Source organism: Oncorhynchus nerka, linkage group LG16, assembly GCF_034236695.1.
Source record: "Oncorhynchus nerka isolate Pitt River linkage group LG16, Oner_Uvic_2.0, whole genome shotgun sequence".
Taxonomy (NCBI): Eukaryota; Metazoa; Chordata; class Actinopteri; order Salmoniformes; family Salmonidae; genus Oncorhynchus; species Oncorhynchus nerka.
The window spans coordinates 34,064,871-34,181,224 of NC_088411.1; the positions used below are offsets into that span (position 1 = coordinate 34,064,871).

Sequence of the window (116,354 nt, forward strand, 5' to 3'; positions counted from 1 at the left end):
TGGGTGTCAGTTCAAGCAGCGTAGGCTACAGTTGAAGTTGGAAGTTTACATACACCTTAGCCAAATACATATAAACTCCGTTTTTCACAATTCCTGACATTTAATCCTAGTAAAAATTCCCTGTCTTAGGTCAGTTAGGATCACCACTTTATTTTAAGAATGTGAAATGTCAGAATAATAGTAGAGAGAATGATTTATTTCAGCTTTTGTTTCTTTCATCACATTCCCAGTGGGTCAGAAGTTTACATACACTCAATTAGTATTTGGTAGCATTGCCTTTAAATGATTTAACTTGGGTCAAACGTTTCGGGTAGCCTTCCACAAGCTTCCCACAATAAGTTGGGTGAATTTTGGCCCATTCCTCCTGACAGAGCTGGTGTAACTGAGTCAGGTTTGTAGGCCTCCTTGCTCATACACGCTTTTTCAGTTCTGCCCACAAATTTTCTACATGATTGATGTCAGTGCTTTGTGATGGCCACTCCAATACCGTGACTTTGTTGTCCTTAAGCCATTTTGCCACAACTTTGGAAGTATGCTTGGGGTCATTGTTCATTTGGAAGACCCATTTGCGACCAAGCTTTAACTTCCTGAATGATGTCTTGAAATGTTGCTTCAATATATCCACATAATTTTCCTACCTCATGATGCCATCTATTTTGTGATGTGCACCAGTCCCTCCTGCAGCAAAGCACCCCCACAACATGATGTTGCCACCTCCGTGCTTTGGAATGGTGTTCTTTGGCTTGGTTGTCTCCCCCTTTTTCCTCCAAACATAACGATGGTCATTTTGGCAAAACAGTTGTTGTTTTATCAGACGAGAGGACATTTCTCCAAAAAGTACGATCTTTGTCGCCCATTGTGCAGTTGCAAACCGTAGTCTGGCTTTTTTAATGGTGGTTTTGGAGCAGTTGCTTCTTCCTTGCTGAGCGGCCTTTCAGGTTATGTCGATATAGGACTCGTTTTACTGTGGAAATAGATACTTTTGTACCTGTTTCCTCCAGTATCTTCACAAGGTCCTTTGCTGTTGTCCTGGGATTGATTTGCACTTTTCACACCAAAGAACGTTCACCTCTAAAAGACAGAAAGCGGCTCCTTCCTGAGCGGTATGACGGCTGCGTGGTCCCATGGTGTTTATACTTGTGTACTATTGTTTTTACAGATGAACGTGGTACCTTCAGGCATTTGGAAATTGCTCCCAAGGATGAACCAGACATTTTTTCTGAGGGTTTGGCTGATTTCTTTTGATATTACCATGATCAAGGAAAGATATTACCATGGTCAAGGAAAGAGGCACTGAGTTTGAAGGTAGTTCTTGAAATACAGCCACAGGTACACCTCCGGTTGACTCAAATTATGTCAATTAGCCTATCAGAAGCTTCTAAAGCCATGACATCATTTTCTGAAATTTTCCAAGCTGTTTAAAGGCACAGTCAACTTAGTGTATGTAAACTTCTGACACACTGGAATTGTGATACAGTGAATTATAAGTGAAATAATCTGTCTGTAAACAATGGTTGGAAAAATTACTTGTGTCATACACAAAGTAGATGTCCTTACCGACTTGCCAAAACTATAGTTTGTTAACAAGAAATTTGTGGAGTGGTTGAAAAACGAGTTTTAATGACTCCAACCTAAGTGTATATAAACTTACGACTTCAACTGTAGCCTCGTTATTGTTATTTTTTTGTTATTTTTTTTACATTAGTTTATTTAGCCAGTATTTTCATACTCTGCATTGTTAGTAAAGGGCTTGTAAGTAAGCATTTCACGGTAAGGTGTTGTATTCGGTGCAAGTGACAAATGACATTTTATTTTGATTGTGTTTTGAGGGCGAGTGCAAATTAAATGGCTAGGTTGCTAACTACCTGTTTTTAGCTCTTCATATTATCTCTGCTTATTGGCTAACTAGCCACCTTGTCATTGGCTTAAATAGTGCCCAGATTAATCAGATGTGTGTGGCAATAGCTAACTAGCTATCACATTAAGTGCAAGTAGATATGCTGTCTAAACTAGCTAGCTAGCTGCAGTGTAAACCATGTAGCTAGCTAGCTAGCTAATGTTCAGCGCAGTGTGTGTAAATGTCGCTGTGTTTTTATGACCTAGGCCCATAAGCAAATCTCTCATTCAGTCAGTGTATCATATCAGTAATCTTTTTTGTGCCATATACTACAAAGTTGTTTTTGTGTCTGTCTTATTTACAGCACAACCAAGGGGGAGTAGAATAGGCCAGCCAAGAAAATAAAATACCTTTGTAAGTGGAAAGGTGAGGTTCGGAGGGTAAATCTGGTTTTGTCTAGAAGGGATACTGCTTTTGGAAGTTATGCAGCAGGTTAAGAGAATTAACGATGCAGGTTAGGAGGAGTAGGTTGGGAGAAGGGTTACGGTTAGCTAAAATGTACCAAAACATCTACTTTGATGTCAAAATCCTATTGAAACATGACCAGTAAATCCTACCTTGGCTGGAAAAAGATGATTGAGTTGACTATGGCAATTGATATTCTATTAGGCCTTTTGATTATCTGTTAGGCTACTTATGATGCTGACCTGAATACCTACCTTGATGTTTAATTACACGTTGAAATGTGCCTGATTTGCATACTAGTAACCCGATTGATCGTGACATTTCTATATTGATGGTTATTTGACTTTTGTACGCTTGCCTGATCATCCTTGATATTTCATTTTGAGTGAAACATGGTGTACATCTTTTTAGTGGGCATTCACCATCACATGTACTTGAAATTATATTGTGCAATTACATTTGACATTTTACTCATTTAGCAGACACTCTTCTCCATTACAGGAGCAATTAGAGTTAAGTGCCTTGCTCGAGGGCACATCAACAGATTTTTCACCTAGTCAGCTTGGGGATTCAAACCAGCAACCTTTCGGTTACCGGATCAACCTCTTAACCTCAGGGCTGGCTGGCGTTCTAATGCTATTGTAATTGTAAAATTATTAAAATGTCTCATTTACCATTTACCTTTTTATGAAATTCTGCACAGCAGCTAGGTTTCAGTCCAATTGGCGACAGATTTTCATGTGAATATTCTAGAATCCGCATAAAGAAAATATGTGCCTTTAACCACCAGGGGTGTTAACACCAAATGGACATGTTGGGGATAAAAATCAGCACATGATGACATAATCCACACAAAATGTACTTTTTCGCTTACATTTTCAGGTACCGAATAAAAATCTAAAGTTCAATGTGTGTCCATCGCATTTTCAACACAATGGATAGTTATGTCACAAAAATTGTTTCATTAAATAGCAAATGTGTCTACTCTGGTCTTGGCACGTGTGCTCTAGCCGACAGCTTGCAGATACAGTAAGGACGGGTAAACTAGTCTTTATAATGAGTTTATCATGGACAAGAGCAAAAATATTTGTCAAACAGCAGTCAAGCATTTGTCAAACATCATGTCACCAGAATAAGACCCTCGATATTGTTTGGAAAGGAACATCAAGATCACCGTGTACTTTCACAACTCTGTGAAGTTCATCATAACTTATTTCATCTGTAGCCTAGTAAACTGCATGGTTTCCCCAGTTGTAGTGAGAGGACCACACCATATCATTGCGTGACCCCGTTTATTTCCATCTGATGGTTATTATATCAAGATTTTAGCTGTACTGGAGGACATTTGCAAGATGGTGCTGGCTGGCAGGCTTAAATTAAACAATGCATGTCAAATCACTTGCACTAAACTGTCCTTTTTCTTTGCTGCCACAATTTACTATAAGGTGTAAAAATTACCAAACTAAATTTGTGACTAGTACTTAGGTATTTTTCTGTTTCTAAACAAATTAAAGACTATATAGCCTCAAAACATGGTTAAAACTATAATTGTGATATCATGGATGGTCAGTCCTTGCATCAATAGCTCTGTCTATGAATTTAAATGGTTACATTTCTCCAGCCCCATTCCTCAGCTTTATACCGAAACAGGGTCTGGGAGAGCACTTTCTTATTGTTTCTACTGCTGATAACCGCTTTAAGTACAGATTTTCAGTACCATACATTCCTCTGCAAATTGTACATAGCCTAACTATAAAACATGGGCGAGCATCCACACTGGAGGAAAGTTTACCATTCTACAGTAGGCCGACATCTGTCAATCAACTGATGGCCCAAATCAGCTCAGGGAAACACAAACAGTAGCCTATTAATGGTTTTCACACCTTTCAATTTGTGACAATGGCTAGGCAAAATGTGGCCTATTGGAAATTAATCAAATAACAAGGTGCCTATTGCAACCATGGATGGCACTAGATTAACGCCAGCTGATGTCTCCTTAAAACATCAATATGTGCTAAATTCACCCACACGGCTGATCTCAATTGCAATCATTAATGGTAACCTCATTACCACACCCTAAAAGATGATGTCAGTGTTACCTTATACCGCGTTCATATGCCACTCTGAAATATCCGACTTCCTGTTTCGTTGGGCTGCGGTACATGTATAAATAATATCAGTTCACATGTCGGAAATTTCAGAGTGCAATTGAATGCAGCATTAGTCCGAGATCTGTTGGCTATATAATGACGAGTTGCTCATGTCTCCGCACTACCAATGGGAGTCATCCCAAAGGCAAGAAGGCAGGTGACAAGCTTAGGTCTGCATACTAAACAACTGTCATGAAATGTCTCAACATGTATAATATCCGCTCTATAGAAGGTAGAAGGTGTTACAAAGAATAATAAGGGGGAAAGAGGATAACAACACCTTGAGTGGTTTATGAAAGTAATTTAGAGGTTTGCTCATGAAGCAAATAAAAATATCCTTAACCCTAAAAGCGGCAACATAGGCTATTCAGACCCCTAAAAGCGCCAACAGGGGTAATTTATGACCCTAAATGGGGAATTATGGCAAAAATACACATTAATTTACTTATATTTTCCAACTAAATAAATGTTTTTTTAAATTCCACATAATAGTGAATAATAGTGAAGACATCAACACTATGACATAACACATATGGAATCATGTTGTAACCAAAAAAGTGTTAAACAAATCAAAATATATTCCACATTTTAGATTCTTCAAAGTAGCCACCCTTTGCCTCTGACAGCTTTGCACACTCTTGTCATTCTCTCGATCAGCTTCAGCTGGAATGCTTTTCTAACAGTGTTGAAGGAGTTCCCACATATGCTGAGCACTTGTTAACTGCTTTTCCTTCACTCTGCGGTCCAACTCATCCCAAACCATCTCAATTGGGTTGAGGTCGGGTGCTTGTGGAGGCCAGGTCATCTGATGCAGCACTTCATCACTCTCCTTCTTGGTCAAATAGCCTTTACACAGCCTGGAGGTGTGATGGGTCATTGTCAAAAAACAAATGATAGTCCCACTAAGTGCAAACCAGATGGGAAGCCGCATCGCTACAGAATGCTGTGGAAGTCATGCTGGTTAAGTGTGCCCTGAATTCTAAGTAAATCACTGACAGTGTCACCAGCATAGCACCCCCACACCATCACACATCGTCCTTCATCCTTCATGGTGGGAACTAAACATGCAGAGATCATCCGTTCACCTAGTCTCACAAAGACACAGCGGTTGGAACCAAAAATCGTAAATTTGGGCTCATAAGAACAAAGGACATATTTCTACCGGTCTATTGTCCATTGCTCATGTTTCTTGGCCCAAGCATGTCTCTTCTTATTATTGGTGTCCTTTAGTAGTGGTTTCTTTACAGCATTTCGACTATGAAGGTCTGATTCATGCAGTCTCCTCTGAACAGTTGATGTTTAGATGTGTCTGTTACTTCAACTCCGTGAAGCATTTATTTGGGTTGCAATTTCTTAGGCAGGTAACTCCAATGAACTTATCCTCTGTATCAGAAGTAACTCTGGGTCTTTCTTTCCTGTGGCGGCCGTCATGAGAGCCAGTTTCATCACAGCGCATGATGTTTTTTGCAACGGCACTTGAAGAAACTTTCAAAGTTCTTGAAATGTTCGCATTGACTGACCTTCATGTCTTAAAGTAATGATGGACTGTCATTTCTCTTTGCTTATTTGAGCTGTTCTTGCCATAATATGGATTTGGTCTTTCACCAAATAAGGGTATCTTCTGTATGCCACCACTACCTTGTCCCAACACAATGGATTGGCTCAAACACATTAATAAGAAGGAAAGAAATTCTACAAATGTATTTTGATTTGTTTAACACTTCTTTGGTTATTACGTGAATCTGTACAGTATGTGTTATTTCATAGCTTTGATGTTTTCACTATTATTCTACAATGTAGAAAATAGTCGAAATAAAGAAAAACCCTGGAGTGAGTAGGTTTGTCCAAACTTTTGACTGGTGCTGAACGTGATATGGTCACTGGTGCCATCAGACTTTTAGCTCTACATTCGGAATGCTATGTGCTATCAATCCAGTTCCATTTGCAGGTTAGCCAGGTTTCCATCCAACCTTTTTATGTGAGTAAAGTACATGTCGGATAAAACATGTCATGCAATGCCTGATGTAAAATTTTAAGAATGTCGACAAAACAAAATATGGTAGACAAGGTGAGATTTGGTCGGTAAAATGTATTAATGGGAGAAATGGTGGTGGAAACACATTTATGTGCAAATATAGATATACAGTTGAAGTTGGAAGTTTACATACACTTAGGTTGGAGTCAGTAAAACTTGTTTCCACAAATGTATTGTTAACAAACTATAGTTTTAGCAAGTCAGTTAGTACGTCTACTTTGTGCATGACACAAGTAATTTTTCCAACCATTGTTTACAGACAGATTATTTCACTTATAATTCATTGTATCACAATTCCAGTGGGTCAGAAGTGTACATACACTAAGATGACTGTGCCTTTAAACAGCTTGGAAAATTCCAGAAGATGATGTCATGGCTTTAGAAGCTTCTGATAGCCTAATTTACATAATTTGAGTCAATTGGAGGTGTACCTGTGGATGTACATCAAGGCCTACCTTAAAACTCAGTGCCTCTTTGCTTGACATCATGGGAAAATCTAAAGAAATCAGCCAAGACCTCAGAAAAAAAATTGTAAACCTCCACAAGTCTTTTTTTCTTCTATTGTGTTATTAACTGTACGCTTGTTTATTCCATGTGTAACTCTGTGTTGTTGTTTGTGTCACACTGCTTTGCTTTATCTTGGCCAGGCCGCAGTTGTAAATGACAACTTGTTCTCAACTAGCTTAACTGGTTAAACAAAGGTTAAAAAAATCATTGGGAGCAATTTCCAAACGCCTGAAGGTACCACGTTCATCTGTACAAACAATAGTACGCAAGTATAAACCCCATGGGACCATGCAGCCGTCATACCGTTCAGGAAGGAGACGCGTTCTGTCTCCTAGAGATGAACGTACTTTGGTGCAAAAAGTGCAAATCAATTCCAGAACAACAGCAAAGGACCTTGTGAAGATACTGAAGGAAACAGGTACAAAAGTATCTATATCCACAGTAAAATGAGTCCTATATTGACATAACCTGAAAGGCCACTCAGTAAGGAAGAAGCCACTACTCCTAAACCGCCATAAAAAAAAGCCAGACTAGAGTTTGCAACTGCACATGGGGACAAAGATCATACTTTTGTAGAAATCTCCTCTCATCTGATGAAACAAAAATAGAACTGTTTTGCCATAATGACCATCGTTATGTTTGGAGGGGGAAGCTTGCAAGCCAAAGAATACCCTCCCAACCGTGAAGAACGGGAGTGGCAGCATCATGTTGTGGGGTGCTTTGCTGCAGGACGGACTGGTGCACTTCACAAAATAGATGGCATCATGAGGTAGGAAAATTATGTGGATACATTGAAGCAACATCTCAAAACATCAGTCAGGAAATTAAAGCTTGGTCGCAAATGAGTCTTCCAAATGAACAATGACCCCAAGCATACTTCCAAAGTTGTGACAAAATGGCTTAAGGACAACAACGTCAAGGTATTGGAGTGGCCATCAGAAAGCACTGACCTCAATCCCATAGACAATTTGTGGGCAGAACTGAAAAAGTGTGTGCGAGTAAGGAGGCCTACAAACCTGACTCAGTTACACCAGCCCTATCAAGAGGAATGGGCCAAAATTCACCCAACTTATTGTGGGAACCTTGTGGACGGCTACCCAAAAATGTTTGACCCAAGTTAAACAATTTAAAGGCAATACTAACAAATACTTATTGAGTGTATGTGAACTTCTGACCCAATGGGAATGTGATGAAAGAAACAAAAGCTGAAATAAATCATTCTCTCTACTATTATTCTGACATTTCACATTCTTAAAATAAAGTGGTGGATCCTAACTGACCTAAAACAGGGTATTTTGCTAAGATCACATGTCAGGAACTGTGAAAAACTGAGTTTAAATGTATTTGGTAAGGTGTATTTAAACTTCCGACTTCATCTGTAGTAACCATCATATCGAAGTTAACTTGGAGTCACCGCAAAAGTTTTATATGTGCACTATGTCATCATGCACAGACTTTTATCTGAAACAAGTTAATTTGATGGAAACACATCTCTGGTGGAAAAATTTGCATATTTTATTTATGCATATTTTAGAATATTGAAAACCTATTGCCAGTTGGATGGATACCTAGCTACTGACTAGAATTGTTTAGTAATTTTGTAGTTATAGTGGCTGCCACGCACCCTAAGGGCAGATCTGAAGTGGCCACAAAACTATGTATTTTTAGAGTTACATCTACCTCTATGCCAAAGTTTACTATTGAGTCTACATTTTCAGTTTAGCCGCACACCACTAGCATACAAAAGAGAGGTTATTCTTTTATTTTATATTAAATCCTGATAAATTGTGTGTTTTGTCTATAACTAGTTGCTTGACAATGTCCTAAACATTTCAGATGGATAAAAAAAGGGTTTAGTCATTTACATTTTTGGCACTTTCAGGGTTAACATTGGTTTCTCAGTGAACTAAATAATACATGTAAATGAATGGCCACAAAACAACAGCCATTGTCAATTCTGTTACGTAATTCCCATTTCTGTTTCCCTTGAGTTAACTACAGGATTTTTTTTCTTTTCTTTGCCTCACAGTTTATTTCAAAGGGTCAGCTTACACTCTGTCCACAAGGCTGGTGAAATTGTATCTAATAATAATGTTATTCAGTTTACTTTATTCATCGTTCTACATGGTTCTCCCTATAGAGTAATTTATATAGAGAGCTGGGCCAATGCGGTTTCTGCGTATTGATGCATTGACATTACACTTCAACAGTTTATGGCAGCCATGTTAGCTCCCCATTAACATTACATTAGGAATATTTAGACAATACTATCTAACTTAATGTCTAGAATTATAACAATATAAAAACATTCTAAAAGTTAACTCTGTAAATATATGGCTCAAGTTCTCCCTATTTGTCTTCTTTGAGTGTGCTGGGACTTCCATTACAGCTCAATCAGTGTCTGTTAAACAGCACGGCCACCTGGGTCAGATTTTTACATGTTGCTTGGTATGACAAGGCTGCAGCAAGACACAAGAAATGTCTCCTTACGCTGATGTATGTGTGCTTATATGCACATTTGTTTCCTGAACTAGAGAAAGTGGGGCTGTGTGTTGTCTTTCCAGAGTCCCGAAAGACTGCATTTGACCTGATATGTCTTCTCCAATCATTGTAAATTGAAGTACCTGTGCCATTTGCAGGGTTAGCCCTGGGACTTAGACTTTCATCTTCAGACATCCTTTCATGAGAAGCAAGCATTTTCCCAAGGTTAACTTGTGTCTTGTGTTGTAAATTTAAGACAAATTCATGGTTCCCCTCTATTGTTACAAACATAAATTGAGGATTGCATACTGTATATTGGCCCTATGTGAAATGCCTACTGTTTGAAGATCAGTGGATTACATTTTTCTATCAATCTTAAACAACAGTTCGCCAGTCATTTATTCTTAACAATTTCATGCCAAATGATTCCAAATTATGCCATATTTTCCAATTTTATATTTTCACGTCCCATTTTATGTTTAAATTTTTTTTGTATTATCATCGCTAACTCTAAATTGAATACCTGAAACTGACAAATGTGTCTGTCAGTTTATCGCCTGTATGAAAATGTAAACATGTTCTGTATGGGTTCCTGTTTAGTGTGGTCTCCTTGGCAACTACAGTATTGAAGAGGTAAGGTGCATTCCTGATTCTGCTGCCATGTAATGAGAGGATATTTGGGGATTTACTTTCAGCTATGGAAAGCTGTGTTTGTTATGGATTTCATAAAAATATATACATTATATCTATTTGGGGGGGCTAACACAGGAAACATGCCTTGCAAATGTTTATACAGTAAAGGTGTTATCGATTGCTTCGGAATCCCTCTATGATGTTATCAGAGGCAGGGTGGTCAGTGCATGTCTCATATTTATGAAACACAACTGTATTTTTTCAAGGCGTCTAATTCAAACAGGCTAGCCTCTGGATAATCTCACTTGTTAATGTGTTCCAGTAGGAACAAAGTCAGAGCTCCTGGCCACATAGTGCAAACTTGGGAAGAGAATGTGTGCCTTCTTCTTACTGTTCAGGCTGTAGGCTTGTTACAGTAACTCGCAGGCATCTATGTCATAAGACTACAGTCAAATAGGGACTTTATGCATGTTTTCCAGGGGAGATTATAGCTTCAGATGGACAGAACAACATGACTGTTATGTCTTTTCCAGGGGAAAATACCTCAAAAAGAAAAGAAATAAGGAAAAAACAGACAATCAGCTGTACAGTATTAACCATCTTCTTCTGAAATGGGTTTAAACGAGGTCAGAGATCTCGTATTAATCATACTGATTTATCATCAAGACTAAAAAGCCGATGGCTGGTCTCCTGCCAGAGTCCATCAGAAGACAAACCCACCTGGTTTATATTTCTGTTTTCAGTTCTGGGCCCAAGTGAAATTAAAAAGCACTAATGCCTGTCAGTGGTTACATCCAGAAGTAACATCCTTGCCAAAAGAAGCCTGATGACAAACAGTATTCCAAAAGGATGTGCATTGAAACAGTATTAGTAGTTATAGTCTTTGGATAAAAGAAGAAACTACAATTTCCTTAGTCAATCTTCATCACTGTCATGGCAGCCAAGACAAATATTGCATCAAAATGTGTTGAGTTGTGTAAGACAGAAAGGTGGAGTAAAATTGATTTGCCAGGCTATGGGATGCTAAAAGGAATTCTACCTTCTCTGTTGTTCTAGGCACAGGGAATAATAATGTTGCATTGGATACGAAATACATTGTGCATTGGGTTCCTCATCAATCAGGTATTTTTGTTTTGTGTAGTTATGCATTAAAAGTAACCAGAAAGATTACTTATTTTTCATCATCTCACAACATCTGAGGAAGACACTTTTGTTTTAGAAAAATAGATACAGAGAGGAATACTACAAAGCAGGATTAATGAGCCAGCTAATTTGCCTAAATATTCTGAAATAACTTTTCATTGTTTAGAAAGTTAATCTTGAAATGGGTATGGTCTAATTGACTCAAACACCAAAAATACATAGTTATGTTAAGCTTTCATACTGAACTAGAATTTTGGGGGGTTGTTTCTCAAAGTAAGCTGTCTAGATCATTAATTATTCTATGTAGTATACTTAGAAAGTGAATAGAGATATCAACAGCTGCCATTTAACAAATATTCTCTCTGGCTCTTGTAAAAAATTATATTAAATATAACTTTTTCCACAAAAGAGATGGGAACATTTGAGAGATCATCATTTATAACATGAGTAGGCCCTTAGATTGCTCTACTGGGCAATTAACCAATCTGCACAACACATCTGAAGCTGCATTAAAACATCTGCCTAGATACATCAATGTCAAACCTGTAGTTACCTAGTTTTCTATTTAATAGCCCGCCAGCAGTCTTCTCAGGAATCAAATTGACCATGTGGAAATCTTACAGCCAATCCATCATGTTTAAGCAAAAATAAAAACTTAATGTTTAAGCAAAAATAATTTTGATTCCAAGTTTGAATGATTCAACGACGGTAAGCGCTTCTGCGTTCCCACCTGCTGAACAGTACTTTAACAGCCAGCGTGTTGCTGCTGTGGACGTACTGTAGAGCTGTCATAGTAGGCATGCCAAGCAGTCGACGGGTCTCAAAGCCAGCTACTGCTCAGTAGCACGAACATCCAAATCTGTTGAGAAATGTCATACATGATGGTCCTTTGGGGACAGTGACCCCAATGCACAGGTCAGGGACTTTTGTAACCAAAGACCAAAGGGTGCTAGGCAATGTGACTACTGCAAAGTAATCTTTAACACACATGCTGTCTCTGAGGGGTGCTGTGGAAAGTTGGCCACAGCCAGTCGACCTTCCTGAAAACTATAAGGTAACCCGCTGTTTTTATAAAGGCTTTTACGTTTGTAAAAAAATAAATAAAAGGTACTATTTTTCTCTGTCGTTTACACAGAGTTGAGTTGTGGGGAAAGGTCACAGATCTGTTTGTTTTTATCATATTGTATCTATTCAGCATATCTGATGCCGCCCACATACACATCTCAATCCATCCATTCTGACCAGATTTTGCTGACAGACCTTTGCAACCAGATAATCACTGGTAAGCTAATTTAGTTCTAACTTTCCATGGTTGAAGAGTACATTTATAAAGCTTTCCTGCTGCCCATAAATAACGGACATTGTTAAAACTTATTCTAGCATTCACAGTTGAAGAATAAACAAGGCTCTTCTGTTGCAACCAGTGCTTTTAAGCAATTCAATCAAATATATGGTTTAGAATTGAAGACGGGTGGAAGGATGAAAATTGATTTAATCTGGATCCTGTTTTCTGTGTTCCATTTTGTTTTCAATATCTGAGAGTTTAAAACCCTTTCATGTCATGCGAAAAACCTGTTCCCTATAAAGTGTATTTTTCACATTTGTTTGTTTCTGAAGATAATAAGATATATTCTCAATTACTCACAAGAAACATTTTCCAGGTTAATGGGTCTTTAAGAGGGAAACTGTTGGCGTTTGCCGTATAATTTTTATTTTTTACATATTTTCATTCAATCGTCTTCTGATTGCTCTCCAAGAGTTTCATGTGAAAAATATATTGTGCCTATGAGGTCCAAAAGTATTTGGACAGTGACACATTTTTTGACGTTTTGGCTCTGTACACCAGCACGTTGAATAAAAAATGATACAATGACTATGAGTTTAAAGTGCCGACTGTCAGCTTGAATTTGAGGGAATCCATATCAGGTGAACCGCTTAGAAATTACAACGCTTTTTATACATAGTCTCTGTTACGCCCTGGCCATAGAGAGGCTTTTTATTCTCTATTTTGGTTAGGCCAGGGTGTGACTAGGGTGGGCATTCTATGTCCTTTTTTCTATGTTTTGTATTTCTATGTCTTGGCCTGGTATGGTTCTCAATCAGGGACAGCTGTCTATCGTTGTCTCTGATTGAGAGCCATACTTAGGTACCCTTTTCCCCCACCTGTTTTGTGGGAAGTTAACGTTGTAGTTGTTCAGGGCACATAGCGTCACGGTTGTTTTTTTTTTTGTTTGTTCTTCGTTTTGTCGGTCATTTTTAAATAAATTTCAAATGTACACTTACCATGCTGCACCTTGGTCCAGTCCTTCAGCCAGCCGTGACAGTCTCCCCATTTTAGAGAACCAAATGTATTTGGATAAATAAATGTATACATGTTTAGCAATTGGTTCCATATTCCTAGCATGCAATGACTACATCAACTTTGTGGCTACAAACTTGTTACATGCATTTGCATAAGAATATAATATATTTCTGAACCCTTGTACATTAATGTAGATGGTACCATGATTATGGATAACCCTAAATGAATTGTGAATAATGATGAGTAAGAAAGTTTGAGGCACAAAGACATTACCCACAAGACATGCTAACCTCTCACAATTCCCAATAACAGGGGAGAACGTTAGCATTTTTTCAGGGGTATGGTATTTATGTCTCTGTAACTTTCTCACTGTGGCTAGGCCAGCTAATGACCACTCTGCAGAGCTGCCTCTAGGACAAGATTCATCCCAACAAATGCCAGCCTGCTCTTAATCATGGCGTGAATCATTAAGCTATTTAAAATGTACAAAAGCCCTCTAATAGCCCTTTTATATGCATTTTCTCTAACATAAACCTTCCTCAATCGCCTGCACTGCGTTGCTTTGAATGAGTAGGGATATTCCCCTAAGGGCCCCCCCCCTAAAAAGTTACCCTCAGCAGCTGGTATTAGTCAAGATGAGCTTCCATGGTTGTATCTTCCAAGCTGCATAGCTCTCATAAAAGGGAAACATTAAATGCCCAGTTAGGGACATGCAACTGCCAGAGATTCAGTACCAATTCTTTTTAATTCTACCCTGCAGAGGCCCTTTTCATTCGCCAAGGTCCCAGATAGTAACACTGTCCTGTATAGTAGAATTAGAAACTTGCTTTGGCAATGACACATTGTTGTTGGAATACTTTACCTTTAACTCATTCATCTAAAATGGAGTATTAATGTAGGTATACAATATGATGATACTGTATGTGTCTGCAGAAAATCCACAGAATAGTAAACCTACTATTTTTTTTCGAAATGACTAAAATGTCAACCTTTCAATAGCAACCTCTCAATTTCATCTAAACTCTCCCTTTCTATTAAACTGTGATTTATACACCCATCATGAAAACCATCTTCAAACATGGCAGGGTTGGCATTCCCTAACGAAACCCTTCCCTATTTTCAGTGGCCCAGAGAAGGTTGTGAGGGCGGGATTCTAAATGATCTGCCATGAGGGAGTTTTCACATTTAGGGAGTTGACAAGTGATGGACATTAACCTGGGAGCCAATGACACAGAGACCTGAAGACCTTTCATGGGACGGTCGTACAAGTTCTGCCTCTCCCCTTGAGTGGGGTTCTCTCATCGCAGGGCAGCTTATTATGTTGAAAGGGTTCAGTGCTAGGACTTCATTAAGCCCCTCTATTATTAACATCTGGGTGAGAAAGAATGGGTCTTTCTCTGGTAAACTGTGTCCCTGCTTTACAAGAGGATTTTATTACGCTACGTCATTGACATTGGCAGCTAGTGGCACACCTGGCAATGGAAAACCTTCAGCTGTTTCAGTCAAAAGAGATCAATCAAAGCAACCTGTTTCCCTGAAGCCTTAGATTTCATCCAGAAAGGTTGAGGTGGGGGACTTACAATAAGCAGTGTGTGACTGGTCTTATTCTAGAGCCCAGACACTCGGCAGGCAAGTACTTCCCTTTGAGAGCTTCCTGACCTCTCAGCTCACACAGTCGCTCGTAACACTGTCAGACTAGTCCAGACACAACGTTAGCTCACACTTGAGTCCCCAGTGAGCCAGCTAGTCACTGACACTCTCACCCCTTCCATATGCCTCTCTCTCTCATCGCCTTTATTAATCTCTCTGTGTTGCTTCCTCCCTCTTGCTGACTCTATCCTCTGTCCCATCCATTCCCTGCTAGGGATGCGGTTGCCATGGCAACTGCTGAGTCACTGCCAGCTCTCTGCTTTCAGCTGTCGTCCTCTGATGTGATTCTTTCAGTGAGGGGGGCAGCAAGGGCCTCGGTCTCCACCCTGTCTGCTTCATGAGCATATTGATCAGAGAACTCCACCATGTGCATTTGTTGCAGTTGAGCGTAAAGATCCATCACTGCGGGTGTCGGAGCCAGAGGATCCTGGGGGAGCTCTACAGGCCAAGCGGGAGCGTTTCGGATGGGCAACGTCCCCACCTCAGTGAAGCACTGCCTGAGCTATGAACAACTCATCCAGGATTATCCGTGGCTAGGAAGCCGGCTGCAGGAGGAGAAGGTAAGATGGGAGGGTGCAGGTTGGGAACATGTGAAAGGACAGAGAGGGGGCATCACCCTGGGATGCAGAAACAGGCACTACACTAACTGGCGTCACACTGCAAACACTCTATTTCAAAATAAATTCAAATGTCGTGATAAGAGCACAATATATGAAAGAATTGTTATGCCTACTGTTTAACGTTGACTTGCGGTCTAAAAGCAGGATCCTGTTCCTCCCAACGATTTATATATACACTAGATGAATTATAGGGGACGCTATGTGTCTCCATCTTGGCACTCCCCCACATTGTAGAAAATATTTTGGAAGCTATAGAAATGCATTTATTAATGTATTTTATTCTATTACAGACACCTTAATACATACTTTTAAATTATATTATGTGAGATAAAAATAAAAATAAAATCCTTGAAGTATAATTTTGAGCGATTACTAATGTTACTGTCCTCACTACAATAACAAAAATACTTAAATACATGGAATGTTGTGCTTGAAATATCTCATTTAAATATAGAATTTAATTAATTCGTTCCTCCCCAACATCTATCTTAAGTAAGTCTGCGTATTGGCAGATAGAGAGAGTGCATCAAGTGAACTTTTCCCACTACAACTGTTAGATTAGTTAGTCAGGTATAATATAAAAAATCTGTATTTTATGTTATATATAATATATATATTATCAACTGTAAAATCGACAGTAGATATTCTGGGCTTAAAGAGCGACTGCCCCTAAAAAAAAACGAATCCCTTTGAAAATGGCCTATGAGCCGTCCTTGTGAGTCAGAATAATTTATTCTAGTGTCAAAATTGATTACAAATTGTAATAGCATAATTTTGGTCATAAAGTCAGTCTCGCCTAAAATGGAGTTTGGAACCTCAGTGTGTCACAACAAATAAATGAAGGTTGAGTTTGGATTACAATTATGTCAACAAATCATGCTACCCTTTTCCAAGCTCCACAAGCAAATCGCCCCCCAGCCTCCCTTTATTGAATGGGGCTCCCGTTGTTTCATCGCCCCCAACCAACACGTTCAAAGGATCACGGCCATTCGATTGACCATGCAATCAATGCATGCTTCCAGAAGGCTGCACAGCCAAAAGACGATGGTTTGCTTGCCCTGCCGAAGGACCCTATCATGCGCAATAGGTGGTTGGATTTCATTGCTCTCCAGTGGTGGTGAGTATACTGGTAGCTAGACCATAGGCTGCTGGTTATGTATATTTTGATAATCATTATCACTATCATCGCTAGCTAGCTAGCTACTTCCCTGACTAGATAGCTGGCTAATGTCAGCCTACCTCAATACAACTTGGACTTGGCTTGGAAACACAAACATTTCAAAATAAGTCATTTAGTAGGAAAACGGGTTGTCATGATTGTGATTTCACCAGATTGATTAGATGTAGTATAACATTAGTCAGCTAACTAAGATTAAGGACACAACCATATTTTAGCTAGCTAACGTTAGCATTGCTAGCTATTTTTGACAAACTTCGCTAGTGACAGTCCTCTAGAGTAAATTTGACAACACCATAATATGGCAAAGTTGTTTCCAATTAAATATTTGCCTACTTTAGCGTTGCCATCGTATTTCCATGCCACTCTAATTTAGTTTAATGTAGACTGAATTGTCACAGCCTCCGAGGTGCAACCCATGTCTAGGTCACAAATACAGTACATTTTGGATGAAACGATGATGGTACTAGGTAACCATGTCTGTCTACAACAGTGCACTAACTAGCAGCAGCAAACCAACCCTGGGCCATAGCAAAACATGTCACAGTTGGATGCATATTGTAAAGGCGTCACTGGCCTGAATCTAATCTGGAGCCAATCAGTCTACATCTGTCAAGCATAGAATTAGCTACCAAACGAGATTGTTATTTCTCTATCTATGTTTTATAATTGAGGGATGATGACAATTGTTGACCCTTTTTTTCTGTTAGACAAAGTGCACAGTTGGTCATGAACGGATGCCAGGACCAACAAGAAAGAGCAAAGGTGGGTACCATAACATGTCCAGCAATGGGAGTGCAATGTTTTGGCGTCCTCCAAAAATGATTTAATTCACTGTTCTCTTGCTATTTTCACAGCTTCTCAGGAAAGACCTCAGAATAAAAGTGTCATGCGACACAAGTACTCGTGTGATAAGGAGGACCGAGCACTCCCCCATTCTCATCGACAGGGCTGTAGTGGAGCAGGTTGAGAGCTTCAAGTTCCTTGCTGTCCACATCACCAACCAACTAGAATGGTCCAAACACAACAAGACAGTCGTGAAGAGGGCATGACAAAGCCTATTCCCCATGGGTCCTGAGATCCTCAAAAGGTTCTACAGCTGGTTGCATCACTGCCTGGTACGGCAATTGCTCAGCCTCCGACCGCAAGGCACTACAGAGGGTAGTGCGTATGGCCCAGCACATCACTGGGTCTAAGCTGCCTGCCTGCCATCCAGGACCTCTACACCAGGCGGTGTCAGAGGAAGGCCCTAAAAATTGTCAAAGACCCCAGCCACCCCAGTCATAGACTGTTCTCTCTACTACCGCGTGGCAAGCGGTACCGGAGTGCCAAGTCTAGGACAAAAAGGCTTCTCAACTGTATTTACCCCCAAGCCATAAGACTCCTGAACAGGTAATCAAATGGCTACCTGGACTATTTGCATTGCTCTGATGACACAGATGACTTCATCAAAAAAGACAAGTAATGTGTGTTATGTAAAAAGTTGTATTCAAAAACACTTGATAAAATAGTAAGCTAATTCCCCAGCAAGCAGATACAACTAGTAGAATCATTTTGGTTTTGAAGTGCATTAGCAAATAGCTTTGTCCTTTCTTTAGAACAAAATACAATTGACCACTTGGCTGTCTATTATATCACCTTTCACAGGCCATACCAGTCAACACCACCTCATAAGACTGCCTGCTGCACTTGTTCGAGAGATGTCCAGTTTGCAGCCGGACATGGGGGCCCTCATCAGCATAATTCAGACATGCCCCTCGCTGTGAGTATTCCTATGAATGGAACAGTCAGTCACATGTTGGCAAGTATCCAACCAGCAACCTTAACCTGTCAGCGGCAACAGCTTTCACCAGCTCATAATTTGTACTAATACAGAAGGTAACACACTTCATTACTCTGATCCATTTGATAACCCAATTTTGAAACTAAATGTAAACTGACATTATTTGATGCTATTTTCTACTTCTTAGATGCATATAATGTCCAGGGCAAAACCTAGCCTGGTGGAATCAGCCTGATCGCTGTGTTCACCATTCTATTTCACTTCACATTTTGTGAGGTTGGTTCCACCAGGCTGATCATAACCCCCATTAATAATGTAATCAGTACTCTGTGTGTGTGTGTGTGTGTGTGACTGACCAGTATCTTTGAAGAGGGGGCAGGAGCTAATCTACGCTGCCATGTCTATCAATGGGGCTCTGGCAATGACCTTACCTCTTGCCTGCCCACCAATGGTCGTCGATGGGGAGAACAGAATTAGGTACGTTTAGTGTGACCTCTTCAAACTTCAACATAGTACCTACCTGTTTGTGTGTCAGACATTACCTATCCAAATTGGCATTGGTAATAGAACAGTGACTATATGTGTATGTGTTCACAGAAACATGTATGGAGCCAGCACATGGAGACTTGCAAAATGATGTGATGAAGTCCAGACCGACAGACGCACTTGATACTGATGTCTCTTGATTGTTGAGAGACCTGGAACTCATCATAAAATGTTTACTAGACACAACTTTTACTTGTATTGTCTTTCTTATTATTGAATGGAATGGTATCAGTCAGTATGGGGAGGAAGAAACCCTGTGTATTCTGCACCAGGATCAGGGAAATCCTGTTGTATACGGGACACCACACAGGGAGGTATGACCACTGACATGTTTACCAAGGTGGCCCAATTACCACAAGAGAAAATGCCGATAGTCACAGTGTCTATCGTCTGGGAACGACAATGAAAAGGTGCACATTGTTATATTAGCAGAACACTGATTCTATGGTATTGTGTAAAGGGTTGTTTATTTTACATGGACCAGTTAGTACATTTGAAAGATATCAAAACACTTTGTTTATAACATCTACATAAATTCAAAAATTGCATTCTTCTCATATTATTCTGTAGGCTGACTTATTCAAAGCTTCCTCAAGCATCTCACCATACAGTTGTAGTTGAGCCTGTAGTTGAGTTACAGCCTGTTGTTGAGTTCAACCTGCAGGATGTTTGTTTGTTGTGATTAGTGGGGAGAAACAGCTGCTGGCAAGGTTCTGACAGATGGGTGTGTCTTGGTGGTGGCAAGGACACACCAGAGAAACACTCACATCAAACCACACCCCCAAGCCAACTCTCGTTCGGCTTCTGTCATGGCTGCCAGCATTTCATAAGGAGCAAGCCAAAAAGTGAGGCCAAATCAGCAGGTGTAATTCCCTTTTAAGGTTGTAACACATTATTGGACAGGAGAAACAGTTCAATGGGAAAATAGCGCTTTGGAGTTTGTGACAACAGATATAACATTTGTTTATTGTTTTCAATATCTAACATGACTCTTCATTTTCAGTGCACTTTAACACGTGAATATCCAGAGTATGTTAAAATGATTGAAGTTGGACCAAGAGACGGACTTCAAAATGAAAAGGTATATCTTTTCATCAGTCACACATCTGAATACACAGAACCCCCCCACACACACACACACACCATCCATAATCATGAAATAAGTCATGTACTGTGAGGGAATAAAATATTTGATCCCCTGCTGATTTTGTATGTTTGCCCACTGACAGAAATGATCTGTCTATAATTTTCATGGTAAGTTTATTTGAACAGTGAGAGACAGAATAACAACAAAAAAATCCAGAAAAACTTATGTCAAAAATGTTACACATTTATTTGCATTTTAATGAGGGAAATAAGTATTTGACCCTTCTGCAAAACATGACTTGGCAAAACCCGTGTTGGCAATCACAGAGGTCAGATGTTGTAGTTGGCCACCAGGTTTGCACACATCTCAGGAGGGATTTTGTCCCACTCCTCTTTGCAGATCTTCTCCAAGTCATTAAGGTTTCGAGGCTGACGTTTGGCAACTCGAACCTTCAGCTCCCTCCACAGATTTTCTATGGGATTAAGGTCTGGAGACTGGCTGGCCACTCCAGGACCTTAATGTGCTTCTTCTTGAGCCACTCCTTTGTTGCCTTGGCTGTGTGTTTTGGGTCATTGTCATGCTGGAATACCCATCCACGACCCATTTTCAATGCCCTGGCTGAGGGAAGGAGGTTCTCACCCAAGATTTGATGGTACATGGCCCTGTCCATCGTCCCTTTGATGCGGTGAAGTTGTCCTGTCACCTTAGCAGAAAAACACCCCCAAAGCATAATGTTTCCACCTCCTATGTTTGACGGTGGGGGTGGTGTTCTTGGGGTCATAGGCAGCATTCCTCATCCTCCAAACACGGTGAGTTGAGTTGATGCCAAAGAGCTCCATTTTGGTCTCATCCTCCCGTGTAGTTCTGGGCTGATTCCTCACCATTCTCATGATCATTGCAACTCCACAAGGTGAGATCTTGCATGGAGCCCCAGGCCGAGGGAGATTGACAGTTCTTTTGTGTTTCTTCCATTTGCGAACAATCGCACCAACTGTTGTCACCTTCTCACCAAGCTGCTTGGCGATGGTCTTGTAAGCCCATTCCAGCCTTGTGTAGGTCTACAATCTTGTCGCTGACATCCTTGGAGAGCTCTTTGGTCTTGGCCATGGTGGAGAGTTTGGAATCTGATTAATTGCTTCTGTGGACAGGTGTCTTTTATACAGGTAACAAGGTTGAGATTAGGAGCACTCCCTTTAAGAGTGTGCTCCTAATCTCAGCTGGTTACCTGTATAATAGACACCTGTGAGCCAGAAATCTTTCTGATTGAGAGCGGGTCAAATACTTATTTCCCTCATTAAAATGCAAATCAATTTATAACATTTTTGACATGTGTTTTTCTGGGTTTTGTTGTTATTCTGTCTCTCACTGTTAAAATAAAACTTCCATTAAAATTATAGACTGATCATTTCTTTGTCAGTGGGCAAACGTACAAAATCAGCAAGGGATCGAATACTTTTGTCCCTCACTGTACAGTGCATTCGGAAAGTATTCAGACCCCTTGACTTTTCCGTATTTCGTTATGTTACAGCCTTATTCTAAAATCGATTAAATAAAATGTTTTCCTCATCAATCTACACACAATACCACATAATGACGAAGTAAAAACAGGTTTAACAAAATAAAAGGCAGAAATAACTAATTTATGTAAGTATTCAGACTCTTTGCTATGCGACTCGAAATTGAGCTCGGGTGCACCCTGTTTCCATTGATCATCCTTGAGATGGTTCTACAACTTGATTGGAGTCCACCTGTGGTCAATTCAATTGATTGGATATGATTTGAAAATGCCCACACCTGTCTATTTCAGGTTGACAGTGCACAGTTGACAGTGCATGTCAGAGCAAAAACCAAGCCATGAGGTCCAAGGAATTGTCCATAGAGCTCCAATACAGGATTTTGTCAACTCACATTTCTGCAACATTTAAGGTCCCCGAGAACACAGTGCCCTCCATACTTCTTAAATGGAAGAAGTTTGGAATCTCCAAGACTCATCCTAGAGCTCGGCCAAACTGAGCAATCGGGGGAGAAGGGCCTTGGTCAGGGAGGTGACCAAGTACCCCATGGTCACTCTGACAGAGCTCCAGAGTTCCTCTGTGGAGATGGGAGAACCTTCCAGAAGGACAACCATATCTGCAGCCAGACAGAAGCCACTCCTCAGTAAATGGCACATGACAGCCCACTTGGAGTTTGCCAAAAGGTACCTGTAGGTCTCATCCTAGAAACAAGATTCTCTAGTCTGATGAAACCAAGATTGAACTCTTTGGCCTGAATGCCAAGCGTCATGCCTGGAGGAAACCTGGCACCGTCCCTACAGGGAAGGATGGTGGTGGCAGCATCATGCTGTGGGGATGTTTTTAAGTGGCAGGGACTGGGAGACTAGTCAGGATCGAGGGAAAGATAAAAGGAGCAAAGTACAGAGAGATCCTAAATGAAAACCTGCTCAGGACCTCAGACTGGGGTGAAGGTTCACTTTCCAACAGGACAATGACCCTAAGCACACAGCCAAGACATCCCGAAGCCACTCCTGCATTAAGTCTCTGAATGTCCTTGAGTGGCCCAGCCAGAGCCCGGACATGAACCCGATCTAACATCTCTGGAAAGACCTGAAAATAGTTGTGCAGCGATGCTCCCCATCCAACCTGACAGAGCTTGAGAGGCTCTGCAGAGGAGAATACAGGTGTGCCAAGCTTGTAGCGTCATACCCAAGAAGACTTGAGGCTGTCATCACTGCCGAAGGTGCTTCAAAAACGTACCGAGTCGGAACCATTTCCTGGAAAACAACAAAATGGAGACCGTCTGAATACTTATGCAAATGTGATATTTCAGTTTTGTATTTTTTATAAATGAGCAAAAACGTATACAAAACTGTTTTTGTTTTGACCTGGGGTATTGTGTTTAGATCGATGAGAAAAAAACAACTATTGAATACATTTTAGAAAAGGTTTTAATGTAACAAAATGTGGAAAAAGTCATGCAGTCTGAATACTTTCCAAATGCACTGTACATTTTTGCAAATGATTTATGTTCATTACACCTTTACAAACCCAATATGGTATCTAAGACCTGGAAGCTTGCTTCTTTTGTGTTAGCCCACTTTTGTATTATGTAACTATCCTTTTGATTGATTCCTGGTTGATTTGTGGATTATTTTTCTATGATTACCCATGACATGTGTTTCACATTTTCTCCTCAAAAAATGTATTGATCAAATGAACACCAACTGCCCTTAAAATCTATGGGAAACATGACATGACTTTACCAGATGGCTCATATGTTGTATATATTCAAGTCTGCTGTAGCTGTACAAATTGACATGATGACAAAGTCAAACTCAGGGGGTACTACACGCTGTACTTGTAGGAAGTACTGTATGTTTGGAAGAAGTGGACCCAGCAGGTGAGTGCTGTAAATTACTCTGGTTGCAAAGACATTGCAGCTGAATTGCCCAGATGTCCACTCCGCACATACCTCCAATCTTGACAGGGGATCAGAATCAGATCCAGAAAGAGACTGTCTCCATTTCATTGTTTTCCAGGAAATGGTTCCGACAAGAGTCAAAATCCAGCTGATAAACATGCTCTCGGAAACAGGCCTGCCTGTGATCGAGGCCACCAGCTTTGTGTCTTCAAAGTGGGTACCACAGGTAATAACTCTTCTCCGTGTTCCCAGAAAGCTGAGTGATTTATTAAGCTCTCATTGTTCTCTTCAGGACTACTGGGGGAAACCTGCTACTCCAGTATCCCAGTTAGACCCTGGACTCGCAGATGTTATTGGGGAAAACCTTGAGCTCTAGGCCTATTCCAGAACCTGTTTTCCAAGCACTTTATTCTGTTTGCCTGTGTAAAATATATGACAGTTCACCTCATGAAAGAAACTACAGATGTCTGTGTCATATTCTTGAGTTGTATTGAGACAAATGATGTGGAACAGCTATCTATGCATTTCTATATGAGCTTCTGGAAAATATGAGTTTTTGTAAAACTAGGCTACATACTAGTCTCGCTTGCCAGGTGCATGGACCTCCAACAGCCGCTGTGGGAAGAGACTATACTCTGTCGACATATTTTGTAAACATGCTTTTGTCTGTTGTCAAGATGGCGGACCACACTGAAGTGCTTCAAGCCATCCACAGATCTTCTCATGCTCGTTATCCTGTACTGACACCCAACATGCACGGCTTTCAGGATGCTGTAAGCATTTCATTATTCATCCGAGAAATCACACTCTTTAAAAAGAACAGATATCTCCCCAGGCTCCCCTGATGTGTAGTGCTGTATAAAGGTTGAGGGAACACTATGCCTGAGATGAATGGAAACGTTTTAAAGTAATGTTTGTTCCATAATCTTACATCGAAATAATGTAACTTCCCTCTGTCCTGTTGAAGGTTGCAGCTGGTGCTACTGAAGTGGCCGTGTTTGGGTCTGCCTCTGAGACCTTCAGTCAGAAAAATATCAATTGCTCTATTGATGCCAGCATGCTGAGGTTCGAGGAAGTCATTTGCACTGCTAAACAACAACAGATTCCAGTCCGTGGGTTTGTATCATTCCTCACTTTGCGCTTCTTCACCAGTAAAGCCATTTTACTTGAATATATTGCAATGATTCCATATGCTCTTTAACTGGTGTCAACCATGTACAGTTGTGGACAAATATAGTGGCACCCTTGCACTTTTCTTAAATAATGTCCTATTTCTTCTAAAAATGTAAAATTAAATACTTTTGGTCTCCACACCATGTAATTGGATTTTCAACATTGCAGAACCAATTTTGTTTTTGCAAACTTAAGTTTACAATTTTGATTAAGAATATAAAGACTGTGGCAAAGAAGGGGGTCGAGTGATAAGTGGCAGATATGTGAGAGCAGAACTAATAAACGGGCTCTGCCCGATCACTAAAATGGCCACCCCTGTCAGAACTACAGATCACAAAATGGCCGACCGCCAAAACTACAAGTCCCAGAAGCAAGGGGAACCCTCAGAAGGTGGAGCCGACTCACAGATAAAGGGTCAAGAAAAACCAGGAAGAGGGAGAGAGAGTGCTGGAAGGAGCTATGAACAATAGAGAAAGAGACTATAGAGATTGGCTGGATTTACCGTGTATGAGCTGGATTGTTTTGGACTTACCTGTTGGCGTTTGGACCTGGACCTACCGAGAACCCGATTCGTGTACCGAACCCTGCTATCCTTGACCTCGCCTACGGCCTGGGTGGACCAGGACAAACACACAGGTACTGTCCTGTTCGAAAGAACTCTCATTCTTGGGTGATTTGGTGACAGTTTACCACTTAGTTTGTGACAAACGCTCCTAACCTTGAAGAGGTTTGCCACACGTGGAGGAGGATGCGGGCATGGACTAACATACCACTGGTTAGGTAGAAAAAAAAAAAGAAAAAAATGTTCAGTTAGCACTCCAAAGGGGAGTCAGGTTTTTTTGTTTTGGCTTTGTTTGGTTAGGACAGTTTTCAGGAAAATGAGTATGGAGGGAGCCATACAGGCCCTGTTACAAGGCGGCCGCCCAACAAGAGGCAACTAGAGCTCAACAAATAGTTCATCAGGATGCAATGCGAATGTATCAGGACACGTTACAGATCCAGCACCGCACCAACCAGCTGCTCACAGAAGAGCAAGAGAGAAACACCCGGGAGTTAAGAGAAGGCCTAAAGGGGCTAGCGGACCAAATTGGGGCTCAATTACCAGCTGCAAATACCCAAAGGAGGGCCAATCATTTTCTTCAAAAAATGACAGCGCAGGATGATGTGGAAGCATATCTTACCACCTTCGAAAGGACGGCAGAGAGGAGAAGTGGCCGAAAGAAGAATGGGCAGGGCTTCTGGCACCATACCTGGCAGGGGACGCTCAAAAGCGTATTTCGACCTGGAGTTGAAAGATGCACAGGATTACGATAAACTAAAGGGAGAGATCCTGACTAGACTGGGAGTGACTGATACCGTGAGGGCACACCGCTTCCACCAGTGGTCTTACCGACCGGGACAACCCCCACGAACACAGATGTTCGACTTGATTCACCTGGCACGGAAATGGTTGCGACCAGAGACCCGGTCATCCGCCGAGATTGTCGAGACCATCGTACTCAACCAGTTTCATCGAGGTCTACCCCAAGAAGTCAGACGATGGGTTGGCCAGAACGAGGTACTTTCCGCCGACCACCTCGTGGGCTTGGTTGAACGGTATTGTACGGCAAGAACAGCTGAGCAGGCACAGGAGGAAAGATTCCCGTTCCCCAGGCATGGGCGAACCAGCGAACGGGGTAAGGCTGTCCCAACATTTAGAGGGGGAAGAGAGCAGCGTGGGGCCATGAGGAAAGAATCAGAATCAGGCCAAGACACTAAGGGAAAAAACGGAAACCGGGACTGGGGGTCGAGGGGGTCTCCCCCCCGAACCCCTATTATCTGTTACAATTGTAATCAACCAGGACATATTGCAGCCTACTGCCCTATTAAAGAAGAGCCAATGCAATGTAACCTTGAGTGAAAATGAAGATGATATACGGTATGCATGTCCTGTTGTAACCACTGTACTTGAAAGATCAAGAAACAAACATATGTGCAGGGTGAAGGTTGAAGGGAAAGAGGTTGAAGCACTGCTGGATTCCGGCAGTATGCTAACCCTGGTCGTTGCAGGCCTAGTGCCGAATCATAAACTGGATACAAGACAGGATATCAGTGTTACATGCATTCATGGGGATACCCGTCTGTACCCCACGGCCTTAGTGAGCATACAAACAGAGGACGGTCTGCTGGATTATGAGGTCGGCGTGGTCCCAAAGATGCCATATGATGTAATATTGGGTCGAGACTTTCCTAACTTTGCGAAGTTAGGCCACAAGAATGGCATATTTGAGAAGCCAACAACCCTGACCAAGCAGGAAGAAGCATGGGGCCTTCAACCAAAGCCAAGAAAAGAGGTCTCCCAGGGGACAACATCACAGGTGCTAGTAGGGGAGGAGGAGGATGAAGTGGCAAACCTCGCTGATAACGAACAGCCCAGTACTAGTGGGGCTGGGGTCGATCTGAATCCAGAGGACGACGATCTAGAACCAGCAGACCTGGCAGGGTCCTTGACTAATTTTGGGACGGCCCAAAACCAGGATCCAACGCTGCAGCAAGCCAGAGCAGATGTGCAGGTCGTAGATGGTACTCCCATAAATGTTGGGATGATGCCTAATAGTTTTCCCCACTTCATCATGAAAAAGGGTTTGGTGTACAGAGTCTCGAAAATAGGGGTTGATGTGGTGGAACAGTTGTTGGTTCCCACTCGGTACCGGAGGACAGTACTGGATCTAGCTCATGGGCACATTCTGGGTGGACACCTTGGTATCGATAAAACCCGAGACCGGATTGTAAGGAGGTTTTACTGGCCAGGAATTCAAGCTGAAGTGGCTCGGCATTGTGGAGAGTGCCCGGAGTGCCAGTTAACAGCTCCCGACCAGCTTTTAGAAGCCCGTTAGTGCCACTCCCCATAATCGAAACGCCATTTGAGAGGATAGCGATGGATTTAGTGGGCCCACTACCCAAATCCGCCAGAGGGCACCAATACATTCTGGTCATTCTAGATTATGCCACTCGCTACCCAGAAGCCATTCCCCTTCGGACGATGACTTCCAAAAATATTGCAAAGGAATTAGTGCTCTTGTTCACCAGGGTAGGGGTTCCAAAGGAGATCCTTACCGACCAGGGGACCCCCTTTATGTCCCGCCTTATGGCGGACCTTTGTAAACTGTGGCAGGTGAAACAGTTGAGGACATCGGTTTACCATCCTCAGACGGACGGGCTGGTTGAGAGATTCAACCGAACCCTGAAGTCAATGCTCAGGAAGGTAATCGATAAGGATGGGAAAAACTGGGATTGCATGTTGCCGTATCTGATGTTTGCCATTAGAGAGGTTCCTCAAGCCTCACTGGGGTTTTCTCCTTTTGAGCTGGTATATGGGAGGCATCCCGGGGGAATCTTAGACATCGCCCGGGAAACCTGGGAGCACCAATCCACCCCGTATACTAGTGTCATAGAGCACGTCACGGAAATGCAAGATAGGATAGCCACAGTCATGCCCATCGTCAGAGAGCACATGAGACAAACACAGGAACACCAGCGGCACACTTATAACCGGCAGGCTACCCTGAGAGAATTTCAACCGGGAGATAAGGTGTTAGTGCTGATCCCCACGGTAGAGTGTAAACTACTAGCCACATGGAAAGGACCATATGAAGTACTGGAGAGAATAGGAGAGGTCAATTATCGGATCCGACAGCCAGGTCGACGGCCCCAGGAACAGATTTATCACATAAACCTGTTAAAAGCATGGAGAGAGAGAAAAACACTAATGGTCACATACCCCACACACATTCAGGAGACAGCCGAAGTAAATATTTCACCCACTCTGTCCCCAGCGCAAGTACAGGAAGTAAAGACCCTGATCCAGAAAAACAGAGATGTGTTTTCAGAGGTACCTGGCCGAACTGAGGTTACGGCTCATGATATCGTTTCCCTACCAGGGAGAAAAGTGAGTATGAGGCCATATCGGGTACCCGAGGCTCGACGGGCCGCGATTAGAGCAGAGACTGAGAAAATGTTGACAGCTGGAGTGGTCGAAGAGTCACATAGTGAGTGGTCTAGCCCAATTGTGATGGTCTCCAAGCCCGATGGGTCTTTGCGGTTCTGTAACGACTTTCGGAAGGTAAATGAAATCTCGAAGTTTGATGCCTACCCCATGCCCCGAGTAGATGAACTACTGGAGAAAATCGGTCATGCTCGGTACATTACGACCCATGATCTGACAAAAGGGTACTGGCAAATTCCTCTGACCCCCAGGGCCAAAGAAAAGACAGCCTTTGCAACACCTGACGGTTTGTTTCAATACACCGTCATGCCATTCGGCTTACACGGGGCCCCAGCCACCTTTCAACGGCTCATGGACAAAGTCCTAAAACCGCACAAAGCATACGCCACAGCTTATTTAGATGACGTGGGGATCTACAGCCCAGATTGGGAATCCCACTTACCCCGGGTACAGGCAGTGTTAGACGCCCTTAGAAAGGCAGGGCTCACAGCAAACCCTGCCAAGTGTTATGTGGGGTTAGAGGAAACAGAGTACCTGGGATACACTGTGGGAAGAGGGTTAATCAAACCCCAACATAAGAAGGTGAAGGCAATTAGAGAATGGCCGAAACCAGTAAATAAGAAGCAGGTTCGAGCCTTCCTAGGGCTGACCGGTTACTACCGGAAGTTCATCCCAAGTTATGCCACAGTGGCCGCCCCACTTACCGACATGACTAGAGCCAGAGGGCCAAACATGGTCAAATGGGATGAAAGGGCCACCAAAGCATTTAGGACATTACAGGAGGCTCTCTGCTGTAATCCAGTGCTGGTGGTACCAGACTTTGAGAAAGAGTTTGTGGTTCAGACGGATGCCTCAGAGGTCGGCTTGGGAGCAGTGCTATCCCAAGAGGTAGAAGGGTGGAACACCCCATCCTGTTTTTAAGCAGGAAGCTGGAACCACGGGAAACCAACTACTCAGTCGTTGAGAAAGAGGCGCTGGCAGTAAAGTGGGCTCTAGAAAGCCTGAAGTACTACCTGCTGGGGCGCCACTTCACCCTCATCAGTGACCATGCCCCACTCACCTGGATGCATAGGGCTAAAGAGAAGAACGCTCGGGTGATGCGGTGGTTTTGAGTCTCCAACCGTTTCATTTTGACTTGAAACACAGAGCAGGGAAGGAAATGGGAAACGCGGATGGGTTATCCCGCATGCATGCATATTTTGCTGCGGTAGCCCGACCTAGGTCGGATCTAGGGGAGAGATATGTGGCAAAGAAGGGGTCGAGTGATAAGTGGCAGATATGTGAGAGCAGAACTAATAAACGGGCTCTGCCCGATCACTAAAATGGCCACCCCTGTCAGAACTACAGATCACAAAATGGCCGACCGCCAAAACTACAAGTCCCAGAAGCAAGGGGAACCCTCAGAAGGTGGAGCCGACTCACAGATAAAGGGTCAAGAAAAACCAGGAAGAGGGAGAGAGAGTGCTGGAAGGAGCTATGAACAATAGAGAAAGAGACTATAGAGATTGGCTGGATTTACCGTGTATGAGTTGGATTGTTTTGGACTTACCTGTTGGCGTTTGGACCTGGACCTACCGAGAACCCGATTCGTGTACCGAACCCTGCTATCCTTGACCTCGCCTACGGCCTGGGTGGACCAGGACAAACACACAGGTACTGTCCTGTTCGAAAGAACTCTCATTCTTGGGTGATTTGGTGACAGTTTACCACTTAGTTTGTGACAAACGCTCCTAACCTTGAAGAGGTTTGCCACAAGACACATTTTATGGACATGGGTACTGTGGGCCCTGAACGTGTACATGTCATCATGTAATCAACAGACTATCAATGTGTTTTCGAGTCCAATGATTAACTTTGTGTCCAAAAACTGGGTCTCCATCGAAGGTGAAGACGGCCATCAAGGAACTTCACTGGACTATATGCAAACTGGAACAATATACCCTGAGGCTGTATTTATTGTAGCTGGGGATTTTAACAAAGCAAATTTGAGAACAAGGCTACTTAAATTCTTCCAGCATATTGATTGTGCTACTTGCATAGGCAATACCCTCGACCACTGCTACTCTAACGTCCACGATGCATACAAAGCCCTCCCTTAGGAAAATCTGACCATGACGCCATCTTGCTCCTACCGTCTTATAAACAGAAACTCAAACAGGATGTAACAGTGACGAGAACCATTCAACACTGGTCCGACCAATCGGAAGCGACGCTTCAAGATTGTTTTGATTAGGTGGACTGGAATATGTTCCGGTCAGCCTCAGAACAACATCGACCTACACGCTGACTCGGTGAGTGTGTTTATAAAGAAGTGCATTGGAGATGTACCCACTGGGACTATTCAAACCTACCCTAACCAGAAACCGTGGATGGATGGCGGCATTCGCGCAAAACTGAAAGTTCGATCCAAAGCATTTAACCATGGAAAGAGGTCTGGGAATATGACTGAATATAAACAGTGTAGTTATTCCCTCCACAAGGGAATCAAACAAGCGACCTGCCAGTACAGGGACAAGGTGGAGTCGCAATTCAACGGCTCAGACACGCGACGTATGTGGCAGGGTCTACAGGAAATCACGGACTACAAAAAGAAAACCAGCCACGTCACGGACACAGACGTCACGCTTCCAGACAAATTAAACACTTTCTTTGCCCGCTTTTTTGAGGAAATTAAAGTGCCACATGGCATGCTAACAAGGACTGCCCCCCCCCCCCCCCCCCGCTCCCTATCCCAGTCTGTTGTCCCCACACGCACAGCACCCAATGTCAAAGGAAGGCCAAAAAGATCATCAAGGACATCAGCCACCCGAGCCACTGCCTGTTCACACCGTTACCATCCAGAAGATGAGGTCAGTACAGGTGCATCAAAGCAGGGACCGAGAGACAAAAAAAAAAAAGCTTCTATCTCAAGGCAATCAGAATGCTAAACAGCAATCACTAACTCTGGATGTCATAAGGTGAATGCACCAATTTGTAAGTCGCTCTGGATAAGAGCGTCTGCTAAATGACTTAAATGTAAATGTAACTCAGAGAGGCTGCTGCCTACATTAATATAAACTAGTCACTTTATACGATGTCTCTTTTAAATAATGCCACTTTAATAATGTTTACATATCTTACATTACTCATATCAGATGTATATACTGTATTTTATACCGTCTATTGCACCTTGCCTATGGCGCTTGGCCATCGCTCATCCATATACTTACATGTACATATTCTCATTCACCCCTTTAGATTTGTTTGTATTAGGTAGTTGTTGGGGATTGTTAGATTACTTATTAGATATTACTGCACTGTCGGAACTAGAAGCACAAGCACTTCGCTACACTTGCATTAACATCTGCTAATGTGTATGTGACAAATCAAATTTGATTTGATTTGAGGTTGTGGGTCTTCCAACAGGACAATGACCCCAAACACACATCAAAAGCACCCAAGAATGGTTCAAGAAGAAACACTGGACTCTTTGAATCACATCCATAGCCCACGGCGAGAACTGAAAACAGCAGTTGGTGGAGGGCAACCCTCAAACATTGAAGAATTAGAGCAGTTTGCTACTGAAGAGTGGGCCAAATTGCCAGTAGAAAGGTGCAACAAGCTCATTGAAGGCTACAAGAAGCAATTGTTGGCAGTTATCTTGGCCAAAGACTGTGGAACCAAGTAATAGCTCTGGGATGCCAATAACTTTGTCCATGCCATTTTGTCTTTATTTTCTCAATTAAAATTGAAAGTTTAAGTTTATAAAAATAAAATTGGTTCTGTAATGTTGAAACTCCAATAAGGTGTGGAGACTTTATTGTTGTGGTTGCAATTTTAGCTTATTTTTTTATGAAATAGGGAAATATTTAAGAAAAGTGAAAGGGTTCCAATATATTTGACCACAACTGTATGTTTATGTTGACTTTGGAAAAAGAATGCACTGCTGTAAAAGGTTTCAAAGGCCTAATGTTACTCTCTCTCTGTTAGCAAAGGTACACTCAGACAGTGATAAATGACTCCAGAAATAATAGGTTAACAAGCAAATTTCCAGATGTGCACTGAATCGTTCTATGTGTTGCTTCAACTACAAGTCCAGATGGACAGTATAGAATCGCTGACATGAAGCATGTTTAAATTTTGTGGTACAGTAGCCCCCTTTCATCCAAACAACGCAGCAATGCCATGGCAACGCATCAGTTTGACACAGGCATTCTGGCATATCTCTTGCTGTTGGAGATGGCTTGGGCAGCACTCCCTTCCCTCGAGTCCTGCTAGAACTTGCTGGATATTCCGGTGACAAACTGAGGTATCGTCTAACGACTGCGAGCCCAAGAGAAACATTTTCTACTTTTCACATGTCCGCTATTTCAAGCAGTGAACGTTTCCTACACATATGGAATAGGCATATTGTTTGATTTCACCCCCCTGCATAATTTCTCATTGCTACTGTCAACAACATAACCACTACATATAACAAAATATTCAACACCAATTGGTTATAAGATTTGAAGTCTATATTGCACTGGCAGTTAGCGGTTACTGAATCCAGAAAACAGAGTTATGGTCTACCTTAATTCTAATGACAGATAGCATAAATTATGACTTTTTGACCAGAGAGAGTTAACCTTTTAGTGCAATTCACTGTGTAACATGTGGCCAAGTTGGCATGTTTATGACCCATGTATTAATATATTCCATGTGTGTTTATGACCCATGTATTAATATATAGTACCAGTCAAAAGTTTGGACACACCTACTCATTCAAGAGTTTTTCTTCATTTTCACTATTTTCTACATTGTAGAATATTAGTGAAGACATCAACACTATGAAATAACACATAACACAAGAATCTCAAATGTAAAATATATTTTGATTTGTTGAACACTTTTTGGTTACTACATGATTCCCTATGTGTTCGTTCATAGTTTTTATATCTTCAATATTATTCTACAATGTAGAAAATAGTCAAAATAAGGAAAAACCCTTGAATGAGTGCATGTCCAAACTTTTGACTGGTACTATATGTGTGTTTATGACCCGTGTATTAATATATGCCAAGTGTGTTTATTTGACCATGTATGTTTGTTTTCTTTTAGATATGTTTCTTGTGCACTAGGATGTCCATATGAGGGACCCATTGAACCCACTAAAGTTGCAGAGGTAAGGCAACACTTCTGCGTTGCCGCCTTGTGTCAATAATGGACATACTCTATACCTTATGCGTGGGTCGCTCCACGATATTAGTACCTTTTGGCTCGTGTAACTTGTTGAAAAAATCTAGTTTTATTTCACCTAATATTAACATTCTGTCACAAAGAGCACATGTTCAACCTAATAAAAAAAAATCCTATCTCAAAAATAACTGTAGTAAGTGCCTATTAAGTGCCAAATCAAGTAACAGTTTTGACCATAACAGGGTTGACCGTAACAGGGTTGACGATTTAATCGTACATCAGTCATAAATACCTTGTGACAGGGGAAATGGAAGCTTGTTGTGTGCAACAGGGAGAGGCAATTTAATGCAAGCTTCACAAAGAAAATGCCATTTTTCAAAGATTTCTATTCAAATCAACACTGGAGTTGCTTACCAAGAAGACATTGAATGTTCCTCAGTGGCCTATTTACAGTTTGTTTTTACGGTTTGAAAATCTATGAATCTAAGACTTGAAAATTGCTGTCTAGCAATGATCAACCATCAACTTGACAGAGCTGGTAGAATTTTTAAAAGAATAATGGGAAAATATTGTGCAATCCAGGTGTGCAAAGCTCTTCTAGACTCATAACTGTAATTATCACCTGTTGGGGTATTTTGTGTAGATGGGTGAGAGAAAAAAATATATTAAATAAATGTTGAATTCAGGCTGTAACATAACAAAATGTGAAATAAGTCAAGTGGTATGAATACTTTCTGAAGGCACTGTCTAGTAAAGAGCACTTCATTTCATATACAGTGTCAGGCTTTTGAAAATCCAACATTGGTGGACAATTTCTATTTAAAACATCAAAGGGAGGCCGTAGGGAATAATTTTTTGTAAATGTATAATCTAAACAATGTCAAACACCCGAAAGGACTGTTTTCTAGATTTAAAAAAAACATTCATATATCTGTGATGCTGTAACTACAGTATACACCGTTCTTCTTTTTTATGTTAAAATGTAACCTTAATGTAACTAGGCAAGTCAGTTAATAAAGAACAAATTCTTATTTGCAATGACGGCCTACATCGGCCAAAAGCGGACCACTCTGGGCTAATTGTGCACCGCCCTATGGGACTCCCAATCACGGCCGGTTGTGATACAGCCTGGATCATATCAAGCAAGAGAGCTCTGAGGTCCAGCATGTTTATGTTTCCAATGGACTTGTTATGATAAGTTGCTCTATTCTTGGCTATAGGTGGTAAAGCGGTTGTATGAACTGGGCTGCTACGAGGTGTCTCTGGGGGACACTATTGGCGTGGGCACCCCAGGCTCCATGGCCAAGATGCTGCACTACGTCATGAAAGAGGTACCCAGCAGCGCTCTGGCCGTTCACTGCCACGACACCTACGGCCAGGCTCTGGCCAACATCCTAACTGCACTGCAGGTAATGAGCTAACTGCTAACATTTAAGCACAATATGGGCACTACGGTTGTTTCAAACACATATTTTTTAGATCCCCTGACAATCTAGGGTATGAGTAATGTGGAGTAAAACGTTACTGAAAGGATGCATGGTAAACGTTCATGACACAATACATAACAATGTGGTAGAGGGCCATTATGAAGTGGTCCAAGATGGTACATATGTTGGATATTCATTTGAGCCAGTTTGCTACAGCAGGAAAATAATCCTGCAGCAATAGGAAATGTGTATTATAATTCATGGACATTTTTGTAGGGGCTTAACTTTTGTAAGGGAAAATCAAGTCTGAAATTTCAAAGTGGATATTTCACTCAACTACACTACAAGTTTTACATTTCCTACATTGCAGGAAAGTTGTCACCAAATAAAGGTCCTACATCTGTATTATGAAGGCTTTTGTGTACCAAACGTCTTGTGTGCTCCGATTGTTTTGTGAGAATTGAGGAGACATTGTTTGCTTGACTGAAAATATATTCATAAACAACAAAAACAAAGGTATATGTCACAATAGGACATACTGTACAGAAATAGGAGAACACACATCTCAATTTGGAATTGGGAACATGATCTGGAAGTCCCCCACAAAGTAAAATAATACAAAAACTGCACACCAATAAAATCCCAGAATCATAATGAACACAAGATATGCTCTCCTATTACCAGCACCTACATTAAAGATAATAAAATAGTATTTCACAGATCATCAATAAAGCTTTATCCTCTCTTTAAACCACAATATCCAATGAAGTTGTACAAAGCTTCCTGGAACACCACTCTTCTATTGTGTTTTTCACCACCCCTCCGGAGTGAACCTATAACCCGGGAGTCAGTCAGGTCATAAACCAGAGGTAAGGTAGACATGGCTGTATCAGTTCTCTGGGGAACCTCATTGTGCTCTGTCTCCCAGTTTGTCATCCTTGGCAGCGGAGGGATGATCTTTTGGTGCTGGGCGGGGGGGTCAGAAGATGTGAAGGGGGTTCACACAAAGGCTCACCTATTCAGTGTCTGTTTCACATGACAGTGCCCTGGCCTTGACAATGGTACTGAGTGTGAGCGGAGGAAACAGCCAGCCCTGAGGGGTCCCAACTCATGTGCTGCTTGGCTGTTGAACTATTTGACAATGCTGCACTTAAAGGGCATGGGGAAAATGATCCTATCATTGGCCCGCATGAAACACATGGAAAATGGAGAAGGCGAAAGAAACCGGTCCAGACCAGTAACTATGTAACTGAGACAGCGAGAATGCAGTGACTATCGCTGGATTCATTGAGAAATCGAGAGCTTGGGACTATAAGGTTCTATCTGCAAAAATATGATTCTGAGATAATTCGCTTTAAAGTTTCGCAACCCTCATTGTGTCAGCAATTTTAATCTCGTTTTCTTTTGAACTTAACAACATGGATTTGGGTATTTAAAGTACTATATAGGTAGAGAACATTGAACAGAACAAGGCTATGTCAATAACAACATTTTGACAAAAATGCAGATAGAAAGTTATTTTCCCAGTCTCCCAAAAAGTGACATGGTAAGACACTTAGAAAAACAGAACAATTCAGAATGAAAAAGGCATCAGTCACTTAAGAAAAGGATTTGTTGTGCTGCAATCCCACTTACCCTAAATAACCCTGTCTGCATAACTTTTAGCACTGATTCATGGCTTTATTTATGAATTTATCTACTCAGAAAATACACCAGTGTTAAATCAACACTGACAGTGTTACATTTAACACTGATCCAGTGTCTCTGCAGTTCCACACTTTTCAGTCTTAAATTAACATAGTGCTTAGTCTATAATACCTTATTTGCATAAAAACATTAATATTGAAACAAACAATTCTAAAAATCGACCTGCAATAGAGCATGCTGGAAATGTGATAATGATGGCTCTGGTTTTGGTTTAACACTGGTTATTATCACCAACACTGGGGTTATTTTACACCCATTAGTGTTAATGTATCACTTACAGAGTTCATTTAACTCCTGAATTAACACTATAAAAGTGGTAGGTAACACTGGCCGATTTGCTGTGTATTTCCATGCTCAGGGAATTGTACATGTTCATAGAACAGCTTTCTGTTTTGTATTTTTTTTTTTAACAACCTTTCAACACATCCTGATGTTGGGCACTTTTGACAAGGGGTGAGAAGACCCAGAGGGTGGGTAAAATTCCTTTCTGTGAATCACATAGAAATTGATTTATCACAGCTGCCCCGTGACCATTGAAAATAATAACAGGCGTGGATATTTAGCCAACCATTTGTTCTCCTCCCATCTCAACAACCTCAGTGGAAATGAAAGATTTTATCATAGACTTTTCATTACTGAGTGCCAGTAGTCCATGCCACCAACTGGGATAGAAATGAATTCCACTAACCCCTGTCAACCCCGTGTCAACTCTGCTTTTGTTCATGATAATGACATTCCATGCTCTTTGTACCTTTATTTTGGGGAGTTCTGGGGTCCTTTGTTACAAACCCACCTTGGCGGGTCAAACAATGACAAAGTATGTACTTTGTTTTTCAGGCTTGGCTGGGAAATAGATTTGATCTGACCCAACGTTTCCATGTAAACTGCAGCTGACTTGCTGAGCTATTGATAGAACTCAGTGTAGCCAGACGCTCTTGACTGAGAATTCAGACCTGTTCTTAATCATGCTTATCTCCTCTACATTAAGCAAAGCAAGACCGAGCCAAAGCTCATCGACAGTGCTTTAAACTTGTGAATCTCGCTAAATACACCACATACAAAAGTATGTGAACATCCCTTCAAATTAGTGGATTCGGCTATTTCAGCCACACCCATTGCTGACAGGTTTATAAAATACAAACCGCCTCTGGAAGCAACGTCAGCTCACAGAACTGTTCATCGTGAGCTTCATGAAATGAGTTTCCATGGCCGAGCAGCCGCAGCATGCTCTATTACTAGCCGAAGATCACTATGCGCAATGCCAAGCGTTGGCTGGAGTGGTGTAAATCTCGCCGCCATTGGACACTGGAGCAGTGGAAATACGTTCTCTAGAATGATGAATCACTCTTCACCATCTGGCAGTCCTTTGGACAAATCTGGGATTGGCGGTTGCCAGGAGAACACTACCTGCCCAAATACATAGCGCCAAATGTAAAGTTTGGTGGGAGGAATAATGGTCTGGGGCTGTTTTTCATGGTTCGGGCTAGGCCCCTTAGTTTCAGTGAAGGGAAATCTTAACGCTACAGCATACAATGACATTCTACATGGTTCTGTGATTCCAACTTTGTGGCAACAGTTTGGGGAAGTCCCTTTCCAGTTTTCAGCATGACAATGCCCTCGTGCACAAAGTGAGGTCCATACAGAAATGGTTTGTTGAGATCGGTGTGGAGGAACACAGATCCCTGAACTCAACCACATCGAACACCTTTGGGATTAATTGGAACGCTGACTGCGAGCCAGGCCTGATCGTCCAACATCAGTACTCCACCTCACTACTGCTCTTGTGGCTGAATGGAAGCAAATCCCTGCAGCAATGTTCCAACATCTAGTGGAAAGCCTTCCCAGAAGAGTGGAGACTGTTATAGTAGCAAAGGGGGACCAACTCCAAATTAATGTCCATGATCTTGGAGAGAGATGTTCGAAGAGCAGTTGTCCACATACTTTTGGTCATGTAGTGTATTTACAGAGTGGAAAGTATGAATGTTATTCTGATAATGGGTGGAAGTGTGTCAGTAAGGGTCACTATTCCATTTTGTCCAATATATCTAAATACTCCGATGAGTGTTTTCCCAGTGGTGGCTTGAGAGACCCACGAATGGGTTGTACTGTAGCTAATATCTGCTGGGTAGTGGATCTCTATCTTGGATAGAGATGTTTATGTTTACTTGTGGTGTACAAGAAACCTCCCAAAGCTTTAGATGGTCCTAGAACCAAAACATTTGGGAAGCACTGGTGACAGAGACAAAGTTGTAAATAGGATGAGGATGTTTCATAACCACGGTGATGACAAATCAAACAGGCATGTTGTCCAATAAACCTATGGTTATGAGTTAACCCATGCTATCCAGAGGACATTACATTTGAGCTGTGTAGGTGTATTGTTGAGTGTCATTAAAGTGAAGTGAGATGGACCTGTCAGTGGTAAACAACTCTGCCTATTTTCAACAAAGTGACTAAACATTTAGACAGCTTCATCCATGTGGTTTGATGGTTGATTACTAAACCCTCACTCCAAGGTCAAGGAGCAAAGTCTCTAGAATAATGAGTGTTAACATTAGTTTAATGTTAATGACTCTTCAAACGCAAGGTTGTTGACATATCAACAAAGGGAGTCATTCCCAAAGGGAGTCTCTTTTCTACAGAATTTGGAACGCTCACGTTGTGCAGTCTTAGCAAGTTTATCTTCGGTATGCATGTTTAGTGCTCTAGCTAGCTAGACTACAGCACCGCCTATGACTAATATTTAAACTTTTCCCTAAAAATGACTTCTGGAAATTTGGCAACATTGCCAACATGACAGGCTACAAGGAACTCCCATTTAATTGCCTGCTGAGGATATTAGCTTATTAGAAAAGGCCTGTGCCCCAGAGCGTGGTGCAGGAGTCAGTGTATGTGCCAGGTAACCATAGTGATGAAAGCCAGTAACTTGGTGGAAAATATACCTCTCTGTGTGCCATGAGATCAAGACAATGCTGCCCTGGGCATGGTCCCGTTAGTACACGAACACACAAAGATATGGTGCCTTATTAGAGAGTAAAACACTATCAATTAATTCACCTCAGGTCGACATGAGGTGTCTGCTGTATCTCAAGATGGAAAATATAGTTTAATATACTAAAAACCATGCATCTCAAAGTTAACTATACAAACAACAAAGGTTAGATTGGCGCAAGAATTGGTGCAACCAATGAGGCAGGTGAAATTAGTATTTCTTGAATTTAGTATGACTTACTTCTTCAGCTTACTGTACAAAACATGGTAGTCAAATGCTTTGAGTGGTTTACACTGTAACTGAGGGGTACTTTCTTTAAGAGTGAGGACTCTACTTGGCCAATGAGCGCCATGGTCCGACTAGACAATAGCAGGTTTTCATGCTTTAAGTTAGAAATGTCCCTCTTTTAATTTCTGATTAATCCATATATGTTTTTGTGTCTACCTCCCTATTACCTACACATATCAAGGAAGATGGTGTGGCTTTACAATGACAGGACAGTTTATTTATTGCTGGAAAGGGCTGTCCCAGGTTAGACATTTGTCAGCCTTGTGAGTTACCATTGAATACAATCTCCTTCAGTTCCACATTCTATGTAGAGAAATGTCAAGGCTGCGTTGGTGAAACATTGCTGCCTCAAACACTTCAATGAACATACCCTTTCTGCCCCAACTGACACACTGCCGCACTTCAAACAAACAATACTGGGCAAGAGTGTGGCAATCTCTCAAATTGTTCACTTACAGTATATTAGCCGCCTTCCGTAATCCCATATCATGTGAACAGCCCGAGTAAACTAAAGTGTATTTTGCCAGGAATGTATTGTTTTTTAAACCTCCACTGCTCACTGAATGTGGCTCTTTAACAGCCAGGCCACATCTGGTTTCTGGGCTATGAGAGGCTAATTGAACACTGGCAATTTGGACTTTCTGACCACCAGTCCCTGTGCATATTACGTCCCATAGAGCAACAGGAGTCAGACGTGTTGTTGAAAAGGATCGCTGTGCTCTTGCATTTTGTTCCACTCGGAAATGGTCCTCCGGAGACCCTTTGACCCTCTCGCAGTTAGCGGCAGAATGCGAGAGGTTTGGCACTGTAAATTACAACTCTGTGTTTACACAACAAAAAAGTCTGCCCAGTACAATATCCTGCCCTGGAGTTAACTAAGGTCTGGGAATCTTGTGCGCAGTGCACATCGGAGTAGATCACTAGGCCTTTGCCAACACAAACAGCAATTACAGGCTGCTCAGACAGCCCCTGGATAAAATACACTCTTGTCTCGGAGAAAAGGCACCAATTAGGACCATTGTTTAAAGAGCAAACCGTACTTCCATTATTATTGTTTGCTTGGGTCTGTCCCCCAGGGAGAGACGTCCTTCATGATTTAATTCTGATGTGTCCCCGTGCCACACCGGGGTCATAAGTGAGTTCATTTTATATCACCGTGGGATCCTCTGACATCTGGTTCTGCCACGGGAAGCAGGAAAACGTTAATATTCTCCTGACGGTCGCTGAGATACGTGGAAAACATTGTGAATATCTTAATCTGCGATGCCTCTGAGAGAAGGAAATAACTTTTAAAATATATTTCCTGCAATGCACAGTTTGCCATGGGGTGTATAAAAAATATTGCAGTTTTAAAGCAAGTTTTCTGCCATTTTACACATTTTGCCATGGGGCGGAAAGACATTTTTAAAAATGTAGAATAAATGTAATGCAATTCTACAAACTTTGCCATGACTTACAGTTTCTTCAGAAAGTACATAAAGCTTTGTATTCAGGACCTTCCATTTATATATTAGCCATATTTTGCAGTTTTACTTCATTGCCTTATTGCAAAAAGAATGCATGTTTTGGAATATTTTTTATTTTGTACAGGTTTCCTTCTTTTCACTCTAATTAGGTTATAATTGTGGAGTAACTACAATGTTGTTGATCCATCCTTATCCAATCGCAGCCATTGAACTCAGCAACTGTTTTAAAGTCACCAATCCCTGAGCGGTTTCCTTCCTCTCCGGCGACTGAGTTAGGAAGGACGTCTGTATCTTTGTAGTGACTGGGTGTACTGATACACCATCCAAAGTGTAATTAATTACTTCAACATGCTCAAAGGGATATTCAATGTCTGCTCTTTCAAAAATGTATGCCCACCTTCTTGGCGTGAGGCGTTGGAAAACCTCCCTAATCTTTATGGTTGAATCTGTGTTTGAAATGCACTGCTCAAATGAGAGACCTTACAGATAATTGTGTGTGTGGGGTACAGAGATGAGAGAGTCATTCACAAATCATGTTAAACACTATTATTGTACGCAGGGAGTTCATGCAACTTATTATGTGACTTGTTAAGCAGAGTTTTACTCCTGAACTTATTTAAGCTTGCCATAACAAAGGGGTTGAATGCCGTACCTCTCTTTCCTTTACTGACATTTCAGCTTTTAATTTTGTATACATTTCTTATACAAAAAAATTCAAACATAATTCCATTTTGACATTATTGAGCATTGTGTTTAGGCCAGAGATACAAAATCTGTATTTAATCCATTTTAAATGCAGTTTATAACACAACAAAAAAAGTTGTGGGTTGTGAATACTTTCTAAAGGCTCTGTATTCCAATGATCTGAGTGAAAGTGACTAACAAATTCTTCGTTGGGCCGCTTTGAGGTTAGGGCCCCTGGGCACGTGCGCTGCATGCCTGGTCGGTATTCGGACATGATTACTACAAGTTTAGATAGCTGGCTAGACTAACTTACCAATCTAAAAATTGTTAGCTGACATGGCTAATTTAATGACTCTCAGTGACTGACATAACAAGATAAAAGACTGCTGATATATAACCAGATTTCGAACTTGCACCTTGTGTATTCTACTATTCTACCTCTCAAGTTGAGATCCCGACTGATTTCCTAGAAAGTAATGTTTTTTGGGGTCATGGGCCACCTAGTGGCTGGGGGCCCTAAGCTACCTATTATGTCTCTTATGCATGGAACCGGCCCTGCTTGATTTCATAATTTGTCCCAATGAAGACAAAACCTGATGGCTTTGAGGCCTGAGGTCCTCAGAGGCATATTATATAGTAATTTCCCCCCATCCTGAAAGTAAGTGAAGCTGTGTACAAGGTTTTAACACGTGGCAGTTGATAAACTGTATAAAACTCAGGTTCTCTGTTGGAGCATATAAATCATGTTTAAAACCCAACATAACAACAACAGCATATCCCATGATTTGAGAGTTAACATCTGGGAAAACTTCTCTATGCTTCATACCGTCTTTAATGAAACGTAAATGTATTCGACAAGAATAATTAAACTTGTTTGGCGGACTGAAGATGTTTTTATGACATCAACATTTTGGACGAAACAAGCTCATGATTTTTTTTCTAAAAGGTTAAAGTTTAATGGAAGACAAATTAGCGAGGTGGGTTTAAGGCAAAAGGTTATGCGTTCATGTGTTTTTGAGGTCTTCATAACTTGGAATTGAACTGTCACTTTCAGCTGTACTTCCTGTCTCCTTTGCTTAAAGTCTGAAGGTACAACTAAGGACAACAACAAATCTGTATGCTTTTCTGCATTCTTTATACAGTGATGTTGCATTCCATATGAAAGATAAAAACATTCTTATCATGATAAAGTGGATTATTCTCCCCAAGATCACATGAGGTGGATGTTTTGTGAATGTTTAACTACGATAAGGCATTTCTTTCCTGCAACACTAGTTCAACCAAAAATCAGTGAGCCTATCCCTTGCTAAGCAACATGTTCTAGCTGTTTGGTACCGTGGTCCAACAATAAGCTCAACAATGCATCATTAATTCTCATGTGGAGGCCAGACAGTTGGTGTCGTAGGCAGTAAAAAGCATTTTCCCACAGAAAGTAGAACTCTCTCTGACAATTACTTTTATTGTGGACATTGCATGAACCAATTTGAACTCAGAGACATTAAACAAAACAAGACATACATTTTATATGTAATTATTTCTACATATGGATACATCCTATTTTTTCAGGACATGGAAAATACTGAGACATTATACTCAAAGACAGCAGAGGGTGTCTTGATGTCATTGAAATTGAGTTATTGCCCTGAATTTAAACAACCCCAGCGCTTAGTAACACACACCTTGGAATTAACCATTTACAAATGGACTGTAGGTAGAATATTAATGATTCAATGAATGTATAAAGTTATAAGTATTTGAGTTATAGACAAAAGACCCAAGAAAATATATGTGGAGAACAGTCTTGTTAAAAGTGAGTAACAATTGAGTAAAAAGTCAACAGAAATGTGTATTTTGAGACTTAAGAGGTCACAAGAGGTGGTGCAGTTTAACACACGTTACCATGAGGATCAGAAAACATGGTAAAACAATATGGAACTTTCTGCATTTACAGAGTCTGATATTACCAAAAACAAATGATGTGCCACTGGTTTAGTATGACAAAGAGGATGAGTAAGCTGAACTGTGGGGGACACCAGGCTGTGGCGCCCACTCATCTCCGAGAAATGAAGACCACAGTTATCCTAACTGTCTGTAAAACATCACCACAGCCCTGGCAGGTCACGCTGTACCAACACATACAATACAGGAGAACAGGGGACATTGTTCTACATGGGATTTTACCATCTGCTTGCTCTGTGCGTGTGGTTGCTGAATGTCTCTCCTGTGTGTGTGTGTGTGTATACCTCAGATGGGGATTTGTGCGGTGGACTCATCTGTAGCAGGTCTGGGCGGGTGCCCATATGCCCAGGGAGCCTCTGGTAACGTGTCAACAGAAGATGTTCTCTATATGCTCCATGGCATGGGCATTAAAACTGTGAGTGTTGCCTCTTACATAACCTGAAAACAGCACTTTAAAACAGCTTTGTAATCGCTAGGGAAAATACAGCTCACTCTCATTCATTTGAGAAAGCTTCAGATAGAGGATCGGCCTTGTTTACATTAGTCAAGTTTTTTGTTGTTGCATAACTGTCATGTGTATTGGTAGGCCTGCTATTTCTATTTTCACAATGGTTTATTCTGCAATGGCTCCCCCTTCTGGCAGGGTACCATTCCTGCTTCTTTGATCCCTTGTTTCTTTCATTCCAGGGAGTCGATCTCTCCAAGGTAATAGAGGCAGGTGATTTCATCTGCAAAGCCTTAAATCGCAAGACCAACTCCAAGGTAGCCCAAGCAAGAAGCAAGTCCTCGTGATTAATCTGTGCATTGATACAAGAAGAAGATAAAGACCTTTCCCTTTAGCACAGTGTTTTGTCGTGTTGATGCTGCATATAGATAGCCCATGATTCTATACAAAGTGCAATATACATACTTTTTTTAAACCACAATTGATGGCCATTTAGCAGAGGCACTTTATTAAAACGTTGTTGGACAAGGCCTACTTAAATTCAAGAAATAACGGAACTTTTTTAACCAAAAAACCTCTTCCAGTCATCACGTATAGTCTGTCTGGTAGGAGGTGAAAGATAGAGATGACTCCTCACTAAGTTGTGAAAGTTATTCATGGTGTTTCTGTGGGGGTCTCTTCCTATTCATTTCCAGCTCAGCAGGAGAGTCCTGCTGGGTTTTAAACCAGTCGATCATTGTCTCCCTCAAAATGTATTTTTCTCCCTCAAAATGTATTTTCAAGTCCTTTGCTCTATTAACATGGAAGTCTGTCTGTCTCCACATGTAAAATATTGATTTGTTTTTTCTCTCTTCAAAGCAAATGTTATTTGTCAGGTGCCAAATACAACCGATATAGACTTTACAGTGAAATGCTTGCTTACGAGCCCTTCACAACGATGCAGAGTAAAACAAATAATAGTAACACAATTCATCCTCACCAGTGCATGACCCCATTCGAAACCATATAGATGGTTGCGACTATTCATTTGATTCTGTAGAGTTAAAAGCACAGTAGGCCGCAGCTTTATGTTGACCTATTGTATGTGCAATAGTCAGAGGGGCCAAATGTATTTGACCTGGAGAAGCCTCTTAACCGTTTATTTTACTTGAAGTAGGCGTTCTGAACATACATCTCTAAGAACACCGAACAATATCATGAACTTTGTTGTATAATAAAGTATCTAACCTCCCTTCCACTAGACTGTACTCCTTTTTAAACAATATACACAAGTAAATTATTTTATTAATTTGCATTTCAATAGTAATGAATTCAGTTCAATGTGAAGTATTATGTGACAAAGTTCCATAATAATAAGAAATACATTCAATGTATGTAGTGACGTTATTCTATGGGTTCATCTTGCAATAGTAAGCGACATTTATATTATGCATTAAATAAATAGTTATTTAAAGAAGGGTGGTTCAGTAAGTCTGATTTGTTAGATAACATAAACAATAGTATCCTTTTTATATTGTAGTTGGATTGGAGGAAATATAAACAGAAAAAAACTGAAGTGTTCTGGTAAACCACTGTGAATCCAACATGTTTACTACATAAAGATAATAAAGGTTGATTAAACAAAATTGTTTACAGTTAAAGAGCTAGATTACTGTAGGTTTCAGATTACACATGACATTCTAAGCTTTCAATGTTTGCCTACAGTGCTGCCTGCATATCTAATATTTATCTAATCATCTACTGGCCCCTTCTGCCCAACCTTTCCTAAAAATCAAGGCCTAGCTTTGTTATTATCTTGTGACAATATTGTATTACTTAAATTATTATTTTACTTGAGATAAATCCAAACAATTGTAAACCTTTAAATATCTTACTGTGAGAGTATCACAGGATTAAACGCACAATAATCTTTTTGACACACATTACCAATATATTATATGAATGTAAAAAAAATACAAAATTCCCATTGTCATAAACACATCATCAATTTTGTAGACATCTGGATGAAGGTGTTGAGGTTCCAAGAAAAGGGGGCCGAAGCAATGCATCTTATCAGACTTGAGACAGGTCATAGATGTGACCTTAAACATGAACATCTGCTACATAGCAACGTTAGCCATCATATATCAACCTAATTATGCAATTCTCTAACACGTTCTGTATAGCCAGCTAGCATATTGCTAATATAATTAACTCATGTTGGTTACTGGTAATACATTGCACAGTAACATTAACATACAACAAAGATCTTGTCTTTGCTCCCTTGGAAAAACAGGATGGTTACAAGGCTGTAGAAATATATATAGATATGTTTTTCTTATAAGAAGGCTGAATCAGCTCTACAGCATTGGAGTGACAATAGAGACAAGAAAAAAAATCACTTAAAAGGGATGAGTCAATATTTGACCATCATTGCCTTGTTGACATAACCAGTTGTATAATGTCCCTTACTGACTGTGTTGTGTACCAGTTACTAGAGCGCTATCAGCTTTTTCCAGGAGTTATCACATAAACCACCCCACTGTGTTCTGACACTCAAGCTAACAAGGATAGCAGAAATTGCTTATGGCCGTACATTTGTTTAATTTCACAAAATTATCTTAAAACAGAGTCATGTTTTGACATATTAGTATAAGTAGCTAAGGAAATGTTGATCAAATAGTATTTTCAAAAAGCTGTTAGATACCAATAAATCTAAATTAGATCAGAAAATGCAGGTTCTGCATTATCAGACATATACCTTTGCGTACTGTACCATAATCATATGGATAATATATACACAGATACACGCGTTTGAGTGTCAAGGTCAGAAAATTACAACACAATTTTTATCAGGAGGGTGAAATTGAGGCTTTTTGTTCCCTTTGTGCTTCCTATGAGAAAAAAAGCAATATATCAAACAATTGTATTGTTTACACATTCTACCCTGCATCTATTATTAATGTATACTTACTTACCGTATGTGAAAAACAATCATGACTCCCAACAGTACTACTGCAACAAGCAGTATGTATGCAAAAACATTCAACAGCTGATCTGAAAAAGCAAAACACACTTTGATTTGAAGCTCTCATGGTGGATGTCAATTGATTTGACTGTCTCAATACCATTTTGAATAGACACAACAACCATTACAGTGGTGACATTTAGCATGACTGTTGAAGGATAACTTAAAACATTACCACTCAACCATTCGTATCCTGATTCTGATTCAGTCATTGGAGGTGGCACATAAGGAGTACTTTCTTTCTTCACTGGTGACACTGAAATACATTTTAAAAACAGTTAGGTTTTCAGCCACTTAAAAAAAAAAATCAGAAACACAAACTATTTGCCCCACTCCCCCCACTGACTTTGCTGATAACTAAGTACATTTTCTCTCAACAATAAAGTTATCTTAAGATGAATAGACTAATGTAAGTGGCTCTGCATAAGAGTGTCTGCTAAATGACTAAAATGTCAAATTTAAATGTAATAAACACATCCATTGGGGAAAAAACTTCACCGTATAAATGATCCAATAAGTAGTGTTGTAGTTAATGACTGTGGACGTGACTCACTAAAATGCGTTCGGTTGTGAAGTACTTCACGCATCATGTTGCACTTGTATAGGTCTTTGCTGTGAAGTCCACCACATGTACAGGGATGCTGAAGTGTTGTTCCCATGGTAGCAATCAAAGCCATTCTGCACTTTGCATCACCTCCAAGAATAAGAGCAGGATCCAGAAGACTAGTGCATTCATCCATAGCAAAATCACTGCATGGTGTGTCTTCAGTGTCCCAGCAGTTTGATAGGAGAGCTTCTAAACGGTTCCTGTTCATTTATATTTATATAATAAATCATACAGCAAAAAGACCCAGGCAGGCACTACAATGTCTACATGAAAACATCAGCAAAATGTTGTATCACGATTGTCCAATACAAACCTGCAGAGCGCCTCCCCCAGGCAGTTGTCAAAGATTTCGAGACAGATTTGGGTCCTGGCCTCCTCCAAATGTTCTCCACATGTGCCACTGTGCAGACCCTCCTTCATATGCAGACAGTCCGGATCGCCTGGGTCACATTCACAGAGGACGAACATCTCTGCGATGTTGTATGGCAGACCAGCGTAGAGCTGTTGAGTGACCTGTCGACAGTGAGTGCTGTTGCATTGCTTTGCCAAACACGTCTGCACAAGAGGAACCATCTGCCTGTTGCAGACATCATCATGGAGGCAGATTGTCATCTGTTGCAAACAGGACCCATCAATGTCATGAACTGAAAAATAAGGTTCCCGAGTCAATTATACTGTTTATAGCCCAAACTACAATATTTCCAGTAACATAAATAGTTATAATCGTCTAACTGTGTTCTAAATGTATGAACACGAGGACAACAAATTCATTACCGTATTCTTTCAGACTGCTACTTTTCCAATCCACAGTTGAACTCTTCTTCTGTTGTGCTATATGGACTTAGATCATCAAAGAGAATAATGCATTGCACACAGACTTATACACAACGCCCACAGACCACAATACCCTGCTATGTGCGGATAGTATGCATCCTCTTCCCATAAAGAATGTTCTACCATATAGCCAGTTATGCAGGGTTAAATTAATCTGTGGCCACCAGACAGATTTGACAGCAATGCTAAAAAAAAAAGACAGATCAATTCAAAATGAGAGGCTACAAGGACAAAACTCTTGATGCTGCAATGATGGAAATATCTCAAAAACCAAGAGAGGAATTACTAAAAACTCAGCCAAAGAAGAAAAACAACGCAACTGTCTTTTGCACCAAGTACACCAAGAGTTCAGAGAAAATGAAAGCAATCCTGAAAAAGCACGGGCATATTCTGCAATTAGACAACAAAAATATCGCACACCTCTTCAAGGAACCCCCAATGGTGGTCTATAAGTGTGGTCGCAATATTGGAGATAGTTTGGTGAGATCTGACATACCCCCTGAGCCCACTCAGATACTCTTGACACCCATTCCATGCGCACAGTGTAATAGCACTATAAAAACATCCTTCTTCAGACACCCACATACAGGTTGAAAAATCCCTGTGAGGTTTATCATCTCATGCAAGACCAAGGGAGTAATCTATCTCATCACCTGTTCATGTGGAAAAGCCTACGTAGGACAAACAAAAAGACAATTAAAACAACACATAGCTGAACACGGCAGCTCAATCAGGTGTACGAACATTGACTATCCAGTAGCAGCTCACTTTGTTGAAGCTAACCATCCAATCTCCTCCCTCAAATACACTGGCATTGAGCATGTTGCTCTACCAAGGAGAGGTAGTAACATTGAGATTCTACTACTACAAAGGGAGGCTTACTGGATATCCTATCTAAAATATTGACCCCTAGTTGTCTGAATATTGACTTTGATCTCAGGCCCTTCTTATGAACAAGTCTTATAAATGTATATATTATTTCTACGGCTTATTAGCGTAACCTAATATGTTCACCCTGTTGATGATGCTTATTATTCATTATGGTTGAACCAAAAGATTACATGTAACAAATATGAAATGAAATGTGAAACAATTAAATATGTGAAATTGAATTAAACAATCATTTATGTTGATGCTAACATGATGTAAAATATTGAATGATGTTTCTATATGAGAACAATAGCCTAATATATTTAATATGCCATAATCTATTGTTTTTGAACAGTTTCAGTAGTTCATTCTAATGAACTTAATCACTATGACTCACCCCTCACTATTGTCATTGGTTGCACTAATTGCACTGTTTGTCTACATAACCTGGTTCAAGTATTCATGACATTACTCTGAAGAAGGCACAGTGATGCTGAAACATTGGTAAATACCCAATAAATTACTGCTAGTTTATATATGGAGTGTGCGACTTTATTTTGAGAGCTTATAGTTTATTCGCCGTTAATCAGGACCTCCATACAAACACATTTTTCTGGGTGTGCGCCAGCTCATGTTTTTAATTGTGCAATGTGGGTGGGACAAAGATTCAAGAACAATATAAATCCAGACACTTATACAGTACCAGTCACAGTACCAGTCACAGTACCAGTCACAGTAACAGTCACAGTACCAGTCACAGTACCAGTCAAGAGTTTGGACTCACATTCCAGGGTTTTTCTTTCTTTTGACTTTTTTCTACATAGTAGAATAATAGTGAAGACATCAGTTAATAGTGAAAACATCAGTTGTGTTGTGACATGGTAGGGTTGGTATACAGAAGATAACTCTATTTGATAAAATACCAAGTCCATATTTTGGCAAGAACAGCTCAAATAAGCAAAGCGAAACGACAGTCCATCATTACTTTAAGACATGAAGGTCAGTCAACTTTCAAGAACTTTGAAAGTTTCTTCAAGTGCAGTCGCAAAAACGATCGAGAGCTATCATGAAAATGTCTCTCGTGAAGCCCGCCACAGGAAAGGAAGACCCAGAGTTACCTCTGCTGTAGAGGATAAGTTCATTAGAGGTAACTGCACCTCAGATTGCAGCCCAAATAAATGCTTTACAGACACATGTCAACATCGACTGTTCAGAGGACACTGTGTGAATCAAGCCTTCATGGTCAAATTGCTGCAAAGAAACCACTACTAAAGGACACCAATAAGAAGAGACTTGCTTGGGCCAAGAAAAAGATGAGCAATGGACAATTTGAGATTTTTGGTTCCAACCCCAGTGTGCAGAGTAAGTGAACGGATGATCTCCGCATGTGTAGTTTCCGCCATGAAGCATGGAGGAGGAGATGTGATAGTGTGGGAGTGCTTTGCTGGTGACACTGTCAGTGATTTATTTAGAATTCAAGGCACACTTAATCAGCATGGCAATCACTTCTTTCTCCAGCGATACGCCATCCCATCTTGTTTGCGCTTATTGGGACAATCGTTTGTTTTCAACAGGACAATGACCCAACACACCTCCAGGCTGTGTAAGGGCTATTTGACCAAGAAGGAGAGTGATGGAGTGCTGCATAAGATGGCTTCCACAATCGCCTGATCTCAACCCAATTGAGATGGTTTGGGATGAGTTGGATTGCAGAGTGAAGGAAAAGCAGCCAACAAGTGCTCAGCATATGTGGGAACTCCAAGTCTGTTGGAAAAGCATTAAACATGAAACTGGTTGAGAGAATGCCTAGAGTGTGCAAAGCGGTAATCAAGGCAAAGGGTGGCTACTTTGAAGAATCTCAAATATATTTTGATTTGTTTAGCACTTTTTTGGTTACTACATGATTCCATATGTGTTATGTCATATTTTTTTTGATGTCTTCACTATTATTCTACAATGTAGAAAATACTCAAGAAAAACCCTTGAATGAGTAGATATGTCAAACTTTTGACTGGTACTGTACCTATGTCCATTTTAAAAGTAAATAAAAGTTAATAAATACCCTGTAAATTACAGGAGATAAAATTTGTCTTACCAGTTAACTTCTTTCTTGTATTTGACCTGTCCTTTAAATCATGTAGACCCGTTGAAGCCAATGCCTCCAGTGCATTCTGAATGCAGGAGTTGTTGTTCACGACACTCCATATCCCTTGGCACTTTCTTCTGCTCAGTGCGCATGTACAATTAGACAGAGAGGTGCTCTGGAGTTCCATCCACAATGACAGACAGTGGCGCTGAGAGCTTGGAGAGTTGCACTGTTTTTTTCCTTTCTGGCATGAGTCCTTCAACTTCTTATACACTAATGCACAGTGGTGGGACTTCTGGCAACTATGAAGAGCAGAGAGACAGCTATCTCTGGTGGTTATTGGTTGTTCCTTCATAGGATTCCAGCGGGGTCTAACAGAGCTGCTCAGGGCTTGACCATCTACAAATACAGATGCATTGCAATGTAAAAAGGACATGTAATGTACAGTTGAAGTCAGAAGTTTACATACACTTAGGTTGAAGTCATTAAAACTCGTTTTTCAACCACAAGTCAGTTAGAACATCTACTTTGTGCATGACACAAGTCATTTTTCCAACAATTGCTTACAGGCAGATTATTTAACTTATAATACACTGTATCACAATTCCAGTGGGTCAGAAGTTTATATACACTAAGTTGACTGTGCCTTTAAACAGCTTGGAAAATTCCAGAAAATGATGTCAGCAAGGAAGAAGCCACTGCTCCAAAACCGTCAAAAAAATCCAGACGACTGTTTGCAATTGCACATGGGGACAAAGATCGTACTTTTTGAAGAAATGTCCTCTGGTCTGATGAAACAAAAATAGAACTGTTTGGCCATAACGACCATCGTTCTGTTCGGGGTAAAAAGGGGGAGGCTTGCAAGCCGAAGAACACCATCCCAACCGTGAAGAACGGGGGTGGCAGTATCATGTTGTGGGGGTGCTTTGCTGCAGGTGGGACTGGTGCACTTCACAAAATAGATGGCATCATGAGGTAGGAAAATTATGTGGATATATTGAAGTAACATCTCAAGACATCAGTCAGGAAGTTAAAGCTTGGTCGCAAATGGGTCTTCCAAATGGACAATGACCCAAAGCATAATTCCAAAGTCGTGGCAAAATGGCTTAAGGACAACAAAGTCAAGTTATAGTAATGGCCATCACAAAGCCCTGACCTCAATCCTATAGAACATTTGTGGGCAGAATTGAAAAAGCGTGTGTGAGCAAGGAGACCTACAAACCTGATTCAGTTACACCAGCTCTGTCAGGAGGAATGGGACAAAATTCACCCAATTTATTGTGGGAAACTTGTGGAAGGCTACCCGAAACGTTTGACCCAAGTTAAACAATTTAAAGGCAATGCTACCAAATACTAATTGAGTGTATGTTAACTTCTGACCCACTGAGAAATTGATGAAAGTAATAAAAGCTGAAATGAATCATTGTCTCTATTATTCTGACATTTCACATTCTTAAAATAAAGTGGATATCCTAACTGACCTAAGGCAGTGAATTTTTACTAGGATTAAATGTCAGAAATGATGAAAAACGGAGTTTAAATGTATTTGGCTAAGGTGTATGTAAACTTCCGACTTAAAGTGTTTGTGTGTGCAGTACCAGTCAAAAGTTTGGAGCACCAGTCAACTGTATGTATCACCAAAGGAGAGTTACATTTACCGTACTAGGTTTGCTTCATTTTGTTCTTAATTGATTCCTTACTAAGAATACTAGTGTTGATAGGACAACTAAAAACTACATGTACAGATAGATGTAGGATGTTAATTTTAGCCAGTTTGCTAAAACAGGAAAATAATCCAGCAGCAACAGGAAATGTGAATTATTATGTGGATTATAATTAAGGGAGTTTTTTGTTGGGGTTGATAAATGTATCTTATGGGAAATTAAGTCTGAAATTTTAAAGTGGAAATAAGCCTTTTTAAACCTCAAATAGACTACAAGTTTTAATTTCCTGCAATTGCAGGAAAGTTCTTCTGCAACAGGGTGAACAAATGAAGATCCTACATCTGTACTATGTATGAGAGAATGGGTGCACCTGTCTCAGGGAGGCATTGTGAAGTGAGTAGTTCCAGAGAGGTACAGGGCTCCTCCCATGCACACAGACACCCTCTCACTGTAGGATATTGGTCAAGAATGGAGTGGATGGTCATGTTACAGACCTTTGAGACTTTTATTTGGCAACTTCCATCTGGATTCGAGCACAAAGGAGAAGAGGTAGATAAACAGGATTTTCAAAGGCCGTTAAATAGATGCACATTGGCACTGATATGTATTCTGTTCAACAGGTGTTTTTTTTTCAAGGCTGGGCTACCCCCTACCATGTAATTGGCCAAATGAATTGTTTGATTATCTCAGAATAAACACAAAGAATTTCTGGGCAGGTTTGTTGTAGCTTTGTGGGACTCCAAAGACGGACATGTAAATATCCAATCCATTTCCCACAATAATGTAGCCTACAGCTCCCAGAATTACAGTCATTGAGGTTCTATTTGTCCTCTCGTTGAGACAACAACATCATCTGCTCTAGGCAATAGCAGGTGTGAAATCCATTTTCCACACAAGACTATAGGCTTGAGGCTATTGCTTTAGTAGTATTAGGTTTCCTCAATATCACACAGGGGTGGAATCGAACATTATCTCTACTGTAATTGAATTTATGTTCCATGGCTCTTGATAGTATTTTATTCACTCAAAGAATGGCAATATGGTTAAGTCCCAGTAATTAAATAAAACAGATTACATCTCTTGCAGCAAAAAAATGTTTACCTTTAGGATGACATATGTTTCTGAGAGAGGATTTCTCACAGAAAGCCGACTCTGATATGCATGCCTCCATAAAGGCAAAACAGCCTGTGGATCTGGATGAAATCTTGATGCTGGTCATCTGGTAAACAAGAACTACTGGAAGATATTTACAAAAAAAAGTTTGAATACAACAACTTTAAAGTAATTGAACTATTCTCCAATGTTTTGGTAGATAGAACACCTTCCCCATCCTTCTCTTATGAGTGGATTTCACACTGAGTAAACTGCAAAGTAGGCTACTGCTTGAAATTGAATACAAAACTTCAGTCCTTATGTTCCCCTTTAAACTACCCACTGGGCACAGACCTCAGTTCAAGGTCCAGTTTTTATTTACATTTTGTTGAGTTGTTAATTCAATGCAAAATCAACAAACAAACAAAATCACAAGTTCATTGGATTTAGGTTAAAAGTTGGGTAAAAACATTTTTTAAAGGACTGCAAATTCAATCAGTTTTCCACGATCATTCAGCATCGTCACATAGATGTTTTTGGTTGAAGTAGCGTGGAAACAGCGTTGATTAAACCAGTAGATTGTGTAGTATTATTTCAACCAAGTTCATTTAGGCTGCCAATTCACTCATTTATTTGGCAAATGAAAATACTAAACATATGGATATTATCATAACTCTATTTAACTTGACCACTTTTTCTACTTACTCTACATTGGGGAGCTACGGTCTATCTTTATAGGTCAGGTATCACAGCAGTGGTAGTAAAGGAAAGCTTTCCTTTAATCACATGCTTGAGGCTCGATAAAAAGAAGCTAAACATACACCAAATTACCGGTAGACTTTATATACTCACCAATTACCGTCGCGGTTTTCACACCTGTCGTTCGCTGCATGGTAACACCTTCCCTTTCGGTTGGTACCTCTTCAAGTGGACAGTTCCGATCTTTGCAGCTGCGATTGCCCCGGTGCGTATCAATCGCTATGACGTCAGTTGAAAGGTAACCAGATTTGCAGGTGGGATCTAGGCTAAGTACTTACACCTCTGAAACTACGATTAGCTAAACAGATAAGTGAATGCAAGTTTGAGGTGCGGCTGATTGCATGCTCATAAAGTAAACATTTCATGCCCTTGTTATTCATGCAGCACTGGGTTATCAAATAAAATAACTTGGTAACTTTTATCTTGAATCTTCAGGGAGTAATGCAAATTCATTCTAATGAAATATGTTAAAAGTTGTCAAACTCATGGTGATTGACAGTCAATGAAAGATGTTAAGGACAGGGTGGAATACATACACCACTAATAAATTAGTTGTATAACTAAACACATAGCAATGTCTCCAGGTTGCTTTTATCAATGTTATGATTAGTGGATAAGGACAGTGATGGTCAGTAAGAGGTGGGTGTATTCATCCATTTAAATAATAGCCTATTCTACCTGGTTAGTCAATCATGGTAAAGTTCATACTTAACCACAGGAGGTTGGTGGCACCTTAATTGTGGTAAACGGGCTCGTGTTAATGACTGGTTAATTCACTGGCGTTAATGAAGTAATTGAAATACCCTAAATAGTATTTGGACCCAGGTCTGATGAATACAAGGTCAAAGTTGATACATAATATGTTGTTTTACAAGAAGCACAGCAAACAAACAATGATAAATGTTTAAAATGTTTACCTTCAAACAGATCAAAAACAACAATCACTTACATGACCAGATACATTTTTAGGGGAAACTGCTTAACATACTTTTTAAAAAGTACATGAAAGAATAAGAAACACCAATAAGAAATCATCACAACAAACACCCGAGAAGAAATCAAAACAAACAAAAGTGATTGTACAAACTGCTTTTCAAGGGTTCACATCAAATAAGACGTTGTTAATTTTAAAAAATCAGAATTCAATGTCTTGTAGGGTTATTTCATTCTGATTGCTTGTTGGTTGATCCAGCAATGAATTAGAAACAAAGCCGTCTTTATGATGTAAGGTTGTGAGAATTTAACCTTCCACCTTGTCATGAAAACCTCTGTAGATGTATTCATCCGTGGAGATTTTCGAACTTTGGCTGGATTGTTAATATACAATACCATATCTGTAAACATATAACCTGATATTACACATAGAATAGGAAGGTAATAACAATAACAATAAAAAGGAATAAACAACAGCATCAACAACAACAATAATACAAATATTAATAATAGCAATAATTATTATTATTATGAAGTATGAAGTAGTCATCATAAGACATAAGTAAACATCACCACAAATACACACGTAGTACACTATTGTGGCTAATTAACAAACAAATTGTTATTTTGTAATCCATCTTCAGATTTAAGAAGCTTTGATAATAAACGTTGATAGGGTTTAATCTTTGCATTGTGATTCATCCTTCAGTCTGTGCTTTCTGGTGAGGTGTACAACACCATGGGGTGCTAATTCCTGCCTCTGGTGGGATGAGAACCAAAGACTGGAGCCAATAGAACGGTTATCCATCTGTAACAGACACGACTCATTCAAATCACTTCTCTTCCCCTGGGTAGAAGTTCCAGCAGGGGAGGGATTTGCTGTCACACAGGTTGGTGGATATTGAGTGCTTTCAGTCCAGTCAGAGTATGTGGTCTATTCAAGATGTCTGTTATTAAAAGCTTGACGTTTACAATGTGTTCTATTCGTGACCTTTGTATCATGGAGACAGTGAATGCCAGTGTGTCCTGGGTGGCATGGTGCAATTATAAGATCTCCCAGCATGCCCCAGTATAGGATTAAACCACATGGTCAGATATCCGTGAGACATTGTCCATGTTGTTGACTTGAGTGGACAAGGATTTACGGCTGTCGGTGTTTATTCTTCTCCTTAGGCCCTCTGTTTGGTTCTGACATCGGCCAAAAGAGCAACAGGAAAATGCTGCTTTGAATTCCGCTCGAAACTTCCCTGTGGAAAAAAGCTCAACTTTGTTAAACACATAACATTTTAATAATTTAGCAGAAGCTGTTATCCAGAGCGACTTACAGGAGCAATTAGGGTTAAGGGCCTTGCTCTAGGGCACATAGACAGATTTAGTTTTTCTAACCACCAACCTTTTGGTTACTGGCCCAACACTCTTAACCGCTAATCAAACCTCATGGCCCAACACTCTTAACCGCTAATCAAACCTCATGGCCCAATACTCTTAACCGCTAATCAAACCTCATGGCCCAACACTCTTAACCGCTAATCAAACCTCATGGCCCAACACTCTTACATTTACATTTACATTTAAGTCATTTAGCAGACGCTCTTATCCAGAGCGACTTACAAATTGGTGCTTTCACCTTATGACATCCAGTGGAACAGCCACTTTACAATAGTGCATCTAGGTCTTTTAAGGGGGGGAGAAGGATTACTTTATCCTATCCTAGGTATTCCTTAAAGAGGTGGGGTTTCAGGTGTCTCCGGAAGGTGGTGATTGACTCCGCTGTCCTGGCGTCGTGAGGGAGTTTGTTCCACCATTGGGGGGCCAGAGCAGCGAACAGTTTTGACTGGGCTGAGCGGGAACTGTACTTCCTCAGTGGTAGGGAGGCGAGCAGGCCAGAGGTGGATGAACGCAGTGCCCTTGTTTGGGTGTAGGGCCTGATCAGAGCCTGGAGGTAGTGAGGTGCCGTTCCCCTCACAGCTCCGTAGGCAAGCACCATGGTCTTGCCTACGCTAATCTTAACCGCTAATCAAACCTCATGGCCCAACACTCTTAACCGCTAATCAAACCTCATGGCCCAACACTCTTAACCGCTAATCAAACCTCATGGCCCAACACTCTTAACCGCTAATCAAACCTCATGGCCCAACACTCTTAACCGCTAATCAAACCTCATGGGCCAACACTCTTAACCGCTAATCAAACCTCATGGCCCAACACTCTTAACCGCCAATCAAACCTCATGGCCCAATACTCTTAACCACTAATCAAACCTCATATGAAAGGGGTATTCTGTTGAAATTCTACCACTTAAGTATTACGTTTCTTTACCATTAAAATTGATTGAACAAGTTACCCCGGCACATCAAATCCCTCTTCCAAAGCTCCACTCTAGGTGTGTTGTGATATACTATACTGTCCAGCAGATGGGGCAATAAAATCATGAACAAAGCATTTTGAGACAAACTCACCACTTAAAAAGTTATAGATGATTGGATTTGCAGCACTGTTGGCATATATCAGCCAATGTGAGAACGTGAACCAGGCGTATACAGTCTCTCTGCTGTTTGTGTACTTAAACGTCCCAAACACTCTGCAATGACAAGGTAACATCAGTGAGACCTCATCTGTAATGACACCAAGTGTGTTGAAACTGTAAATGGAGCTATAGCTTATTGACAGGTGTTTGCAGGGGGTGGGGGAGTATTAAAGAGATTGTTTAGCCTAATTTCTATTTTACCTAATTCTATGAAGAAATGGCAAGTGATATATTGTCGCTGTCTGATGAAAACCTCGTAACTAAATGTTTTGCCAATTTTCATAATTATTTTACATTTATTGAAAGCAGTAACTCCCCTCAATGTACTCTGAACATTTCATGACTCTACGACCAAGAATATATTCAAAATAGCTTCTGAAGTTTCATAATTGTATATTAATGGGAAATTACGGTCATTCTTTCAAATTCCAGAAAAGCTTCTGTTTTGGGGAAAATAGGTTTTCATCAGACAGCAACGATATGCTCCCTGAGAGACAGACATCACAAATATGTTTGCTTACCGCATTGATATAGATCAGAACATATGTGATCTAGGTATGCTAAATTAATGCTTACAGATTACTACATTTTCAGAATGTGATCACCTTTTTCTGTAAACACAATGTTTACCAGGGACTACTGTGAATGCCAACCGTTATTTGAGTCAAATGACTCATTTCCAAATCGAAACTTCTGACCCATTGAAACATCTCTATGTTGAATCCTAGAGTGTAATGGCTATTGATCCTGAAGACAGAGAGACAGAGCAGCAGAGAGGCTGCTACCTTTTCATTATGTTGAGTACACTGATGGGCAGGTAGCAGAGGGCAAAGACAAAGAGGACCACCATCAGCATGCGGGCTGTCTTCCTGCGGGCCCGGACCTGTTTGATCTCAGCGGACACTGTGCTGGTCCGGACCCTGGCTGACTCCCCAGGACCTGGAGAATAAGTGGAACCCTGGAGGGGCATCCGCTTCCTCTGTAGCACAGATGACGTCCCAGGAATCTGTTTACAGAACCCACAACCCACAGCCGATCACACTGTGGTCTTTGAACAGCTTTTGCTTGACAAGCTCATTAAAACTCAAAACATTCAAAAAGCTCAATGGAATGGATCTGAATAGTGGAGTGCATAATCTGAGAGTGCATTGTCAAATAATTGCAAGGATAATGGACACTGATAAATTGGTGACAGCATGATCTAGAAATAAATGTGGAGAATCAACAAACAGCCAGATTGCTAAGAAACAGTGCAAATGTTGTCTGTTATTGTTCACAAACATGAATTTACATAGATACCTGTTGACACCACAGTTTATGACATATCTGGATGTATGCCAGAACCATCAGACAGAGGGGAGCGAAGTATGTGACGATGAAGAAACAGGTGTGATACACCTTGGGGTAGACATCAGCTGTTGAGAGAATGAAATGTGACTTAGCTCAATTATTGTGACATAGATGTAAATTAGAGGCGCTACCAGAAAAACCACATGATTTCACATGTGAAAAATCACATGATTTCACGTGAAATGTTACATGTTACATCATGTGAAAAAATATGTTTTTGTAAAACCCTTCACATTGTTTCACAGGTTTTCACACGTGTAGTTTCATGTTATCACATGTTGCTTTACATGTTGTCACATTATCTTCACGTAAGATCACAGATCACATGAAAACATGTGTTTTTGGAATACTTCACTTGATCACATGTGAGATGATGTACTTTTTTCATAAGGGTACTATAGGAATTGTGGAGGTAATTGGTCAAATCCAAAGGGGTAACAAACATGTCTACATTTATATACATATTTATCAGTAACATGCATGAGCTTGTAGTTACTGTGCAGGAATTCAAATTGAGTGGCAAGACAGAACTCTCCATCAAAAAGAGACATTTTTTTAAAGGGAATCATCAGATTGTGCTGAATTATGGTTCCTATCACAGAAAGGTTCCGCGGAACAAATAAAACATTCTACACTTTAAGAAATAGCAATTGAATAAGTAGGCAAGTTTCCATTGACCCGGGTTTATTCAACAAACTGTATGTCACAAAAGAAAACATTGCGACATGTGTAATGTAAAAGGCAGTTAAAGGAGAAATGTTCTAAACATTTACTATGTTTATATGTATTCAACAGGGGCGGATTTTTCTTTTGTCAAACTTTCTTTATTGTGACAAACGATTATGGAAACGGTATTTTTCAAATAAATAATGATTGCCAAATATTTTTGAAGGTACGTTGGGCATGTGATGTCATTACATTACTATAAAACTCCACTCCACTCATCATTGAGCCACATTGAGCCTAACTCTAAATGCCTAGTGCTTGCTCCATTTTTTCATCTATAAAAATGATGTTTTTTTTGCAGGACAAGTATTGTCCTGTCTATCAAGAATGAATGAATTGCTTAACTTTGCTTTTCTGGTTGGCTGGATGCAAGTTCCAAGATCCAATTATTTCAGGTCTACAAGTTTCACCATGGCACGGTTGGGCGATATACTGGCACATGAGAATTATTAGAATATTGCAAATATTACTCAATTCTTGCATTCTATCCATGTTAACTTTTGCGGATAACCTAAGACATGAAACAGATAGGTGGGAGCGGGGATACCAATTTACTAATGCACTCTGCCCTACATGGAAAGAGTTAGACATCCCTGATTTAGACAAACTGCTGAGCAAAAATTGCATCCTGGCAATGTAACTGTCCCCATACAACTTAAATTATAACTTTTGCATTTTAGAGATGTGAGTCTTGAGTAATACTGCGTTCACATCCTAGTGAGAACTAAAAAAACATAGAAATGTCCGACTTGCTAACGGGTAGTAGTTATATACGTGATGTGTTCAACAAGTTAGAAAGTCTAACATTTCCGAGTTCTGAATAGCATGCGAACGTGGCATAAGTCTGAGATGCAGGTACTGTACATATACTACATGTGGACACCATCTCATTTCAATATCATGGACGGTAATATGGAGTTGGTCCCCCCATTCAGATATAGCCTCCACTCTTCTGGGAAGACTTTCCACTGGATGTTGGATCATTGCTACGGGGACTTGCTTCCATTCAGCCCTTGCTTTGTGCATGGGGGTATTATCATGCTGAAAAAAGAAAGTGCCTTCCACAAACTGTTGCCTTAAAGTTCGAAGCACATAATGATCTAGAATGTCATTGTATGCTCTAGCGTTAAAATTTCCCTTAACTGGAACTACGGGGCCTAGCCTGAACCATGAAAAACTGCCTCAAACCATTATTCCTCCTCCACCAAACATTACAGTTGGCACTATGCATTCGGGCAGGTAGTGTTCTCCTGGCATCCGCCAAACTCAGATTCATCCATCAGACTGCCAGATGGTGAATCATGATTAATCACTTCAGAGAACGCGTTTCCACTGCTCCAGAGTCCAATGGCGGTGAGCTTTACACCACTCCAGCCGAGGCTTGGCATTGCGCATGGTGATCTTAGGCTTGTGTGTGGCTGCTCAGCCATTGAAACCCATTTCATGAAGCTCCTGACGAACAGTTACTGTGCTGACGTTGCTTCCAGAAGCAGTTTGGAACTCGGTAGTGAGTGTTGCACAGACTATTTTTACACACTACGCGCTTCAGCATTCGACAGTCCCATTCTGTGAGCTTGTGTGGCCTACCACTTCGCGGCTTTGCCGTTGTTGCTCCTAGATGTTTTCACTTCACAATAACAACCCTTCAGTTGACCAGGGCAGCTCTAGCAGGGGAGAAATTTGACAAACTGACTCGTTGGAAAGGTGGCATCCTATGACTGTGCCACGTTGAAAGTCACTGAGCTCTTCAGTAAGGTCATTCTACTGCCAATGTGTGTCTATGGAGATTGTATGGCTGTGTGCTCGATTCTATACACCTTTCATCAATGGATGTGGTTGAAATAGCAGAATCCACTAATACTTTTGCCATGTAGGATCTTAATTTGAGCCAGTTTGCTACAGCACGAAAATATTCCTGCAGCCACAGGAAATGTAAACTATTATATGGATTTTATACAATGGCATTGTTGAATACTCGTTTTTGATTGGCTTGAAGAGCATTCCGAGCATACATTATTTCCCTGTAAAGCATGGAATATCCGCATGGTAGAATTTAATGGCAATAGTTCCTTCTTACATGTTTTATGTTTGACCTGCTTTTGAAAGCAAAAGTCGGATTGAAAACATTATTGACATCGGTGAATTTCATTTTCATAACAGCAAGCTAAGACTGATGGTTTGGTCAGCTAAATTAGCAAATCTATTTGTTTGGTTACCACGGCAACTACTGTTGCTATCTAGTAAACTTCAGTGGATGTTGAGCACTTTTCTTATGGCAAATGAAAACATTTCTAGTGGCAAATGTGTTCAATTATAGCCATGGTATACTGTAAAAGGGACAATCAACCGGGGCTCTATGCGTTCTCTGGAAAAGAATGCCTTCCACGTCGTCCATTGTTTTCCATAGAACGAATATGCCGCTCCCTGATTATCCCTTACATAATGCATGGATATTTTTAAACTTCAAATAACACTACAAGTTTTAAATGTCCGGCATCAAATTAAGATCCTACAGCAAATTAAGATCCTACATCTGTAGATATCAACCTTAAATGTTGAGAGTTTGCATGAGGACACCCCAGTCATAGACTGTTCTCTCTACTACCGCATGGCAAGCGGTACCGGAGTGCCAAGTCTAGGACAAAAAGGCTTCTCAACAGTTTTTATCCCCAAGCCATAAGACTCCCCTTTTTACGCTTCTGCTACTCTCTGTTCATTAAATATGCACAGTCACTTTAATGATACCTACATGTACATACTATCTCAATAAGCCTGACTAACAGGTGTCTGTATATAGCCTTGCTACTCTTTTTTAAAATGTCTTTCTACTGTTGTTTTATTTCTTTATTTGCCCACACACACACACACACACACACACACACACACACACACACACACACACACACACACACACACACACACACATTTTTTTTGGCACCATTGATTAGAGCCTGTAAGTAAGCATTTCACTGTAAGGTTTACACCTGTTGTATTCGGCGCACGTGACAAATAAACGTGGATTTAATTTGACATTCCTGCAAAGGTTTTCCACCCAAAAACGAATTTGAGAGATGGAGAACTTTGATTTCGCTCATTTAATCGATAGCTTTGACACATTCATTTATTTTCTATCCAAACAATTGTGCTGCCAATAGTTGTATGGTTTTCTGTGAGAGAGTATTTGTCTGTAGCAATCAAGAGGCATCCAAGCCTATTTTATCGGAGAACCTGCAAAGTCATCCCTCAATGCATTCCAAGTATTTTTCAACAGTCTGACCCTGAAGTATTCAGTAGGACAGATAAATGGGAGGCTGTTGATGGGAGGACAGCTCATAATAATGAATGGAATGGAAAACCAGATCTTTGATGTGTTCGATATTTTTACATTTATTCCATTCCAGCCATTACTATGAGCCTGTCCTCCCCATTTAAAGTGTTACCATCCACCACGGCCTTAAACATACAGTCTGGTTAGATAGTAGTTTTTCCTATCAAAGGAAGACATTGACTTGTTTTCAATATTGTGTCAACATGGATGTTACATTTGTATAACTCATTGAGTAGAATTCAAAAGGTCCATGTAGAAAACATGTAGGAGGCTGGGATAGAACACTCAACCATGTAGAAAGAACTTGCAAGAGGCCCAAATAGAAAACATATTGTTGCTATGTAATTACATGCTTGACAGTAGATGACGGTACAGTATGAAGCTGAAACCTATGCTTTCTGTTTGCACCTTAGATTTGCACCTTGTTGTGTTCACTTTCAATTATGTAATTAAACACCAATAGTATTTTATCTCTGCCTCCTGCATGTTTTTGTCTGCATGGTTTGAGTGTGAGTACCTTCTCAATTCTACTTAGTTATTCCCTAGTTATCCCCACACTTAGTATATAATTAGAATACTATACAGCAGCGGATTAATGACATTTGGATACTGGTCTCACACAGCTTCAGAATCCCTTCAAGGAAAACCCCACCAACTTTTGGTATTTGTTTCATTAGTCCATTATTGATTTAGTCCCAAAATATTTTTCATGTCAGCAATCAAGTTTTCAAGATACAGTATATAACTTTCAAAATTCAGAAATAAAGCTGGTATGATGCATTTTTCATCGTATGATGCTGCGCTCTTCTGTATTTTGACAGTTATATATCTTGAAAACTTGATTGCTGACATGAAAAACATTTTGGGACGATATGAACATTGGATTAATTAAACAAATACCAATAGATAGTATTTTGGTGGAATTGTCCTTTAAGAGTGATGTCAACACAGCAGACACTACAGTATATAACATTACAGATGTTTTTTTCTAATGCTCCTATGAAATATTGATTCCATCAGAAAAGAACGAGCACATTTGTGTAGCTGGTGTAGTGTAACACAAATTATAAACCGGGTGGTTCGAATGCTGATTGGCTATAAGTCGTGGTATATCAGACCGTATACCACGGGTATGACAACAAAAATTATTATCATTGTTCTAATTACGTTGGTAAACAGTTTATAATAGCAATAAGGCACCTTGGGGGTTTGTGGTATATGGCCAATATACCACGACTAAGGGCTGTATCCAGGCACTCCGCGTTGCGTCATACGAAAGAACAGCCCTTAGCCATAGTATATTGTCCATATACAGTGCCTTGCGAAAGTATTCAGCCCCCTTGAACTTTGCGACCTTTTGCCACATTTCAGGCTTCAAACATAAAGATATAAAACTGTACTTTTTTGTGAAGAATCAACAACAAGTGGGACACAATCATGAAGTGGAACGACATTTATTGGATATTTCAAACTTTTTTAACAAATCAAAAACTGAAAAATTGGGCGTGCAAAATTATTCAGCCCCTTTACTTTCAGTGCAGCAAACTCTCTCCAGAAGTTCAGTGAGGATCTCTGAATGATCCAATGTTGACCTAAATGACTAATGATGATAAATACAATCCACCTGTGTGTAATCAAGTCTCCGTATAAATGCACCTGCACTGTGATAGTCTCAGAGGTCCGTTAAAAGCGCAGAGAGCATCATGAAGAACAAGGAACACACCAGGCAGGTCCGAGATACTGTTGTGAAGAAGTTTAAAGCCGGATTTGGATACAAAAAGATTTCCCAAGCTTTAAACATCCCAAGGAGCACTGTGCAAGCGATAATATTGAAATGGAAGGAGTATCAGACCACTGCAAATCTACCAAGACCTGGCCGTCCCTCTAAACTTTCAGCTCGTACAAGGAGAAGACTGATCAGAGATGCAGCCAAGAGGCCCATGATCACTCTGGATGAACTGCAGAGATCTACAGCTGAGGTGGGAGACTCTGTCCATAGGACAACAATCAGTCGTATATTGCACAAATCTGGCCTTTATGGAAGAGTGACAAGAAGAAAGCCATTTCTTAAAGATATCCATAAAAAGTGTCGTTTAAAGTTTGCCACAAGCCACCTGGGAGACACACCAAACATGTGGAAGAAGGTGCTCTGGTCAGATGAAACCAAAATTTAACTTTTTGGCAACAATGCAAAACGTTATATATGGCGTAAAAGCAACACAGCTCATCACCCTGAACACAACATCCCCACTGTCAAACATGGTGGTGGCAGCATCATGGTTTGGGCCTGCTTTTCTTCAGCAGGGACAGGGAAGATAGTTAAAATTGATGGGAAGATGGATGGAGCCAAATACAGGACCATTCTGGAAGAAAACCTGATGGAGTCTGCAAAAGACCTGAGACTGGGACAGAGATTTGTCTTCCAACAAGACAATGATCCAAAACATAAAGCAAAATCTACAATGGAATGGTTCAAAAATAAACATATCCAGGTGTTAGAATGGCCAAGTCAAAGTCCAGACCTGAATCCAATCGAGAATCTGTGGAAAGAACTGAAAACTGCTGTTCACAAATGCTCTCCATCCAACCTCACTGAGCTCCTTTTGCAAGGAGGAATGGGGAAAAAATTCAGTCTCTCGATGTGCAAAACTGATAGAGACATACCCCAAGCGACTTACAGCTGTAATCGCAGCAGAAGGTGGCGCTACAAAGTATTAACTTAAGGGGGCTGAATAATTTTGCACGCCCAATTTTTCAGTTTTTGATTTGTTAAAAAAGTTTGAAATATCCAATAAATGTCGTTCCACTTCATGATTGTGTCCCACTTGTTGTTGATTCTTCACAAAAAAATACAGTTTTATATCTTTATGTTTGAAGACAGAAATGTGGCAAAAGGTCGCAAAGTTCAAGGGGGCCGAATACTTTCACAAGGCACTGTACCACACCCCCTCCAAACGTATTGCTTAATTATTCCCCATCTGACAACATCTCCGGGGGTTTAGTCACAAGAACTGAAATATGCCTGTCGCCTTTGGTCCAGACCTTGGTTCAAACAGTGACTGTTTACTAGAGGCTGTCTGGAATGCTAAATGGCTTAATACTTAATATTTTTGGGACTACTCCAGTGGAGTACTCAATTGTTTCAGGCATTCTCAATCAAGCTCAATCCAGCAGAGTTAGAGTATTAGAAATTGGTCTGGTCTGGGGTAACAGTGCCTTGGCGAGTTCCTGTGGCATTGAGAGGAGGGATTTTGTGGATGCCCGCCTACCTCCCCAGCGCTCTTCACACACAGTGAAAAGGCTGGTTTTGTTGGTGAGCTCAGGGAGCAGGCTGCTGCACTCCATCACGATGGCCTGGGGGATCATGATGATACAGGAAACCCCCCAGATGAGGAGGATACTCTTGCGGGCACGCCTGGCCGTGCTTTTGAACATCAGCGGGTGGCAGATTGCGTACCAGCGGTCGAGAGCAATGCAGCTCAGAGTCAAGACTGACACAGATACGGAGATTGTCTGGGAGATTGAAAAAGAGGATGTGCAGTTAATTAAAGCACAAAGTGAAACAGTACAAAAAGTACTACACTTAATATATACCCGCTGAGAGAAAATCTGTGATTTCCCTTGGGCAAACAAAATAATACTTTCTCTTCATTATTGTGAAGAAGAGAAGAAGAAAATGACTGTTCTGTTTCTCTATTTTCGAATTTAAAAGGCTTCTCAATATGAATATGAAAAAGGATAGCACTTCTTCCCCGTGTCACTGCCAGCAGAAAAACATTGATGGACAGGGAAAATTGGCTGATCTAGACGTTGACAGGGGCAACCGTTTTCTCCCAGGATGATTAAACCCAACCTCCCCCAAGGCATCAACTATTTATATGGACTAATTAGAATTGGTATGATGTGAAGCAGAATGGTAAGACAACCCTTAGAGACCACAATGTTGATCTGCCATTCGTTCGGCGCAGTGTTTTTTTAGGGGCCACCCACTGGGGGACGTCTGACTGCTGTCATTTTCACACGATTCTGTAGAATGTAGAATCGACTTGCACTTGGTTTGAAAATGACGGCCGGCACTCTGTTCAGAGGTGCTAAGTACTCTCAGCCTTTGTTAGAAGCGCAGAGATAATTGACTGTCGGTATTATAATTATATATTATATATATATATATATGTATAGTACATATGATGAAGTCTGACTAACTACCATAGCCAAAGGATGATTACAATATAAAAACATTTATATTATGAATCTGAGTTTACACAATACAGACAACAACAAAAGAAATCGGCATTACTGTTGATATGGCGAAATACTGTCAAATTATGGGGGCCCTAGTCTATATTCAACAGGTCTATACTCCCTTAACAGTCAACATTCTCATCATTTTTATTTTATTTGACTAGGTAAGTCATGTAAGAACAAATTCTTATTTACAATGAAAATAAAATAACCGTCACAACCGTTTTTGTTTTTTGTGGAGCGAACAGCTAACTAGACGTGACGACCGGGCATTCGTGCGGTTGAGTTTGTTTCTACGGTATTGATGCAATACTTTCCATGGTAATTTAGAATGTTCATTCAAATGATGTTAACTGATGTGGCACATGCAATCAAATTAAATTCTTTGTAATGTCAGTTGAGTTGAATCAACAAATCACAGCGTTCATCACTAGTTATCACAGCCACACAGTCATAAACCCTGCCTATTTCTTCAATTTATCTTCTTAAAATGTATGCTACATTTTAGCAGATGCACTTATCCAGAGCAACCTACAGTAGTGAGTGCATACATTTTTGTACTGCTCCCCCATGGGAATTAAACCTACAACCCTGAGTATGGAAGCGCAATGCTCTCCCAAATGAGCCAGCCACACAAAACCTAACCGTCTCCTTAACCTCACTGTTAACCTTATGCCTATCCCTAACCTTAAATGAAGACCAACCCAACGGCCAACAGTCCACCCATTATGCCATCATTGACTTGAATGGGGACGCCCGTTATATTCAGTCTATTTCTATGGCAGCACATGCGGACAGGAGCGGAGGAGAGGAGAAAATGTGCATTTAAAAAAATTAAATGTATTTTGGTTGTTATGTTTTTAGCTATTCAAACGGTTATGAAGTGACTCCGGTCATTCGGCTGACGAACAACCGTCATCCCAAATTCCATGACCCTCACAGCCCCAAATGTTGCTATTTACTCATCACAGTGATATGAATCTACCAGCCATTTTCTGTTATCCTTGTCTCCTCTGTCGGTTTAGAGTGATTTATGATTATATTAACCATCATTTGGCAACTTCATATTAATAAAAAGAAAGACATCACAAATGTGGAAATGATATGGGGCTTGTGTATTCTTTAAAGTCGTTTTAGATTGTGTCATATAGCTGGATCTGCAAAACAAACAGCCTGGGCTTTTTACATTTCAGACTAGCTTATCCAGAGCGACTTACAGAAATAGTAAGTGCATACAGCTTAATGGTTCTTTCATACTGGTCCCCTGCGGGAATCAAACCCAAAACCCTGGCACTGCGAGCACTATGCTCTACCAAATGAGCTACACAGGACTGTTCTTGACATTAGACTACATTTGATGGTTTAAAACAGCTGACACACTTTGATCTTAGAGTGTTATGTTATTTTCATATCTGCAGCCATCACTCAAATATCAATTAGAGCCTGTAGACAGTAGAGGAGCTGTGAGAATTACAATTGAGGCCATCTGATTGACGATGGGGGACATTTTCAGCTCTCTCATTAACATCCTATAGCCAATGGACACATCAAATTGGCCCTACAGCTGCTACAGCTATTCCAATTTACCTCAGACATGCTTCACACAGCCATTAGGAGAAGCAGGATGTCCACACAGCGTTGTAGGAAATAATGGAGTAACTAATGAAATGTCAACGAAGTTTGTGCAGCAGTTACAGATTACCTTCCTTGGGAAAGCACTTTTGACACACTGCAAGTAGGCCAGGGGAGAAAACCAGTTTAAAATTCTGCTTCTTCAGCTCATCAGGTAAAGGTTTTATAAATGGTTTTAATGGATCTCTTGATGGGGTGAGGTAGACCACCAGCTGCCTCTCCTCTGTTGGTAATTGTAGTCCTCTCAGCACTGTCTTTCAGGCAGACATGAATGATAACACAGTAATTCAGTCCAGGACCTTACTGATAGGGTTCCAGGTGTTTGTCTGTGGGTTTTGGATACAGTCCAGTGTTAAGGAAATCCAAAGATCAGCTAACCTGATAAACCCTTTCTCAATCTCCTGACCACCTATTGTATTTGTCAACAGGCAGCATTGCAAAAAATGTAAGGGCACTATCCACTGTATTTGTCCCCAGCATGAATGCAAAATAATATGAGTCAGAAATGTATTGAGAGGCTGTCTTTAGATCATTTCAATGTTATTTTCTCAACGGTTAGGCAATCAGATGTTTTTTCAAAAGGCAAATTGATAAAGTATGCCCCCATTTAACATGAAAATAAACTGAGACTGAAGAAAGGTCATTTTGTTTAGACTTTAGAGCTTTTCATAAAGCTGTAAAAAAAAAACTAACATTTTAGACAATATTCTCATGTCCTTGGACTATCCAGAATCTAACATTCATTCATTTTTTCTCTGTATTCGGAATGGTGCAGTGCCAGAATGTCAGTGCCCCGTGCAGTGTTTGGCTGGGAACATACCTCAGTCCAGGGATGGAATATGTCAATGTACTCATAATTCTCCTGAAATGATGAATGGTGAATTGAGAAGATTGGAAAACTGCTATTTTTTTTATTTATTAAACTGCATGCCAGGCTAGCTAATGCTATAGCAGCCAATTGGATTCCTTGAAAATGCATTGGGGTGAGTAGTTAACAGAAGTGTTGTGGAATCCAATGGGTTGCTTTCATAGCCATGGAAAGTAGGGGTGCTGAGGGTGCTGCAGTACCCCTGAAAAATCTATGCAAAACAAAATAATAATATTTGTTTTTTTTAATTACAAACATTTATTCACAAAAGTAGTGCACTGGGCCTTAACTAGTCCTGTATTAGCAGAATGATATAAATTATTAAATCATATAATAATCTGACATACCCAAATCGAACTGCCTGTAGCTCAGGACCTGATGCAAGGATATGCATATTCTTGATACCATTTGAAAGGAAACACTTTCAGGTTTTTGGAAATGTGAAATTAATGTAGGAGAATATAACCATTAGATCTGGTAACAGATAACACAAACAAAAAAAACATGTGTTTTCTAAAAAACAATTGATCCATCATCTTTGAAATGCAAGAGAAAGGCCATAACACAATATTGCAGTTAGGTGCAATTTAGATTTTGGCCACTAGAGTGCAGCAGTGTGTGTGCAAAGTTTCAGATTGATCCAGTGAAACATTGCCATACCGGCCAATATTTTGAATCAAGTCTGCCCAAATGTGCCGAATTGGTCAATTGATACATAACTAATTGGTCAAAGTGCATAACTATAGAGAAAATACAAAAAATGATATGGTAATACAACATAAGTTTACACACTCCCAGGAATGTCATACTTGACAGATCATTAGCTTATAACTTTCACATATCTAGATGGCCGGGCGGGGTGGGTGTGGAACCAGAGACAGCAGGGGTTCAAAACTGTAGAACACAGTTCCTACATTTTAATATAAAAATGGATTTTATCAAACAAAACTATGCTACATTTTTATCTCTGAGACCCTCAGGATGACAAATCAGAGCAAGTCTACTGAACGTTAGCTCAACTGTCCCAGTGTAGGGACACCTCTCCCATAGAGGTTTTAATAAAAGAATAGCAGTATTTCAATCTTAATGTATCATTTTGGGTAATGGGATAATTAGGTGTACAGCACCTTATCTCGCGTCGGCTCCGCGGTGTCCTTATCATGGCAGCCTGCCATTCAGACCATACAGGGAAGATGTAATTACAGTGGCCGTAAGGTCTGAATCTTTAGGCTAATCCTCTGACACACAGATTGGCTTGGGATTCTGCCCCATATGACTGAGTGGAGGTTCCATCACACTTGATCAAAAGAGAATTATGATGTTGATCCATTGAAGGCTAAGCCCATGGCAGTTGAGCTGGGAAAGCAAAATACTTTCACGTGGCACAAGCATCACCATGGGGTCCCTTCAAAGGTGTTTCAAAGAATACTGTTCAGTACCCTGGAGTTCCGTACCAACTATCAAGCTTGAAGTTGCAAGCGGTATGAGTACCGGAGCGCTAAGTCTGGGACCAGAGGCTCCTTGACAGCTTCCATAAGACTGCTGAGCAGTTCATCAGATGGCTACCCTGACTATTTGCATTGACCCCCTTTTGCATTGACATTCTTGCACTGGCTCTATGCACACTCACTTGACTTTACCCACACATACTACACTGACACTCCAAAACACACACACACACACACACACACACACACACACACACACACACACACACACACACACACACACACACACACACACACACACACACAACTTCAACATTTCAACATCATCAAATCACCTATGCTTAGTCTAATACAGTGACAACTAAAAGATACAAAAAAACAATTTAGTCCCATCAACTTAAGCTAAATATGATGTCGCTGTCCATGGTCTGATTTGTGTGTATGTGTGCGTTCCTGCAAGTAGAAAAAACATGTTGACTCACCCTACTTGCAGAGAAACGCCAATGCCATCCTTTTCTCTTTCATGTTGATGAAATGGTCTATGACTCTCTCATACAGTACACACTTTTATTTTGTGTTGTCCTACAGTACATACGCTCACACACACAAAACACACACACATTTATATTGATGCCACACACTCACACAATGGCACACATTCACACTCTTCACATACACTGCTGCTACTCTGTTTATTGATGTATCCTGATTGCCTAGTCACTTTTGCCCGTACCTACCTACATATTACCTCAATTACCTCAACTACCTCGTACCCCTGCACATTGACTCAGTAACAGAACTCCTTGTATATAGTCTCTTTATTGTTATTTTATTGTGTTACTATTTCCTCTTTTTTTTTGCTAATCTTTTCTTACTTTTTACCTCTGTGTTGTTGGTAAAGGGCTCGTAACTAAGCTTTTCACAGTAAAGTCTACACATTTTGCAGTTCTGTGTAACTCAATTAGTAGAGCATTGTGCTTACAACGCCAGGGTTGTGAGTTTGATTCCTGCAGTGGACCAGTACAAAAATGTATGCAGTCATCTGAATAAGAGCATCTTTTAAAATGTAAATGTATTTAGCATATGTGACAAATGAAATATTATTTGATTTGAATATAAAGTGGAAGTTGGGAAATGTGAAAATAAAAACGTTGGGACATCGTCTTACCTGTAAGTAAGGCAGTATTTTACAAAGAGTGTTTCCAAAGAACCATGTTTCTGTAATGTCTACCACAAGACTTGCCGGGAGACAGGTGATGGTGACCAGGACATCAGCAAAGGAGAGATTCACAATGAAACAGTTGGTCACTGTGCGCATGTGATGGTTTTTCCACACTGCAAAACAAACTGACAACAAGACACAACCAAGGACTGCTGCTGTTAGGAATACAGGGAGACATCGATGACTTTAATTGGTTTAAATCAAATGCAATACAACACACAGCACACACCTGAATAACAGAACCTGAATAACACCTGAATAGCAGCACCTGAATAACAACTATCAATTGCATAATCAATATGAAGGTATTACAAATTAACCAGTTGTCCTGTTATGTCACTTAAATGTCAGTTGGTGATTATGAAAAGGGCAGTCAAACAAAAACGTATAATAGTGACTAATTTAATTTACAATAAGCCTACATCTGTAACAAGACTGTCATAAACAAATGTCTTATTTACTGCAAAATAATGTGGAAGGTAAAAATAAGGGATATGAATACAGTAAACATAGCCTACTCTCAGTATCCACAGGGTATGACATCAAGACAGGTTTAAAAAACTCAGGAGAGTTAAACATATTGAACAGGTTTCTCGTTTTCAAAGGTTCCCCAGCCTGCAGTGAACCATTCCATTCTCCAACGCTGCTCTTCAAAAAGCACAGAACGCTCTGCCTGCCTTAAATACACCATGTACCCTCACTACAGACACATGTATTATAATTGGCAAATAAACCAGTCTCGTTCACAAACAGCTCATGAAGAATGAGTAAAATCGTGCCCTAAACTTTGGGTAAGGGCTGTTGAACACTGCCTTTCAGTCCAATGTGCACGATTTTACTCATTCTTCATGAGCTGTTTGTGAATGAGACTGGTTTATTTGCCAATTATAATACATGTGTTTCAGTCCAAAACAAAATGTCTTGCTCTATTTTGTATTTAACTAGGCAAGTTAGATAAGAACAAATTCTTAACTACAATGACAGCCTACACCGGCCAAACCCAGACAAGACTGGGCCAATTGTGCGCCACCCTATGGAATCCCAATCACATGTGATAGTCTGGATTCGAACCAGCATTGAGACGCAGTGCCTTAGACCGCTGCGCCAATCGGGAGCCCGATCAACGCAAGCGAACAGCACAGGCATAGTAACAAGAGAAACTGCACACAGAGAAAATGAGACGGATTGTCAGCTACTTGAAAACATTGTCAAATTATGCCAGTATTGTCAGCACCGAAAACATTATTTAGAATCAATTAAGACATTTAATTAAGACCATTAACAATACTTTAATTAGCAAATAGTTGCACAATAGCAGTTATTAAGGGCTAGATTCAATTGTATTCAAATATGCCATGTCTTTATAAGATACTGCCGAGAATCGTATTCTGAAAACTGGAAGCATCTACTTGTAAAGGGACTATGTTAATGCAGTATACTTGATTTATTCCACAGGCATCTTATTCTGAACTAGAAGCATGGGCCTAATAAGGATGCTCCAAAAATATTTTATTAACAATTTCTATTACGCACTCAACTATATTTGTCAAGAGTTATTAACAGCTAAAACAGAAAACGACCGTTTAAAGAGAATGCCTGGTACAGCACTTTGATTCCGGTGTATCACTTTACAGGTCGCATGGCTTATCATTTTCCCTGTCGAGTGTCGCATACACATCCAAACAAGACAGATGCCCATGCATGTCCGCGCTCGGGATAACGTATTTATTTTGCGCCTCCCAGATCCATTCGATTGTCAGTAACCTCTTGTTTAGAAGGTAGTCTACTGATACTGAATTAGTGAACACCAAATTAATATAATAATAATATATGTAATACATAGCCTACATTCGACTCACCAGTAACCTAACTTCTATAAAACTACCATCATGTTCAATGAAGCCCAGATAACTTTGAGGACTTGATCTAATGCCATGCACTTTAAAATGAGGATGACATTTTAGAATGATACTGGCTCAATTAATCCAACCTACGCAAAAACCTTTACCAAAACTTACCTAGTGTGTTTCCAATGAGAGAAACAAAAAAAACAATTATGTATCCTACAATAAGAACCCATTCATATTGCTTAGGATGCAAATATTCCCTCCAAATATACTTCAGAAGTTCATCATCGTCATCGATGCTAGAGTATGGGTGTAATTCCGTGGTGCAAGGCTCATGCGAAGGGGGTGAACATTCTCCACAATCCGAATTCACTGTGATCCCCGACATCCTTCAATAGTTGGAAATGTTTACGGTCTTTTTAGTGTCCATTCAGCGCGCCTGGAACGAGCAACAGACTACCAGATTTAACGTCTGCTAATAGAATGGCTATGCACCAGATCTGAATCGCTTTGGCATCGTCAACGTGACCATCTCTCCAAAGCAGGGATCATGCAAGGCAAGGAGCACGCAGGGCAAGAAACCAATCAGAAAACTCCTTGTTGACAAAAAAAGAGGGGGAGGGTTAATTCCACAAATATCAGAAGCCCTGTCATAAAACACAAATATCAGAAGCCCTGTCATAAAACACAAATATCAGAAGCCCTGTCATAAAACACAAATATCAAAAGCCCTGTCATAAAACACAAATATCAGAAGCCCTGTCATAAAACACAAATATCAGAAGCCCTGTCATAAAACACAAATATCAGAAGCCCTGTCATAAAACACAAATATCAGAAGCCCTGTCATAAAACACAAATATCAGAAGCCCTGTCATAAAACACAAATGATTGCATGAGGAATCGAGGAGACCAGATTCGATAACTTCATCAAATAAATATTTTTAATAGAAAGATGTGATATACAAATGTGTAACAATCAACTGAAAAAGGTCTTAGCGGAGGGTCCTGATCGTTACCTTATTGAAGCAAAGTAAGACCAGAGTTGAAGTCAGATCTTTGTCTTGGGAAAAAGTTTGAAAAATTCACCAGAAAGCAGAAGTGGACAATTAACCACTCTGACAGGGATGTCTATCACATTAGTTTATAAACCAATATAAATATAGTGCAGGGGTAGATCACCCTGTTCCCAAAGTGCCACAGATAATGGAGGATTTTGTCCCAACTCGGCACCACACCAGACCAACTGAGCTAATTGATCAGTCACACCTGGTCTTCCATGTTGGTTAAAACAAAAACATGAATTCAGGAGTAGGGTTGCCTGGCCTTGGACAAGTGGTTCCCTACACATTTAATTCACTGGTACGCAACAGCATATTGATGGCATTGTCTGACAGCATGTTGTTTCCAAGTTGGGGATTTTCCATTATATTGAAAGATAATGGGCCAGGACCGAGTTTGGGAAACCCTGAGCTAGCTGTTCATTAATCACAAAAATTGTCCAGGACCGAGTTTGGGAAACCCTGAGCTAGCTGTTCATTAATCACAAAAATTGTCTACAGCGGTTAATTGGGGTCACATACCCTAGCGGTTTGACATTGGTTTGGCACCTATCATTAAACTTGGCCATAGCCTCATGCACTCCTCCATGTTTACTGGCGGTGAGGGACTGGCACGCCCTCTTAAAAGCCTCTGAGCACTTCAATTCGATGCTGAGGTGCTCTAAAGGAAGAGCATCCTGTGCTTAAAACTGTATCTTCCTGTTTTCATAGTTTGTGTGTGAGTTCAACCCAGTATCACAGATTATTGTGAAATAGACACGACTGCATTATGAAGAAAGAAAGAAAAATCATACACAAGAATAGTGTACTTTTTCTTGTGGCTGTCACGAATTTTCGAATAAGTAATGAATGTTTATTTCCCAATAAGCTGTGATAGTTTTGGTGAGTTCTGGTGGGCCTTCGTGCTTCAGCAAACAAAATAAAAGGAGGGGTGCTTGACAACAATGATAACTAGAAAAGGAAGTTTCAGTAGAAACTTTGTGTGCTTGCTTAGCTGCCTGAAAGTAATATTGTTAATGGTAGTGGAAGAAGTTTACACAGTGAAATAGTTAGGCCTATATCTTTCAGTAAAACCAATACCTTTAAATGCTTACAGTTTAAAATGTATAGCCTTTGCCTCCTTTGATTTGCTGAGGGAAACCTATAATCTTCCCAGAAATAACTTTTGCAGATACAGATCAACTCAAATGTTATTGGTCACATACACATGGTTAGCAGATGTCATTGGTCACATACACACGGTTAGCAGATGTCATTGGTCACATACACACGGTTAGCAGATGTCATTGCGAGAGTAGCGAAATGCTTGTGCTTCTAGTTCTGACAGTGCAGTAATATCTAACAAGTAATCTAACAATTCCACAACAACTACCTAATTACACACAAATCTAAGTAAAGGGATGGAATAAGAATATATACATATAAAATATATGGATGAGCGATGACCGAGCGGCATAGGCAAGCTGCATTAGATGGCATAAAAATACAGTATATACATATAGGATGAGTAATGCAAGATATGTAAACATTATTAAAGTGGCATTATTAAAGTGGCTAGTGATCTAGGCCCACCTGGAAGAGAGACAGAGTGACGCAGTAGAGAATCAGGGGAGATGCCGCCGACAGAGATGGTCGCCTCGCTTCGAGTTCTTAGGAAACTATGCAGTATTTTGTTTTTTCTGTATTATTTCTTACGGGGCGGCTAGTGGTTAGAGCGTTAGACTAGTAACCGAAAGGTTGCAAGTTCGAATCCCCGAGCTGACAAGGCACAAATCTGTCGTTCTGCCCCTGAACAGGCAGTTAACCCTCTGTTCCTAGGCCGTCATTGAAAATAAGAATTTGTTCTTAACTGACTTGCCTAGTAAAATAAAGGTAAAATGAATAAAAATTACATTGTTACCCCATTAAAGTTTTAAAAGTTTTTTAAATGAAGTTTTATTACATACAGCCGGGAAGAACGATTGGCTGTAAGAGCAATGTCAACTTACCAACATTACGACTAGGAATACGACTTTCCCGAAACAGATCCTCTGTTCGGGCCATCACCCAGGACAATGGATCTAATTCCAGTAGTCGACCCAAAACAAGGGCGCCACAGACGGGGCAGACAAAGTGGCCTCCTGGTCAGGCTCTGTAGACGTGCACATCGCCCACCGCTCCCGAGTATACTACCAGCCAATGTCCAGTCTCTTGACAAGAGGGTAGACAAAATTTGAGCAAGGGTTGCCTTCCAGAGAGGCATCAGAGATTGTAACATTCTCTGTTTCATGGAAACATGGCTCTCTCGGGATATGTTGTCGGAATCGGTTCAGCCACCGGGCATCTCCATGCATAGCGCCAACAGAGATAAACACCTCTCTGGGAAGAGGAAGGACGGAGGTGTTTGCTTCATGATTAATGACTCATGGTGTAATCATAACAACATACAGCTACTCAAGTCCTTCTGCTCACCTGACTTAGAATTCCTTTGAATCAAATGCCGGCCATTTTACCTACCAAGAGAATCCTCATCAGTTATAGCACAGCTGCGTACATTCCCCCTCAAGCAGAAATCAAGATGGCCATCAAGAAACTTGGTCATCAAGGACTATATGCAAACTGGAAACCATATATCCTGAGGCTGCATTTATTGTTGCTGGGGATTTTAACAAAGCAAATTTGAGAACAAGGCTACCTAGATTCTACCAGCATATCGATTGTGCTACGTGCATGGGCAATATCCTCGACCACTGGTACTCTAACTTACGCAATGCATACGAAGCCCTACCCCGCCCTCCATTCGGCAAATCCGTCCACAATGCCATCTTGCTAACTACCGTCTTATAGGCAGAAACTCAAACAGGATGTACCAGTGACGAGAACCATACAACGCTGGTCCGACCAATCGGAAGCCACGCTTCAAGATTGTCTTGATCATGCGGACTGGAATATGTTCCGATTGTACCCACTGTGACTATTAATACCTACCCTAACCAGAAACCGTGGATGGGATGACGGCATTCGCGTAAAACTGAAAGTGCGATCCACAGCATTTAACCATGGGAAAGAGGTCTGGGAATATGACTGAATATAAACAGTTTAGTTATTCCCTCCACAAGACAATCAAACAAGCGACCTGCCAGTACAGGGACAAGGTGGAGTCGCAATTCAACGGCTCTGACACGCAACGTATGTGGCAGGGTCTACAGGAAATCACGGACTACAAGAAAACCAGCCACATCACGGACACCGACGTCATGCTTCCAAACAAACTAAACACCTTCTTTACCAACTTTGAGGAAAATACAGTGCCATCGTCGCGACCCGCTAACAAGGACTGCACAACCCCCTCTCCTTCTCCGTGGCTGGCGTGAGTAAAACATTAGAAGGCCAGCATTCCGGAGTCGCCTCTTTACTGTTGACGTTGAGACTGGTGTTTTGCAGGTACAATTTAATGAAGCTGCCAGTTGAGGACTTGTGAGGCGTCTCTTTCTCAAACAAGACACTCCAATGTACTTGTCCTCTTGCTCAGTTGTGCACCAGGGCCTCCCAGTCCTCTTTCTGTTCTCAGTTTGCGCTGTTCTGTGATAGGAGTAGTACAAAGCGTTGTACAAGATCTTTCTTGCATGGAATAGCCTTCAGTTCTCAGAACAAGAATAGACTTGTAAAAGTTCTTTGTTTCTGGCCATTTTGAGCCTGTAATCGAACCCACAATTGCTGATGCTTCAGATACTCAACTTGTCTAAAGAAAGACAGTTGTATTGCTTCTTTAATCGGAACAACAGTTTTCAGCTGTGCTAATGTAGCAGTGTGATGTTGTTCCCCTAGATTATGCAAATTGCACATAAGGACCAGTTCAAATAGGCCAGGTCAAAAGGGGATGTTAATAATTTGATGATAATAATAATAATTCAGTGTGTTTTTAATTTAATTACAGCTGCATAGCTAATGTTATTTTTTTGTGTGAAAACACTTTTTCATATCTATATTGTAAATACACTTGATTGTTAAAGTTTTGTATATTTTGGTTTGGTCCATTGTATCTGTGTTACTGTACCCTCCTATTGTTCTCTCTTGCATGACCTTCAGCTAGCGAGGTATGTTGTCCTTGGCTCCGCTATTTTTCAATATAAAACCATGGTAATGTTACACTATGTGCTGTTATGCAACCATACGTTTTGTTACAATATGTACAATATGAATATTTATGTTAACAAGTTTTACCGAGCTCGCTAGCTAGAGTACCTAGGGTACCTGTAATTTGTGGGTACTTGGGACAGTGTTTAAGTGAGTTTCCTTGTGCTCGTGCAGGTGCCTGAGAGCTGTGACTGCGCCAAGTGCTAACATATTGTGCGTTGTCTCTTCGTGCGCAGGGCAAATAAAAATCCAACAAGCAGACCTCCAGTTGTGGCAGTGTCCTCATTAAATTACACAATGCAGAACGAACCACGCTACAAACTGGTGCCGCGCCCTGCCGACTATCAGAGCTGTGCAAGAGGATGAGGTGCGCGATCTGCGCATGCGCACTTGTTGATGGTTTGCTATAAGTTAATATATACTGTAAATAGTGAAGGTGAATGTAGCGTATTCACAAGTAAAGGGTATTTGTGTTTATTTGTATGTTTTGGAGGAATTTGTTTATTGCATTTTTTTTTGTATTTAAATGCAGTAAATTACATTATACATTATACATTACATTAGTGCTCTGTCCATAAAATTAGTTATGCTGAGGATTTTAATGTGGGTAGAGGGAGGGGTGCCCTTGCATTTACACCATTTGTACAGTCAGCTCCTGGGATTAGAGTGTTTCCTAGTCCTGAGTTTACAAGCACTGGGAGGGGTAGGCTGTTTACTCCACGTGACCAGGGTATCCCACCTCTATCTTTTGATGTACCATCATCCCTAGTCCTCAGTAATAATGGGACACCTCCGAGTCAGCTTAGTGACCTTATTAAGGATATAGATTCTCCTATCTCTTAACCAATCAGCGCAAGTTTACTGCAGCCTAGGGCTTCAAGTCTTTCTCCTGCCCATCCCCCTCACCAACCCCAGCAGTTTCCCCTTCTGATCAATGTGGGTCAACTTGTATTGATGCGTCCAAGCTGAATCTGGTTGTGAAGTCAGATGTTAGTGCTCCACCTTTCTTTAGGGACGATGGCTCAGATAAGTACTCTGTCCTGGACAGGTGTAAATATTAGACCTTTGCTAAATAATCTAGCCTTTGACATGATAGTTATTTATTTTAATATACACATGAGGTGACTCAGGCTTTGACTTGTTGTTGTCAAAGTGTTAGTGTGATCATATGGCTTGGAGAAGGATGGCTGGTGCTCCAGGAAAGAGCTGCTGCTTAACATTCACCAAACAAGCTGTTCTCAAATCTGACAACATTCTGTCCTACACTAACATAATTGCAAAATGGTTTTCTAATGACCAATTAGCCTTTTAAAATGATTAACTTGGATTAGCTAACACAACGTGCCATTGGAACACAGGAGTGATGGTTGCTGATAATGGGCCTCTGTAACGCCAATGTAGATATTCCATAAAAAATAATCAGTTTCCAGCTACAATAGTAATTTACAACATTAACAATGTCTACACTGTATTTTCGATCAATTTGATGTTATTTTAATTGACAAAAAAATGAGATTTTCTTTCAAAAACAAGGACACTTCTAAATTAACCCAAACTTTTGAACAGTAGTGTACATTATTGCAAAAATACAATAATTCAAACAACATATGGCCACTGTTGGTGAAGCCACTGTTAAGAATGGTGTCCAATTGAAAAGTGTTTCAATTTTGCTTTTTCAACTGGGTCTTTAAGAATAGTCATGTCTGTTTTTCATATTATTGGCCACTATGTTGCTTTATCCCACTACAGGTTTGGGGTCAATTCCATTTAAATTCCAGTCAATTCAGAAAGTTAAAAAAAAATCCAATTACACGTTTTCCTCATTGAAAAGCATTGAAGAGAATTGGAATTTCAGTGTACTTCCTGAATTGACTGGATTAGTACTTCCGGCGCCGACTGAGATGGCCGCCTCGCTTCGCGTTCCTAGGAAACTATGCAGTTTTTTGTTTTTTTACGTGTTATTTCTTACATTAGTACCCCAGGTCATCTTAGGTTTCATTACATACAGTCGAGAAGATTTGATTTGATTTGATTGTCCCCAACCCTGTCCCACTGTCCTGCAGCAACTAGTTTGACATTGAGTAGAAAAGAAAAAATGTTCTTCCCTCATCATTCGCTATGCGAGCTCCAAGGCTAATGAATATTTACAATAAATAGATCAGCAAACACAGGTCTCATGGGGTGTGGTGGCATAGCTGTCCTTGCATGCTTGACTGTAAGTTGCTTTCAGGGCTGGCTCCAGGCTTAAGCGCCATGAGCTGTCGCTTAGGGCCCCCAGCCACTAGAGAGTTAGAATAGTAGAATAAAAAAGGTGCAAGTTCGAAATTTGGTTGTGCATCAGCAGTTTTGATCTTTTGTTCTCTACTCACCATGGCAAAATGTATAGACAAGCAGAAAACTTGCTTTAAAACTTTAACATTTTCTCTGCACCCTATGGCAAAATGTTTAGAATTGCAAGAATTTAACTTTAAAACAAAAAAATGCTTTCTCCGCTGTCAAGGGGGTTCACACATTTTTTGAGGTCCGTTCGGTGGGGCCCCCCCAACCAATTCTCGCTTAGGGCCCCCTAAAGATTAGAGCCGGCCCTGGTCGCTTTGGATAAAAGTGGCTGCTAAATGGCATATATTATTATTATTACATTTAAAATATAGCCAAGAGACTCTATACTTTTGTAATTCTCATAAACACTCTAATCTGCTGATTTATAAATAATTATTTTGATCAGACTAGTGACCACATGTATTTGTACAGTAACTCCTATTTGTTCTGGTCTTAATGGCACGTAATGGCACATAATGGTCTTAGTGGAACATAACAATATAAATGTATTACTTATGAGAGGCTTTTGGAAGCAGTTTATTCCATTGCATATTTATTACATATTGCACAAATTAGAAACCCAGTGGGGAAAACTGATTGCAATGACACATCTTCCTAGCGACATTACAAAATTATGCTTCTGACTTGATGGTCATAATGCTGACCTCCATACAACCTCTTGTAAGCTACAATCTCATAATTCAGACCTCATAGCTCTAAATTATAACAGATCTATTGGACAATATCTATTCTCATCATTACTAAAGATGGAAAACACAACGCAACAACAGGTAATTCAATTCAAATTATATGAGGGCCAAGTGTTCACTTATGCTTATCGAGAGCAAATACCAACATCCTATTATCAAACACAGATTTAAAAAAAAGTTTCTATAGAACAATTCCCAACCTTCCATACATCATATGTCCCCCCTCCCCCCCCACCATTTTATTATGAATGTGATTTCTTGTATACCTGATGCAATGACAATTATTCCCATATCAATTACAAGCAGCTGAATGCCTGCATGCATACACTCTGTGAACTTCACATTGAATGATACACTTTCTATGTGATGTGAAAGATTGAGGTGTTGAAGTACTTAGTGACAGTAGGAACCCTGTCTAATGAAAAGGTATGGTTCAAATAGTCCAGAATCAGTGGAATGCAAAACACAAAAATAATGCTGTGCTCTATTCAAGTCATGCTTATATATCATGTTGACTGTGAAATTGTCTTTAGCTTGTCAGAAGAATGGGTTGAATACTAACACATACAACCTGGCCAAAAAACGATTTCGTAGCTTAAACAGACTGAAATAAATACTTCACCTCAAGGATCAAAGGTAACAAAAACACAATGTCACATTTGTTTGGAAAAAGCAACTATATTTTTCAACCAACTTTGTTAGTGTTTGTACAGGTCAAATATTTGACACACAATGTACATTTCCCTAAATTAGTCCCTCATGATACCACTGCATTTCCCACAACACGTGTAAAATCCGAGCATATTTTGCCAAGACATTGTTCCAAGAAAAATACTCATCAAAACACTCCAGACACTGCAATGATGACAAAAGCGGCATTAGGTTTTGACAAACGAACTCATTCACCCAATCATGCAATTTACGCACTGTTATTCCTGTACTCTGGATATGTTTTTCTGATATTGTGGCTAACAAATAGATTGTTTTCACTCTTTTGATCAGAGTTGTTATTGGGAAGACATCTTTAAAATGAAATTATTTAATGTGTTTTATATGGAAATGAAGCTACTGCATTATGAATTCCTCCTATTTTAGTTAACTTTTAGTCTCTCGTCACAGCCATCGAGCAGCTGATTGGTTCTGGGTTTTAAAAAAATGCTAATGGCTTTGATATATTATGAAGAATATAGATCTTTGATGTATTAAAGACCAAAAAGCATAACATATTAAAGCACTCTTAGACTTGAAGAGCAAATAAGATGTAACAAATTTGTGAAGTGTACAAACACACTCACACACACACAAACTTTTATCATACATCTTTTAGTCTTGGACTGAAGACTTATCAACGTCAAGGTACTGGAGTGACGAGCCACCCTTTCGGTCTCTGCTTGGCCCGGCTCCCCACTCGGATTCCCTGCCGCTGACCACTAATTCCCTTCTAGTTCTGTCTCCCCTACCACAAGGACCTTGGACTGTGCCTCAGGACAACCTGGCCTGCCAATTCCTGGCTGTCCCTGTCATTGGAGGCTGCTGAAGGGAGGACGGCTCATAATAATGGCTGGAACGGAGCAAATGGAATGGCATCAAACATGTGTTTGATGTATTTTATACCATTCCACTAAATCTGCTCCAGCCATTACCATGAGCCCTCCCTCCCCAATTAAGCTGCCACCAACCTCCTGCGGTCCCTGTTCACTTGGCCGTGCTGCTGATCCAGTTCTGCTGTTCCGACTGACACTGTGGGCCCCTGACTTGATTTCACAGTTTGTGATACCTTGTCCTGGACCGTGCTGATCCCCCCTTTAATTCAAGTAAAAATTGGTTTGCCATTGCCTTAAAGAGTCCTAAAAGGATGTAATATCTTCATGTAACCAGTTTTCAAGTTAAATAGTGCAGTACACTGTTTCCACTCTGCCTACCATTTAATTGGGCCCTTGAACGCTTTTGTAAATTTGACCAGTAATCCATGTTGTATTATGCTAACTTTCTTTTCTACTACTTATTTTTGTGAATGAAATGCCCCACTCTTTGTATGAATTTGCCCAGTTTGTTTTCATGGTGGCTATGTGTCTGCTGGCCAGTGTGGTTGTGTTGTTCATTGGTGGGGCTACTTTTAGCAGAGTACATGCTCTTGGTCCTCTCTGGGGAGGGTATGGGGGCAGGGCCTGTTGCAGATTGTGAGGAATGGGGTCGCTCCTTCTCCAATGAACAGAAAGGCTCAAATCTGCTATACAAACGACTATCGCCACCCCGATCGCTACGCCAATTTCCTGACGCAAGCCTTGCCCTTTCATGCGTTTTATCAATGGACGTATGCTGCCCCTGTGTCCCCATGGATGTAGTTCTGTCAGGAAGATTTTGGTGCAGCTCTTCTGTGCTAAAACGAGGGGTTGAGGATAACCCTATATCATCTGCACAGTGGTTCTTGTCCATCTGAAGCATGCTACTCTGTGATGCAACCTTCCTCTCTCTCTCTGGTATTTGTCCCTCTTCGTCTGTGACTATGGTGTCAGAGCTACCATCCCTTTTAGGGGAACCCCCTTTAGGGGAACCCTCTTTTTTCTCCGGTATTTTGAGCAATGATCTGATTTGCTTGGTGCTCTTCTTAAGGAAATGTGGTGAACCCAATGCTGTGCTGGTGGACTTGTAAGTGGGCTCTTTGCTGTTCATATCAAGGGCTGCTGCAGACACAGTTCTGTAGGGAGGCTCTTGCCAATTAGAAACAGGGAGGCTCTTTGTGTCCACAACGTTTTTGACGTCATAATGAGAGACAGATCTCTGATCCTTGTTCAAATTTGAAGAATATCCTCCATTCTGTGCACCCAATGTTATTCCACCACCATCTGGCTGACTCCTCCCAAAGGCCCTACCATACATGTGACTGGAGGACTCTTTATTGACTCTGTAGTCACTGTTGGTCTTTGAGTCTGCCACACTGTGTCTTTTGTGCCAGTTGTCTTGAAGGAGCTCGGGGGCTTTCATTACCAGTCCCTCTTTGGCTCTTCCCAGGCAGGCATAGACCGACTGATATGGGTCTCTTCCTGGGCCATAGCCAATGTTATTCCGAGGATCATCCAAAATCTGCAGACTCCGCCTTTTCATAATGTATTCATCTTGTCTCATTCTGTTTTCCTTCGATGTCGCTGGATTCCATTGCAATTGCATTGAAGAGTAATACGGTGCATTGTTTGGCTTTGCAGAGGGGTCAACCTGACGCATGGAAGAGGAAGAGTTGTTTGAGTGACTGTTTGTCTCCGGTTTCTCTGGAATAGTGGACTTGAAAACAAGGGATGACCTAAGTCTGGAAGGAATCAATGAGCTAGTTTTGTTTTCCTGTGCTTCATACTGGTCCAGATAGTCACAGGATTCCCCAATAGGATCATCAGTGTTATTGAGGTAAGACTCTATCCTATATGTGCGCAAGAAGGACTTAGCCGTGTTCTTCAAAGTTGGCATGTTCCGCTGCATAGAGCGGACTTGTTTGTCATTCCCGTGGTAGGACTGGCGAAAATTGCGACCTCTGATTATCTGTGCCCCCTGAGAATGGTCTTCCAAAGCATTGGAAAAGTGGCTTCTTCCAGGAGCGCAGTGATTACCTCCATCTCCAGCCACGTTCCAGTTGCTTGCCCCATACCTTGTGTTGTGTGGAACATATGGGACTTCTTGTCTCTCCCCAGCATAACTGTGCCTTTTCAGGAAGTTCACAGTCTCTGCAGACTGGAACTGATGGATGCGGTTTTGAACACTCTCGCCGTGGTTGATCATGGGTCTGTGTTCAAATGGCTCCTTGTCATAAAGTCTCTCCTCCATCTCTCCCATATGGCTCGTCATGCCCGTCTGTCTCTCACAGGCTTTCCTGTACACTGTGTCCAGGGTATGTCTCAACTGGTCCTTCCTCTCAAAGGCTTGTCTGGATTCAGAAGCATACTTTGCCCGAGCATGTCTTCCATTCCGTTCTAGTAGCACAGTCTCGGGAGGGGTGAGAACTGCTGGCACGAAAGAACGGGCGAAGAGCGTTCTAAACTCCTCGTCATAGGACTCCACCAGCTGGCCTGTTATGACCTGCACCATACTCAGGTTGATTTTCTCATAGGACCACATGAAGCTAGGCAGAAAAGAATAAACAGAGAGCAGCAATTACTTCAGTGAAAATGAAATAACAGCCATTTTTATCTCAGTCAACTGCACACGGTCAACTGAGGTAGACAGTTTCACAATATCAGTAAATTGTTGAAGATGTATCGAAGATAAGCCTTCAGGCTGTCTAAAGTTTAAAAAATTAATAAAAAAGTAATATTGCTTTATCTGTTACCCATAGGTATTCTAGGAATTTATCAGCCCCTACCTCATAAAAATGCAATTTTTGAAAAGTTAACCCTTTTCGATTTTTTAGCCCAATCTTAAATGTTTTCTTATTTCAAAATAAGTTCTGTGTTCCATATAGAGTTGAAATACAGGATCTGCAGACAGCCCTGTCATGTAACATTTTGGAAAATAACTTTTTCCTAAAAACTTTGTCCAAGTTTTCATTCTCATTTTCCATTCATTGTGTTTACTTCACAGATGTAAGAAAATAATTATGAATGGGGTAAATATTCAGAAAACCATCCCTTTAAGCCTTACCCTTATCGTGTTCAAATAGTCACTGTTAAAATGCAAAGAAAGAACATGATAATGACTCAATAAAGTGCCTTTCATTTATATCTAAAGAACATTTTCATCAATATTGGAAAATACTTTTTCTGAGCTGCTAGATTATCATACAGTAACGATAGTGTACTTGCTATCCGGATTCCTTGGGACGTCCCAGCTCTGACGTCACCCCCATTGAAGTTGATATGGTTAAGGTTAGGGTAAGAGTAGGGGTTAAGGTTGGGCTTTAGGGTAGGGACGTCCCAAGGAACCTGGATTGCATTAACAGTAACAATAGGATCTGGTTATTGGACATTTCTTCTCCCTGAGCTCCATTTACCTGTATGATCCGTACACCACTGTTTGGCAGTCCACCAACAGAAACCTCTGCTCCATTGCTCCATGAAATGTAGATCCTGAACGACAGAGGTAATCCTGACCCTTCACTATGCGTACTCTCATGTTCTGTAGACCAAGAGAGTCAGTGGAATGTTACCAAGACCATTCTATGGTAACATATCGCTTTATGCAAAGCCTGAATATATATATATATATATATATAAAGAAAAGGTTTATTGTCACATACACCAGATAGGGGCAGTGTAATGTGTTGTTTTATAGGGTCAGCCATAGTAGTACGGCACCCCTGGAGAAAATTAGGATTAAGTGCCTCGCTCAAGGGCACATTGACAGATTTTTCACTTTGTCTGCTCGGGTATTCAAACCAGCAACCTTTCGGTTACTGGCCCAACACTCTAAATGCTAGACTAACTGTCGCCCTTTTGTGAATATACTTAAAGGGTGTGGTTGCTGCGTGCTAAATACCTCATCCCTCAGGTAATAAATACAGTTAACTGCCAAAATAAAGGAAACACCAACATAAAGTGTCTTAATAGTGCGTTGGGCCACTGCGAGCCAGAACAGCTTCAATGCACCTTTGCATAGATTCATACCTGTGGTAATAACTACCTCGCCCTTTAAACTGCCTCACCCTGCAAAAACAGGAGAAGTGAGACTTTGACTTCTTCAGTCTGTCATTTTGAGGACCTACTGTCAGTGGTTGAATCAATACTGTTTAGACGATGAGAGGATGATCAGTCGATGCATGTATGTTACCATTGTAGCAGAGGATCTGAACTTACCCTAAGTTTTGGGATTTGGATGTCTTGATTCTCAACCATTAAGAGAAAGCTTTGCAGATGAAATTCATCCAGAAGCACATAAACTGGAATTCCTCTGGTGGAGGCATCAACCACCTCTTTGAATATATCCACATCTGTAAAAATGTCCATTACAATTGCAATAACCTGTAGGGAATGAAGGGACATTAACACAAATTAGAACGAGAAGTACAGAAAAACATGATGATTTATGAAAATAATTTGTATACCATTACATACTATACTAAACTCAGCAACAACAAAAAACTGTCCTCTCACTGTCAACTGCGTTTATTTTCAGTTTATTGGCCCTGAACAAAGGGGGGTGTCACGTCTGCTCCCGCTCTTCCCCCCTGGCGCTGGATGGCGCCAGGCTGACCTGCATTACACACTCCTGCCACCATCATTTACGCACACCTGCCTTCCCTCGTCATGCGCATCAGCGATATTGGACTCACCTGGACTCACTCAATCACCTGTTTATTACCTCCCCTATATTTGTCAGTTCCCCAGCTCTATTCCCTGCTGCTGCATTGTTTGTCATATGTCCATGTTACCCGTGTGCTGACTCTGTTCCTGTATTGTTCTATGTCTGTTCCCGAATACATGTCTGACTGCCCGTACCTGTTCCTCCTGTCCAGCGTCGGTCCTTACAGGGGAGTCAAAATCAAAATTAACAGTCAGTATCTGGTGTGGCCACCAGCTGCATTAAGTACTGCAGTGCATCTCCTCCTCATGGACTGCACCAGATTTGCCAGTTCTTGGTGTGAGATGTTACCCCACTCTTCCACCAAGGCACTTGCAAGTTCTTGGACAATTCTGGGGGGAATGGCCCTAGCCCTCACCCTCCGATCCAACAGGTCCCAGACGTGCTCAATGGGATTGAGATCCGGGCTCTTCACTGGCCATGGCAGAACACTGACATTCCTGTCCTGCAGGAAATCACGTACAGAACGAGCACTATGGCTGGTGGCATTGTCATTTTGGAACAGTACCACATGAGGGAGGAGGATGTCTTCCCCGTAACGCACAGCATTGAGATTGCCTGCAAGGACAACAAGCTCTGTCCGTTGATGCTGTGACACATCGCCCAGACCATGACGGACCCTCCACCTACAAATCGATCCCGCTTCAGAGTACATTCATTCGACGATAAACGCGAATCCGACCATCAACCCTGGTGAGACAAAACCGTGACTCGTCAATGAAGAGCACTTTTTGCCAGTCCTATCTGGTCCAGCGACGGTGGGTTTGTGCCCATAGGTGACGTTGTTGCCGGTGATGTCTGGTGAGGACCTGCCTTACAGCAGGCCTACAAGCCCTCATTCCAGCCTCTCTCAGCCTATTGCGGACAGTCTGAGCACTGATGGAGGGATTGTGCATTCCTGGTGTAACTCGGGCAGTAGTTGTTGCCATCCTGTCTCTGTCCCGCAGGTGTGATGTTCGGATGTACCGATCCTGTGCAGGTGTTGTTACACATGGTCTGCCACTGCGAGGATGATCAGCTGTCCGTCCTGTCTCCCTGTAGTGCTGTCTTAGGAAACTCACAGTACGGACATTGCATTTATTGCCCTGGCCACATCTGCAGTCCTCATGCCTCCTTGCAGCATGCCTAAGGCATGTTCACGCAGATGAGCAGGGACCCTGGGCACCTTTCTTTTGGTGTTACTCAGACTCAGTAGAAAGGCCTCTTTAGTGTCCTAAGTTTTCATAACTGTGACCTTATTTGCCTACCGTCTGTAAGCTGTTAGTGTCTTAACAACCGTTCCACGGGTGCATGTTCATTAATTGTTTATGGTTCATTGAAGAAGCATGGGAAACAATGTTTCAACCCTTTACCATGAAGATCTGTGAAGTTATTTGGATTTTTACTCATTAGGGTCCTGGGTCCTGAAAAAGGAAAGTTTCTTTTTTTGCTGAGTTTATTATATATTATCAACTGGGTGGGTCAAGCCTTGAATGCTGATTGGCTGACAGCCGTGGTATATCAGACCGTATACTACAGGTTTGACAAAACATTCATATTTACTGCTCTAATTACATTGGTAACATTGCGCCTAAGAACAGCCCTTAGCCGTGGTATATTGGCCATATACCACACCCCCTCGGGCATTATTGCTTAAGAACAACACTGTGGTGCTGATGGAGTGTTATTTAGAGTATGAGGCATTACTGTAAGCTCAGGAAATCTGTCTGATTTGGAGACTGTGATGCCAAGAAAAGTACAGGTGACAAAAATGGTACTTCAGGAGCTCATAAGATGGTGGTTAAGGCTGTGTGATATCGTCATCCTTCCATATGTGTTATACTAGGATCTGTCTCTGACAGGTCGCAGCTTTCCATTCATCCATTTGTGGGTAATCGGAACTGCACTATGTGGTGACATAATGGATACTACCTGATGACCAAGACCTATTACAGTTAGGTAAAAACATGTCGTTTCATGTCACTAAAAGTACCTTTAAAATGCACCCTTTTACAACCTGACCATCACAACAACAACAGAAACACACTCAGCACATTGCAATATATATGCCATATATCTAGTTAAAATATGTTCACTAATTAGACCACTGCGCCACCAGGGCCCCCAAATATGTTAACTTTTAAGCAAATGTCATACTGTGTTGACTCTTCCTTTTTTGCTAGTGTTATCTATACTGTATAGTATCTCAAGAGGTAACTGGTAACTTAGTAAGTGTGTGGTTACAAGGACACTGACACTGTGTTTACCATATTTACTGTGACAAGTAGGATTTGGTTTGACACATAGATGGAAGATTTACCTAAATACACACCAGACTCCTCTGGCTAATACACTATACATGTTATACAAAAGTATGCGGACACCCATTCAAATGAGTGGATATGGCTATTTCAGCCCCATTGTTGCTGACAGGTGTATAAAATCGATCACCAGTCATGGAATCGCCATAAACAAACATTGGCAGTAGAATGGTCTTACTGAAGATCTCAGTGACTTTCAATGTGACACAGCCATAGGATGCCACCTTTCCAACAAGTCAGTTCATCAAATGAATGCCCTACTAAAGCTGCCCCGGTCAACTGTAAGTGCTGTTATGTTGAAGTGGAAACATCTAGGAGTAACAACGGCTCAGCCACGAAGTGGTAGGCCACACAAGCTCACAGGATGGGACCGCCGAGTGCTGAAGCGCGCAGAGCATAAAAATCGTCTGTCCTCAGTTGCAACACTCACTACCGAGTTCTAAACTGCCTCTGGAAGCAACGTCAGCACAATAACTGTTCGTCGGGAGCTTCATGAAATGGGTTTCCTTGGCAGAGCAGTCACACACAAGCCTAAGATCACAATGCACAATGCCAAGCGTTGGCTGGAGTGGTGTAAAGCTCGCAGCAATTGGACTGAAGCAGTGGAAACGCTTTCTCCAGAATGATCAATCACGTTTCACCATCTGGCAGTCCGACGGAGGAATCTGGGTTTGGCAGATGCCAGGAGAACGCTACCTGGCCGAATGCATAGTACCAACTGTAAATTTAGTTGAAGGAAGAATAATGGTTTGTCGAGATCGTTGTGGAAGAATTTGACTGGCCTGCACAGAGCCCTGACCTCAACCCCATCTACCACTTTGGGGACGAATTGGAACGCCGACTGCGAGCCCGGCCTAATCACCCAACATCAGTGCCCGACCTCACTAATGCATGTGGCTGAATGGAAGCAAGTCCCTGCAGCAAAGTTCCAACATCTAGAGGAAAGCCTTCCCAGAAGAGTGGAGGCTGTTATAGCAGCAAAGGGGGAGCCAACTCCATATTAATGCCCATGATTTTGGAATGAGATGTTCATGTACTTGGAATACTTGTAGACTAAATCACATGAGAAACTACAGTAAAACTATAGCTTGAGTGTTCTAACCCATCCTTGACCGAAGCGGATGAAGCAGCAAATACAATGATCAGGGGTTTGGCATTGCATAGCCAACAGATTATATGACTGCATGATAAGATTCAAAGTACACTCTCAGAATAAAGGATACAATTAGGCCAAAGTACAGTAGATCAAAATCCTCTGAATTTGCTACACTGGTGTCAGAAGGTGTATGGCGGAGAGGCGTGTACACGTGAGGTACTTGGCATAGAGAAGAGGTACATTTTTGCCACTTAAAATTATCAAATGGCTTTGTCACTGTGGTGGTACCCTAAAAAGGCACATTTGTACCTTTTGGCTCTTTTGAGGTATGTACTGCAAGGGTACAATTATGTACTTGTAACTAATGGTACAATGGATGTACCTTACAGGGTAGCACTACATTGACAATCATTTGTACTCCTTTAAGTACAATGCAGTACCTTTTTTTTCTGAGAGTGTAGTTGTGACTGCTACGATGATAGGTTTTCAGGAACATCTTTTGATGATTCCAGTTCCTGTACAACCGGTTCTTTCTTTGAACACAGCATTGACAGATCTCTTGCATGACAGCTGCAGGCAATCCATGATCTGTGTACTGTCCTGCTGTGCAACATAAGGTAAAAGTCTATTGATCTTTACATTTCTATTTCTGGTAATGGTAGTCTGAAAATGTCTTGTGAATCACTCAGAGAACAAGGTTAGAAGCAGGATAATCTGTACTTGGCTTCATCTCAGGATTTGATCCACAACTGCGAGAGTTACCTCACATTCAAGGATACTGGGTGAGTTTTCGTTGCAGCGGCACCTATACTTTTACTCATGAAGGTACATTGTAAAAAATATATATATTTTATAGACCCATCATGACACCACCTCAGACACACCTGTCTCGTGAAAAGGAACTATGTGGGTGTAATTCTGCCCTGGGAGAAAAGGGAGTTGTGCTATAAATCATTTTATCCTGGACTAGTTTCAATTTGTGATTCAGGAGCTATCACGTTCACACAAAGAGACAGTCACAGTTGAAGAACAGACATTATTGTATAAACTATATAGTATATGCTATACTATTTTACTATAATAACAATAATAATAATACATTTTTTTTAAAGAAGCAGCAGCTTTTAAAAAAGACAACTATTGTAATTTGCATTCCATAAACTCCGTTAGCTCCATAAGCATTGCCATTGTTATTGACACAATGCATTGCAAGATTACCTGTCTGGCATCCTGAATGTGTTTCCGGATCACCTCTTTGATGGTGGGTCTGTTTAGTCTGGGTGGATGGAAGAACAGATGTATATTGGTTTGCAGTCTATCAGGCATGACCTCCGGCCACCCTAACTCCAAGTCAGGTGTTGCTATGTCGGAGTCCACAGGCCAGTACGTTCCAGTTGAAGACTTGCTGGTCGCAGCGTCCGGACCTGGGCCATCAATTTCTTCTGTGTGGTTGCTAGGCAATGGCTGTGAGGCGTTTGTAGTTATGAAGTGGATTTCATCTTCTGAGAGGAAGCTCCCTATCCGCTCGGACTTGAGGAACTCCTGGTAGCTCTCTCTGCCGTCATTCACCAGGGAATCAATGGCAAGGCGATAGGCCTCCTTATAGTGGGGCTGAATGTAATCTTCAGGCTTCAACTCTTCCTTCAAGGAGGACAGCAGGGAGAGTTGTTGGGAATCCATCATAAGGGTGGCTTAGTGCGTTCTGTTACAGATGGTGGATGCTTGAAGTCAAAGAGACAAGAAGCAAGGCATTAGAAAAACAATCTGATAGAGAGTGTCTTCCTTTAAATAAATTATGCGTTTTCACTGAAAATACATTTTGGCATTTCCCAGGTCATGTTTGTCCAACTTCTAGGAAGATTTTAATCCACTTAACCCCAAGATTTCCCCAAGTTTTCACAATCATTGTAAAGCTTTGGGGCATCAACCCTGTGACACTCATCTTTTCCCATTGAATGCAATGTATTGACATAAACTCAATAGGATGACACTCATCGTTTCCCATTGAATGCAATGTATTGACAGAAGCATCAATTGGTTGAAGTTTCTCTTTTCCCATTGAATGCAATTTATTGACATAAACGTCAATAGGTTGACACTCATCTTTTCCCATTGAATGCAATGTATTGACAGAAGCATCAATTGGTAGAAGTTTCTCTTTTACCATTGACTGCAATGTTTTGACATAAGCGTCAAGCCTTTGGCACTCATCTTTTCCCATTGAATGTAATGTATTGACAGAAGCATCAATTGGTTGATCTTATCTTTTCCCATTGGCACCGCAAATCCTGGTGGGAGCATGGCCAGTATACATAAGCATCAATTTGTTGATGCCTAACTTTTTGCAAAAACGTGACAGGATGACATTTTAATAATGGACTAATATATTATATTATACATCCTGCATTTTGCAGGATGAAAAGCAACAACGTGTGTTTTCTACTATTGTTCAAAGTTAAATAAATCCACCAGCCAATTGAGGTGTAAATCAGGGCAGACCCCATCTAACAGAAGTATCTTAAATGTAATTTGATAGCTCGAGGTAAGGTGAAAATCAGATGTTGTCAAATAAACACCTTTAATAATTTCATTACCCCACCCTTTGATGTCTATATACAGGCTGGAGTCGAGTTGGAATGTTTGTATGTCTCAGTTCTCAATTAGGGAGCCCTGCCATGCTCTACATCAATGCTTAACAACAGCTGGGGTTAAAGGTATAGTTAGCAATTTTGACAATGGATACCATTTTTATGTCTCTGTGCTCAGTATGCAGGAAGTTCGAGGGAATTTTGAGAGCTAGTGCTAACTAGCTTAGCGCAAAGACTGGAAGTCTTCGGGTACAGATAGCATTTGTACTAACTAATTATCGTGAAATTCCATCCCTTGAATGGTATTCACGAGTTCATCTCTCTGGAGAAGGTAATAAAGGGCTTCATTGCCAAAATCCAGAACTATTCCTTTAAGATATCATTTAAACCCAGATGTCATGAAGCATTATACAACAGGTGGGTCTAATCCTGAATGCTGATTGGTTAAAAGCTCATTCCAGTCGGTGTCTATTAACAGCGGCTAAATCTATGCCGTTAAAATGCCTATTTACTCTGTTCCGTCTGACCCCACAATCCACTGTCTCATCAGCCCAGGCAAGGAAGTTATAAACTTCATCTCCTATATAAAAAGCATCTAGACATTTCTTTTAAACATTTCCTTTTCAACAGCGGAGATTTGTATTAACCTTACTGTCTGTCTCGCCGACATTGTTTCAATATTCAAATTCGATCTCCAACTGTCCCGTCCAGACTCCTGACCCCAACACAGTCCAACTGTCCCATAAGCCACCATAATTTGCAAATAAATTCATTAAAAATCCAACAATGTGATTTTCAGGATTTTTTTTTCTCTTATTTTGTCTGTCATAGTTGAAGTATACCTATGATGAAAATTACAGGCCTCTCTCATCTTTTTAAGTGGGAGAACTTGCACAATTGGCTGACTAAATACTTTTTTGCCCCACTGTATATACACAGAAATGTCAATTGAAAAAAGGTCAAACGAAACGAAGTGCAGCTAGTTTGCAGTCTTTCCAGCTTCAGTTTGAAGTTATTGTGTTAGCTGTGTTGTTGGCTAGCTCCTCTGAATAACAGTGTCTTGACGAGAGAGCACATATTATATGCCAGATGAAATCGAGCCTCATTAGCTCATTGTTATGGATGTATCCAAATAAATGTCACTACAAACAGCTTAAACAAATGCAGCTACTGTTGTTATTCTGTCTGCACTGTTTGATGTGACTGTAAGTTAGCCATAGTTGGCAAGCAAGCAAGGGATAAGAACGTTGCCAGTCAGAATGGCAATGGAACATTTAGAACGAACATCCATAGATACAGAACAAAAAGACTGAATGGCTGGGTTGAGTCTCTGGCAACCGAACAAATAGAACGAACAACCAGCCGGCTTGGGTAGCAACCCTAGATTTGTTTCGGGGCTACATCTTGTAGAAGGATGAAATAGTATGAATAAATCATCAATATGTTTTTAATGAAAATATGTCAATCATTATTTGAATATGTTGGTAAGCTGTTGTATAAAAGTGATAATGCTCTCAAAGGCGGTGTTTCGAGGATATATTGGCACAACACCTGTGCCAACATATCCTCCAAACACGGGTTCTCGGGCATCATCACTTAATTGATGTAGAGCATGGCAGGGTTCCCTAATTGAGAGCTGAGAAATACAAACATTCCAACTCGGCTCCAGCCTGTATATAGACATCAAAGGGTGGGGTAAGGAAATTATTAAAGGTGTTTATTTGACAACATCTGATTTTCACATTACCTCGAGCTATTAAATTACATTTAAGTTACTTTGGTTACTTGGGTGGTGCACTGTTTACACCAAAATTGTCTGGTGGATTTAATTAACCTTGAACAAGCGTTGAAAACAAAATGCAGGGAGCATAATATGACATGTCATTTAAGGCTCGTCAAGTAGTTAAACAAAATAAACACTAAACCTGACACCTATAACCTAAATGAAACAGCTGTACCAAATCAGCATACTAATGAGCCACTAAAGCTAACCCTAACCTTAACCACACTGCTAACCCTAATGCCTAACCCTAAATTAAGACCAAAAAGCACATTTTTGTTTTCAGGAATTTTTACAATATAGCCAGTTTTGACTTTGCAGCTGGCCTATCTAGTGTAAATCGTTCAGTTCTAACTCCAGAACAAGACTCACCATGACAATAAACGTCAACCTGCCTATTGGGGACTTTAAGGTTAATACATAGGCGACAGACAGTTAGTGCATTCGTCGTAAGGTAGCTAGGTGGCACAACCATATATCACAGTCATTTTAAGGGTGGTAGGTAGCCTAGCAGTTAAGAACTTTGGGCCAGTAACCAAAAGGGTGCTGGTTTGAATCCCAGAGCCGACTAGGTTGACAAGAGCAAGGTACTTAACCCTAAGATAAGAGCGTCTGCTAAATGACGTACAAGTACAATTTCTCCTCAAAGTAGCCATCAGCAAAGACAGTGCTAGTAACAAAAGACAAGTGTTTCCTTGATTTTTGAAAGAATCTCTTAATTGTTATGAGAAAATATTTAGATGAATAGGGATGATGCGTATTGTTATGCATATTGGTATGCATATTGGTATGCATAGTGGTATGCATATTGGTATGCATATTGGTATGTACATTGTTATGCTTATTGCTATGCGTATTGTTACGCTTATTAGTCCATATGTCTATTGTTATTCATTAGTCTATTTCATTATTTTAAAGCATACTGTACATTCCAGTCTAATGTTAAACTCTATAGTAGTTACTTACATTAAAAGTATGAGTTATAGAAAGATCCTGTTGTAGTTTCCCAATACATTCCAGTACTGCATTTTTCAATGTATTCTTCTGACTGTTTAGACGTATTGGAGCAAAAGCTGATATCTGCCAACTGAAGTAACAAAGACAAGGAGGTGTCTCAACATGAGAAGCACTCTGTGGATGGAGGGTGTGGATTCCAGTTCTCTCATGCAAATAGCACCGGCTTCAAACTTGCTCACAGGCCAAGAGCTGCCATAAACCTGTTTCGGATAGGAGCCACACCCCTTTCTTCTTCAAGCGTTCAAAGTTCAATTATGGTGTGTAGACAATGGAGGTTTTGATAGTCAGTTATCTTTTCAAGCAAATTTAAAGGCTTTGCACTTTTTACATATAATATGGTAATATGTAATTATCTTTAACACTACTTGTTAACTTATTTGATGACACTTACCTATCATATGTATTCACCCCCCCCCCCCCCCCCCCCCTTGGATTTCTTCACATTCCATTGTGACAAAGTGGGATTCAAATGTATATAATTGTCATTTTTTTTAAATGATCTACACAAAATATTCTGTAATGTCTAAATGGAAGATTGTTGTAATAAAAAGAAGATGAATGGCAAATAAAATACCAATTTACCTTGATTTAACCCCCGCCCCTCCCCGAGTCAATGTTATGTTAGAAACAACTTTGGCAGCGATTACAGTTGTGAGTCATCTTGGGTAAGTCTCTAAGAGCTCTGCACACCTGGATTGTGCAATATTTGCCCATTATTCTTTTCAAAATTCTTCAAGCTCTGTCAAGGTTTTGGTGACAATGGCTAGACAGCCATTTTAAAGTCTTGCCATAGATTTTCAAGTAGATTTAAGTCAAAACTGTAACTTGGCCACAAAGGAACACTCACTGTCTTCTTGGTAAACAACTCCAGTGTACATTTGGCCTTGTGTTGTCCTGCTGAATAGTGTATTCTACCTCCGAGTGTCTTGTATAAAGCAGACTAAAGCAGGTTTTCCTCTAGGATTTTGTCTGCTTAGCTCCATCCTGTTTCTTTTTATCCTGGAAAACTCCTCAGTCTTTGCTGATGTCAACAATACCCATACCATGATGAAGCCACCACCATGCTTGAAAATAAGGAGGCAGTTACTCAGTGATGTGTCCCAAACATAAGGCTTTGCATTTAGGTCAATGTGCCATGTGTTTTTTTTTTGTTGCCTTGTTGCATGCAGGATGCATGTTTTTGTATTCTTATTTTCAATCTGTCATTAAGTTCATTATTGTGGAGTCACTGCAGTGTTGTTGATAAAAACCATGCTCTCATTAAGAGTCTGTTTGATTGAGTGTGTGGACAGATGTCTTTTATACAGGTAACGAGTTGAAACAGGTGCAGTTAATACAGGTAATGAGTGGAGAACAGGAGGAATTCTTAAAGAAAAACTAACAGGTTTGTGAGAGACGGAATTCTTACTGGTTGGTAGGTGATCAAATACTTATGTCATGCAATAAAATGCTAATTAATTATTTAAAAATCATACAATGTGATTTTCTGGATTTCCGTCTCTCACAGTTGAAGTGTACCTATGATAAAAATTACAGACCTCTACATGCTTTGTAAGTAGGAAAACCTGCAAAATCGGCAGTGTATCAAATACTTGTTCTCCCCACTGTATGTGCAGATGATGATGTGCAAGTAGAGATACTGGGGTGCAAAAGAGCAAGAGTAAATATAGCAAGAGTAATAATATGGGGATGAGGTTGTCGGGTGTGCTATTTACAGATTGGCTGTGTACAGGTATAGTGATCTGTAAACTGCTCTCACAGTTGATGCTTAAAGTTAGAGAGGGAGATATAAGGCTCCAGCTTCAGAGATTTTTGCAATTTTGCAATATTAATCAATTGGGGATACATTTCCATATATCTCTGAGGCTATTTATAATTCTCTGTGCATCAGGGATTATTCTAGTTGACTAATGATCACTGCAATTATCCACTGAACAGCTCTTACTTGGCAACCATGTCAAACACTTACTTTGTTCCTTACCATATGAACTATTATTACCCTCAGAAAGCGCACGGCTCAGGTTTTTCACCTGTTGTTTATTTGACAAGTGTATGCCATGACCTCATGAAAACACAATATTATTGTTATCTATGTATTGTGATTGTTATCTATTTATTGATTATTGTTATCTATTTGTTATCTATGCTATTTGTAAGAGTGAATTATTTTGTACTAAGAAGCTCCACATGCAGTCTACCTGCAGTGTATTTAATTGTTTTAAGGGATTGGGTTTCTCTTGACCCAAACCTACCACAATCCATCCCAAACAGACTACATCCAGTCAACATGACAGTCATTCTTGTGTTGCCAGAAACACTTTGATCGGGCAATGTATTGAAATGATCTCATCGTGGTGAGAAGCTGCCTCTTCAGATTCAGCAAGGGAAGTGTGGAATACTAAATTAGGTTTAAACGTTGCACTCCAAATCAGTGAGCCAATCAGAGTCACAGAGAATCCCTGAGTGAGGACATCTCTTATACCATGTACATAAGTGTAGCTGGAGCTAACTGAAAAGATTTGGAATACAGCAATCAGCCACAGTCTTTAGGGCGGAAGGCAGCCTAGCGGTTAGAGTGTTGGACCAGTAACCAAAAGCTTTCTGGTTTGAATACCCGAGCCGACAAGATGAAAAATCTGTTGATGTCCCCTTGAGCAAAGCCACTTAACCCTTATTTGCTCCAAGGGTTCTGTATTACTATGGCTGACCCTGTAAAACAACACATTTCATTGTACCTAACTGGTGTGTGACAATATAGCATATATACTGTATATTTCAAATCTCCCCTGGTGCCTTTGAAGAAGACAAGAAGACACAGTCTTTCATCACCCATGCCTGAAGAGAAATAGAAAGAATCTGAGCGGGGCCTTTATTCCATTCATTATATTAACCTAGCTAATAGAGTCATTTAGTCATTTAAAAATAACCGAAAGAATCTGAGTGGGACCTTTATTTCATTAATTCTATTAACTTAGCTAATAGAGTCATTTAGAAATAACTGAAAGAATCTGAGCAGGGCCTTTATTTCATTCATTCTATTAACCTAGCTAACAGAATCATTTAGAAATAACTGGGGCAAATTGGTTTGAAGTATTAATGCTGCATTGAATTTATACTAATATTTGAGAAATATGAAAACTATTTATTTGAAATCGTGCCTTAAACTAAAAACATTTCCTGGGGTCATTTCAAACATAAAGAATACTTACACTTATCTGACATGGATGTCAAAGAATTAAATGATCAGATATCTCAGAGCACTTAGTTTCTTTACCAGTCTAGACTCAGTCAGACAGTGTGAGCCCCAGGACTAAATGCCTACGTGGGGTGTGTAATTGCAGTAGTAGGTCAATTGGCAATAGACCACTATTCCCTTATTCAAAGTTTTGCAGAGATGGTTCCTTGGAGTCATACGGCGTTGACTAAATTAACTCTCATCTGGGGAGGCCAAATGTTTTTTATCAGCCTGGGGAGGACAAATGTATTTTATGTGTGTTTTTGTGTTATTTTTTATATTCAGTTTAGTGCAACACATCGACTGACAAGGACACTCGGACTGCTATTTCAGTTAAATCACCCTCATCTGCAAATCAGTGGCTCGCCTTATTTCCATGTTACTAAGCTAACATGTTTATTTCCTGAAGAGCAGCTTGCTTTGTGTTTGGACTGTCTGCCTATCAACAATGATGCTGCTTGTTTGTACTTTCAAACATCTATTTCTAATGAATCATCACGCTACCAGGCAAACACACATCTATTCTATTTTATCTCATCTATTATGAGATAAAGACAGGAAATGAGGTTTGTGTTTGTGCCTGTGCCTGTGCCTGTGCCATTGGTTGTAGTGGATCTTCTGAAGTATTTGCTTTCTGCCGCGGTTGGATATTTTGTTTGGACTAAAACAATAGTATGCTTATCATTTACAAAAAAAATGTAAATGGTTAAACAGAAACATGAATGTTGACTGAAAAATCTATGATACTAATAAACTGACTGAGATAAAGACAGAAATTGTTTTCTTTTAAAATAAAAAGATAGCAGTGTACATGACAAAGACATAATTATTACCATCATCGTGTGTCTTGTCAATCCAACCGTTCCTATGAATACAAAAATTATCTTTGAATGTATGTGTAAAATTCAAAGCATGTTATCTTGACTTCTTCAGAATTTAATGTTCAAACCTAGGCCAGTGAATCAGACAAGATTTACATTTTCGTCCACAAAGCCACTGTGTCTTTGTGTCCTGAGATATTGTAGGGGAGACCGGGGATGGTTGTAACACTCACCTTTTCGTCAGCATCTCAGAGATCGTTTATGGTAGTGTATTCAAAACATGATACAAACCACCTACATCTATCCTGTCACGGACGTCGTAAGAAGGGGACCAAGGTGCAGAGTGGTGAGCGTACATTTTCCTTTTTATAAAAAATGATGCCAACAAAACAACAAACGAAAGAAACAACCGTGAAGCTTGCAGGGCATTAGTGCCACAAACAAAGTTAACTACCCACACTGAAGGAGGGAAAAAGGATTACCTAAGTATGATTCCCAATCAGAGACAATGATAGACAGCTGTCCCTGATTGAGAACCATACCGGGCCAAAACATAGAAATAAAGAAACACAGAAAACAAAACATAGAATGCCCACCCCACATCACACCCTGACCTAACCAAATAGAAAAATAAAACGTCTCTCTAAGGTCAGGGCGTGACAGTACCCCCCACCACCTATAGGGGAGGGTCTGGGTGGGCATCTATCCACAGTGGCGGCTCAGGTGCAGGACGTAGACCCCGCTCCACCTCTGGCTCACCCCACTTTGGTAGCGCCTCTGGTGTGGGGACCCTCACCGCCGACCCCGGACTGGGGACCCTCTCTGCGGGCCCCGGACTGGAGGCCGTCGTTGGAGGCTTCGTGCCATGGATCATCACTGGAGGCTTCGTGCCATGGATCATCACTGGAGGCTTCGTGCCATGGATCATCACTGGAGGCTTCGTGCCATGGGTCATCACTGGAGGCTTCGTGCCATGGATCATCACTGGAGGCTTCGTGTCATGGATCATCAGTGGCCTGGAAAGCAACTAGAGAGGCTGGATAGCAGTGGGCACAGTGTGCATAAATCAGATGCGCTCAAGAGATACTCTGACAGCTTCTGCTCCTGCTTTTCCATGAATACCCTGTTTCCACTACTGTAGCCTACACGAGGAAGCTCTCTCAACCCCTTCTCCAGTAGCTTCTTTCTCGCTTTGCAGAATCTGTACAGCAGTACATGACATTTGCCATACAACTTTGCAACCGATCTGATTGACTTCCCCTGCTCTGATCTCGCCATCACGGTTGACAACTCCATTGTGTCCTCCTCCCAGAGCGCTAAGAACCTTGGCGTGATCCTGGACAACACCCTGTCGTTCTCAACTAACATCAAGACGGTGGCCCGTTCCTGTAGGTTCATGCTCTACAACATCCGCAGAGTACGACCCTGCCTCACACAGGAAGCGGCGCAGGTCCTAATCCAGGCACTTGTCATCTCCCGTCTGGATTACTGCAACTCGCTGTTGGCTGGGCTCCCTGCCTGTGCCATTAAACCCCTACAACTCATCCAGAACGCCGCAGCCCGTCTGGTGTTCAACCTTCCCAAGTTCTCTCACGTCACCCCGCTCCTCCGCTCTCTCCACTGGCTTCCAGTTGAAGCTCGCATCCGCTACAAGACCATGGTGCTTGCCTACGGAGCTGTGAGGGGAACGGCACCTCAGTACCTCCAGGCTCTGATCAGGCCCTACACCCAAACAAGGGCACTGCGTTCATCCACCTCTGGCCTGCTCGCCTCCCTACCACTGAGGAAGTACAGTTCCCGCTCAGCCCAGTCAAAACTGTTCGCTGCTCTGGCCCCCCAATGGTGGAACAAACTCCCTCACGACGCCAGGACAGCGGAGTCAATCACCACCTTCCGGAGACACCTGAAACCCCACCTCTTTAAGGAATACCTAGGATAGGATAAAGTAATCCCTCTCACCCCCCCTTAAAAGATTTAGATGCACTACTGTTCCACTGGATGTCATAAGGTGAATGCACCAATTTGTAAGTCGCTCTGGATAAGAGCGTCTGCTAAACGACTTAAATGTAAAATGTAAATGTAAAAGCAGTTGATGCCATCACAAAAACACATTTGGTCAAAATAATTACTTTCTTACTTCAAAAAAAGTTTATCATAGGGACTTGCTTTTAAACATGAGGGTTCAGGACTAAACTGAGCATGTGCACAGTGAATCCCGTAATTCTACCTCTCTCCTGATTAGAGGAATTGCAAGTGTTACAACTGTCCCACGTTACAACCATCCCCAGTCTCCCTTATGCACAATATATCATAATGTGAACGAAATGCCTCTGGTAGTTAGTTCCCCAATTCTGAACCTGAAAGGGGTCAGGGAGGACAAAATATGATCTTGCATTTTTCAGCTATAATCTGGAAGTAGGTGTAGTACTAACTTAGGCCATGTAAGGTATGTCTTTTGTCATTAACTATGCATTTCTTCACCTGAAGCTGCATCACTGGTAAGTCTCCCTGGGAAATCCAAGCCCTGTTGTGATGTTGTTCCTATCTGTGACTGGCAGGCTGTCTGGGTCTGACTCATGCCCAGACATGTGTCTTGTCATTCTCAACTCCGATGTAAGCACAATGAAGCTCTGGGATGCCACTCCTTCTTACAAACTGTGTGTGGTTATGCTTAAGAAACAATGTGTGTAGCCCTACTGCAATATATAGGTAAGGGATAAACACAGACGGTCTGTACATTATCTGGAAATATTGAAGGATGTGGTAAGGACGACCGACAAGGCCCCTTTTAAATAAAACCAAAATATACTACTAGTCTCTCCTTACGTTCATAAAATTGACCAAGTCTGGAACTAACAAGACCCTGAACAGCTTCTACCCACAAGCCTTAAGACTTCTAAACAAGACGGCTAAATAGCTAATCAAATGGCTAAACAATACTACCTGCATTGACCCTTTCGTAAACTAACTCTCTTGCACTGACTCTACGCACACACACCGGACTCTACGCATACACTCACACATACTTACACTGACACCCCAACACACACATACACACACACTACATACGCCCACACAATTATAACATGCACACACATGTATAATGACGCCACACATACTCACAAACACACATACACTTTCACACAATCACCACATACGCTGCTAACACTGTCTATTATCTAACAGGTTGCCTAGTCACTTTACCCCTACATTAGCTATATGTACAGTACATATAGTAGCTACGTCAACTACTTCATACCCCTGCACATCGACTCGGTACTGGTACTCTCTGTACATAGCCATGTTATTTCTCCTCCCTATATATAGCCATAATATTTTATGTCATTATTTTGATTAATTATTCACTGTGTATTTATACCTTGGGTCACCATTAAACATTTTTCTTTAAATTTGTATCTTTAACTCTGCATTGTTGGAATAAGTAAGCATTTCACTGTTAGCCTACCACTGTTCTCTACGACGCATGTGACAAATCAAATTTGACCTGATTTTATTATGAAAATGTTACATGTGTCGGGAAGCTGTGGGACAAAAGGATTATGAGGAACAATTATACCCGTGTGCTGGTTTTTACATTTTTACTCTTCCTTGGATGTATCAGGACTTGATAAAGTTACTAAAACAGATCGTATATCATATTCAGTGCATTTGGAAAGCATTCAGACCCCTTGACATTTTCCACATTTTCTTACGTTACAGCCTTATTCTAAAATAGATTAAATAAAAAATGTTCCTCATCTATCTCCACACAACACCCCATAATGACAAAGCAAAAACAGGTTTTTAGATTTTTTTGCAAATGTATTAAAACTAAAAACAGATACTCTTTGCTATGAGGCTCAAAATTGAGCTCAGGTGCATCCTGTTTTCACTGATCATCTTTGAGATGTTTCCACAAACTTCATTAGAGTCCACCTGTGGTAAATTCAATTGATTGGACATGATTTGGAAAGGCACACACCTGTCTATATAAGGTCCAATAGTTGACAGTGCATGTCAGAGCAAAAACCAAGCCATGAGGTCGAAGGAATTGTCCGTAAAGCTCCGAGACAGGATTGTGTAGTGGCACAGATCTGGGGAAGGGTACCAAAACATTTCTGTAGCATTGAAGGTCCCCAAGAACACAGTGGCCTCCATCATTCTTAAATGAAAGAAGTTGGGAACCACCAAGACTCTTCCTAAAGCTGGCCACCTGGCCAAACTGAGCAATCGTGGGTGAAGGGCCTTGGGAGGTGACGATGGTCACCCTGACAGAGCTCCAGAGTTCCTCTGTGGAGATGGGAGAACCTTCAAGAAGGACAACCATCTCTGCAGTTCTCCACCAATCAGGCCTTTATGGTAGAGTATCCAGACGGAACCTACTCCTCAGTAAAAGGCACATAACAGTCCGCTTGGAGTTTGCCAAAAGGCACCTAAGGGACAAAATTCTCTGGTCCGATGAAACAAAGATTGAACTCTTTGGACTGAATGCCAAGCGTCACATCTGGAGGAAACTCTTTCACCATCCCTAAGGTGAAGGTGGCGAGAAAGATGGCGCCGGAGAGGATGGCTGCTGTTTTATTGGCTCTTAACCAATTATGCTATTTTGTTTGTTTTTTCGCATTGTTTGTAACTTATTTTGTACATATGTTGCTTATGACCGAAAATAACTTCTGGACATCAGAACAGCGATTGCTCACCTCAAATTGGACAAATAATTTTTCTTTAATGAGTTGGACGGGATATACTCCAAACACCCAAACAGGCCCTCATCATTCGCTGGAGAAAGAAACTAAGATTTTGCGGAAAGAGATCGGGGTATCTTATGAGAATCAGGCGAAGAGTGGCTAATCTGCCTTTGCCATTTGTACTGTTAGCTAACGTTCAATTGCTGGAAAATACATGGGGACGTACTGAAAGCACGTATATCCTACCAACGGGACATTAAAAACTGTAATATCTTACGTTTCACGAGTCGTGGCTGAACGACGACATTAATAACATACAGCTGGCAGGTTATACACCCTATCGGTAGGATGGAACAGCAGCCTCTTGTAAGACACGGGGTGGGGGCCAATGTATATTTGTAAACAACAGCTGGTGCACAATATCTAAGGAAGTCTCAAGGTTTTGCTCGCCTGAAGTAGAGTATCTCATGATAATCTGTAGATCACATTGTCTACCTAGAGAGTTTTCATCTGCATTTTTCGGAGCTGTCTACATACCACCACAGACCGATGCTGGCACTAAAACTGCACTCAATGAGCTGTATACCACCATAATAAAACAGGAAACTGCTCATCCAGAGATGGCGCTCCTAGTGGCTGGGGACTTTAATGCAGGGAAATTTAAATCAGTTCTACCTCATTTCTATCAGCATGTTAAATGTGCAACCAAAGGGAACAAAAAAATCTAGGCCACCTTTACTCCACACACATAGATAAGTACAAAGCTCTCCCTCGCTCTCCATTTGGCAAATCTGACCATAATTATATCCTCCTGATTCCTGCTTACAAGCAAAAATTAAAGCAAGAAGCAGCAGTGACTCGGTCTATAAAAAAAGTGGTCAGATGAAGCAGATGCTAAACTACAGGACTGTTTTGTTGGCACAGACTGGAATATGTTCCGGGATTCTTCCGATGGTATTGAGGAGTACACCACATCAGTCACTGGCTTCATCAATAAGTGCATCGATGACGTCATCCCCACAGTGACTATACGTGCATACCTCAACCAGAAGCCATGGATTACAGGCAATATTCATACTGAGCGAAAGGGTAGAGCTGACGCTTTCAAGGAGCAGGATTCTAACCCGTAAGCTTATAAGTAATCTCCCTATGCCCTCTGACGAACCATCAAACAGGCAAAGCGTCAATACAGGAATAAGATCAAATCGTACTACACCGGCTCCGACGCTCGTCGGATGTGGCAGGGTTGGAAAACTATTACAGACTACAAAGGAATTCACAGCCGAGAGCTGTCCAATGACACGAGCCAACCAGACAAGCTAAATACATTTTTGCTAAATAACTTCTATGCAACACTGAAACATGCATGAGAGCATCAGCTGTTCTGGACGAATGTGTGATCACACTCTCCGCAGCCGATGTGAGTAAGACCTTTAAACAGGTCAATATTCACAAGGCCGCAGGGCCAGACTGATTACCAGGACGTGTTCTCCAAGCACGTGCTGACCAACTGGCAAGTGTCTTCACTGACATTTTCAATCTCTCCCTGTCTGAGTCTGTAATACCAACATGTTTCAAGCAGACCACCATAGACCCTGTGCCCAAGAACACTAAGGTAACCTGCCAAAATGACTACCGACCCGTAGCACTCACGTCTGCAGCCATGAAATGCTTTGAAAGGCTGGTCATGGCTCACATTAACATCATTATCCCAAAAACCCGAGGCCCACTCCAATTTGCATACCACCCCAACAGATCCACAGATGATGCAATCTCTATTACACTCCACACTGCCCTTTCACACCTGGACAAAAGGAACACCTATGTGAGAATGCTTTTCATTGACTACATCTCAGTGTTCAACACCATAGTGCCCTCAAAGCTCATCACTAAGCGAAGGACCCTGGGACTAAACACCTCCCTCTGCAACTGGATCATGGACTTCCTGACGGGCCGCCCTCAGGTGGTAAGGGTAGGTAACAACACATCCGCCGCACTGATCCTCAACACAGGGACCCCTCAGGGGTGCATGCTTAGTCCCCTCCTGTACTCCCTGTTCACTCATGACTGCACGGCCAGGCCAGACTCCAACACCATCATTAAGTTAAGACACAACAGTGGTAGGCCTGATCACAGACAGCGATGAGACAGCCTATAGGAAGGAGGTCAGAGACCTGACCGTGTAGTGCAAGGACAACAACCTCTCCCTCAACATGATCAAGACAAAGGAGATGATTGTGGACTACAGAAAAAGGAGGACGCCACTATTCTCATTGATGGGGCTGTAGTGGAGCAGGTTGAGAGCTTCAATTTCCTTGGCGTCCACATGACCAACAAACTAACATGGTTCAAGCACACCAAGACCATCATGAGGAGGGCACGACAAAACCTATTCCCCCTCAGGAGACTGAAAAGATTTGGCATGGGTCCTCAGATCCTCAAAATGTTTTACAGCGGCACCATCGAGAGCATCCTGACGCGTTACGTCACAGCCTGGTATGGTAACTGCTCGGCCTTCGACCGCAAGGCACTACAGAGGATGGTGCGTACGGCCCAGTACATCACTGGGGCCAAGCTGCCTGCCATCCAGGACCTCTATAACAGGCGGTGTCAGAGGAAGGCCCAAAAAATGGTTAAAGACTCCAGCCACCCTAGTCATAGACTGTTGTCTCTGCTACCGCACGGCAAGCGGTACCGGAGTGCCAAGTCTAGGTCCAAGAGACTTCTAAACAGCTTCTACCCGCTAAGTCATAAGACTCCTGAACATCTAATCAAATGAATACCCAGACTATTTGCATTGTCACCACCTCTTCTACGCTGCTGCTGCTCTCTGTTATTATCTATGCATAGTCACTTTAATAACTCTACCTACATGTACATATTACCTCAATTACTTCGACAACGGTGCCGCTGCACATTGACTCTGTACCGGTACCCCCTGTATATAGCCCCGCTATTGTTATTTACTACTGCTATTTAATTATTTGTTATTCTTCTCTCTTACATTTTTTAGGTATTATATTAAAACTGTATTGTTGGTTAAGGGCTTGAAAGTAAGCTTTTCACTGTATGGTCTACACCTGTTGTATTCGGCCCATGTGACAAATAAGATTTGATTTGAATTTAATTGAAGCATGGTGGCGGTTGCATCATGCTGTGGGGATGTTTTTCAGCGACAGGGACTGGGAGACTAGTCATGATCGAGGGAAAGATGAACGGAGGAAAGTACAGAGAGATCCTTGATGAAAACCTGCTCTAGAGCGCTCAGGACCTCAGACTGAGGCGAAGGTTCACCTTCCAACAGGACAACAACCCTAAGCACACAGCCAAGACAATGCCAAGAGTGGCTTCGGGACAAGTCTCTGAATGTCCTTGAGTGGCCCACCCAGAGCCTGGACTTGAACCCGATCGAACATCTCTATGAATAGCTGTGCAGCAACGCTCCCCATTCAACCTGATAGAGCTTGAGAGGATCTGCAGAGAAGAATGGGAGAAACTCCCCAAATACAAGTGTGCCAAGCTTGTAGCATCATACCCAAGAAGACTTGAGGCTGTAATAGTTGCCAAAGGAGCTTTAACAAAGTACAGAGTAAACGGTCTGAATACTTATGTAACTGTGATATTTAAAAAAAAATGTTTTCAAACACATTCACAAAAATGTCTAAAAATCTGTTTTTGCTTTGTCATTGTGTTATTGTGTGTAGATTGATACATTTTAGAATAAGGCTGTAACGTAACAAAATGTGGAAAAAGTCAAGGGGTCTGAATACTTTCCGAATGCACTGTATAATCAGTGTGTATCTGATTAGATGTTGAAGAGAAATAAAAATATGAATTTGAGGCTGAAAGAACTGACGTCAAAGAGTATTACATTGACTAAAGAGTCCAGACTTAAAACAATTGGCAGCCTATTCAGAGGGGATGTGCTCAGGGTTCCCATACACAGTCTAATCATTTCAGTTTCTATCCTTCTGCATCAGACGAGGTTAATGAATTGTTAGTGACCTATAGCTCTTCTCCAGAGGGATGCTTTGAGTTAAGGTAATTTAGTTATTTTGAGCACAATTATGCTGTGTTCATGACATCTCATAAATTCATAAATACGAGCATTTGGGAAAAATCCACTTAAACCCTCCTCCATCTTGTAATTACTAGTGGGAAACGTGTCTATCATCCCTGTGCGCCGACTTCTCCCACATTGTGAACTCCGACATCACATACTAAGGATATTAACTTGATAACAGCATTTTCAGCACAAAATATGTTACATGTTACATACAAAATACAAATATACAAAGAAAAAATACAAAAATAGCATTCAGAAAAACCAATCTATTCCTATGGCTTTTCAACACTATACTGTAACTTATTTACGAGCATGATAGCTGTACTTTTTGTTAATGGTTGATGCAACTTGTTCGCAATTAGCCAATCGACATTCTCAATGAGTCCACATTCTCTGACTTCTCACGTTAAACTTGGTTACAGACCATTTAGCTAGACCTAGGACCCCTAGACTTAGCGTGAGCAGCAATATCATTAGGCTAGCTAGATGGTAATATATGAGGGCTCATCCAGGATGCTCCCGATTATATGTACAATTAAACACAAAAACTACATTTGAACTGTCATAGATAGTGTTGACAATACCCCCAAAAAACTGGATATTCCAAATTTGACATATGAACATCAATAGCTGTAGCAGGTATAATAAGCTGAGTTTGCTGTAAAACTAGTACGTGCCAAGTTGGATGTAGAAATTCCTTTATTCAGATGTTTTAATTACACAACCAAAAAGTAATGCTTAAGGCCTTCACTTTGTGCAGTTTTCAGAGACTGAATAGCTCAACTGATGGCAACCGACTCACACATGGTACAGGATGACTTTTAATTCCCATTCAAAGCAAAGTAAAAAAAATATATATATATATTTATGACTCATTGACAGTCAATGCTATTGTCACAACATAAAAATGTGCATCAGAGTTGTATCTTTCTTTAGAATTTGTTGGGCTGTTTCTACCCTAAAGCACAAATGCCTCAATTTGTCAACAGCCTCAATTTGTTCGGGACATGGACTCCACGTGTCAAAAGTGTTCCACAGGGATGGTTGCCCATGTTGACTCCAATGCTTCCCACAGTTGTGTCAAGTTGGCTGGATGTCCTTTGGGTGGTGGACAATTCTTGATACACATGCACATTCTTGAAACTGTTGAGTGTGAAAAACCCAACAGCGTTGCAGTTCTTGACACAAACCAGTGCACCTGGCTCCTAGTATCATACCCCGTTCAAAAGCACTTACATTTTTTGAAAAGCCTATTTGACACTCTGAATGACAGACATACACAGTCCATGTCTCTACTGTCTCAAGGCCTAAAAATCCTTCTTTACCCTGTCTCCTCCCCTTCAACTACACTCATTGGAGTGGCTTTAACAAGTGACATCAATAAGGGATCATAGCTTTCACCTGGATTTACCTGATCTATGTCATGGAAAGAGCAGGTGTTCTTAATGTTTTGGATACTCGATGTACAATAGATATACAATCAACATACGCTGGTTGACTTGAGTGAGGATGTATGTGATACCATTTCTATAAATAATATTTTTCTCCTTCAACAAATATTAAGTAGCTGAATTAGCATTTGACATACAGTATTAGAACTAGCGATACCCAGTAGATTCAGAAAGTAAACAGCATAATGGATCAGTTTCGGTAACTACTAAGAGTGTTCAAGCACTCAACCACTCCTCTGTTTTGGTGCCAAGGCTACCACAATGGGAACAGTGTGAAGTGAACCCATGCACAAGCACAGATACTGCGTGTGAAGTCTTGCATCTCACTCATCTCAATATCTGAGGTGCTGTTTGGGGCAACGTCATTCCGCTGAGTCTACCTTTAACGTGTGCAATTGTAGCTGTCCATCATTTTGAATATAGCAGTCCAAACTAAAAGATTGTTTTTAATCATATCAACATCACATTTCTTAAATATTCAAACGGATGTTGACAACTCTGTTGGATTTCTTCAATGTCTGTTCAGTAGTTCTCTATAGTAGAATGCTAATTTTTGAGGCCTATTGACGTTAAAGAAAATTGCTGAATAGATCAGAGAGCCGCTTGATAAGCCTTTAGAGCAGGGTTCCCCAACCGATGGCCCACAGGTGATTTTATTTGACCTCCCCCAAAAAAAGTTTTTTATTGTAGGACATATGACTGTAAAAACACCAGCAAATCATCTTCAGGTGATTTTAATTTTGGAAATCTATTCCAAAGTATTCCACAGCATAATAGAGAGATGCACTATATATGCAAAAGTAGTGGAATAAAAAACTTTCAGCCACACCTGTGGCTGAAAGGTGTATAAAATTGAGCACGCAGCCATGCAATCTCCATAGACAAACATTGGCAATAGAATGGGACTTACTGAAGAGCTGTGACTTTCAATGTGGCACCGTCATAGGATGCTACCTTTTCAAGAAGTCAGTTCTTCAAATTTCTTCCCTGGTAGAGCTGCCCTAGTCAACTGTAAGTGCTGTTATTGTGAATTGGAAACGTCTAGGAGCAACAACGGCTCAGTCGCGAAGTGGTAGGCCACACAAGCTCACAGAGCAGGACCACAGAGTGCTGAAGTGCGTAACGCGTAAAAATCTGTCCTCGATTGCAACACTCACTACCGAGTTGCAAGCTGCCTCTGGAAGCAACGTCAGATCATGAACTGTTAGTTGGGACCTTCATGAAATCGGTTTCAATGGCCGAGCAACAGCACACAAGCATAAGATCACTATGCGCAATGCCAAGTGTCGGCTGGAGTGGTGTAAAGCTCGCTGCCATGGGACTCAGGAGAAGTGGAAACGCATTCTCTGGAGTGATGAATCATGCTTCATCATCTGGTCGTCCAACAGACAAATCTCGATTTGGCAGATGCCAGGAAAATACTACCTGCCCCAATGCATAGTGCCAACTTTAAAGTTTGGTGGAACAGGAACAATGGTCTGGGGCTGTTTTTCATGGTTTGGGCTAAGTCCCTTAGTTCCAGTGAAGGGAAATCTTAACGCTACAGCATACAATGACATTCTGTGCTTCCAACTTTGTGGCAACAGTTTGGGGAAATGTCACACCCTGATCTGTTTCACCTGTCTTTGTGATTGTCTCCACCACCCTCCAAGTGTCGCCCATCTTCCTCATTATCCCCTATGTATTTATACCTGTGTTCTCTGTTTGTCCGTTGCCAGTTCGTCTTGTTTGTCAAGTCAACCAATGTTTTTGCTTTTCCCCAGTCTCTCTTTCCTCGTTCTCCTGGTTTTTGACCCTTGCCTGTCCTGACCCTGTACCCGCCCACCTGACCACTCTACCTGCCCGACCCTGAGCCTGCCTGCCGTCCTGTACCTTTGCCCCACCTCTGGATTTCCGACCTCTGCCTGACCTGACCCTGCCTGCCATCCTGTACCTTTGCCCCTGTTGCTGTAATAAACATTGTTACTTTGACATGGTCTGCATCTGGGCCTTACCTTGATACCTGATAGGGAAGGCCCTTTCCTGTTTCAGCATGACAATTCCCCCGTGCACAAGGCGAGGTCCATACAGAAAGGGTTAGTGAGGTCGGGCCCAAAATCAGTGCCCGACCTCACTAATGCCCTTGTGGCTGAATGGAAGCAGGTCCCCACAGCAATGTTCCAACATCTAGTGGAAAGCCTTCCTAGAAGAGTGGAAGCTGATATAGCTGCAAAGGGGGGACCAACTCCATATTAATGCTCATGATTTTGGAATGAGATGTTCGCCCAGCAGGTGTCCACATACTTTTGGACATGTAGTGTAGATGTAATAGCATACAAATGTAACCAAGGTTTTAAATTATTAAATTTTTGTCAAATATTATATCTGTTTGTGCTTCTTGCAGTGAATTTGCAGTCTACAAACTATTTGTTATAATTTTTGGCACCCCGACCATCCACTCAAGAAAAAAAATGGCCAGTGGCTGAATCTAGTTGATGATCCCTGCTTTAGAGATTGAAATTCTCTGTGGATGTGCGCAGTTTCGTTCGGGGATATTGACGGAAAAAATACAAGAGGAAAAAGTATATTTAACATGCATGGTGTAATCAGAACTAAATATAGTGGCAACTATGGTCGCCACTGTAATTAACTTGATCTAGGCTTCTTGCCTGGAGAAATGTGTCCAC

The 116,354-nt window shown here is 41.0% G+C and overlaps 4 protein-coding genes and 2 long non-coding RNA genes across 6 annotated transcripts; 3 read left to right on the plus strand and 3 right to left on the minus strand.

The window, feature by feature from the left end:
* The first annotated feature begins 15,496 nt into the window (after window positions 1–15,496).
* On the plus strand, window positions 15,497–46,454 carry LOC115144398 (3-hydroxy-3-methylglutaryl-CoA lyase, cytoplasmic-like). Its single transcript, XM_029685421.2, has 9 exons — window positions 15,497–15,763; window positions 20,333–20,410; window positions 23,952–24,059; window positions 24,511–24,606; window positions 24,801–24,949; window positions 34,071–34,134; window positions 35,369–35,557; window positions 44,961–45,086; window positions 45,359–46,454. The coding sequence occupies exons 1-9, from the start codon at window positions 15,668–15,670 to the stop codon at window positions 45,461–45,463; spliced, it is 1,011 nt and encodes a 336-aa protein (XP_029541281.2). The 5' UTR covers window positions 15,497–15,667; the 3' UTR covers window positions 45,464–46,454.
* Window positions 17,623–19,494, plus strand: LOC115144399 (uncharacterized). The gene is made up of 4 exons (XR_010459345.1): window positions 17,623–17,765; window positions 17,858–18,392; window positions 18,648–19,260; window positions 19,381–19,494. It is a non-coding gene; the product is annotated as an uncharacterized LOC115144399 (long non-coding RNA).
* Window positions 45,865–56,235, minus strand: gfral (GDNF family receptor alpha like). The gene is made up of 10 exons (XM_029685420.2): window positions 56,129–56,235; window positions 55,286–55,420; window positions 54,555–54,707; window positions 52,530–52,919; window positions 49,505–49,570; window positions 49,044–49,374; window positions 48,677–48,930; window positions 48,299–48,379; window positions 48,074–48,152; window positions 45,865–47,989 (listed from the first exon to the last, which is right to left on the minus strand). Exons 1-10 carry the CDS (start codon window positions 56,166–56,168, stop codon window positions 47,923–47,925), a joined length of 1,596 nt encoding a protein of 531 aa, XP_029541280.1. The 5' UTR covers window positions 56,169–56,235; the 3' UTR covers window positions 45,865–47,922.
* Window positions 56,236–57,547: 1,312 nt separating this feature from the next.
* On the minus strand, window positions 57,548–77,923 carry hcrtr2 (hypocretin (orexin) receptor 2). The gene is made up of 7 exons (XM_029685423.2): window positions 76,330–77,923; window positions 74,258–74,436; window positions 68,169–68,412; window positions 60,795–60,910; window positions 60,281–60,501; window positions 59,428–59,549; window positions 57,548–58,215 (listed from the first exon to the last, which is right to left on the minus strand). Exons 1-7 carry the CDS (start codon window positions 76,544–76,546, stop codon window positions 58,046–58,048), a joined length of 1,269 nt encoding a protein of 422 aa, XP_029541283.1. The 5' UTR covers window positions 76,547–77,923; the 3' UTR covers window positions 57,548–58,045.
* An 8,245-nt stretch (window positions 77,924–86,168) lies between these two features.
* On the minus strand, window positions 86,169–99,497 carry fam83b (family with sequence similarity 83 member B). The gene is made up of 5 exons (XM_029685424.2): window positions 99,377–99,497; window positions 95,261–95,763; window positions 90,142–90,306; window positions 89,340–89,464; window positions 86,169–88,472 (listed from the first exon to the last, which is right to left on the minus strand). The coding sequence occupies exons 2-5, from the start codon at window positions 95,723–95,725 to the stop codon at window positions 86,363–86,365; spliced, it is 2,865 nt and encodes a 954-aa protein (XP_029541284.2). The 5' UTR covers window positions 95,726–95,763; window positions 99,377–99,497; the 3' UTR covers window positions 86,169–86,362.
* On the plus strand, window positions 94,229–99,551 carry LOC115144403 (uncharacterized). The gene is made up of 3 exons (XR_003865812.2): window positions 94,229–94,659; window positions 94,778–94,824; window positions 99,467–99,551. It is a non-coding gene; the product is annotated as an uncharacterized LOC115144403 (long non-coding RNA).
* Window positions 99,552–116,354: the final 16,803 nt, after the last annotated feature.

Excerpts from the sequence above, each read along its gene's own strand:
- LOC115144398 (XM_029685421.2), top strand. The coding sequence starts at position 15,668 with ATGGGCAACGTCCCCACCTCAGTGAAGCACTGCCTGAGCTATGAACAA. Across the intron at positions 15,764-20,332 it reads GCCGGCTGCAGGAGGAGAAG|TGCACTTTAACACGTGAATA; the intron begins GTAAGATGGGAG and ends CTTCATTTTCAG. Across the intron at positions 24,607-24,800 it reads TGCACGGCTTTCAGGATGCT|GTTGCAGCTGGTGCTACTGA; the intron begins GTAAGCATTTCA and ends GTCCTGTTGAAG.
- gfral (XM_029685420.2), bottom strand. The coding sequence starts at position 56,168 with ATGCAGCGAACGACAGGTGTGAAAACCGCGACGGTAATTG. Across the intron at positions 55,421-56,128 it reads GAAAACCGCGACGGTAATTG|TAGTTCTTGTTTACCAGATG; the intron begins GTGAGTATATAA and ends AATATCTTCCAG. Across the intron at positions 48,931-49,043 it reads CTGGGGGAGGCGCTCTGCAG|GAACCGTTTAGAAGCTCTCC; the intron begins GTTTGTATTGGA and ends ATAAATGAACAG.
- hcrtr2 (XM_029685423.2), bottom strand. The coding sequence starts at position 76,546 with ATGTCGGGGATCACAGTGAATTCGGATTGTGGAGAATGTTCACCCCCT. Across the intron at positions 60,911-68,168 it reads GTGTGAAGAGCGCTGGGGAG|CTGATGTCTACCCCAAGGTG; the intron begins GTAGGCGGGCAT and ends TTCTCTCAACAG. Across the intron at positions 59,550-60,280 it reads GTACTCAACATAATGAAAAG|AGTGTTTGGGACGTTTAAGT; the intron begins GTAGCAGCCTCT and ends TTGTCATTGCAG.
- fam83b (XM_029685424.2), bottom strand. The coding sequence starts at position 95,725 with ATGATGGATTCCCAACAACTCTCCCTGCTGTCCTCCTTGAAGGAAGAG. Across the intron at positions 90,307-95,260 it reads ACATTCAGGATGCCAGACAG|GTTATTGCAATTGTAATGGA; the intron begins GTAATCTTGCAA and ends CATTCCCTACAG. Across the intron at positions 89,465-90,141 it reads TCCAAATCCCAAAACTTAGG|AACATGAGAGTACGCATAGT; the intron begins GTAAGTTCAGAT and ends CTTGGTCTACAG.